General features: G+C 33.1%; 5 protein-coding genes and 2 long non-coding RNA genes across 16 annotated transcripts in view; 4 read left to right on the forward strand and 3 right to left on the reverse strand.

Annotated features, from left to right (window-relative positions):
• Positions 1–6,776: 6,776 nt before the first annotated feature.
• LOC148597020 (uncharacterized) lies at positions 6,777–8,904 on the reverse strand. The gene is made up of 3 exons (XR_015919097.1): positions 8,790–8,904; positions 7,367–7,398; positions 6,777–7,022 (listed from the first exon to the last, which is right to left on the reverse strand). It is a non-coding gene; the product is annotated as an uncharacterized LOC148597020 (long non-coding RNA).
• A 9,897-nt stretch (positions 8,905–18,801) lies between these two features.
• On the forward strand, positions 18,802–73,922 carry LOC148597021 (scavenger receptor cysteine-rich type 1 protein M160-like). Its single transcript, XM_088564362.1, has 42 exons — positions 18,802–18,931; positions 21,646–21,747; positions 22,235–22,382; positions 23,525–23,694; positions 25,047–25,194; positions 25,785–25,963; positions 26,549–26,696; positions 27,320–27,495; positions 28,613–28,760; positions 32,076–32,254; positions 32,757–32,904; positions 36,612–36,784; positions 37,662–37,809; positions 40,354–40,517; positions 41,863–42,010; positions 43,158–43,339; positions 44,307–44,454; positions 46,532–46,707; positions 47,855–48,002; positions 48,289–48,464; positions 49,964–50,111; positions 51,443–51,618; positions 53,024–53,171; positions 53,353–53,537; positions 53,872–53,992; positions 56,094–56,269; positions 56,683–56,830; positions 58,137–58,312; positions 61,790–61,937; positions 62,516–62,700; positions 63,047–63,194; positions 63,571–63,746; positions 64,909–65,079; positions 65,519–65,695; positions 67,287–67,457; positions 67,954–68,124; positions 69,921–70,091; positions 70,371–70,541; positions 70,685–70,855; positions 71,244–71,354; positions 72,246–72,263; positions 73,661–73,922. Exons 2-42 carry the CDS (start codon positions 21,672–21,674, stop codon positions 73,795–73,797), a joined length of 6,387 nt encoding a protein of 2,128 aa, XP_088420488.1. The 5' UTR covers positions 18,802–18,931; positions 21,646–21,671; the 3' UTR covers positions 73,798–73,922.
• An 11,516-nt stretch (positions 73,923–85,438) lies between these two features.
• LOC148597022 (uncharacterized) lies at positions 85,439–110,858 on the reverse strand. Of its 3 annotated transcripts, none has more exons than XM_088563109.1 (14): positions 110,707–110,858; positions 106,788–106,861; positions 106,114–106,237; positions 105,674–105,846; positions 104,568–104,700; positions 103,777–103,961; positions 98,613–98,751; positions 96,341–96,537; positions 95,794–95,964; positions 94,846–95,016; positions 89,444–89,614; positions 88,605–88,751; positions 87,807–87,828; positions 85,439–86,391 (listed from the first exon to the last, which is right to left on the reverse strand). In XM_088563109.1, exons 1-14 carry the CDS (start codon positions 110,766–110,768, stop codon positions 86,163–86,165), a joined length of 1,998 nt encoding a protein of 665 aa, XP_088419235.1. In that variant the 5' UTR covers positions 110,769–110,858; the 3' UTR covers positions 85,439–86,162. The 3 variants fall into 3 exon arrangements, with proteins under 3 accessions (XP_088419235.1, XP_088419233.1, XP_088419234.1); XM_088563107.1 differs by having other exon boundaries at positions 106,114–106,252; XM_088563108.1 differs by having other exon boundaries at positions 96,341–96,522; positions 106,114–106,252; positions 110,707–110,857.
• A 4,105-nt stretch (positions 110,859–114,963) lies between these two features.
• LOC148597023 (uncharacterized) lies at positions 114,964–120,271 on the forward strand. Its single transcript, XR_015918928.1, has 2 exons — positions 114,964–115,011; positions 119,354–120,271. It is a non-coding gene; the product is annotated as an uncharacterized LOC148597023 (long non-coding RNA).
• LOC148597024 (cyclic GMP-AMP synthase-like receptor 1) lies at positions 115,018–117,245 on the forward strand. The gene has a single exon (XM_088563070.1). It carries the CDS (start codon positions 115,358–115,360, stop codon positions 116,678–116,680), a length of 1,323 nt encoding a protein of 440 aa, XP_088419196.1. The 5' UTR covers positions 115,018–115,357; the 3' UTR covers positions 116,681–117,245.
• A 52-nt stretch (positions 120,272–120,323) lies between the features above and the next one.
• On the reverse strand, positions 120,324–134,137 carry LOC148597025 (uncharacterized). The gene is given in 7 exon segments (XM_088563071.1): positions 120,324–125,901; positions 125,903–127,854; positions 128,605–128,779; positions 130,610–130,791; positions 131,021–131,224; positions 133,153–133,313; positions 133,896–134,137. Coding segments are annotated over 7 exon segments (7,749 nt in total). The 5' UTR covers positions 134,105–134,137; the 3' UTR covers positions 120,324–121,035.
• Positions 134,138–136,509: 2,372 nt separating this feature from the next.
• Positions 136,510–144,179, forward strand: part of LOC148597026 (patched domain-containing protein 3-like) — a 9,466-nt gene continuing 1,796 nt past the window's right edge. Inside the window, exons 1-5 of one of the 8 annotated variants that reach the window (XM_088563066.1) lie at positions 136,530–136,642; positions 138,179–138,445; positions 141,573–141,602; positions 141,813–142,565; positions 142,791–142,991. In XM_088563066.1, coding sequence (XP_088419192.1) covers positions 138,415–138,445; positions 141,573–141,602; positions 141,813–142,565; positions 142,791–142,991 — 1,015 coding nt within the window. In that variant the 5' untranslated portion in view covers positions 136,530–136,642; positions 138,179–138,414. The other 7 variants (XM_088563069.1, XM_088563064.1, XM_088563068.1 and 4 more) reach the window with 7 other exon arrangements.

The following is a 144,179-nucleotide window of genomic DNA, read 5'->3' on the forward strand; positions in this document are numbered from 1 at the left end:
CCACTCTCTCCAAAGAAGAAGAGATTGTGGAAAACCATAAATCTGTGCTATCCTCTTTTGGTCTCTCTACCAAGGACGATGATTGTGATTTACCGTCTATGTACTGGATTCCTAAATTTCACAAGAATCCTACAAACAACGTTTCATAGCTGGATCTACAAAATGTACCATGGAACCTTTTTCAAAACTTCTAACTTCTATCCTCAGAACTGTCAAAGAGGGTCTGCACTCCTATCACAACACTTGTTACTCCCGTAGTGGTATTAATTCAATGTTGATCCTGAAAAATTCGAAAGATCTTTTGGAGACAATCAGTTCAAGACTATTATCTGAATATAATAGCATTAAAACCTATGATTTTTCAACACTGTATACTTCCATTCCCCATACTCAGTTAAAATCCCGACTTAAAAACATTATACATCGTTGTTTTTTTCAAAAAAAAAATGGTACACCTAGATACAAATATATAGTTATTCGTAAAGATTCCTCATACATTGTAAGAAATAATTCCAAATCATCTTCCAAATATACAGAGGAAGATGTTTACAAAATGCTGGAATTTTTAATTGACAACATATTTGTCCAGTGTGGTGGACGTGTTTTTCAACAAACAGTCGGCATTCCAATGGGAACAAATTGTGCTCCTTTACTTGCTGACCTATTCCTTCACTCTTATGAGGCTGACTTTACAACTGGTCTGATCAGAAAGAAATAATATCGTTTGGCTAGATCCTTCAATCTCAGTTTCCGCTATATTGTTGACGTATTATCTTTAAACAACCCTAACTTCGGGGATTTGATTCATCGCATTTACCCAAAAAAACTTGAGATAAAGAATACTACAGACACTGTGAAGTCAGCCTCATATCTTGATCTACACTTAAAAATCGATGGTAAAGGAAAACTATTGACCAAACTTTACGACAAACGTGATGACTTTTCATTCAGAATTGTTAGAAAATCCTCATACTTTGTAAGAACTTATTCCAAATCATCTTCCAAATATACAGAAGATGTTTACAAAATGCTGGGATCTTAATCGACAACGTATTCGTCAAGTGTGATGGACGCGTTTTTCAACAAACGATCGGCATTCCAATGGGAACAAATTGTTCCTATCTACTTGCTGACATATTCCTTTACTCTTATGAGGATGACTTTATAGCTGATCTGATCCGAAAGAAATAATATCGTATAGCTAGGTCCTTTAATCTCAGTTTCCGTTATATAGATGATATATTATTATTTAAACAATCCTAATTTTGAAGATTTAATACATCGAATCTACCCCGAAGACCTTGACGACTTTTCATTCATAAATGTCTACTTTCCTGTCATCTGTGGCAACACCCCTTCGGCTCCTGCGTTTGGAGTGTTCATATCACAACTCAAACGTTATGCCAGAGCTTGCCGAAACTACGTAGACTTTTTGTATCGCGCTAGAACTCTAACAAATATGCTTCTGGAACAGGGTTACGTTGCTTCAAGATTGAAGTCATCACTACAGAAGTTCTATGGGCCTTATCGTGAACTCATTGATCGTTATGGTGTATCCATCAGCACCATGAAAACTGATTTATTCAACGGGTCATAGTTTTCCTTCCCTCGTTTGTCTACCTCTGACTTGACTTTTTATGAGCAACTCGACGGGTGTTTCTAGAAAAGGAGAGGACGCTTACCCTACCTGTGCACCTGGTCCATGCTCCTAGTTTTTATTGGAGTCCAAGTTGCTCATTTACTTTTGTTACTTTGTATGTATGATTTTAGTTACTTTATGTTCTTTGTTGTGTATGTCTGTTTTCCATGTCTGGTCTTTGTCCCTGGATTACATTCTTTTGATTACCGCTATAACCTTGGTTCCCTTGATTACTTTTTTCACAAGTAAATGTCACCTTTGGGATTATAGGGCATGGTTTAGGTATGTGTTATTGTGTTAGTTAAATAAATTCTGATTTTTAAGGAGCAAATGTTGCTGCTCCGTATCTTTTTTTTTTTTATTTCTGGGTATTAGTACTCCATAAATGCGTATGTAACATTAAAGACATTTCCAATAAAATATGCTAAGGATATATTCAATGAAACAGAAGACGAGTTGAAGCCGTTTAGCGAAATATAATGAAGTTTTTATTGATCAATTATCTTTTTTGGTCTAGAAAATTCGTAAGTAAAAAAGGAGAAGCTTAATGAGGTAACATGCGCAGCTTATTTTATTTTTGTTCGATTTGGCGACCCGTGACACGAGCGTTGGCTAGCAAACATTCATCTACATTGAGCTATGCATGAGGCAATATAAAAAACATTACTTTTATTTCATGATTTATTTACCTTGAATTGAAGACATAACACGACAGCCCATAAAAAAACATACAAACAAAAAATTGAAAAAATCTTGTGTTTTATGTGAGTGTACGAAAAAAAAAATTCTATGGATATTTGTCTCCGACCAGGATATAAGACTTATTTTTTTACAATCTTACTAGAAGATATCAACTATAATCTTATTTCGAGCAAACTCAGCATTTTGTCCTTATTTAAATTTGCCTTCATGTACCTGATAGATCCATATGTTAAATGTATTTCTTGCAATCAACTTAGAACATGATCATGTAAAAACTGAATAAAGATCTATATTTTTTGTCTAAATTCTCATTTGATTTTGGATATACATGTAAGTTTTATCTAGAATCCACATGAACTATTTATAAGCATTGTGAATTATTTCAATAAAAGCTTATTATTTGCAAATATTGTCAAAGGTGGATCATTCATATTAATAATTCAATGCCTTTACAAACCTAGACACAATCTAACAATATCTTACAAAACAAGTTTGATGTAATCCTAGTTGAGCCAAAAAGTCTAAACTGGTTTGAACAGAAAAAAATAATTAACAATTTGAACAAAACTTAACACGTCTCGCCAGTTTCAAACTGAAAGCAATAGTCAATCGGTGAGAGGGATGAGAGAACCACCGTACACCCCTCACTCATCCATATCATGATAATGATTTTCAGGTACCTAGGCCTCATCAATATACTTCTTGTTAAGAATCAATTTGTAAGTTATATACAGAATCAAAATGAACTATTTATGGCCATTGTACATTAATTCAGTAGAAGCATATTATTAACAAATATTGTCAAAGTCGGATAACTCATAATACCAATTTTATATATTTACAAACCTAGACGCAATCCTACAATTAAAAAAATGTTTCATATAATAATATTTGATCCAAAACGTCTAGAATAATCTAAATAGAAGAAAAAATAATGAACAATTTGAACAAGAGAAAACACATCTACTAGTAGCAGAATTTTTTACTGAATCGGCCATTTCCTACTTAACATCTACTCTAAAACTCTTAACAAAATTAATTTCAGTATTTTTTAGAGTTTCAGTGTCTTTTCAGTGCAGTATCAGTATCTGTATTTGAGAGCTTTCAAGAGCAATTCCAGTGAATTCAGCAGCTTCAACACTTCATCACAAGTGTACTATCATTATATATCGTATTTTAGGGTTGCATGGCATGGATAAAGTATTTCAGTCTTTTGTTAAAATATATACAGGTTTATTTAAGAATGAAATGTACTTAGGCTGTCTCTGCTTGTTTATAGCCAATTCGATTAATACCATATGATGAAAGTACATGAGTAAAAAAAACAACTACCCTTCAACAGACAACTATGAATTGTGAGAGTTTGTCACCCGAAAACTAATAACATAACATTGTCTGTGAGTGTGTTTTGAGAAGTGAAAGTTTTTGTTTTCCTTCCCTTTATTTAGTTATACATATATGATTACGTTGCAGATATTTAAACCATGTCATACTACACCACAATGGCGTTTTACAGAATAATACTTTATATAAACGAGAAGTATTTCACACAAAAAAGAAACAACATGAAAACATAACATGTTTATAATTATGAATACCAAACTTTGATGTGACAATGTTTAAGATGTCTGAATTCTCTATTTTATATCTACTATTTTTTTTGTGTGATCATTGTCTATAATTTTAGTTTCCTAAGTAAGCTGAAATAATGTTAAAAAAAGCAGTAAGGAAATGTATCGTTTATGTTTTTTTTTTTTTTTAAATTGTCTATACAAATTCATGTCTTTCCGAGTCTAGACGCATTCTTACAATATAGTAGGAGAAGATTGTCTATGTCATGACCAACTTGTTCGTTTCTACAATAATCATACCTGAATTGCCATACACCTTTGTCGTACAATCTTATTTTAACCGAAACAGTCTTAACTGATCTGAATATAAAACACAAATATATTTGGATTAAACACGATTTATTTGTTTGAAACTGTAACCTTAGTCTTAAACCGTCTGAACATTGATTTTACATTCCTACAAAATCATTACGTTTTTTTCCTCAGACATTTCAGTATATATTAAGACAATCTAATATAATGTAAAGACTAAATTGTTCTTTAAAACTTAAAACTCAGTATAAGTGCTTATTTTTCTCGAACCCACCTTTTTCAAAACCTATGAATTTACCCATGATTATATTAGTTTTTTTTTGTTTTTGTTTGCTTATGAAGACCGTTGAAAGAACTCGCACCTGGTCTATATACCCAGGTTTTAGTGGAGTCCAAGTTGGTCACTTACCTTTGTTGTGAGCTATGTATTATTTTGGTTATTTTATGTGATTCTTTTCAATGTCTGGCCTTTGTTACTTGATTACTTTTCCTTTGATTGCCGCTGGTACAATCTTGGTTCCTATGATTACTATTACATTTGTCAAAAATTGGTATTTGTTTTTAGTACATTTGTACATTGAATATATAATAGCTGACTATTTTATTTTGGTATTACATTCGAATAAACTGAAATATGCATGTACTTAGCAACACTCGCTATATACCCTATCAGAATTGGAATTCTTTATTTGGATTTAAATTCAACCATTTTGAATTGCCATAAGTATCTACGCATACTGTTTTATCTGTAACCTACCCAAACCTTGTTATTAAATACCATTTTAATACGATAGAAACAAAGTACTTCCAGGTACCAAATTAAATTTGTTCAAGTGCGTTGAATTTTTTTGTCCGCGTCATTTTAACATCCATCATTTTGAAGTCTCTATTGAGATGACCCTGCACAATGGTGACATTTTAATGGGCCCAAGTATACAGTGTTGTATACAATTTGACACTCATTAGATTTACACCATTTGCGAATGGTATCAAAGGAGGCACATTTCTGTATGTTCATATACTGTAGACACAAATTTTAGCTATGTGCGAAAGGTTTTTGAAATCGTAAAAAATATACCTACAAATATGATCCCGTGACATAATTTGCTCATGCTAGCACTTGCTAAAATAAATAAGTTCACAGTAGTACATGTAATCACGTGGTATTAAGGATTGACAATGAAAACAAAATGTCTACTGAAAAATATTATTAATTTTCGTTTTGCACATTGTTTATTGAGCTATTCCAGCTCTTTACCAAGGGCTTTTCTGCACCATTCTGTTAAACAAATACAAACGTGTATGAAACTAAAGAAAATACACAAAATTCCCTAAAACTATCAAAATATTTTTGTTTGGTGTATCTGAAAATAATACGATCAGATAGAGCGTATTGTTCATATTTAAACATATGAAAAACACGTATCAAATTTAATTAAAAATAACAGCTATAATAATGAAGAGATTAAAATGCAAAATTTAGTTTGATAACGTAACATTTGATATTAAATATGCGATGGGGATTCTATGAGGGGATGGTGATTTTTCTATGGGGATTTTGGGACTTCTATCAAAGGAGAAGACGCTTACGTATACCTTACAGGGGACCTGGTCCATGATCTCAGTTTTAAGGGCATTCCGAATTGCCCCTTCACTTTTTTTTTTAAATTTGTATGTATCATTTGGGTTATTTTATGTTCTTTGTTGTGTATGACTGTGTTTCATGTGTGGTCATTGCCCCTGGATTACATTATTTTGATTTCCGTTAGATTATAGGTTCCCTTGATTACTCTCAATAGGGACTGGGGATGTGGACAATCGGGAATGATGGATGGAATATGGATGAAGTTGGAAGTTTATACCATTCAAGAGCTGTACCCAGTTTTTAGTGGAGTCCGAGTTGCTGATTTGCTTTTGTTATTTTGTAGGTATGATTTTAGTTACTTTCGGGTTATATGAAAAAAACTTAGTGTTAATTTCTGATTACTATGGTTATTCAAAAAATATATCCAAAATAAAAATATGTAGGCTTTTTACCTATGAATCACATTTTGCATGATGTCAACATTGGTGAATTTGTTTTCAGGGTATGATACTGTTACCTATAATTGTGGGACAATGATAATTGATAAGCTTTTAGTAATGGGAATGTGGTTTTCTTATAGTATGAATTTGAACTGCATAAAGATGCTAGGATTCAAGTACAGATTCCACGATATGATAAAAATAGTAACAGTGTGGAACACTATAATCGCATGGACATCAATCATATAAACAGGCCGTTTAATGTAATACAATATATTAATATGATATAATATGATATAATGTATAATAAAGAGTATTCTTATCGTTTTTATGATGTCGCCGAAAAGTTTTTGTGACCATGTTTTTTTTTTTTTTTTGTTTTTTTTTTGTATTCACTTCACCGAATAAACCAGTTATTTGAACACAATTGATATAAACTTAAAAAAAAACGGCATCTAAAGGGTTCGTATTTGTGTAGAAATAACCAATAAGTGGTATGTTCACGGCTTACAAATGACTATTCCTCATAAAAGTGATTTTCTTTATTGATCAATTACTTGTATTCCTTCATTTTTCTTTATATGCCATGTATTGGAATGCTCCACTTAACAACCAGTTGTACAGCCTCCGCCAAAATAGTTTCCCTTGTTATAATTACCACCCTTTTTGTAGCTTCCCTTTTTGCCACCGTTGCTACTACCACTGCTGCTGCTTCCTTTCCCTTTACCTCCCTTTTTGTACTTGTAAGAATTCTTGTACTTGTAGTTACCCTTCTGGAAACAATGTACATAAAATTATTGATAGTAGAATGTGCATAAAATTGCTGGCAAACCCAGATAAATATTGATTTAACATATAATTATCGCATCGGAAGTTATTTCAAATATTACAGTACAGAATATAATTGAGTAAATGGGTGATACACAAAGTACTGAATTTATTTTGCGTGTATGTTTTTTTTATTATTTAATTTTCCTAAGCCTATAACAACATAAACATCTTAATAATTATACAGTCGACTCTTTCACCGGAACTGTCTGTACAGTTAAGATTAAAAAAAAAGAAAAAACAAACAATTGCAGCTACTCTGTCTTGTTATTCTGACATGTAAACTTACTTTATTCTTTTTGGAACTGCTGCTAGATGCCTCTGAAAACAAAACAACGATTGAATGTAAATAAGCAAGAATGGAAATCAAAACAATAGAAATATCCACATTTAGAACTGTTCTATACAAAATTGTCTTTGATTTGAAAGGAGAACATGAAGTCTTAAGTGATATTTAATGGAATTAAAGTACAACAAACCAGACGTGAAACCATCTTGTGTCTAGGATTCCATATACTAAATTTCAAACTTACAACGTCATACTACCGTCATTGTACGCTACTGAAAAATCATGTATGAACCTGACCGCAATTATTGAAAATGCAAGCCATTGTTAATTAATTAATATAATATTCATTTACTATATACATGTTTAACAGTATAATTGTCAGTATGATATAAATGTCCAATTTAGCGATACAGAATTACTGGTCAAATATAGAAATTGACATGGTTTTAAACCGTCCAATACAAAAATCTTCAAACATGTTTTTGGTTAAAATTTGAGTTGTGAATTAAACCATGAATGCTTATTTACATGGCATTAACAAAATATTACTTTGAATAGTACAAATAGAACCATGGTAAAATGCAAGGACAGCAGACATGTTTACTTTATGATATATTTAGATATCAATGACTGTAGCGGAGGCTATGCATCACACATTTAAAGCAGTTCAGAGAATCAATTTATTTGCTGCGTTCGAAGAAAGGAACGATGAAGGTACTAGAAGAGCTCGATTCTTCGAAACTTTATCGATGAGGGAATACTTTGACAACATCCTAACATGTAAATGGATAAAACAAGATAAGTTATGTTTTCAGAAGCGGAAGTAAAAGCTTTACTGTCAGTGAATATAACATATTTTAATTGAACAAACTATTTTTTACCAAATGTATTACAAAAGAATATACTAAAGCTTAGCACTGTAGATCATTCCTCATTCTCATTTTTACATTTACACAAACATTTTAAACCAATTCATAATGCTCCTCCGTAAATATTTATTCCTCCTTTCACTTGAAAGATTCTGTAGCTTTAGGGTAGAACCATTAGAAATATATATGAATTTAATAATCTAGTTGTCAATTTAGAAAGCAGAGAAATGATCATAGGCGTGAAAATCGATGGAAAAAAGCAGAGTGGACCTCGTACCACATCAAAGAGATCGATTTGTCTGTACTAAAGAAGATATGATACACTTTGGGACAACAACAAACCAAGCAATGAACAGCGATTGATAAATTGTTAAAATAAATCAGATAAAAGGCATATGTGAGCTGCGATGCTTTTAAACCAATAAATTCCCCATTTTCCTCACTGTCGTGATTCTTTTAATATCCCCTATTTCATGTACTGATAAATAACTTTCAGAATTTAGTCCATTTTTAAAATAAAGGTTATTAAGACAACGAAGACAAAGTTTACTTACCAACAGTAGTCAGACAGAGAACGGACACAACAGCAAGGAGTAGGATAATATATGAAATCTTCATGATGCTCAACTGAAACTGAACCTCCCTTTTAATGTAGTAGTAAGGACAGATGAAGATTTCAATGTGGAATGAGGCTATTTATATGTAACACTCTTCATTGTAAACCGATAATTACATGCATATTTTATGCTTCATTTGGTTAAATGCATGTTTCAATTCACATATAAAAATTGAAATTGTAAGTATTATAGACAAAAACAAGTATCAGGCAATGGATGACGCATAGTGTATTTGATAAATCGATGACCGCAGACGGAATGATCATCGACGGGTTGATAACTGCTAACCGGTGCCCGAATTGATCGGGTATGCTATGTGAAAAGTTGGATAAGCGGTTCATATTGTAAAGAAACAAAAAAAATTGAAACGAATCCAGTAATGTGTCATATCAAATGCATTTTGAATACGAAATATTAAATTCACATTTAGTAAAAAATCAAATGTAATAAATTAAAAGTAATTGAATTGATGTCTTAACTTTTCGTTTCGTAAATGTTTAAAAATGAAAAAAAATAAAAACAAAACAAAAACAAAAACAAACAAAAAACAAACAAACAAACAATAGAATCCGTAAAATAAATAAACCGATCAGCAGTCACGAGATGGAAAACGGAAGCGATAAACTAACTGTTTAACGGATTTGATTGATTGAACAATGTGTGATCAAAACTGATTGGGGAACGACGGCGGATCGCAATTAATGTTGCACGGAATGGTTCAGGTACTGCAGCTGATCCGTGGTTATAGTGTTAAGTGCTACCCGGGTTGATGTCTATGTCTGTAATTCGGCTATTTTATATGTTTTTTGTTTTTTGTTTTTATATTTTTTTTTGTGTACCTTTGTTTTACCAGTCATCACTAGACTATGTCCATTTGGCTTACAATTCAATTCCTGGAAAGCATTGTTTCAATATCAAAAGATTGAATTTTAAAATATGTTTGTACATGTATTTGTAGTTAAGGTCGTGTGTTTACCTGGTTCTTTCATATACTTGTATGACTATTCACTCTAGTTGAAATAACATTATAAATGCATAATGTACTTTCAACTTACAACCTTAATCCCACTATGAATGGCAACATTTTTCGATAAGTAATGTCATTCGTGCATAATAAAAAATGTAGCTGACACACTTTAAACTGAATCGGGCATACTTTCATTTATGTTTTTCCAAGATCATCCATGTTCTTTTTGTTTGCGCAATTGTATCATCAACAGCCTACACGATGAGAACATTCAAGATCGATGTAAAATAGTTACATCATAAATATAGACATATGGATTTCATCAGAGAAAATGATTTCAAAAGTGTATTCATAATTATTAACCCGTATCCTAAAAATGGTTTGATTTTCTACTGTAATAGTTCTTGGTTATGTTCTACTAGTGTATAGAGAAAGAGTACAGAAACATCTTCCCGCCAAAATTTTTACACTTTAACCAGTCAAAATATATTTCACGATCGGTAGCAGATCCGTGGACAGATACATATTAAGAAATGGTGTTTCTTGGACAAATGCATTTATACAGTTCTATTGAATTTATCTCAAGATATGATGAATCACCTCCTGTCTGTCAACTCCTGTCTTGTTTTTAAGCAAAACTAAATCTTTAATATATCTTTATTTCTAAATACAGTTATTCTTAAGGAATTTGGGTAAGGAAAATTATTCTTATGGAATCGGGTTGCATGATGAGTTGATTGGGAAAATTTTTTTAATGATTTTGGTTAATTGATACAATAAGAATGTTAAATAAGTAAATACATAATACATTGTTATATTTAAATTATAGTCGATAATGTAAAAATATGATAGTTAACAATCTAATTATGATTTGTGAAAGGGAATGTTTTAAGTTTAATTTTTGAAATTGTTGAATGAAGTCACGAAAAGCTTTGCTGAGTTAGTTATTTTAACTTACTATCGAATCGGCACTTTTTTTCAACTCGGGAATTTACATCTAATAATTTGGGAAAAAAATTCAATCCAAATTCACTTAATTGCGAACCTTTAAGATGGTGAAATAAGGATTTATTTGAAAGTCTTTGTAAGAATCATGCGATTCTCTTATTAAAAGTCAAGTCAAGGGTAGACGAAAAAGAAAGGAAAACTATGATACACCATAGGGATCAACGATTTCTTGATGACGACCGTTAAACTTCTGTAGTGATGACTTCAATCTTGTAGGCACATAACTCTGTTCCAGAAGTCTGACTGTAAGTAGTCTAGCGTTATACAAGAACCAATCGCTTACTGCTGTGTAAGCGTACATAACAGCAAAACATTACATGCGAGATATTTCTCGTAAGGAGGTAGATAGAGGTTAAGGGACATGAGAAATCATTTGAACGCTTGTGTAAACTATTTTACATAAATCTCATGTAAGCATCTTGGTTAGATAGGTTGATTTCATTCTGCTTCCAATGAACATTTGATTGGCTTTGGTAACATAGAATATGACACAAAAATATCACTGATTTAAAGAGCTTTTCCCTTTGCCTTGGAAAAACATCCTGTAAGCACCACAAAGTCTGACTGTAAGTAGTCTAGCGCGATACAAGAAATCTGCGTAGTTACGGCAAGCTCTGACATATCGTATGGGTTGTGATATGAACTCCATTGGTAGGTGCTGAAGGGATGTTGCCCCAGATGAGAGAAAAAAATGACAATACTGAATGGAAAGTCGTCGCGTTTGTTGTATAGTTTGGTCAATAGTTTTCCTTTACCGTCTATCTCAAAGTGTAGGTCAAGAAATGAGACTTCACAGTGTCTGTAGTATCCTTTATCTCAAGTTCTTTGTGGTAGATGCGATGTATAAAATCCACGAAGCTAGGGTTGTTTAAGAATAATTTTTCCTCTATATAGCAGAAACTCAGATTAAAGTATCTACCCAAACGATTTTCTTTCTTTTCGATTAGGTCAGCTGTAAAGTCAGCCTAACAAGAGTTTTGCAGATGTGCTATGGCAGGAGCACGCACTTTTCATCTGGCTCTACTTATTTTGGTATGGTTTTTAATTTTTCTCATCAAAATAACAAAATATTACTGAACAATATGAGAACAAAGCACTACAATATTTGCATCAAGAATTTTCTTCACAACTTCAAATGAGGTAGTTTTACTCGGAATTTTATACCGGAAGTCATCATGAAAATTATCATGATGTCCACTTCAGAACTCTTTATCTTTTACAGTTACTGATCATAAGTGGTGATGTAGGAGCAAATCCCGGGGCCCGTAAAATACACATGCCTTTTCTTCTTCAAAGCCGTGGGGGCAAATGAAAAAAAGGCTACTAAGTGATTTTTGTGACGGCTGTGTTCATTCAAAATGCATTATTACTTGAGCGATACGATGAACTAGACGGAACACCTGAACTATACTGTTTTTAGACCTTTGATGATCGCGTCCTAAATTTTACAAACCCGTTTTTTCTCTTCAGACCAAACACCGTCCCTGCCAAATGACTTGGCTGATGTGAGTACTAACAGCTTAAACTCACTCAATTTAACATCAGACATAGATAAATCACATGGAAGATATTTCAATATAGCAGATGATAACTCTGACTCAATTTATACGAGCGTACATGAGGACATTTTCAAAGAGCTGTCCGATTTGAGGAAAAAAAGACCCAAAGCAATTTGTGCATACTTCAACATTAATAGCCTTAAAAATAAAACATGCCATGTAAAAGAACTTCTTCAACGAGGCACTATTGACATGCTTCCCCTTGCCGAAACAAAAAATGTCATTCTTATGGAGACTGCCAGTTCAAAGTAGACGACTACACCTAGTGGAAAGCTGACCAAAATGCCAAGTGGAGGAGTGGCTGTGTACCTAAGATTACACATTGCTGACGACAGAAAGGAACACCTTGAATTTGAGCAAATAGAGTCAAGTTATTCATAACAACAGGAAATGGTATATTTGTGGCGCAAATAAGCCACCGTCAATGACTGATAGTGTTTTCTCCAAAGACTTTACAAAATACGTGGATAAAAAAATTTGTAACTATGATAACTGCATGATTCATGGATATTTCAACTACGATATACTAAACATAAAAAAGAGTTCACCAATGAAAGACCTATGTGAAATTTTTGATATTACAAACCTTATTAAAGAACCTACATGTAAAGGGGCAACCCCAAGTTTGGTAGATGTTATTTTTTACGAATAGACCTAAAATTGTAGCAATACATGTAATATTTTAGCAGGCATTAGTGATGTCTAATCTAATTGTATTTCAATTCAAAGTAGACATTCTATCTATAGTGAAAACTAGCAAATTTTATAGAAGTTTCGAAAATTTTGATAGCGAGCATTTTTAAGAGAGCAGTCAGATGTAGACATTTTAGATTATACAAATGTAAATGAAGCATATGCTGTTTTAATAACAACTTCATGGATGTATATATTAAGCATGTACCATTGAAAAGGAGAAATATTGGAAGAGCACCAGCTCCTTTTATGAACTGCAAATTGCAAACTGCAAAGGTCAACAAAAAGAAGTGTACAAAAGGCTATCGGCTTTGAAAAAAATAAGTGGTGATGTAGAAGCAAATCCTGGACCCATAAAATACAAATGAAAAAAGGCTACTAAGTGATTTTTGTGACGGCTGTGTTCATTCAAAATGCATTATTCACTCAAAAAAAAACAAAAAAAAAAACAGTTCAACAAAAAGAAGTGCAAAAAAGGCTATCAGCATTGAAGAAATCTCACCTAATACTCTGCAAATAGCTGCACCAGTAGTAGTATTACCAACCCGATCAATATAACTTTTGGAACTTCAGTCTTTCCAGACAAATTAGAAATAGCTATGGTAGTACCAATTCAAAAGACAAACAGCACACTAGAAAAAGGAAACTATAGACCAGTCAGTGTACTACCAACCATCTCAAAACTTTATGAAAGATATGTGATTTTTTTAAAACCAGATCTAACATCCTCTTGTCTATTTTTTGACCTGGCTTCCAAAAAAAAATGAGAAAAGGCATCATAACAATTAAATTGAATTAGTAATCTTCTCAGTGAACGTGGTAAACTTACAATATATTATTATTTTATTCTAGCATTTTTTTACATTGTTCATCAGAATGTTTTGTAATCAAAGCAGTACAAATAACTTAGTAAAGATTCACGAAAGAGCTTTACGCTTTATTTATAATAATAATAAAAGTACATATGAAGTGTTGCTAATAAACATCATCTCCTTAATATCTTTCATGTATTATTTTAAGTTTGCTGGCATGTTAATTTTAATGCTTTTAGTTGCTGAGTAGCATCTACTTTCAAATCCAGTCTGCATTATTTTTAGTGTTTTTTGTGTGTTCGATTACTTGCATGTTATTTTAAATTTGAATGTCATGTTGCATTAAGTTTATATGTATGTCTTGTGTTTATTTATGTAAATTTAAAAGCTCTACAGAGCTTATGTTTCCTGTTTGATTTATCTACTTTGAATAAAGTTTACTTGACTTGTCTTGAGTGAAGGAAAAGGTAAGTAAATAGAAGAGCACAATTTGATCCCATTAGAATGTAAACTGTCTGTTGAAAAACGCGTCCACCACATCGGACAATTATGTTGTCGATCAAAAATTCAAGCATTTTGAAAACATTTTCTTTTATATATATTGAAAATGATTTGCACGTTTTTTTTTTTACAAAGTATGCAGAATCTCTGTCAAGAACAACATAGTTGTATCTAGGTGTACCGTCATACTGCAGTAACAACGATATATATATAGTTTTTGAGTCGGGAATTTAACAGAGTATGGAATAAAAGAAGTATAAAAAGTTGAAAAAATGGGTTTCACTGATATTGTTTTCTGTTTTCTGATAGTAATCTTGAATTGAGGGTTTCCAGAAGATCTTTCGAATTTTTCAGGATCAACATTGAATTAATTGCACTACGGCAGAAACAAGTATCGTGGTCGGACTGGACACCCTTTTTGACAGCTTTGAGTATAGAAGTTAAAAGTCTTGAAAGAGTTGCAGTTCCAGCTTTGTAACGCTGTTTGTACAGATTCTTGTAGAGTTTAGGAATCGAATACATAGACGGTATACCACATTCATCGTCTTTTGTAGAGAGACCAAAAGAAGATAGCACAGATTTATGGTTTTTCACTGTCTCTCCTTCGGCAAGTGTGGAAGCAGAGTAGGTTTTAATAATGCTATTTTTACTACGTCCACATCTGATAATAAACATTGGATGTAAACGTTTTGCAGACAAAAACAATGTTGTTTTGGGCTTTGTCTACTGGAACGACAATATATTTATAGAGTAGGTTTTATCAATGTTACCATTGTTTTACGTAAAGATCTCTTTCATAATAACCAACAATTGATTTCTGTTTTGATTGTATTCATTAAATGTTGAAAATTAAAGTTTTTTGAAAGTTTTGTATGTATTCCTAAATTCTGATGGTGCAAATAATCAATTTTACTGTCCAATTTCTGGAATATTTCATACCATATTTCATTTAATACCAGAATTTGACGGAGACTGACACTTAATGGAAAATTTCTTGGTTTAATTTTTTACAGCATTTTTTTAATTTTTCTACAATCTGTCAAAATCTATCCATATTCATTAGGAAACATAAGTTGATTAATTTCTTACTTCTTACTAAAAATTAAATACATGATGTATTTTATTAAAACGGTAAGGTTCAGTAGGCTTGACTATAACTAATTGCTCTTATTTAAAAGCATCATATAACTATGTTGAAAACAGCACACAAATACAGATGGGTCATTTAACCAAAGAATTCTTTGCAAAATCAAGGCAAAAAACCTGGAAATTTAAAACATTTGCAGTGGTCCTTGCTTGGTAGAGGATTTCTTATCCTGACGTTTCCGGTTTGTAGCTAGCTTAACATGACTCTTACGCAAAGATTAATTGTTTCCAGTAAATTGCAGTGCAAAACAACAGCACTGAATTGCCACAGATAATTTTAAAATCTGTGTTTGTGTCGAACAATACAGAATATACATTATTGAAGGTACGGACATTGTCTACACATTCATTGTTTACAATGTCTTGCTTTTATCACTCGAGCAGACGTTTTTGACACACTATCAAAAATAGATTATACCTAAATTGTTACATAGTACATTGATTTTCCTATTTTTTTGTCATAGATGGACGCAAATGTAGACATAAACATATAGGTCATCGAACTTGATCCTAAGTATAGGCAAATGATTATGACATTTGTATATAGATTCTGCATAGAGGTTTTGCTTTCTTTTAAAGACTTGTAGATGAAATTTCTTAAACATTTGTATAAAGATCATTTTTCTGACATAATCTCATGTTACAAAGCAAAACTTGGGGAATTTGTATTTGAATTTTTTTTTATGTTAAATCAACTTAAATACCCATAACATTTTCAGCCAACAATATCATCATTTAAAAGTTAGGTTAAGTGAGTGTTATAAGTGATTAATCTAAGTAACCTCATTATCTCCATAGGGATGTGTTGTTATATATGTATTATATACCACTTCACAACAGAATTATATTTAATGTAATTCAACCTAATTCGTCTACAAGGAAGTACTTCAATATGACATGTACGATAAATCTCCTTACCATAAATAGTTCAAACAAGTACCTTCATTATTAAGTAAATTGTTTCAGATCAGTTGCTGTTGTCTGTCAATAAATTAGCGTTGAATTCAAATCTTTTCAACATTAAATACATGTATAATTTCACTGATTTTCTATTCATGATGCAGTTTTTTATAATACTCTGCAAAAATTTTTTTTTCTTCAGTTTGATCTTGTTTCATTCCTGCATTTTGAAAATTATAATTAATATTTATCACTCAAACTGATAAATCACTAGTTCAATTGATAGCGCCGTAAAGAATAAAAGGGATAAACAGAAAATTAACCAAAAGTATTTTTTTTCCTGGCGCATAAATACTGGGAGATGTTGGCATTGGAAAGAAAATAATTAGGGTATACAAATTCAAATATTAAAGTCCAAGTCAATCTTGATGTCATAAGGTCAGATTCCATGTTATATTAGGATAACATGTTACTAACTTTATTCATACAACGAAGAGTGACTTTGCAAATAGAAAACAAATCAATGCCAGTTTCACCAAGTAGATGATTTGTATTATAGAATAATAGAATAATCCCAAAACATGCCTTGATTTCAAATTGATATGAAAGCAACATTATTATTTTTATAAATGATAATAATAGGTTGGTTATCCCAGTCTCGTATCTACATGTTCCCACACCTTGATTACAAATTGATATAAACAATCATGTTTATAGTGGAGAATAAACGGCAGACTCCCCTAGGCTCTTATCTACATCTATAATCCTTATTCGATGAGCTGTATTGGTCTTAGTTTAAGGAGATAGACCATATGATAAGGGCTATAACAATTGTATTCACCATTTAACATCAATCTTATGAAAGCATCTAATGAACTTGGATTCATTTTACTGTTTTAAACGAAACCTTGAGAGGCTTTGGTTAATTGAATATAATACAAAAACATATCACTGATTTGCTTCTGTTACTTTGTATGTATGACTTTATGTTCGTTGTTGTGTTTTCCATGTCCCTGGATTACATTCTTTTGATTACCGCTATAACCTTGGTTCCCTTGATTATTTTTTTCATGAGTTATGTCCCTTACCCTATGTCTACCTCCTTAAATAAACGTGGACATTGCAGTTAACGTTAGGTAAATATAACACACTAATTTTATCAATTGACTAAGGTCAAAATACGTTTTAGTTTTCAAAGAAAATTAGTACCAGAATATGTTTTTAAGACTCTCATAAAGCATAGACAATTCTAAAAAAAGTACATCTTGCACACGTAAGGTCTCTTGGCTTCTACATATTGTGATATAAATTATAAATGTATCATATTTAGAGGTTTGTATACCAATATAATTAGGCACTTTATTACTCTGATGTTTTAAAAAATGACGAGGAAAACAGTTTTGTTACATTAATTGAGATTGAATCGTAAGTAATCATGATAGCATACATCAGCTTACATGTGAGGCAGTAGTTTGCTGGCCATGGTCATTTCAGTGTAAAGTGTCAGTCTCTGTAAAAATCAAGCAATGGTTAAAACCTGGTATAAAAACCACCACTCATTTATAAAAGACAAGATTCCTCATATCATGCCATTAACCTTTGGTTAACTGAGCAATAATGTGAAAAGTGCATTGAATATGAATATTACAAGGACAGATATATGAAACTCTGTCAAAATTCTCATTTTTCTAACAATCTATTGAAACGGTTCTATGCAAATCCGGTGATACATCAATTTTTCATTAGACAGGTGGAAAAGCTTAAAGAAATACCGTCGATTGGCAGAATTCCACACTAACTGTTTACCTGACTTCCAGTCTTCACAATATAATTTAAAATATAACTTTGTTTGCTCGCAAATTTTTTTTTTTTATTTTTCCCATTATCTCTAATAAAAGTTCTGCTTAATTTTTAGAAAGTATTGCTATGCAAATAAAAAAAAACATGATCGCAAATTAATGGTTGAGTCTGGAGAAATTAAGATACAAGATCTTACCATTCCAATACACTTGTCCATACCTTTTAGTGAACTCTGAGCTATTGACTATTTTGTATTGTTGATAATATGCTTGTATCTTTGTTACGTTCCGCCAAATTCGTTTCATCTCAGTTTGAAAAGACAAATAGATTAACTTAAAGTGTTGTTTTAGTTTGTTTTAATATTATTATTATTATTATTTTGTTTGTTTTTGTTTGTTCTTTTCATGTGTGTGTGTGTGTGTGTGTGTGTGAGTGTGTGTATGTGTGTGTGTGTGTGTTAAAGGTATGAAAGGAATTTGTCATATATTTTCAAATTTTCGTTTTAATAATTACACATTTCGGCTAGTATTTGACACACTATCTTATACACTTTTGACAAAGAAGGAAAGTACTTATGACAAGTATTAAGTCGTTTATCGTCACAATTTTCAGCACGTCAAATAATCAAGGCTGTGAAGAATTGTTTTGATATTATTGATTTGGAGACTCAATTTAGATGAAAACGAATTATTGGTAAGTGCGAATCAATTATATTTTTTTTACAAAGTGTTAATGTTTGTATCACAATATAGATACATTTGTACTTGGTTTGTTTAAGGAACCGTTTAATACAACCGTGGAAGACGTTCTAGTTATGGTAGTACTAAATGGCTTACTCTGTATTTAACATGGTATTGATTCGAGATTGGTTATATTTGTCCCGAGACCCCGGGGACGAGGGCATATACCGCTGACAGAGGGTTAATGCAAGGTCAATACTGAAACAGCCAATTCGTTACACATATATTAAAAAAATTAAAATCAAACAGTCCATGTACTAGGCCCGTATGACGACTCCTTAATGCATTGTTGATTTGTTACACACTTAATTTGGAAATCATTTGAACGTTCGTATTCAACATTTTACATCAATTTCATGTCAGCGTCAAAATATCTCAGATTGCTTTCATTTTGTTTTAAATGAAATATTGATAGACTATGGTGAAATTGTACATGATACAAACACATCACTTATTTCAATATGTCCCTTACCCTAGGTATACGTCCTTAACTCATATTTCTCAGTGATGTCTAATTGAAATTATTGACATGTTGTATGTCTTTTATTATAAAGATTTGAAAATCATTATTTTATTCAACCTTCAACAGTGACCAAACACTTCTAAAAAGTGTAAACATTTTTAAATGATAATTATTTCAAATTAATATTAGTAATACGGTCCATCAAAGTTGAAATTCATTGTTCCACCTTCCCTTTATACATGGGCCGTCATAGGTTTGGCCTCTTCTGTTGTCAATGCGAAAATGTCGTCTTCCCCAACAATTACATTGAACACCCATGACAAACGACATCTTTCATTTTTTTTTGCCGTATAAATTAAACCAAAAACATGAAGATAATACAAAATGGACCACTACAGCCTTTTTTTTAATGGACCGGACCTTTTACATAGCAACTATTAATATGGTATACAAATGTCCGACAGTCCGTCCGCTGACGTAACAATAATATCATTTTGATAGTGTAATATGATTATTTGAACCATCATAATCAAGGAGAACATGCAAACATGATTTACATATCATGCTGAACCATTGAGTTACAAATTCATTGAAATGCACTGAAATGAACATTTCAAGGGCAGATAACTCTGTACGAAATAACTTTAAAAACCCTTGTTCATTAAGCTTCATACTTTACAAAAAAGTGTTCCATGAAAAACTAAATATTTATTTTTATAGTTAGGGGACTTTTTTTTTTTTTGAGGCGGTCCATATAATTTCATGCCGGTCCATGTGACGTTATATGAACCGGTAGTTTATCAAAGAAAGCAACCAAATAAAATCCCTTTGAGCACAATATTATGTATTATGACGTTAACGGAAAATATGCTTAATATGAAAAACAAATATATCGTCAATAACATTGGGTTAAGCTACCTAAAATATATATACACTTTTTTAGTTTGTATTTATAATTTCTAGTTTGTATGATATGTATTATGAGAGCTACTTAAGAAGGTAAACCTAAGGTAAGGGACATAACTCATGCATTCAATGATTTGTTTGTATCAGATTAAATTTCACCAAAGGCTATCAAGCTTTCATTTGACACAAAATGAAATCAATCTAAGTAACAGATGCTTACATGACATTGATGTAAAATGCTGAATACAAACGTTCCAATGATTTGTAAGGGTTGTTTCCCTTTCCCTAGGTCTACCTCCTTAACTACACGACAGAAAGTCGACACAGACTACAAAAATATCAAACCATGTAGCTGCACTACTCCAACAAGAATAAATTATCGCGATTAAGATGCAAGAATATAACAAGAAAGATGTATAAGATTCATTTGCCTGTAAACTAAGGGCTTTGACCATTCAATGCATAAGTTTAATATCATAGTTCTCAATCCCTTGTAAGAATCAGTCAGAGGATGAAATATGGTATGAAAAAAAGCATCATTTTAGAAATGTAATTTGACTGTTTGCACCATCACGATAAAGAAAACAAGCACGATTTTCTATATAATGCTAAACCATTTGGTTACCATTTCATTTAAAGCACTGAAAATGAACCTTTCAAGGGCAGATTAATCTGTCGAAAACGTCATTTTTCGAGCATTCTATCGAAAATTTCCGAATATAGAATATGGTAATATAGAAAGCATCCACGAGTGGATGAGGGAAGAAAGACAATTTCGTGGATTTTTGAATTCGTGGTTTTGAGGTTTATAGTGGATTTTTCTTTCTTTTTTTTTTTTTTGGGGGGGGGGGCAATTGCGAATTCCTGTTTTTGGTGACCAGGAAAACCACGAATTGTATCCTTGATGTTTTTTTTTTTTTTTTTTTTTTTCCGTGAAATGCTTGAACATTTCATTCGTAATCCATTTCCTGAGTAAAAACATGTATTTACTGAAAGAATTTTTTTTCCAGTAATATCAACATAAATATTATTTTAACTGAATATAATTTACTAGCAAAATATCAATTCAACTTTATAGTTTTACATACATCCTCTAGTTTCATCTATGTTACTTAAACTGTTGACTAAATATAAGGTAAGCAACATTATTTATTATTTCCAATGATGACCAAAGTAATGTACTGATATTGTTTTTATACGAACAAGAAAATCTGTATTGTCTTTGAAACGTGTATCTGACATATATCAAAGTTTATGTTATGTACCGTGCAAAGTTAAGGAAATGTTTATGTTTGAAGGTTTAAAGATAAAACGGACAACAAAAATGAAACCTTTACAACTACCATTGCTTGTTTGTTTGGTTTATATTCAAATGAAAACAACTCTGTGTGACAGCGAAGGTAATGTATGTTTCCACCCTTGTGTTACATAACGGATATAGAGTGTAATAATTTGTCGAAATTGTTTAAATCACCATTATCTTACAAATATTATTTAATTTATGAATATTAACATTTAGTGGGTTGGTGTGCTACCGTCTTAATGCACAATTAGAGTAGAATAAATGTTTAATAAAAAAACGAGTCAAATGAATCGTACTAGTGCAATTATTTTGCAGTATTCTATTTATATAAAAAATCAAACTAATGGATACAAAACACCTTAGACACCCATTTTGCGCCCTTTTCAAATAAGACTTAGAAAAACTTGTTCTCGTTTACTTTGTATAAATGTAGGTAAAAGGTCAACGTCTCTTGTTTGATTGTCTACGCGGTTATTGACTGCTATGCATTTTATCGTTAGTTCTTACCTTTTAAGGATGAAATGAATAAATCCTTGAAAAGACAATATTAACGACAAAATTGCTCAATGATTTTTTAAATGTAGGCGAAATTAGGTTGGCAGAAAATAAAACATCCATCTTTTCAACAAGGGGAAGATTGGAAATATATCACAATGGTGTCTGGGGGACAGTTTGTGATGATGGATTTGACAACCAGGATGCTGAAGTCGTTTGTAAACAGCTTGGCAAAAGGTTAGAAAGATCAGTACATCTTGTATATGCTTTGCTTTTAAAATACAGATATATGAAACAACAAGTGTTCACCCTGTTGAATTTTGCCTTTAAAAGGCAATAAATTAAACAAGAAGTTGTCCAACAATTTTGTCTTTTCAACAATTGAAAGTTTCTTTTATTCTATCATATTTTTCAAGATATTAACTGAAAACTGAAAAAGTCATTTTTTCCCCTTCAAGGGCAATAACTCTTACAAGGAGTCTGAAGACTTTTGTAGTCCTAATAATATGGATCATTCAGCTATTGAAAGAATTTGGATAAACCTAACGGTTTTGGAGACATATGTGAAAAACTACTGTCTGACCTCTATGTTGTAATGAAATTGGAAGAACAATAAAGCAAAACATGGATTTTTCTAATGTATATCCTCATTGTATACATGCTAATAAGGAATATAATTTTCCAAGTACACGATGACTGACTGTAACTGTACTATAAAGGTAAACGATATAGAATTGTTCACTAATCTAGGCATTGGTGCTACACAGTTAAGCTTGAGAATAATGTCTTAACTTCTATGATCCAGAAGGGTCTGAAAAATTTCCAACGATGTTAGAACTGTCATAATAACACCTAGATGAACTGTCCCGTACTACCATACATTGTGTACTAAGTTACAGCCCTAGATTAATCCTACAAGGAGGAATGACCCCGCCACCGAAAGCTATATTTTTATATAGCCTAGCTTACCGAGTGGTCTAGGGCGCTGGACTTAGTGCAGGCGGTGTTACCATAGATGTCACAGCAGTACGAGTTCGAGTCCCGCGGAGGGAACGACCAAATATTTGCATTGCAAATTTGACAGTTCTAACATAGTTGGGAATTTTTCAGATCTTTCAATACGTTTATATATCTTCCCTGTATCAATTTGATCCGATGGAGCAGTGTAGCAAATAGAGTCGTCACATTCTGAGACGTATATACATATATATATATATATATATATATATTCATATCTAGTGTCTTGAACATAACTGTGCCACTGGCTTTAAATTTAAAGTTAAAGTCAATCCATATATATGTTTAGCAAGAAATAACGGATATTCTCAATTATCATTACCCTTAATTCAACATTATGTTTCGTTTAATGATTTCCCCAGCTATGTTGGTGCCTACAGTTACACTGCAGGTGGCGGCCTGGGCGACATCTGGTTAGATGATGTAGAATGTATAGGCTCAGAGACCCACTTAACTGAGTGTTCTCATAACGGATGGGCAAAAGAAAATTGTGGTCATCAAGAAGATGTTGGTGTCAGTTGCGTAAGAGACGGTATATATGATACATATGACAATTATCAAAATGCATTTTATTCAGGTTATATTATTTTTCACTGAAAAGTTTAAAACTTTATATAGGCTATTATTTGCTTTCTACGTCACTGGATTTGCTCAGAATATTTTCAGTAGAATGTTAGAATAGTGAGGTTTTTGCCAGAGTTACATGTATCTGCCCTTGAAATATTCATTTTCAGTGCATTTCAATTGAATTAAAAATCAATTTACCATAGTAATCTGGCAAATCGTGATTTTTCAGGCTTATACTAATAAGTGGTATATATACATCATGTAGTCAAATTAAACTTTCATAATGGTGTCTTTTCTACCTTGTTTCACCCACTGTCTGATACAAAGATTGACACATACATTAATCGTTTTTTCAAATGAAGCGTAATTTATTTTCAAAAGAAAGTTTTCTTCAAGTTCTTTCTAAACATTTGTAATTAGAATGAATGACACGTTAAATCGGGCCAAATTTGGTTTAACAACAATTAAGCAAATCCATTTTTTTCTTAAATATTAATTTTAAATTTGAAATAAAATACATGGATAAAACTTATTATAAGTATAAGTATATGCTTAGACATATCTCATTGAAGATTGTTATATAAAAAATGTGTGCACAAAATAGTAAAATTATAAGACCTTAGCCTTCAAAAGCAAGAATAATTAGTCTTATTGCCTATTCATTTCATTTTGAGAAAAATATTGTGATTTCAAATAAAAACATGTATTGAAAGCATTAAAACTGTCTGCATTATCGCATGTTCTATTATATGCTCTCATAACTATTCGAATATCACTCGTTGTCCTTCAGTTGCAAGTAAGTTCCATTCAAAATCAAAATGTTATGATAATTTGTGTTTTAAACATATTCATTTAATGTAAGCATTAGTTAACTTGGATTCATTTTGTAAAAAAATATTTGTCTTGTGAACTATGTCTAAAACGTTTCCATTTTTTCGGCAGTAGTATATTCTTAGACAAATTTCATTGGAAGATTGATATCCTATATAAAAGTGAAAATGTGTGCACATAATCGTAATATCATACGAACTTAACAGTCAAAAGCGCTAATAATAAGTCTCGTTGATTTTCATTAGTCATTATTAAAAATGTTATTTCAAATTAAAAACAATTATTGGAAGCAGGAACTCTTTTCCACTGTCAATATTTTTACATGTTCAATTATATACCTTCACAACTATTCGCATATAAATTGTTGTTCACCAGTTGCAAGTATTTTGATTAGGCGTATGTTTCATTCAACACCAAAATAATATGGAAATTTATGGTGGGATGTATTTTTTAATGTTCTGAAAATATTCTTTTATACAAATTAAGGTGCAATCCGTTTAGCTGGTGGGTCAAGATCTTCAGACACAGTAACAGGCAGATTGGAAATATTTCACAAAAACGTTTGGGGGACGGTGTGTGGTAACTACATGAACAATATCACTGCATCTGTAGTGTGTAAACAGCTGGGTGAAAAGTATGCACTAACATGACTAAACTGTGCGTTCTTTATCGTTAATGATTCAAAATATGACGGCTCTTTGCTAAAGAGTAATTATTAAAATAATGCTATACAGGGACAAAGGCAAGGCATGGAAAACTTACACACACAACAAAGATCATACAGTAACTGAAATCATATATATATACAAAGTAACAAAAGCAAATGAGTAACTCGTACTCCACCAAAAACTGGTTTAACTAATACTTGTAGTTTTAATCTGTCATCAAGCTGATAAAACAGGCCATTCGCAAACAGTGTGATGAAGTAAAAATTTGAACTTAAGACTAGTGTCACTTATAATGTTATTTGGAATAAAACTACAATAAGCACAAAACATTGTGTAACATTATTTCAGTTTGTATAATTTTACAATATGTACTATTTCTACACTTCATATACATGTATCCTGGAACCCATTTTATTTGTAAAATGTGATAAAATAACTGGTGAAAGTAATCCTCATTTATATATTTTTATGTAATTAATCGGAGAATTGCAATACGATAAAATGGAAAACTGCAGGTTAAGTATAATTTAAGTAATTAATTTCACTTTTTTTTCAGATCATTAGGTGCTGTAGGTTATATTTCAATAAATCGTGGATCTGGTAAAACATGGTTAGGTAACGTAGTGTGTAATGGTACTGAAAACAATATTAATGCTTGTTATCATACAGGCTGGGGACAACAAGATTGTACGCACAGTAAGGATATAGCAATCAGCTGTTTTAACAGGTCAGAAGGTAATATTTGATATATAAAATATGTTGCTGGTCTTGTTTACTCATTCTTGTCTAATTTTCGGTCTCATCTGGTTTCAAAATATGAAAAATTTTCATAGGGAACCTCACTTTCCTTTGAACAATTTCATCATTCACATATTAAAATATTATTTGAGATGTTTTTATTATTATTATTCAATCCTTGTTATTTCTTAACAGATAAAACCTACTAAGACAGAATAACGAAAAATAGACAATTGTTTTTTTCGCGATAATTTCAAATGATTCTATCTCAAAAACTAACACACTAGCCCATCCATTTCCCTTCGTATATTGTTTTAGCGTATAAGATCTTATACGATTTCACAACGCTTTGTTATTCTTAAATAGGACAACAGACATCCTTAAAGCAAATTGTGGTCACTTTAACAAACATACGAGATGATTAACAAACGAATCTAACACGTAATATTGCAATCAAAACTTTACGGAATATTTAATGCATCAAAGTAAATCTGTTTATCAGGAGTCTTTTGAAATTTCTTATGCTTTTATATTTACCGTTTCTGTAACGCTATTGAAATCACTTTTATTTTCTATTTCTAGAAAAACTACGATTGAGTTCATCCACAAGTACTTCGAACTCGGTTTATGGAAGATTGGAAGTATATAAATTTGGAGTCTGGGGAACAGTATGTAATCGTCATTTCAACAATGGAGCTGCTAAAGTTGCATGCAGACAATTGGGCAAAAAGTATGGACTAAGTTATGTTTTCGATACTGAAAGTATAAGGTTTAAATTGCATTAGATATTATCTCAAAAGATAGATTTAGTTAGATGATATGGTTTATGTTTTGTCTTTCAATTATCCTAATTTTATCTAATCTTATTCTGTTTGTAGAACATACTTTTACAGTTTTACTAAATAATATTATGGTTTCAAGATATTCAAGAGAGTCGAGCTTACATGTTTGCAGCTTTTTTATAAAATTTTATACAGATTATATTAGGAGATTCAATATTTCTGTAACAATTAAATAGAAGTAATATCTTTAAAAATTAAGATAGCCGAAGCAGTAACAGGCTTGTAACTCCTTTCTTTTTCTTAATTTTTAAATATCTGATACAGTTAAGGAGGTAGACCTAGGGTAAGAGGCACAACTCTTAGATATCATTGGAACGTTTGTATTTACACATTACTTTATTGTGTACGCCAAACAAATGAACATGAAGCAAATGATATCACCCAAAAAACGTTTAATAAACTCCGGAATCCTGATTCCCTAGATTACTACCTCAAAGTTTCGATCAAATTGGATTTAATTCATCATTACTTAAATATTTTTATAAGGATTATTCTTATTTTTTTTTCTCAGGACAAATAATGCTACTGTTTATGTACCAAATTCTGGTAGTGGCCATATATGGTTAAATAACGTAGTTTGTAAAGGTTCTGAGTCATCAATTGGCGCTTGTGCACATTCCGGTTGGGGTAATATCACATGTCCACACAAGAATGACGTAGGAATAAGCTGCTTTAATGGAACTGGAGGTATCTAAAATTATTTTGAATGATTAAACGCATGCTCAATTTTACGCCGATAAAAAAAAATCAAATGATGCATTGAAATACGCTTTTAATATACGTTTCAGGCATGGGGTGATGCGACTTAGATTTATTAATTAAATGCATTAAACGCACGAGACCTAGGGTAAGGGACACAACTCTTACAAATCATTCGAACCTTTGTATTCAGCATTTTATATCAATCTCACAAAAAACATCCAAGTAACTTGGATTGATTTCATTCAGTTTCAAATGAAAACTTGATAGGCTTTGAAGAAATTTAAAAGGATACAAACTTATAACTGCTTTCAAGAATAATTTACCTTACCCTAGGTCTACCTCTTTAAATACTAATCGTAGTACATATATCACATATTGATTATCAAATACATTTTGTGATGTATAAATAAAGTGGAACAAGATTTATGTAGGGGAATAATTTTCGTAGTTCAACCAGTTTTAAATAATTTAATATTTCATGCTGATAGAAAAAGAAATAGATATGGTGAAGAGCAACACATGCACAATCGTCTTACATATATAAAATTAATAAAAAGCATACAGAAATCACCAAACTGCCTCACTAAGTGTAGTGCAAACACACCTTTCACTATAATACGACATGCCCTGACAAAAAGTAATAAATTGTATGGTAAAAGAACAATACAACACTTTAAAAACAAACTATTACCTTTGGCTAAAATTTGCATCCAAGTGGGGTTGTTGTCTCATTGACATATTCACTATATACATTATCGTTAAAAAATAAAATAACGACATGTCTGAGGTGAGATTAAACTTGTTTCATGAGGCTTAACACTTCCTTTTTTATGTAAGGTTAAAGATAAACAGAAGTAACAAATGAACAGAACATACGACAGTACCATTAAAATTACAAGTAGTAAAAATGATCGACTACTACAATTCTAGTGAACGTCATATATGAAATAGACAAGATTTGATGCAGTGTAATATCATAAGTTGACTTAGTGTTTACGTAGGGCTCCAATGAGGATATTTGTTTACATAGCTCCATCATAGAAATTATTATATTTGAAAGTCATTCCTTTGTGAAATTTATTGACTATTTAAAATCTTACAGTTGAAGTACGTTTAAGTTCAAAAACAAGGACATCAGATTCTGTGTATGGCAGATTGGAAGTAAAATACAATGGAATTTGGGGAACAGTGTGCAGAAAAAAATTCGACAAAGTAGCTTCAGAAGTTGTTTGTCGGCAGCTGGGTGAAAGGTTAGTTATACAATGTACATGTGCGTATTTAATAAGGGTTCCAAATAAGGGTAACAACAAAATTACCGAACACTAATCCGATCTATAATTATTAAGTCAATACCAAAACAATCCCAGCCAAATACATATTACAACATGGGTGGTCCCGCAATGGTCCCAACTTGAAAAGGCATTTTAAATGAAATGATTAGTTAAATCTTTAACAATGCGCTAAACCTCACTATCCCATTGCGGTGTAAATACATTGTTTGTTATTAAATAATATTTACATTGCGCAATAATTGAGAAATCGTCGGTAAAATAGGCACACAGAAACATTTACAAAAAAACCCAGGACTAAACAAAAACATAATTTGATAAGAGACGTTTTGAGACGTATTTCCTGATACATCAACAGGAATGTGTTAGTCCCCTTCATTTCGAGCTCTGGTGAATATACTGAAGAAAACCATTCACCAAAAGAGGTTGTAAATGGACAATACATCATCATTATATCTGTGTGTAAAGTAATTGATTTAGCATCTTTTATATATTTATTCTTTACGATGTTCTGAAACAGTTCAATCTCGTATGAATATAAAAAAAAATCGGTAAGGATAGGAGCAAAACTTAATTGACATCTCCCTTGTGGAGCAAGATTAAAAACCAGCTTTATACCTTCCTTTGTATGGAATCTTATAGTACGTTTGTATGTGGCATTACTTGGTGTCTTCTAAGCTTTCTCCAGAGGGACGATAACACATTTCTCATGAAGTGAGAAAAGGCATTTAAGTGCCTCATGATCGTTGTATACGGACTTGGGTCTTTAATTGACACATGTGATTGTCAATACGATTCCGTACCTAAGATCAAATGTTACATATCCAAACTGACAGGGACCCGGTTTCTGTATGTTGGTCATTTTCTCTTATTTTTCCTGATCTGGCATAAACAACGACAGCCACCATTATGGTTTTGCTCTGTGTCTTTCATGTTGGCAATTTTGTCCGTATGACAGAGCCTACAAATGCAAACCAGACCTCCCTCTGAGTCGCCATCTTAGATTTGCCGGACACACCCAGGAGGATCTCCACAACATTGTTGTGACGATCATAGAACATAATAAAAACTGGTCAAAATGTAAAAGAGTATCTCGGGAAAGTTATTGGATGAAGAAATTGCAAACAACTTTTAACGAGAAAAATAATTCATTTTTAGGTCTTGGATCTAAGGCTGGTACAGCACTACTTGCTATACATCAATACGCCGAACTACTATATTTGGACTTTTTATATTTTTTTAAATTGTTTTCCACAGTTAATTGTAACTTTGATAAAAAGACCTTCTTTGTTATTTTCATTCTGGCTCCTCATCAGTTGCTTATGTGAGCCTTTGATAAAGGTACAATCACCCACATTGTACGCGATTCAGCTTCTGATACTGTTTTGATCTTGAACTTTGTGAGGTTGATGCTCGTTAAGTTTTGTGAGTTTTATGCTCATATAGTTTTATGAGTTTTATGCTGAGGAAGGATATCTGGTATCCGAAATATTCAATTTAAATTTTACCATCTTCTGGTGATGTTAAACATATTTAGACGTATATATATTTTTTGTCGTTCCCTCTGCGGGACTCGAACTCGTACCGCTGTGACATCTATGGCAACACCGCCTGCACTAAGTCCAGCGCCCTAGACCACTCGGCCAGCTAGGCTTTATTAAAATATAGCTTTCGCTGGCAGGGTCATTCCTCCTCATAGGATAAATCTAGGGCTGTAACCTAGTACACGATGTATGGTAGTACGGGACAGTTCATTTTAGATGTTATTATGTAGGATAGAGGATCAAATTAATGATGCATGTCACAACAAATCAATATTATACAAACGTCTCAGAATGTGACGACTCTATTCGCTACACTGTTCCATCGGATCAAATTGAAACAGGGAAGATACATAAACGTATAGAAAGGTCTAGGGCGCTGGACTTAGTGCAGGCGGTGTTGCCATAGAAGTCCCGCGGAGGGAACGACAAAAAAATTGCATCGCAAATTTGACAGATCTAACATCGTTGGGAATTTTTCAGAACTTTCTATACGTTTATATATCTTCCCTGTATCAATTTGATCCGATGGAGCAGTGAAACAATTTTTCGAAATTCTTCAATTTCCAGAACCAAAGTATTCTGTTTTCGATTATTTTTGGAGTTACAGATTGGGGCGCCTTGGAATCCGTCATGATCCTTCAGATCATAATCATGTCTTTTCTACTTTTTAAGGTAGAAAGCTTACGAAATGTAAATTTACATTTGCAAAAAAATAGACATTAAGAAAACAAAATGAACGATATCAGCTCTACATGCAAAAAAAAAAAATAATAATAAATTAATAAAAATGCATGTGTTGTCTAAAGTTATAAAGATTTTTTTTTTCTTTCGATGTATCTTTTTAGATGCTCTATTAATTAACTTTGTTTCCATTGTCCTGAAGTTTGTTTCTATATCACGAAATGATACTGTGTCGTAACTTTCTAACCGTTTTTTGCAAAGTCATATCATTATTATTATTACATTTGTTATGTTGTAATAACGTAATTGAAAGGGTGTCAGTTGATAATTCAGGGTGTTAGTAGCACATGTCTAATTTTGAAAACATCCAATAAACATCACGAACCCATTTCTATTTACGGAAAGGTAATATTGGCATGCAATTCACTGAAGTAACAAATGTGAAAAGAAGTCACCTAAAACCTCAAGTTAAGGAGGTAGACCTAGGGTAAGGGACACAACTCTTACAAATCATTGGAACGTTTGTATTCATCATTTTACATCAATCTCATGTAAGCATCAAAGTGACTTGGACTGATTTCATTCTGTTTCAGAGGAAAGCTTGAAAGGTTTTGGTGACATTGAATATAATAACATATCACTGATTTCAAGAGTTATGCCCTTTACCCTAGGTCTACCTCCTCAAGTCAAAAAACTTCTGAAACGGATCATATTAAGATGTTTAAGGAGCATACGAACCTACCGAGAAACAGCACTCATAGTTGTTCATATGCCTTCTCGAATGTACGATTACGCAATGGGTTCCTATATTATTATCATTCATAAAATTGCAGAAACAAGGGATCTAAATGATCTGTATTACATTGAGTATAATACTACTGTTAAGAGAAATAATCATTTATATGACGTCACATTCATTTTTTTAAAGGAAAATGTGACATAGAATGTCCCGTACTTTATTTTTACCCCATAAAAGACAGATATTAATTTACATCACTGAAGGGGAATTAACATCATAAAGATCCATATTATTTGTTTTCTTCTCTTTTAGGACAAGTCGTGCGACTAACTTTACCCCCAGTTACAGTTATGGCAAACCAATATGGTTAAGTAATGTCGTATGTAACGGTTCCGAATCTACTATAAATGATTGTGCTCATTCTGGTTGGGGATTAAACAATTGCACTCATAGTGATGACGTAGGAGTCAGTTGCTTTAATGATCATAAAGGTACATGCTGTATGATATACAAACTATGAAATTAATTAATTAGTTAATGTTAAAAGGTCAATTATTTTTTTATATATGTAAAATTCTGACATCTCAATGGTTCAAAACGTTTTACAGGAAATGATGAGCAGTTAAGGTTCATCGTTATCATTCGAAAAATGTAAACAAATGAATCAATATAATTAGCAGAACTACACGAGACAGTAATAAAGGGAATTAATTCTTGCAGAAATAAAAAAAAAATGTAATCCAGGGCAGATACCAATAAGGGAAAGCAGACAAACAACAACAAAAAAAGAATAACCAAAATAATACATACACAGAAACATAAGTTGGTAAACAAATTGGGCTAAAAAACTGGGAGTACGGATCAGTTGCACCGGTAAGGCAAGCGTCCGTAACTTTTCCAAAGAAATACACGCCGTATTGCTCATAATTTAATTTAATTTAAATTATAGATTTCTCTGGTTTTAATTTCTCTCGTTGTTTTATGTCGTATCAGTTGAACTTCGTCTAAGTTCTAAGCAAAAGACGACAGACTCTGTGTACGGAAAATTACAAGTAAAATACAACGGAATTTGGGGAACTGTTTGTGATATCAATTTCAACAAAGCAGCTGCAATGGTAGTTTGTCGGGAGTTTGGTGAAAGGTAAGTAAAATTTTAGAGTGACAGTATTAATATAGAAAGATGAAGTGGGGTATTTAACTTTAAAGTCAAACAAGAAAAAAACTATAAATAATGTCACATGATACTTACAATGTATATAATTAATTGAAGAACTAAATTGTAATTAATATTAAAGAATAATCAAGGAATCAAGGTTTTGTGTTAATCAAAATAATGTAATCCTGGGACAAAGACCAGACATGGAAAACAGAAATACACAACAAAGAACATGAAATTACAACAATCATACATACAAAGTAACAAAGCACATGAGCAACTCGGACTCCACTAAAAACTAGGATCATGGATCAGGTGCACCGGTATGATAAGCGTCCTCTGTTTTTTTTAAGAAACATCCGCCGCGTTACTCATAAAAAGTCAAGTCCGGTGTAGACTAAAGTGGAAAGGAAAACTATGACACGTTGAATAAATCAGTTTTCATGGCGCCAATGGATACACCATAACGATCTACGAGTTCATGATGACGACCATAAAACTTCTGTAGTGGTGACTTCAATCTTGTAGCGATTTAACCATGTTCAAGAAGCCTATTTGTTAGAATTCTAGCGCGATAAAAATAGTCTGCGTAGTTTCGGCAAGCTTTGGCATAACGTATGAGTTGTGATATGAACACTCCATACGCATGTGCTGAAGGCATGTTGACACAGATGAAAGGAGAGTTGACAATTCTGAATGACGTTTGTCGTTAAGTACAATAGATTTCCTTAACCACCGATTTTTAAGTGTAGGTCAAATTATGAAGTTGACCTCACAGTATCTGAAATATCCTTTATCTCAAGTTCTTTTGGGTAAGTAAGGCATTGTCTTTTGATGCATTTCATTTACTTTCATATTAGTTTTTGTGAATTATTTCTTTCATTTTTAGCTCACCTAAACTTAGGTCTAAGCTAGCTTTTACAATCATTCTGCGTCCGTCATCCGTCGTCCTTTAACTTTTTACATTATGCTGAACTAAGTGAAAACAGTATTACCACACCTGCCAGAAATGTATGCAAGAAACTCATTTTCTCTTCCGCTTGATGAAATCAGATTGCCACCAGAAGCCATCCATTTACTGAGTGAATGGTGACTTAACTAGGCAGAAATAATAAAAGAAAAAAAAATATTCATTTTGATAAAACTTCGGTTTTGCTTAATAAAACAAGTTCTGATCGGCCAATTTTATGAAACTTGCTAGTGTTAGTGACTGCAATCCGCTCTGCAAACTTTGTGTGTCGCTCATGTAGCTAAGCGTATGGCAGAGGTCACTCAAATTTGCCATTTAAACCCTGTGGGGGAACACATTTGACCTATATCTTTGCTTTTACTAAGCCGAAATAACCAAAAATTCATGATATAGGGAATCATTATATATAAGTACATACAAAGCTAAGAATGGATAAATGAGGCTTAGCCATAAATGATAAATATAATTTCATTTGCTACCACGGATAATTTGATTTATTGTCAACAATCTTAGTGAATTTACAGAAGTTTGTCCATTATACAAGCCGATTACATTTGATAACGTCTCTAAGCTAAATAATATTAGATCCATTTGTGAACTTGGTTTTGAGATACAGCTTTCTGCCTATATTGAAATAGGAGCATGTGTACAAGAAATGAAATTCGTCCCCCAAATTTCCGCAATCGCATACATTGTATATTCTATTTTTTCTACTTATTTTGTTCAATCTACCTATTCATATTGGCAATTTTGTAATAGAGTGCTAACACGGCATACATATCATATCTTTTTGTCCCCTAAAATTAAAAAAAAATCCAATTCCATTTTTTTTTCTTGTATAACCTGTTGTTTGATGCCTTCGGAGATGTTTGTCCAAAAGAATGCGTGAATTGATCTGTGAGAGAATTTTTCACAGTGTTATAAAACCACCCCGTTACTATCAAATGTATGTTTATTCCATATAAAAGGTAATAAAAAAAATGTTTCTCACTTTTTATCCATGGGATGCCTTGATTATATTTCAAAAAGGTTGAAAGGTGAAACGGATAGTTTTGTTTTTTTTTTTTTTTTTGGTTAAGCCCATTAGTTTATCTAGCACAAATTGTTTCCTACATCATGAGACCATCTTCCAAGTTTTTCGAATGCTATAAAATTTAGAGTTTACTTTTTTAAACCATGCATAAGTTTACAAAATTTTAAATTGACACGTCCAATATCACGATTGTCAACGCTAGTTTACGATAAGGGAAATAAAACATTTAACAGATAAGTTATGTGACCTTCCCTGTCTAATGGTATCGTACATAATAGTCGTAGCTTTGTCCACTTGTGACTTTCTGGCCTTAGACATATGTCTTGTACGTGAAATGAGTACGCCTAGGTACGAGCATTGGTCAACGATTTCTAAATCATGTCCATTATAGAAAAAAAAAATATTGTATTAGAAAATATCATAACTTAACACTTTTGGACATAAACTTTAAACTTTCATCCGTAAATCAAGCTTCAATTGCAGGTCATTTTTAGTTTCTGACATTAAAACTGTGTGGTAAGCGTATATTATCAAAACTGATTTTACATAAATATTAAGATCAGATTAAATTTTATCTTCCAAGCATTTTAAGCCAATGACATCTGTGTCTTGAAAATATGTTTTCAAGCCATTAATATAAAACGAAAATCGCCAAAGTGAGATGCTTTTCTCATTTTCAAACACCAATTTTACATTGAAAATAATCGGAAAATTCTAGGTAATTGAAAATTGGAGATCTAATGTTGTACATATCAACAATTATATTCAGTATCTTACCATTTATGGAATTTAACATTAACTCAGACCGTCATACAGTGCCAAACGCTTTTTCGAAATTTATAAAGGCACAACAGGTTTGTTTTTCTTTCGTAATTTCAAATGCTTGTTCAAAAATCATATTCATAGAAAAACCTTGGCATACATATCAAAATAGACAACTTGAACATGTTAAAAGTTCACTTTCGATTGATTAAACAAAATGTATGCAGCCAATGTTCATAAATCAACTCCTAAGAAACCATAGGTCCTAATAGTTTTAAAAAAAAAAGAAACTTCATAGGAATAATGACTTAAGGCCGTTTACTGACAGTTTACTTTTTGTATGACGCAGGTGTCTCGAGGGGTGGAGGGGGGGGGCAGGAATGATGTAAGTATAGATGACACTAATTACCTTTGTGTGGAGATCAAACATATCATCAAATTATCCAGGTGAGCGTTAAAGGCTCCCTTTTTTTTCTCTTTTTTTATTTTGTTCTTCTCTTTTTTTTTCGATCGACAAACAACATAAAATGACAGAACGTCGTTGCATTGATCACACTTAGTTTTGTTCAAAAGTCTTCATTACTCAAATTGCCATTATGTTTTATTAAACATATGTCCCAATTCCAAATGCTGTCTCCCCAATTCACAATCGGTTAAATCGCTTATTTTATTTTAATATCGCTCATTATACGGATATAATTGTTTTCCATCTAACCCATCAAGCTCCATAGATTGCCTGTCGACCTTTTCCTCTCTTACTAATAAGATGTTGCTGTATACATGTAGCTAACCCAAACAAAAAGCTCTACTTCTTTCGTAACTTACACATTTGTTTTGCTTTGCACATACATTGTCACTTTATAGGTACTTCAATGCTACTTTTTTTTCTAAAACTTTTTAAAAAAATGGAACTGTTTTATATTTTAGAACAATATATGCTACAAGTTACGAAGCGGGTACTGCAAAAAACAGGTGGCTAAGTAACGTAGAGTGCCAAGGTTCTGAATCGACGCTGAATGAATGTTCCCATTCCGGTTGGGGAAAACAGAAGTGTTTAAACGGTCATGATGTAGGAATTGCATGCTTTAATGGCACGGAAGGTACAATGGCCTGTGCATGATTTAAAAAATACAATATCAAAATAAACCGGAAAGGATCGAAATAAAATTGAATTTCAGCAGAAAAATGTTACATTTAACAGAAAAAAACAAACCTCTTTGTAATGTATAAGTACCAGACCTTATAAATTTCAGACACTTCCTTTGGTAAGGTGATTCATGGTGTAGAAAAACTGTCCGAACAAACGATGCCGTTTTGGTCTACATATGCATCACTTTCATGTGATAATACTTCTTTCTGTATTCAGATCTGTACTTTTGATAAAACCACTGTCGACCTCTCACTTAAATCAACCCAATCAAACCCAATCTAGGACAATAACTCTTGCAAATTGCTCAATTCATGTGCAAAATATATAAATTTTATCTTAAAAAAGCAACAACCAAATGAAAATCTAAGACTGTATGTCGGTAACTGATTCTGAATAAGAAATATAAGTAACAGTGGTAGGTTTTTTGGCATGCATGAATTACCTCCCCCTTTTTTATATATAGACTGCTATCTAGCATGTACACATTGGACATCTATTTAAATAGTTTTGTAAAGACTGCTATTTAATATTGACACATTGGACATATGTTTAAACAGTTCTATTAAGACTGCTATTTAATATGTATACATTGGACATATGTTGAAATAGGTTCTGTTAAGGTAGGTGTTCTGTTTTGCAGATTTGAAATACATCAAAATGGATATTAATGTACTTTAAAAAGTACTGGTTTAGGCAAGTTCTTTTTATTATGTTGGGTTAAGATTAGAAAGAATTCAATTTAATGAGAATTATCTACATAATTCCATTTCATCTCAGTTTTGAATTTCGCCTCAGTACCATTCATTATCTTTTTGTACTTTATGTAGGCAGTATACAATTGGTTGGTAAGACTGAAACTGTAAATAGCGTAAAGGGGATACTACAGATTTACCTTAAAGGCATGTGGAAAAGGGTGTGCAACACGCATTTTGATTCTAAAGCTTCTACAGTTACATGCAGGCAGCTTGGAATAAGGTAGAGTGAAGTTATGGTTAATTCCTCGCTGCCGAATTCGAACGATAACGATAAGCGTCCTTATTCTGATTTCACTTTTTGTTTTGTTTTATAGAGGACTATTTAGTGTTATTTATGCTTTGTATTTGCGATCATGTATATTCGTTATTTTTGCCACCGACCTCAATGATTGTAAGTACACGATAAAGCATTTGGAATGGATATTTCCTTGTTCGCCTTTTAAGAAGGTACCGTTACATAAAATGTTTTACAAATATACATCAGTTAGTAGAATTTCAAAATTTAATGTATGTCGCATGTTTACAAAACAATCCTGTTTTTTTTTTATCTATTTCATCAGAATACAGACTTGTCGCCATCATTTTGGATACTATTTAAACCAGTTTGTGTTTGAGGTCAAGATGAAGAAAAAAATCATTTCTGCCACTATTGTTTGTCAAAAAATGTGTAGATGCAATCAATTTGCATCCAAAAATTGCAATTATTGAAGCCTGTTGGATGACCTCTAGATTGAGGACGTCTAGGTTAAATCACCTGATAGTTTTGAGAAAAATAACTCCATTCAAATATATTCTTTCCGGTCATGTCATTATCGGAGAATTAAATGTCGACAAAAGCGAATTTCTCGGTAAGGTCCATAACCAGGCTCTATAAATTGGAATTATAATTTCAAAGTTCTCATAGATTACGTGGAAGACAACGCAAGCAAATGGATACGAGTACAAGAAGATATTGTTTCTATGTCAAAGTGCATGAAGGCTGTAAAATCTTTAATTTTAAAACATGTTTATGAAAGTTTTAAGTATGTCAAAGAGTGTCAATGCTACGCCAGTAGACCCCGATGTAACGAAAACGCTGTCAACCACACATAACAAATATGTTGTCGTACCAGCAGACAAAACCATACTTGCAAATTAAAAAAAAACAACGTTGTTTTTGTCTGCAGAACGTATTAAATCAAATGCTAATTATCAGAGGAACACTGACTACTATACATGACATATATGTTGTCGTACCAGCAGACAAAGACCAAAACAACATTGTTTTTGTCTGCTAAACGTATTAAATCAAATTCTAATGATCAGAGGAAGACGCAGAAAAAATAGCAATAATAGACTTATACTGTTACCACAATATCTGAAGAAGAAATAGTGGAAAACAATAAATCTGTGATATCCTCTTTTGGTCGTATCAGCAGACAAAGCCCAAAACAACATTTTTGTGTCTGCTGAACGTTTTACATCAAATGTTTATTATCAGAGCTAGACGTAGAAAATAATAGCAGTGATAAGACGTATACTGCTACCACACTTTCCAAAGAAGAGATTGTAGAAAACCATAAATCTGTGATATCCTCTTTTGGTCTCTCTACCAATGACGATGATTATGATCTACCGTCTATGTACTGGCTTCATATACTCCACAAAAGTCTACACAAACAACGGTACGTAGCTGGATCGGCATGACGTACCAATAAACTTTTAACTTTATACTCACAGTGGTCAAACAGGGTCTCGAGTCCTTTCACAATCCTAGTTACCTGAGTGACGGAGTCAAAGATTTTTATTTGTTTGGGGTTTAACGTCCGAACCGCAATATTTCAGCTACATTAATGACGAACATGAAATGGATGATAAAATGGACATGAAATGATGATGGAATGAAAAAAAAAGGATGGGACACAAGCATGATAGGGTCGACAAATTTTGATTGCCACTAGAAAAAGAGGGGATGGGTAAGGTCGTGCAATTTAGCCACTTGTGGCGGAGCGCAGAGGTTCCTACTCCTATCGAATACCACAGCAGGGTTCTTTAACGTGCGAGGAACGCGACATCTTTCCCAACACGGTGCACCGCTATGGTTTGCGGTCAGGTTTTCCGTATTATAGCCTGACAACCCCAGCATGTAACATGCCAGAGGTACCCCATTCCACCACCTTGGGCACACATCTCAGTTGCTCTGTGGGCAGAGCGCTTAGCCCCCGGCTAGGTTTCTGAGCACTATTTAGTCGCCTATTACGACAAGCTTAGCGCTGCTGCAGGCCTATTCTTTTAACACCCGGATCTGCACGGGGACGGAGTCAAAGATTTAAACATAAAAATGATTGTATCAACTGTATTGTTTCTGTTATATCAAGTATTATTTTTTCCCGCAGAATTGTCGTTGCCCATGTCAAAGTATTTGTATCTGTGTTTCAACGTATTGAAAGCGGGATTGAATCAAAATGTTAAGTCACTGGTGTTGAATGGTGGTATAAAGTGTGGAACAATCGAAAGTTGTTAATGATTCAAAATTGAACTGCTTTTAAGATAATCCCAGTTTGCGAATATCGCTTTTAAAATCATATTGTTATGTTCCTTGAAAAAAATATGATATTTTGTTTTTGCTTATTTGGTTTGACAGTCAAAAAAGCGAAAAATTTAGGTTCAACAGTATTGATAAATGAACTGCAAGAGATGAACTTTGTAGTGAGATAATATAATAATATAAATAAATAATTATGGCATGTTTTAAGATTTTTTAAATCAGTTTTTGTCATTACAGAACGAATGATGGTACAAGTTATAATGCAGGTTACGGAAAAATCTGGTTGCAAGATATAAGGTGCACTGGGTCAGAAGCCTCTCTTATTTCGTGTACACATCGTAGATTGGAGAGCCATTCTTGCTCTCGCACCATAGGAATAATATGCACCAATAGAACAGAAGGTAAATACAATATCGCTGCTCAAACGCCACTCTATGACTGGGTGGTACAATGTATATTGGAGTCACCATGTCAGTTCTTCTTTCCGTTTGTCCGAATTTTGTTTGCGGCTTTTTGCATTACATATTGGGTTTGTCACTGGATGAATTGATTTAGATATTGGTTCGTTGCTTTATGTCAATAGGAAATGAATATAAGTTTAGCTATTTTGGTTGTTGTACGATGTAAACTTACCAAATTCGAATTTCTAACTCGAGAACACGCTTTTTAATAATAATCTAATAATAATTCGATCCATAATCAAGTCTAGTCCAAAATATACCTCGCAAAATAGAAATTACACTACCGAAGTAGTTGGTACAGCAATGATCTTGGTCGAGGCGTTTCATACGAAATGATGGGTAAAACCTACATTTTAAAGCGCGCTTAACCACCCTTATAGCGGCGAAAATATTTACCAGTGTTGATTGAAAAGCAATAGCATTTTATTGTGTCATTATCGGTAAATCAGTATTTGCAATATAGAAGGGGTAAAGGAATAAACATTTTTTTATATTATTATTCTTTACGAGATTTTGAAGAAATCCAGTCTGGTACAAATATAAACACAAATAGTATAGGAGAGGAGCACAGTAAATGCCCATTGGAATGCCAGCTTATTGTTGAAAATTAGTTGATCAAAAACGGATAAATATGTTATAAATGTGAAAATTAGGCAAATCGCAAAACAGCTTGTCTGTGATGTTTCAGAAAAATGTATGGATTTGTAAATCATAAAGAAAATCATATTTTTCCGAATTTATAAAAGATTTTCAAACAAGTTCACTCAATCGATATTTCAATTTATAACGTGGCAATTTATGTAAAGAGTTGAGAAGTCAAATGTCTGGAGATAACTTATTTCCGAAAAGAGGCGGGATTTAATGTTTTGATGTAAATATTTAGAATTTTTAAGTACCCTTATATGATTAATGCCAGTACGAGAATAAGTAGTGTCGCAACTAGCTTGTTGTCTATCTTTAATTACGGACAATATCTTTGTATGGAGTACTTTCTTCGTTGAGCAATATGAAGATAAATAAAATAAATGACAATCAGCCTTTTTAGTGATGATGATAACAAATATGGTTCTTGATAGAAACTAGGCAGGCGGCTGTGATTCATCATATCTCAAGCAAATCGATGAAACTTTCTGCCTGATTTTAAGATAAACTACACTAAAAACCGAAATATGTAATATTTTAATTTATCTGGTTCGATTCATCTAGATGTACGCTTAAAAAAAGAATTGATCACTTGACATTTATCTCAGCCTTAAATTTTCTTAATATTATTTTATGTTAATAGGAGAAATACGATTGGCTGATGATACGACAACTGTAAATTCCATAGGAGGAAGATTGGAAATATTTTATGATGGGATGTGGGGATCTGTATGTGATACATATCTAAACTTTACCACAGCAGAAGTTGTTTGCCGACAGCTTGGCAAAGAGTAAGAAACAATTTGAATTGAAGATATGCAGTTACATGTTACACATTATATGATATATATTTTTGATGAACTTGGAACATATCTATGTGGGACATTATTAATAATCATACCCAAGTAAATCTTTAGATAGTTTTCTAATTCAAATCAAAGTAATTTGGCATCATTTGCACGTACAGGTGGCAGTGGTCATGGTTTTCTTTCCGTGATGATTATGCTATTCATTATACACTTAACAGTGTTTACATAAAAAAATAATGATGTTATATGATGTAAATTTATGCCATAATAATTTCATGTCGAATATACCTATACAATGGGTAAGTTTAAATTCATTGCCTTATTTCTTTCATCTCCGTGTTTCCCATCACTATGTGTTTATAACCCAGTGTCATAATGAATAGTTTAATGACCTTTTTTACTGAAAGAAAAGATGTCATCATTTTCATTTTATCTTGGATACAAAATTTTCCTATTACCTGATCAATAAACAAGGTCATGAACTTGAAACCACGTCCCTTTCAATGAGACTACCTTTACGCACCAAATAATTGTGTCTGAAAAAAGGCGTGTGCATTGTAATAAATTAATATAAATTTATCAAAGTCTTTCCCAAAGTAATGACGGCAGTTGGATTTACCCATTTTTTCTGTGTAAAATTGGGACAATAGTAATTAAGGGAACCAAGGTAATATCAGTCAAAAGAATGCAATCCCGGGACAAATACCTGAAATATACAACAAAAAAAAAAAAAAAAACAAAAATAACTGAAATCATGCACACAAGGCAACTTTCTGTATGTTGTATCTTTCGATATATCAGTTGGTAGCTGGGGGACAATCGATGGACTGTATACCTTATATCAGTGGATAACATGTGGACAATTAATTCACTGTATACCTTATATCAGTTGGTGGTTTATGGACAATTAATTGACTGTATACACTATATCATTTGGTAGCTGGGGGACAATTCATGGACTGTACACCTTATATCAGATGGTAGCTGGGGACAATTAATGTACTGTTTACCTTACATCGGTTGGTAACCGGAGGACAATCAATGGACTGTTAACCTTATATCGAGTCAATAAGTATACGCATAGCAAAAACAAAGGTAACACATTTGACATCAGTATCGACATTTTCAGCTCACAAAAAGCAGTCAGTTTCACAGCAGGTCGTGGATCCGGTAAAATATGGTTAAGCAAAATTACTTGCACTGGACTAGAACCAAATTTGACTACATGTCTTCATTCTGGCTGGGAAAATAATAATTGTACACATAAAACTGATCTAGGAATCGGCTGCGTGAATGGAACAGAGGATGAAGGTACATGTGTTTATAAATTATTTGTTTACATCATAAACTGAACAAAGCAAATTTACCTAAACACTATTATCCAAAGACTTTTAGCGGAGAATGACGATAAGTATAATTAATGACAAATCACCAATATTTTGCACAACAACTCCATCAAAATACTAAAAATATCGATCATTGAAGGCTAGTACTCGATATGAATTTGCACAAATATATACTATCCTGTTTCAAATGTAGCATTTAAAGAGGTAGACGTAGGGTAAGGGACACAACTCTTACAAATCATTGGAACGTTTGTATTCACCATTCTACAACAATCTTATAAAAGCATCAATGTAACATAGACTGATTTCATTCCGTTTCAAAGGAAAGTTTTAGAAGCTTTGGTGAAATTGAATATGATACGGTGTACAAACATATCGCTTATTTCAAGAGTTATGTCCCTTACCCTAGGTCTACCTCTTAAATGATAATTACGTGTAAAACAAAAACAACAACATAATTACAATACCTGAACCGATCCGTGCAACAAAAATTGGGATCGGTCATCGATCACCGGTCAGTTTCCGGTCAGTCATCTATCCGTCAAACCAATCCATTTAACTGGTGATCGCATCACGTGACCACAGAGCGGTCAATGTATTGTATGATTTTTGTTGTTTTCTTTGTCAATTGTACACAAATATATGCATAATGTAATAGATTCAAACATCAATTTATATTTTTATTTTACATTTCTTTTATTTAAAACAGATCTTATGTCATTTTACATAATAAAACTTCGATCAGATATGTCACTGATCATCGGTCATCGATCCGTCAGCGATCAATCAGTCGACGGTCATCGTTCCGTCAAACCGTTGCGCTGATCGGTTCAAGGACTGTATTACGACATAACAAATACTTTAACACCTCAGATATGTCTGATACATTCTTGTTTGAATTGTAAATGGGCAACGGTTTGTTTTCATTGAAGGTCACATTCGCTTAGCCCCTCAAACAACAAGCTCCAACTCCGTCAAGGGCAGATTAGAAATATACCATATCGGTATTTGGGGGACAGTATGTAAACATGGTTTTTCAAATATAGATGCTAAAGTGGTGTGTAAACAGCTTGGAATTAGGTATGATAATTCGGTAATAGTTATTTATAATATTTTGTATTACCAATTAATCATTAAAATAGTAGAATGCTTGAAATGATAAAATAGTAATTTTGTTACTCATGTTTATGGCAACGTTTTTTCCATCAAGGGTTCGTAATATTTTTGAATAAACTATTAAAGAGGAATGAAATATATACTCTGACTTCTTTCAAGACAATTGGAAAGCTTTGGTTGATTATAACTCACTTTTCACAATCAATAAAGCGTGATTGCGACGGTAATTATCACAAGAACGCGGTGCTCCATAGAATGACTAAATATTTGATTAAGAAACAGTAATATGACTCAATCGCTGAAAAAAAAGACCAGGATTAAAAAAATCCAAAATACGAAAATGTTTTATAGAGTACTCTGGGAGCTGCATTGCTACTCGATTCTCGTATATATCGGGCGATACTCGAATACTCTCTACAATTTAGTTTCAAGACACTACTGTGCTTAGAATAATCGTAAAATGCATCTTTATACTGAAAACAATTCATTCGGCAGATTATATTTTCCAAAATTCAGAAAGGAAAATCTAACTTAATGTACAATTTAAATAAAAGTGATAATCGACTTTTCCTGTAAATTTCCAAAATTTGAAAAGCTAATAAATAAACATTTAATTAAAATGAAAGCTAAACTTCTATTTCAAACAAGAAATTTCAATTTCTCTGTCTTGTTACAATTTCACACTTTAACACAGTTAATCAAAAAAAAAAAAAAAAATAGGTGAGTTCGATTGCTATTTTAAGAATAGTTGTGTTCGTCACGTTTCAATATGGAGTGCTAAACCATAATACATATCTGGATACAATTATTTGAACCCCAGTCATATCAGATTTTATTTTGTAATCTTAACAAAATTGTCTATATTGTAAATATTGGAAAAGGCGGTGTACATTAAGGAATATAAAATTTGGCATCCTACAAACTAGGATTTCTACCGGTGTATCTGGTCAATACTCCCGGTTTTTAGTTGAGTCCGAGTTGTTCATTTACTTTTGTTTCTTTGTATGTATCATTTTAGTTACTTTGCGTTCCTTGTGTATGTCGTTTGTTTTTTGTCAGGACTTTATCCGGTGTATTTTTTTAATTTCGGCTAGAATATTGGTTCCCTTGACAACTCTTCCCTAAACATGGTAATATAATGCTATCTATCTGTATCTTTGTGTAAAACAAGACCATTATCATATTATAATTTTCTGATTAGTTTTTATCGAACAATGGCAAGTCAAACATGCTTAAAAACCCAAGTTAAGCAAAGAAAGCTACATTTGGTACAAAATGATCATTTTGTTCAAACATGTGACGCCTTGGATATTGTGAATCCACTTCATCGTCAGAATTTCTAATTTAAGAGAAAGACACAAAATGCTTCAAGGTATTACATGGGTCTACATTGGTACAGATACTTTTATTTCTTTTGGGATTTGGTAATTTTCTTCCAGGATTTGTTTTAAAAATTTGTTTTTACCAATGATTATGACTTAAACGTAGAGTTCAGATAAGGAATTTTTCGGGAAGTGATAGTTATCGCGCTAGAACTCTAACAAATAGGCTTCTGGAACACGGTTATGTTGCTGCAAGATTGAAGTCATCACTATAGAAGTTTTATGGTGGTCATCATGAACACACTCGTGGATCGTTATTGTGTATCCTTCTGCACCATGAAAACTGATTTATTCAACGGGTCATAGTTTTCCTTTCCTCGTTTGTCTACCCTGGACTTGACTTTTTTATGAGCAGCTCGGCGGATGTTTCTAGAAAAGCAGTGGACGCTTAACCGACATCAATTTACAGGAAATAAGTGGCCAATGTCACGTTTAAATGTACCTCAAACTATCAAAATACTCAAATAACAGATGCTTTGTTCTTTGTATAAGGGTAGAATCTCTCGATGATGAATGATGAATTTAACTTTATATTTTGATAGTTTTGGGTATGATATACTTATTGTATACAATGTGCTTGTCGGCTTTAAATTTCCTAATATATTTGATTCAAATGTTTTGTTTAGATGTCATTTTTGAAAATTTCTTTATAATTACAGAGCAAATGAGTATATAAGTTACATCGCAGGTGGAAGATCTAAACGAATTTGGTTAAGTAACATAGAATGTAATGGATCTGAAAGGTCGCTTAGTACTTGTGGTCATGATGACTGGGGAAACAATGAATGTTCAAGTTCTTACAATATAGGAGTCATCTGTGCAAACAGAACAGAAGGTTAATTTATTAGGAGCAATGTTGCATGAAATTGCATATGATGTATTTACGTTTGTATTTTACCTTTTTATATGAACAATTGTTCGTAAATTATTTAAGAAATGACTGAAATACTTGTTCGGTGTATGACGAAATACCCTCAATCTCATAGTGCACACTAAATAACATATGTAGCAGGTTATTTTTAAGTGTGCACCACGGGCGTTGAAGTTATTTCAAATAGACCGAAAACATTAAACAGTCATTCCTTATAATTTAACCTTAAGTTAGGTAATAAAATTCATCGAGTAATTCATTAAAACATGATGACATCGCAGTCTCTGCAATATTTGGTCTATGAGAAATGAAGGACGACATTTTTTATCCGATCAAAAGCCGTTTTACGACTGAATTTAAATCGTTTACTAAATGTTTCAGGTCAAGTTATTCTTTTTTTTTTCTGCAGAAATAACAAGAAAATTGAACACTTAACTTAAAAAACGATGTTTTCAAAAATACAGCCATCTCATGGTATCTTAGTTATTAAAAATAATTTAATTATTTTAATCCAAAATTAGTGATGCATTGAAAACTTTATTTCACATTTTATATGCATTGGTTGAAGCACGTATGAAAAATTTAGTTTATCGACAAGCAATATTTCATGAAATCGTCATTTATATTATTGTTGTTTTAAATTATAAAAAGAATGTAAAATGCTAAATAAAAGTAACTTTCATATAACATTCAATAACATTTTACAATTGTAAAGCCTCCGAAAAGCAGAAATGGCACAATAATTGGTGAAGGATGCAGAAACGAGAAAACAAGATAATTATACTGAACATACTTAAATTCGTGGATAATAATTTTTGTGGATAGGGCATGAAACACAAGTTCGTGGATTGTTAAATTTGTTGTTTTGAGGTTTTCAGTTTTCACATCCCTACAAATTTCCTTTTCGTTTGGAGCCAAATTTGGTGGTATGGTCTTTCCAATTGGTACCCTTCGAACAAAAGTACTTTCACAGTATCATATTTTGATTTGTTGACAAACATAGACGATATGAAAAATGTGCTTCTTTATTAAAAAAACAATATTTCAAACATGATTATAGGAACTGCACTTCCTCTTGGTTTAATAATAAATGAATACAAATGGGTTTTAGGAGAGATAAGATTAGCATCTAAGACGACAACACCCGATTCAATATCAGGGAGATTAGAAATATTCCACGAAGGAGTATGGGGAACAATATGTGATCAATCGTTTAGTAGTACCGCTGCAGCTGTAGTGTGTCAACAGCTTGGTATAAGGTAAGGAAACGCAACATGTTAAACAATGGTAAACATATCTTTATAGATATTGAAATAATGAACGCCGTAATACTTGCCTTTCGAATGCCGTAGAAATAACATTCTTCGTTTGTTTTTCTTGTTTTTTTTTGTATATTTTTTGTTTTTGTTTTGTTTTGTTTTGTTTTGTTTTTGTTTTGTTTTATAAGTTATTCAAATGTTTTATTTGAAAAAATTGAGACGTGGTTTTAAAAAAAAGTCTGTTTGTTTTGATAATTGATAATATATAATTATTAACCTTTAACAGATCAGAAAGTGCCTTAAGTTACACTGCCGGAGGAGGTGCAGGGGAAATTTTGCTAAGTCACGTGGTTTGTACTGGATTGGAAACCAACCTGATGGACTGTTCACATCTAGGATTGAGAAAACACAGCTGTTCCCATAGCAACGATGTAGGAGTTGTGTGTTCTAATGGAACTGAAGGTATATATATATATATATATATATATACAATCACTCTTATGGAGTGATAGATCCTTAAAAACGCTGCGAAACAACAATGAATTTAAAAAAAAAACGTCTAATTATGTTTAACATAACCTGAAGATGGTATAAATTTACATTGAATATTTCGGATAACTGATATCCTACTTCAGCATAAAACTCATAATACTTTATGTGCATAAAACTCACAAAGTTCAAGATCAAAACAGATTCAGAAGCTAAATCACGTACGCTGTGGATGATTGTACCTTTATCACAGGCCCACATGAGGAAATGACAAGGAGACGGAATGAAAATATCAAAGAGGGTCTTTTTATCAAAATTAAAAATAAAAATCAACTGTGGAAAACAATTAAAAAAGTCAAATGTAGTAGTACAGTATTGATGTATAGCATGTAGTGCTGTACGTGCCTTAGACCAAGACCTAGAAATGGATTTTTTTTTTTTTCGTTTATTCCATCTCGAGAAGTTATTTGTAATTTCTTTATCCAAAAGCTTTCCCGAGACACTCCTTTACATCTTGACCAGTTTTTATTTTGTTCTATGAACGTAACAACAATGTTGTGGAGATCATCCAGGGTGCGTCCGGTGGATCTAAGATTGCGACTAAGAGGGAGGTCTGGTTTGCATCTGTAGTCACTGGGATGACCATTTATACGCCTATTGAAAGGTTGTTCTGTTTCGCCGACGTACTGCATACCACATCGCAAAAAATGGCAAATTCCTTTCCAGTGCAGTAGCTTTTAAACGTTTTGGTGTGCAGATATTAAAATAACACTCATTATACCATTTGGCGTTATTATGATAAAACGGGGAGATGTTCAATGAAAGTTGGTCATACATGAAAAGAAAATAACATTTCTTTGGTCGCTTATTTAATTTTTCAAAAAAGACCAAAGCGTGGACGTTACAGATTTGCAATTGCAGTTAATCATTTTTAGTCAGATATGTAGCAATTCAACAAATATTGATTTTGTCTACAATGTGTTCAATAGATACCGACCTTTTCGAATAAACGAGAAATTAATGCAAAAAAAAAGTAAAAATAAAAAATTAGTCTGTTCTAGCTCAATAAACCAAGACATTTAAAAGAAAATAGTACATTGACTGTAAGAGACTGTGATTCACGCAAAGAAAAGAAAATGGTCCGCATTACATACTCGTGATCACATAAACTAAGCATCACTTGAAAAAGAGAGGTATATATTGATCATGGTGTCCGTCCGTCCGTTAGTGCGTTTATGAATATATAAGCAACTTTTTATTCCATATCTAGAACTTTATGACTATTTTAATGTTCACATGTCTTGTATTTGTTGTTAAATATTTATTAAAAAATATTTTTTTCTTTTTTTGTGTGTGTGTGTCTTCGTTTGTTTATTTCTTTTTCATTTACGGGTTAAATGCTAGCATTAACGTTCTGGAATAGATGTCATCTAAAATATGTCAATAGACATTGCTTTTTCTCATTCTTGAAGGCGACATACGTTTAGCAGACTCATTAAAAACCTCAAAGTCAATAAAAGGAAGATTAGAAATATATCATCATGGAGTCTGGGGGAGAGTATGTAAAACAAATTTCAACAATCTAGCTGCTAAAGTTGTTTGTAGACAGCTTGGAATAAGGTTTGAATATATACTAGTTTTGTTCATATTATTCAATTAAAGATATAAATTATTTTACAAATTCGTCTATTCCATTTCCTTTCATTTGTATTTCTTGTTTTATTCTTTATGAGTAAATACAAATAATAGACAATAAAATAAAATAAAATAAAATCACGTTAAGAGCAAATGTCAATGTTATTTGAATCTTTTTACATTAAAATTTATCTTAACCGAAACTTGAATAATCCGAAAAACCTATCTTACCTGGAAATAAATCAATTTGAACCAATATACAAATTTGACAAACCGAACACCTGTCTAAAACAAACCAATATTTAAAGTTGTCTTTCATGTTATTCGTTATCTGCATATATATTTTAAATCACCCAATAACCATATATACCGTTTTAATAGAACAATTTGATAATTCACCATGAAAATTTCAACCGTAATTTAGCAATCATTGTTTCAAACCGATACAATGCTATTGAAAGCAATTTTTGATATAAATTTTTATTCAGTTTTACTGATATTAAATGGGTGATTTTCATAAAACTTGACAAGATAAAAATCAAACAAATGGTAGTAACAATATATTTCAAAGATGCATTTGCTGTCATTTTCCAAAATTTGTGTTTCTGTTGTGGTATACCTTAATTTTGAATCATTGTTACTAAATTGTACTTTACCTATATAATGTCATTTGATTTCCAAATACAAATACAATACATGAGATAGGTGTCTATATATTTATTGTCTTGCAATTCGTATGCATGTGACTTCTGGTGACATTAATCTGTGCAATCTGATTGCAAGGCGAAAGTGGTTATTAAACGGCAAGGAAAACCGACAAAAAACTCAAGTCGGTAAAGAAAAAAATTTCGAATATAACGCAAGGATCCTTTTGAAATTTACGTATTGTGATATAATGTGGCTCAAATACGGTCATTATTTGTTTGAAAACTAAAAAAAATGGATTAAAAGAGATAAAAGAGACACTTTCTTCACTGTGTATCCGTCATTCTTAGTTGTTTACCAATGTCCATGTATTTATCCAAGTGTGAGTCCTGTGGGCAATCTTCGGAAGTAATTGCAAAAATAATTGGACCAGAGCAATCGATCTTCTATGATTAAAAATATTCTGTAGGCATCTATTGACATCTATTGCTTCAGTTGCATTACTACAAGTTTATTTCATTTAATTGAACAAATTTGGCTGCCAATGCAGCTATAAAGAATTGCAGTCTGAATTTCGACTCTCAAAGACATATACTGTTATTGTTTTATCAGTTTTCGTTTTGTTTTTGAAAAAAATGGGTCTTCCATGGAATTGTTGATTATTATTTTAGAGCAGATGAGGCCTTAAACTACACTACAGGTGGTGGTAGAGGGAAAACATGGATGAATTATGTTAGATGCAAAGGGTCTGAATCTGCTTTATCTTTTTGCAACCATAACAACTGGAGATCCGGGTACTGTAGAAGTGGTCATGATGTAGGAGTTATCTGTATAAATAGAACGGAGGGTAAAGCGATTCTGTATTTTACTGAACATTTTGAAAGTAAAATATGCTGATGATTTATGAAAATGTTGAATGTTGTTGAACATATTTCATTTAATGAACAATAAGTTACTACATGACAATCGGCATGAGCACTTTAATTTTAGACATTTACCGATACAGCTGGAAACAAATGCAGGTTTGCAGTCTTTGTTTACGGACTGATTTTGCTGACATGTTTGAATGTGCGTTGTTTTATCTTATATCATTGAGTCAAATGCATTTATTTCTCAGAAACATACTGTCCTCAATTCAACGAGGTCATTATCTGAGTATTTTTTTTTTCAAAGAGTAATCAAGGGAACCAAAGTTATCGCGGTAATCAAAAGAATGTAATCCAGGGACAAAGACCGGACAATGAAAATAGACATACACAACAAAGAACATAAAATAACTAAAATCGTACATACAAAGTAACAAAAGCAAATGATCAACTCGGACTCAACTAAAAACTGGGTGCACTGGTAGGGTAAGCGTTCTCTGCCTTTCTAGAAACACACGCCGAGTTACTCATAAAAAGTCAAGTTCGGGGTAGACAAACGAGGAAAGGAAAACTATGGCCCGTTGAATAAATCAGTCTTCATGGTGCAGATGAATACACCATAGCGATCCACGAGTTCATGATGACCATCATAAAACTTCTGTTGTGAAGCCTATTAGAGTTCTAGCGCGATACAAAAAGTCGTTTTCGCGTAGTTTCGGCAAGCTCTGGCATAACGTATGAGTTGTGATATGAACACTTCATACACAGGTACTGAAGGGATATTGCCACAGATGAAAGGAAAGTTGACAATTCTAAATAAAAATTCATCACGTTTTTCGTACAGTTTGGTCAATAGTTTTCCTTTACCATCGATTTCTAAGTGCAGGTCAAGATATGAGGCTGACTTCACAGTGTCTTTTTTCAAAATAAAGTTTACAGATATACATAAAGATATAAAACAAGGGTACATATCCTGATGAAGGAGTTCTATGTATAAGTATAACATAAGGTAAAAAAGTATGATTAATAAAATTTACAGACATACATAAATGAGATATAAAGCTAGACTATATTTTCATTTCTTATATAGCAGTTAAATCATGCCAAAACATTGATCAAAATATTCAACAGCGGCCGCCTCAGCGTATCTATTTCGTCATCTTTTCTGCATTAACTTTGTTACTGAGAAAACACTTTTAAAACAGCTTCCTAGAAAAGCAACATTTAATCACTTATAATCATTTAATCATTCATTCTTTTGTGCCAAGTGATTGTTCATTGCCTTGTTTAAATGGAATTTCTACATCGCATCACAAAAAAGAAAATAACTCTTTCTATCACTCATTTTGTTATGTATTGAGATGCCTTATATATTTAACATCCTAGGTGAAATACGCTTAGCAGGAAGATCAAAATCCCCGGATGCTGTGTATGGAAGGCTAGAGATATTTCATAATAAAGTATGGGGGTCCGTATGTGACAATCACCTCAATAGTACTGTTGCCAAAATTGTTTGTGGGCAGCTAGGAATACAGTAAGTAATTCATGAAATATATTTTGAATTACGTTCATGAAATATATTAATTTTTTACTTTATTATTTGTTTTTTCAATGGTAGACCTTTTCCAAATTACAGATATCATATCTAATATTTTAATGAATGAAACAATGCTACATCTGTACAAAAAATAAAAAGCCGTGTATCCCTATTTCAGATCGGTACATTATGTCACCTATACAGCAAGTTATGGATCTGGGCCAATTTGGTTGCGTAATGTTGTTTGTAAAGGTTCCGAAGCAAATTTGACATCATGTTCTCATTCTGGATTAAGTCAACAAAATTGTACACATAGTTATGATGTAGGCGTTAGCTGTTACAATGGGACGGATGGAACAGAAGGTATTGTGTGTATCGATGTCATAATATTTGTTTGATTTGATTTTGAGTTTTGTTTCACGAAACATCTTAATACATGATAAGAAGAGCAAAGCATTATTTGATTATGCCATCAGTTAGACGAAAACATTGAAATCCGAAAAAAAAAAATAACACAATTGATAAGTGAATTAACAGTCGATTTCATATTTTCTTTAATAATACCATATCGTAGGTTGGCTATTAATTAAAATTATAGGCGTGTTATCGAGTTTTACTCTGCATTATATATCAAATCTACCTTATCGTAAATGGTAGGTAAGCAAAAGAAGCAATCTACAATATAAGGATGTTTCAGGAGAGATACGACTGATCACAGGTAGATTGGAAATATACCACGCTGGAATATGGGGAACTGTGTGCGCTGCTGGATTTGACAAACACGCTGCTAAAGTAGCGTGTAAACAGCTTGGACAAAGGTATGAGTGCTGAAAAAAAAACAAGGATTTGCAATGATAAACTGGTAATCGCGCGTCCTTTTTTTTGCCCGCACAAAAGCAACAGAGCGGTTTATAAGAATTACCATGTCCATCTGCCTATTCCCCATTCCGAAATGAAAAATAGAAAAGTAAATGTTTTATCAAACACATATCATGCATTATGATGCACAAAGTTTTGTGCAAAAAGTATCGACTTTAGAATCACGCGATACTTGCATTCAGTAGTAACGCCACTCCGTGCTGAATGAGAAATTAGCATGCAAAATATTCTTAAAACTACAGATATATGTATAATTAAAACTACAGATATATAAAGGTATGAGTGCTGAAAAAAAACAAACAATAAACTAACAATAAACAACTAATGCGAGTGTACTACCAAAAAAGAAATACATTTATCAGTGAGTAAATACGCACTTTTTTAGAGGCTGGTATATTGCAATTACCATGTCCATCTGTCATTCCCCCGTCGTCATTCAGGTCTTATTGTCAGGTCTCCAAGTGTTTGGATTAATTTCAAATGATTTGTTTGTCTTATAATTGATAGTACAATTGCTGGAACTGATTTTGAATATCAGACTCATATACAAGTTGGGTATGCTCAGCACGAAATCTGGTGCAACTTCGTACTAATAGTTTTTGAATGTTAAAATTGGTTTTGCTCTCGTCTCCACAGTTAAAAATATGAAATGAATGTATCGTTTTGAATACTCATTTTGTTTTTGTTACTGTCAACCACTTTTATTTTTGCGGATATTTGTTATTATTTCCTTTTGTTCGAAACCAATCCGATCCGCTGGTATCTATTTTGGCAACTTGGTTATGTCTAACGCGTATTTCTTATTAAGATACATATTTACATATTTTTTTTGCCATTTTGTTTTACTCGCAATATTAGCTAAAATGAATTGATCGGGAACATCGGTCGATTTCGTGTAATTACATGTATGAGGATATGTTTCGGACAGAATTTAAGCGAGTTATCTTCGTATTTTTGATTTTTTTTTTCATTTTTTATCAAGTATTTAAACTTTGATTTTTTTATTAGGAATTTGTTTTAAAATGTTAAAATGTTTATCAGGACTGATTTCATCATAACTGATGAACATGTGATAATTAGGTAGCATATATATTCCTCTTTAAAACAGGGTTTTCAGCACCTCTGCATAGAGTTTTCACAACTCATACGTTTTGCTAGAGCCTGACGTAGTATTTTTGTATATCACACTTGACTTTTACAATTTGGCTTCTGGAACAGGTCATGTTGCTACAAGATTAAGTCATCACTACGGAAATTTTATAGTCGTCATCATGAACTCGTGGATCGTCGGGATTTTTCATCTGCACCATGAAAACTGATTTTTTTTCCATTTATGTATCCTTTCCCCTTTCGTCTTCCACGAATTTTGCCTTTTTTATGAGCAACTCGGCGGTTGTTTCTGGAAAAGCAGAGGACGGTTACCCTACCGGTGCACCTGTTCCATGCTCCCAGTTTTTAGTGCCCGTGTTGCTCATTTCCTTTTGTTACTTTGTATGCATTTTTTAGTTTCTTTTTGTTCTTTATTGTGTTTTTCTGTTTTCTATATCTGGTCTTTGTCCCTGGATTACATTCTTTTGATTTTTGCTAGAATCTTTGTTACCTTGATTACACTTTCGATTCACATACGATTAAAATCATATATGGCTACAGATCGTGCTAAAATTGCAGCAATTTACATTTCATCTTATATAAAGACGCTGTAGATATTTTGACGCAACCTGTTTTTTTATAGAAAATATCGTTTTATAACGTACTATAAGAGATTCCACCAAACCAAAGGTTACATGCAATATCGATCCTGATTTTTTTTCAATTATTTTTTCAAAAGTTAATTTGTAGTAATATCGAACCGTTTTCTGTTCAAGTAAAAGCTCATGATTGGGACTCTTATTGTGATTTCCCCATTGGGTTCCATCATTCATAAGTTCAGGTATGAAATAAAACAATTATGCATTAGTTTGTTTATAACCGATAGCTACAGTGTATTACTCATAATCTTTGATTATGTTTAAATTAAATATCTTCTACTTTATTTATTAGTTCAGCAAGTGCTTCAAGCTATAAAGCTGGATATGGTTCTGGACAAATATGGTTAAGTAATGTGGTATGCATTGGATATGAAACTACAGTTAGTGTTTGTTCACATTCTGCATGGGGGCAACATAAATGTTCACACGATGATGACGTCGGCATTAATTGTATCGGCGGGACAGAAGGTAAGTATCTAGTACCAATGTATAAAATGCATGTGCTTCATAATAACTGACTGAATTATATTATAATTTAGGCAAATATTTCGTAAGTATTGTAGAACTTATGTGTGCACCCTACAGTTTATAAGCAATAATGTTATTTAGTTCGAATGCCGATACTTCCCTTTATTATAAACATTAAAACATCAAACAGTGCTTAGAAGTCAAATCATCGTATTCATTTTTTTTCATGTATTTTATTAAAACTATTTTAAAGGTCTTTCACATTTACTTTGAAAATTTCCTATATAAATTCTTCAATACGGAAGGAACATATATTGAATTGTATATTAACGATGATCATACTGTGTCTAGCAGCGTTGTAATTGTTTTGTACATCTATACAAATGTATTTTTTGTTTATTTTTCTATTTTAGGAGAAATCCGTCTGGCAGACAGTGTAGAGACACCTGATTCCATTACAGGGAGATTAGAGATATATCACTTTGGGGTCTGGGGAACCTTATGTTATTATAGTTCAGGCAATAATGTCGCTAAAGTTGCTTGTATGCAGCTCGGAGCAAGGTAAATAGTTGGGTAGTTAGTTATCTCATGTGCATTTCAGATTTGTACTAGTATATCAAGGCGTCGATTTCACAAAAAGTCGTAAGTGTGAAAATGGTCGTAAATAATGACGTCACAACGCTATTTTAGATTGTGACGTCATTAATTACGATAAACTTTACACTGACGACTTTTTTGTCGACGCCAGGTGTACGACATTGTAGCTGTGTGAACGTTTATAATTCCTAATTTTATAAATACAGTACGAGATATTTGAATATTGGTGCAAAATCAATGAACAATTATCAAATCAATGAACCAGTTAAGAAATTCAACTTTCGTTCTTGAGAACAGCGTTTGGCCGCGGCTTCCCCGAGCAACGAGAAGCGTCATGGAAAATTGCACTCCCAAAATGCAAAACACATTTTAAATTTGTCCATTTGTTTAAATACACTGCAGAATTATTTTTACAAGAGAAAATAACGACATTTTTTAAAATTATTTACAAAAAAATGAATTTAACACCACCGTACTCATTGTTAAATATCAAAAACATAGATCCACAGTATTACAGATGTATCAATGCAAATGAGTGACAAGATAAACCCACATGTTTGAATCGATGGAAGGGGTTAAGCGTATGCTTAGATGTGAATTGAATCCAATAAGATTTATATAATTGACTGCATATATGTAAGCGTTCATAATGAGAAGGCTGCAATTCAAACTGATAGTCTCCTTGAATTCATGTTGGTGTACTCCTTATTTGAGTTTACATTTTCTCCTGTTAATTCATTTAGAACCAACATTCTCTAAATTCGCTAAATTCAATCATTCACTTGTGAAAAGTGCTTATCAATCTTGAAACGGCAACATGTTTAATTCATTTAGTATCTAGAAGAACTCACTTCCTTTGTGTTTAAAGAAAACCTTGACTTATTACATTACAAGAATAGGGTATTTTTTTAATTTTTTATTTTTCATTGTTTGGGGGAGGGAATCGGGACGATTAGGGGGTGGAATTTTGAATCGGAATTTTTTAAAAGTATTTATTGATATGAATGTATCAAATTGAATTAATAAATAACAGTCTCAATGCTAAAAAAACTGGAAGTATAAAATTTAATTTGATATTATAAATAACATATAAGAAATATGTATTGGGGATGCTATGGGGGTTGTTGATTTTTCTATGATGAATGGGGAGCTTTCAATGGGGAATGGAGATTGGGAAAAATGGGGAATTAAAGTGAAAAGTTTATATCATTCAAGTGCTGTAAAACGTACCAGAAATAAATGCTATGTATTTTGTGCTTTTGTTACGCAGCACAGTTGGTGCATCAGTATACTATGCAGGTGGTGGTGTTGGACAAATTTGGATTAAAAATATAAAATGCAAAGGATCGGAAACGTCTCTTAGTTCGTGTGCGCATCGTGGATGGGGCAATCACAGTTGTCAACATGTTTATGACATTGGTGTTACTTGTTTGAAGGGGAAAGAAGGTAATTAACTAAATCATAGTCATAATATTTCTAATCCAAAACTACGTTGTGGTAGCTTAAATTAGATATTTTGGGTTCAAGAAAATATATATGTATTATTTTTGTTTTTAATCCTGGTGTATTTAGAAGGATTTGTTTTATTTACCGTTTATTTTAATCGTGCAAATAGACAATCATCCACTATAATTGAAGACATTTTACATTATCAATGGCAAGTTTTAAACTGCAGTATACCTGACATTTTTGCGTCTTCAGTTAAATCACTCTTACAAGAGGCGCCTTATGGCAAAATAAACAAAACAAATTGAACGGCGATTTAAAAAGAATATCTCGACATACACATAATCACTGCTGATATGGCATCTATGTTGGTAAAAATGTAAATATAACTGATTTTAAGAGTTATTTTCCTCACCCTACGCCTACCTCCTTAATTCATCAATTACAACATCCCTTCGACTCCTGCGTATGGAGTGTTCATATCACAACTCCTACGATATGCCAGAGCTTGCCGAAACTACGCAGACTTTTTGTATCGCGCTAGGAGTCTAACAAATAGGCTTCTGGAACAGAGTTATGTTGCTACAAGATTGCAGTCATCTCTACAGAAGTTTTATGGTCGTCATCATGAACACGTGGATCGTTATGATGTATCCATCAGCACCATGAAAACTGATTTACTCAACGGATCATAGTTTATCTTTCCTCGTTTGTCTACCCCGGACTTGACTTTTTATGAGGAACTCGGCGGGTGTTTCTAGAAAAGCAGAGGGTGCTTACCCTACCGGTGCACCTGGTCCATGCTCTGAGGTTTTAGTGGAGTCCGAGTTTCTCATTTACTTTTGTTACATTGTCTGTATGGTTTTAGATATTGTTGTGTGTGTCTGTTTTCCATATCTGGTCTTTGTCCCTGGATTACATTCTTTTGATTACTGCTATAACCTTGGTTCCCTTGATACTTCTGCTGGTGGATTTTGTCCCCGAGGGTATCATCGAATGAAAGAAAAACTGGCTCGGACGTCGCCCATTATAAAAAGGTCCGAACCTGACAACAGATCGGACACTCTATTAACTTGTAAGTATGTGGTGTCCCCTGATGGGTTCTTAGCACAGTCACATCTGGTATGGAAAGTACCCCGACCAATTCAACTAAAAGTACCCAATCCCACGTTCAGTCTGCAGACCATCTATTCCAGTACAAAAATTCTGACTATTTTAAAATAATCAAACCATGTTCCATCACTTTAAATGATATATTTGACTAAAACGATGACGAACCACATTGTACCATATAAAAATGTGGTATTAAAAATTGAAAAAAAAATGCAACATTCTTATTACCGACCCTTACTTCTCAGTTCCATTACAAACAAAACCTTCCATACAAGAAGTCACGATGACTTAAGTTGCAAATCAACAAACTTATTATATGGATTAAAATGCAACTTGTGTAGTTTAATATATGTCGGAGAATCGCAAGAACGATTAAATAAAAGAATGTGCGGTCATCGTTCGGGAATTAACACCACCAAATTCCCGACAGTTTATCAATACTTTAATCAACAAGATCATTCAATCCTCTCCATGAAAGTTCTTATTTCAGAAAAAAAATTACCATCCTACGAACAGTCCCGTTCTAAGTAAAAAAACTATCGTAGGGAAAGAGAGGAGTACTGGATACGCAAACTAGGTACTGCAATACCTTACTGATGCAACGACAACATCAAAAATATAGAAATTATTTTAAGCCAATACCACAATAGCATGAATGTGATGAATTTATTAGACAAAAATCCAAGACGGGAAAGGAGTCTTGGCCATCGCCACTATATGTCACCTAAGTTACATGATGTCTCCATAGATGGTCTCCTTCCTTCCATACAAAAACCTCGTGGACTTCATCACATTAGAACCAAACTTTATTATATACCTCTCACTCTACTACACTCCCTTTACAAAACAAGTCTTGACACTCCTGTTTCTGACCCCACCTCATCATTATACAGACTTGTTGCCATCATTTTGGATGTTGGTTTCCACAGACTCTTTAAACCAGTTTGTGTGAAAAGTCAAGATGAAGAAAACGATCATTTCTTCCACTACCGTTTGTCAACAAAGGTATAGATGCAATTAATTTCCTCCATCACAGAAACGTTACCAACAAAATTCCCCCATATTTCAAAGACAAATCCATACCAATTATTTCATATTCCTATACTTCACCCATTGCATCAAAAATTTTCAATTATAAAAGGCCATTGCAGAACATCGAGATTGAGGACTTCAAGGCTAAACCACCTGACTGTTCTTGCAAAAGCTCTCCATTCAAATATGGTCCTTCTGGTCACGTCGTTACGGGAAATTTAACCATTATCGAAAACGAATCTCTACGTAATATCCTTTCTAAAGGTCCCAAGTACCGTTAACCACGCTCCATAAATTGGAATTATAACTTTAAAGTCCTATGGATGCACCCGAGGACTATGCAAGAAAATGGATAAAACGAGAACAAAAAGACATTGATTCTCTGTCAGAGTGGTTAAAGGCCGTGAGGTCTTTTATTTTGAAACGAATGAAAGTTTTAACTAGGTCAATGAGTGCCAAGGCTACATCAGTTTTCAAAGATCCCGATGTAGCAAAAACATTGTCTACTAAACAATCCTAATTTCGGGGATTTGATACATCGCATCTACCCAAAAGAACTTGACATAAAGGATACTGCAGACACTGTGAAGTCAGCCTCATATCTTGGTAATCGATGGTAAAGGAAAACTATTGACCAAACTTTACGACAAACGTCATGACTTTTCATTCAGAATTATCAACTTTCCTTTCATCTGTGGCAACATCTCTTCGGCTCCTGCGTATGGAGTGTTCACATCACAACTCATATGTTATGCCAGGGCTTGCCGAAACTACGCAGACTTTTTGTATCGCGCTAGAAGTCTAACAAATAGGCTTCTGGAACAGGGTTATGTTGCTACTACAAGATTGATGTCATCACTACAGAAGTTTTATGGTCGTCATCATGAACTCGTGGATCGTTATGATATATCCATCAGCACCATGAAAACTAATTTATTCAACGGGCCATAGTTTATCTTTCCTCGTTTGTCTACCCCGGACTTGACTTTTTATGAGGAACTCGTCGGGTGTTTCTAGAAAAGCAGAGGACGCTAACCCTACCGATGCACCTGGACCATGCTCCGAGTTTTTAGTGAAGTCCGAGTTGCTCATTTACTTTTGTTACTTTGTATGTGTGATTTTAGTTACTTTATGTTCCTTGTTGTGTGTGTCTTGTTTTCCATATCTGGTCTTTGTCCCTGGATTACATTCTTTTGATTACCGCTATAACCTTGGTTCCCTTGATTACTCTTGTAAATAAAAAAACAACAAAACATGATTAAAAGAAAACATGTGTCTTTAATGTATTAATAAGAAGCAAATGTAGCCTACTAGTATTTTGTTATTCCTAAGGTTTGATTAGACTAGCAGGAGGATCGACAACGTCGGAGAATATAAGGGGCAGATTAGAGATTTATCATGATGGAGTATGGGGAACAGTTAGTCGAGACGGATTTAATAACGTCAATGCTAGAGTTGTTTGTCAACAATTAGGTGCAAAGTAAGACAATTATGTGTTATCAAGAGTTTTTTTCAAGATTTTATTTTCTTTATTTTTTAATGCAGTTTTTCAGACAAGGTCAATTAAAATTTTCTTTACTAGTAGTGTATGGTTTTATTTACGTCGTAACCAAAATGGGAAGCGGGATAAAATTGTCAATGAATATTCCTAAAACAAAAATGACATGTTTCAGTAATTAAAACATTTTAAAATGTCCTATGCGACAAGAAATTAAAAGTATCTGAAAATTGATGCCTCTTAAGTACGAAAAATATATAACATGCCATGTTAAATATAACATGCCAAATAAAACGATCTTGTTTCGTAAATTCCTACAAATGAATATACATTTTGTTCGAAATTATACCAAGAAAAAATGTTGCTCGATTTGAGATGATGTCCCTCCTCCATTGTTCGTAGTAATACACACTTCAGTCCTTCACCATGTAAATGAACACTGGCAAGATGGAATAAGGTATACCATTTCTAGTAAAATCAACTGTGAGTTCCGTTTCTTTTCTATATACTATCAAAGTAAAATATTATTCAAACCTTGATTTCACATAGTGTTTTTTTAGAACAAACAATAGTTTGTGGTATCCAGCAAGGAGTGGCTCTGGTAAGATATGGTTGGATGATATCCGTTGCAAAGGTTCCGAGACATCACTGAGTGACTGTAGTCATCGAAGCTGGGGAGACTGTAATTGTAATATGTACAACAGACGAGATGTTGGCATAGTCTGTTCCAGGAAGACTACAACAGGTTAAAATTGGTTTTATAAATTAAAAGCCTCAGACAATTACATCATTGCATTAATTTTGATTTGATTATCCGAGAAAACTAATAAAATATTCATTTCAATAATTGGTATCATGTTTGCGACTATCCTAATTTGACTGGAGTGTCTTCTAAAACTCAAAATTAGAAAACGAAGATGTATTCTTCATTTAAGTTTAAGATAACAAAAATATAAGCACCTTTAAAAAACATTTTCAAAGGAAAGTTGCCTGGTCATCGTAACATCGTAGTCTGTATCAATGTCTAAATTGAGATTATATTGCTGTCCGGAAATAATGAGAAAAATAAATTTTCATGTATTTTTTTATAGTGAAGACCCGTTTAATGTATGGATCACAAACTTCAGAGAGTCTGAAAGGTCGATTAGAAATTTATAGCAAAGGACAATGGGCCCCCGTTTGTAGCAAACACTTTGACCAGACATTAGCCGGAGTAAGTTGTCAGAGTCTTGGCGCAAAGTAAGTTACTAAAACACAATTATTACTAAACGTGGTATAAAGTTGCAGAAAAAGAAATGGTACATGTATGATGTTTCGCACCGGAAGGGAAGAAAGGTTTTCCTTAAACGATTCTCGTCTTTTCAAGGCCTTTACAATAAAAAAAAAAATAATTTGATCATCTATAAAACACTAACGTATCGGCTAATAGTTCATGTTCGAACATGGTCCAACGCATTAACTGCAGATGAAATATCAAATTACATAACTGAACATAACATTTTTTTTAATGAACGATATACAGTATCTTTATTGGTGTATTTGTTTTATTTTGACAAAAATGTATATCTCTGTACCAAATATATACACATTTAATTGATGTATTTAACCTCTGTAGGTACGACGACTCCTCTATATACATAGATGGTACCTCTTATAACTACGTTTGGTTATACAATACAAATTGTAGTGATCCTATAACTGCTTTGGAAGACTGTTTGCATCTCCCGAACAAATCAAACGACTGTCCAAACAGACGAGTTGTTGGATTAGCTTGCCGTACAAGAAAAACAGGTAAAGGTTTTTATAGTGCCGACAATTTCAGTAGCAGTCGTTATAAAAAATCAGAGACGAGACTAGATGATTCGTGCATTTAAAAAAAAAAAACACCAACTTTATTAAGAATTTGCTACAGACCACATTATCGGTCTTGGTTTGTTTGGAGGGATGCTGCGCTTCTGAGATAAAAATTTATATGGATAGTACACGAAATTAGCACTTTGAAAGATGTATCGATCTTGATTTCCTTGGATTTGGTTGATTTCAGTGATACATAAGTGTATGATTTGCTCATCAATGCAAATCCAAATACAGAAGAGACTACCTTAAAAAAATAGCATCCGAAGACCGAAAACATATTGTATGGTGGGTTTTCTACACCATGAATCACCTGCACCATTGGTAGTTGATGTGGACAGGTACTTAATTGTTTTCAAACGGCTATTTGTCAAAACCATTTTTGCCGCTTTTTATAGTCTACTACAATATGTTTCTTTTTACTTTTATTTATTTTTATCTATCATTTTCAAGCTTATGAAAGACTTATTTGGATTCGTTCTCAAAATTGATCTGCGGGAAATTGATGAAAACAAGTACAGTTCTTGAATAGTGTGAACTTCCCATTTTATGGCATATGAAGGAATAGGGAATGTGCAAGAGTAAGTTGTATGAGGTATGGGATTTGGTGATTCTATGAGGTATGGAAGTTGGTGATTCTGTGAGGTATGGGAGTTGGTGATTCTATGACGTATGAGAATTTTTCTGTGAGATATGAAGAGTTCCTGATTCTTACAATGACTGTCACTTAATAAAGGGATATAAAGAAGAGGGGGATGATGCCTTTGATATTTAAAAATTCAAAATTGAATTGGGGCGATGGTGAATGTCGAGGAAGGGAACAGGATGAATCGCATCAGTGGTTGAAACGATGGGATATTTGGAATGAAGTTATTGGATATAGGGCAATGTTGAATGGTAATATTTGGTTATCCACCTTATGGAAACAATAGAACGAATGCTTATCTAATGAATTGTATGTATGATTTTAGTTACTGCATGTTCTTTTTTTTTTTTGCTTGTTAATTATGAATACCGTCACAAATCATTTCTCAACGAACTTGTGATCATTAGTGTTGTTCTTAGTTTTTTTTAATCTTTATCAAAAATTACAATTTAGCATCTGTTGAGTGGACATGGTGGTCGAGTTGGAGTACTTGTAGTGTAACATGTGGTGGAGGAACTGTGACCAGAACAAGAACTTGTAAATTACCACAACTTACTGGTAATCGATCTGTTTGTTTTGGTGATAATAAAGAGATCCGAAATTGTAGTACCGATAAGTGTCCAGGTAATTTTATCTATGGCCACATAAGTTTCAATTAAAGTCTTTATTAGTTTAATCTTTTTGTTCGGGTAACTTAAATTTGACATCTCATTTGTCTTAAAATAATTTTATCAATGCTGTCATACACATGTTTAAGCGACAATGATCAAAACGCTTCCATTTTAATGTTTGGTTTACATAGAGGGGAGACAATAGATTTGAATCAGAAAACAAACTACACATAACTACTTACGGTTATACATGTATATATACATGTACATTAATAAACAGGTAACGTATTCACCGTAAAATGGGAGACAAATCTTGAAATATTAGGTGATTTGAACTATATTAATAATGCATATAAGCAATACTTCGAATTTCCTATACATATATATAACTTCATCTTTTATTGTTATTCAGTTTCATTGCAAGTAATGATACATACATTTTGTATTGTAAGTTGATGGATACTGGAGCTCTTGGTCAAGCTGGACAAACTGTAGTGAGACATGTGGTTCTGGGTATAAAACTAGAAATCGTTCATGTACTAACCCTAGTCCAACAAACGGTGGTAATTACTGCATTGGGAACTTCATTGACATAAAAGGGTGTGAGAAACAGACTTATCAAGGAAAAAGTAAAATCATCCTATTTATGTCGAAGTTATGATTCCAATGTCTTTAAAGGTAGTAGACCTAGGGTAAGGGACATAACTCTTGAAATCAGTGATGTGTTTGTATCATATTCAATTTCACCAAATCCTCTAAAGCTTTTGTTGGAAGCAGAGTAAAATCAATCCAAGTTAGTTAGATGCTTAGATGCTCACTTAATATGGATGTAAAATGCTGCATACAAACGTTCCAATGATTTTTAATAGTTGTGTCCCTTACCCTAGATCTACCTCGTGAAATCGAATAAAAAGAAAACCTAAATGTAATTGTTACAATATGAATATTTTCACAATATGAAAATCAGACTGTAGAATAACTTCCTACGATCGAAACGACGAACTCTTTATATCAAGAATATAAATAAAAGGCAGTGAAAGACCAACACAAGGAATATGTTAAAGATTATTCGGTTTAACAATTAAACTCCAATTAGACAAAAACATCAATAGATAAAATCTATAAAAAAAAAACAAAAGACAAAACAAACAAAAACAAAACAAAACAAAACAAGCACAATTAAAATAAACAAAAGACAAAATGACAGAATGAAAATGAATACAAATAAACACAATCGAAACACACAAATCAACGGAAAAAAACAAACAAAAAAAAAAAAAAACAGAAACGAAATGATCTATAACGCAAAACTATGTTACTTAAATCACCTTTAAAAGATAATACAGATAACATGATTAATGTGATATATTTATGACATTTCAGTTTGCCCTCTTAGAAGAAAATTAAGAGTATTTCATCTTTATCGTGTCACATTTAAACATAATGTGCATGTATGTTTTAAAATGATACTTGAAATATGCTTGTACAATATTTCAAATGACATCCAACATGACTTTTTTATGACTGCATTTTTGTCTGCTTCTTAACTCTAAAAATGAGATGTTGATAATGTTTCTAAATAAAAAAAAAAAGAAAAAAACATTTGGAAAAGGCGATAAGTATCTTTTAAAGAGGGATATAGTGCGATTGACAATAAAAAAATTCATAGTAATTGAATGCCATAAGTCACAATTAAACTAAACTTGTTACTTTCAATTGACCATAAAAACAAAATATTCGAGACTCGTGATCGAATGTAAAAAAATGTGTCTAAAGATCTGGGTCAGACTATTACTTCATAGAAAATTTGATGAATTTAAGTAGTTTTTATTTGAAATCAAGTTCTTAAAACTTTGTATTTTTCTTCAAAATCTCAGAATGATATAGTGAAGTATGGCGCGAGACGGTGTTTGCATCATAGTGATTAGTTTTATTATAATTTTTTTTCTCCGAAATTCGTCAGGTTTTAAAAGTCAGACATAAAAAGTCAAGGTCTTGTATTGCGTCCATTTGGTATTTCAAACTGTAACTTATACTTGATTTAGCAATTACAAGAATTGTGTTGCCATGCCCTAATACAAGTGATCATGGCATACAAAACTGACAAGTTTTAAACAACAGTGATGCTTAATTGATTTAAATGTATTATGTAGAACATTCAAATATTGAAAGGCGTCAAATATTTGCGAACTATTCCACTACACTATATTTGATTTTCAGGTAATGGCAGCTGGAGTTCTTGGTCCGATTGGAATACTTGTAGTGTAACCTGTGGAAGCGGATATAAAAAAAGACAAAGATCATGTGATAAATCGTCCCTAGTTTCTGGTGGGAGAAATTGCTACGGAGACGCCATTGAGATAAAGAACTGTCAGGAATCGATGTGTTCGGGTAAATATTATTCCTATTCAAAGGTATTGGTTTTGTACTTTTCCTGTTGGAATAATACAGGACGTTTTTAATAACTTTTAAGTTGCCTTCTTCTATTTGCGAGAACCTTAGTTGACTTCGAATCTTTAATTTGTTATACATTGGTGCAGTTTCAAGTTAGATTAGACTATTTTAGTTGATGGGGAATGGAATGGATGGTCAACCTGGGAAAACTGTCTTGTTACATGTGGTTTAGGAAAACGAAGGCGAGTGAGGTTCTGCGCAAGTCCATATATGGCCTAGATATGGCGGATTACCCTGTAAAGGCTTAAAAGAAGAATGGATGGAATGCACTGAGATAGATTGTCCAGGTACGCTTAACGCTAAACGTATGAATATTAGTCTTTAGTGCATGTGTAAAAGAATATTCAATTTAAATGACACATGTCAGTTTGATACAGATGCGATAACACTAAACGGAAAAATATTCAAGTCATCAACTTAAACTATTTTACAGTTGATGGAGATTGGTCTAAATGGTCTCAATGGAACGCGTGTTCCCTATCATGTAATGGTGGATACATGACCAGATACAGAAAGTGTGATTCGCCAGTTCCTGCTTTTAATGGTTCTGATTGTCGAGGTGATAATCTTCAGAACATCACCTGTAATACAAATTTATGTCCAGGTATAATTTTGAAGGAGACTACCTTTTTCAAATCAAAGACATGTTTTTATTCTTTCTTTTTTCATTTATACTTACTCTTTTAACACCCCACACACATACAGACACACACGCTCGAAAAGTTGGGTATATGGTGATGGGAATGTTTGCCTTCATTCCGTCCGTAATCAATATATCGGTCGCAGATTTCTTGGCTTATTCTGGATGGAATTATTATATATTAGATAAATGGCTTAAGCATAATGATTTGTACAGTGTCTTCCTTTCCTTGCTTTCTTGGTCGTCTACTTTTCCTCTCGACTTGGAAGTTTAACATGTGCAGTATTTGAATATTTTCTGTCACGGATTTCCCAGCACTAATTGGACGATATTGGGAATATTGCTTAATCATGAATACTTGTACCGTGTCTCTCCTGTCCAGCTTTTAAGGTCATCTACATGCTTTTTTCTAGGCGACTTTGATTTTTTTGACATGTGCGATATTGGGACTTTTTCTGTCAACGATTTCTCAGCACCATTGGAAGGAATAATTCGTTTCTTAGTGTACGGCTTAAGCATGATGACGTATTCCGTATCTTTACTTTTCAGGGTCACTTACTTCTTGTTTTATTATATTGTTTTTTTTTAGCGACTTACAATTTCTGCAGGTGCGGTTCTTGGATTTTGCACCCATTGGAAAGAATTACTAAGTTTTTGGTACATAGCTTATGCATGAAGACTTGTATTGTGTCTTAGTTTTCTTTGCGTTCTTGGTCATCAACTTCCTAATATCAGAGGACATAAAATTTGTGCATGAGCGGTTTCAAGTGAATTCTCTGTCTCATATTTCTTAACTTGGTTATATAGTGATAAGATGAACTTTTAAGATATGTCTTTATACATATTACAGCTTTGTATATCATATCATTTGATTTATTCAAAATCTCTGTTATTAGCAAAAACCCATGAAGCCATATAAGACATTTACTCTGACTTTTTATGAGCAACTCGGCGGATGTTTCTAGAAAAGCAGAGGACGCTTACCCTACCAGTGCACCTGGTCCATGCTCCCAGTCTTTAGTGGAGTCCGAGTTGCTCATTTACTTTTGTTACTTTGTATGTATGATTTTAGTTACTTTATGTTCTTTGTTGTGTATGTCTGTTTTCCATGTCTAGTCTTTGTCCCTGGATTTCATTCTTTTGATTACCGCTATAACCTTGGTTCCCTTGATTACTCCTTAACATTTTAAATGTTAAATAGCAGTTTTGAATATAACAAGAATGGAATTTGATAATATGTTAAAGAAACAATAACCCAAATAGAGTAAAACATATCAAATTTCATTGACATTTTTAATCCCCCATATTTTTGGGAGGGAGGGGTAGGAGGTAAGAGTTCTGTACTTAGTCCACAATTAAGACTCATGTGTAAATATATATGGTCATTTTGGGGGTTGTGGGTATACATTTAGCAAATATTACTTAATTTTTTTTCTAGTCTATCAAAGTATTGACATCTACGAAAGAAACTTTGCCGACGCAAGTGTTGATAACAAAATGTTCGGATCTCATCTTTCAATATTTAACTGAAAATACATCTTGTATTCATTGTTTACAATGCTTTGACTTACAATATATATATATATATATATAAGACAAAACGTAAATAAGTAAACAATGTCATTTTACATTACATAGTTGTCTTGCTGAAAAATCAATTATTTATTTAACAAACCTAGACTCGTTATGTGGATCATTCAAAAATGTAAATGGTGATAAATATTTGAAATTTTAAACTATTCTACTGCATGACCTTTCAGTAAATGGAAGCTGGAGTTCCTGGTCCGATTGGAATACTTGTAGTGTAACCTGTGGAAATGGATACAAAAAGAGACAAAGATCATGTGACAACCCTTCCCCAGTAGCTGGTGGGAGAAATTGTTACGGAGACGCCACTGAAATAAAGAACTGTAAAGAATCGATGTGTTCGGGTAAAATATAATTATTATATATGTCTGAAGTATTGGCTTATGACTTCAACACTAAGTTTTGATGCAATCAATGTCAATATTGTTTAGAACACCAACTTCAAAATAGAATATTTCTATAGTACACTCTTTTAAAAAAAAATAGTGTGAATAGATATCAATAAATAAAGGGTCGTTTCCTGTTGGAGTAATGCAGAACGAATTCAATAACTTTTAGCACGGTGAACATTAAAGGGAACCTTAGTTTCTGTCATAAACTTGACTGCGATAATGTTAATTTAGTTGATGGGGAATGGAATGGATGGTCAACCTGGGAAAACTGTCTTGTTACATGTGGTTTAGGAAAACGAAGGCGAGTGAGGTTCTGCGCAAGTCCATCACCTAGATATGGCGGATTACCCTGTGAAGGCTTGAAAGAAGAATGGATGGAATGCACTGAGAAAGATTGTCCAGGTACGCTTAATATATTAGTATTAAATCTTTTAGTACATGTATAATAGATTATTCAATTTAAATGACACAAAGTTAAATGTCCAGTTTGATACAGATTACATAACGCAAACATCCTCAAGTCATCAATTTAATTTTTGTTACAGTTAATGGCGATTGGACTAAATGGTCTGAATGGACAACGTGTTCCCTCTCATGTAATGGTGGATACATGACTAGACATAGAAAGTGTGATTCACCAGTTCCTGATTTAAATGTTTCTAACTGTCGCGGTGTTAATCTTCAAAACGTGACTTGTAATGCAAATACATGTCCAGGTATATAGTTTGAAGACATTGATATGTAGTCATATATATTATTTTGTTTTACATGTATGGTTCATTTATATAATTTAAATATTGAAAACTACAGAGGTGAAAAAAACGCATATAAACAAAGATAATCCACATGAACAATTTAGACAAAATCAGTAACAACATACAAAAAACTGGCAATAAGAAAAAAAAACAAGAAAGGAAACAGCGTTAAAAATGAGCTAAAAACAACAAAAAATAACATAAAGAATGTTATTATCTCATGTAGATGTACATAAAGGAATACAATTATTGTTAATTCCCTCATAAGAGAAATATGCCAACCATGGGTTTCTCGTCAAAATCTATTTTGAGATGGACATTCACTAACATGCATATTATATTTTTAAAGAATTTTCGGTAGCGAATTCTGCTACGGTGCTTGTAGCAACGGTTGCAAGCTGTACTACGTTATTAACAGTCATTGGTGTTAGTGGTTGCTTTTTCTGCTGGTACATACGTGGTATGTATTCGTTTATGCACAAACTATTATAATAAATTAGATTTATTACATCTATTAAGTTCGCAGTTAAATTTATCGTTGTATTCTTTAAATGAAAGAGTAATCAAGGGAATCAAGATTATAGCGGCAATCAAAAGAATGCAATCCAGGGACAAAGACCAGACATGGAAAACAAACACACACAACAAAGAACATAAAGTAACTAAAATCATACATACAAAGTGACAAAAGCAAATGAGCAACTCGGACTCCACTAAAAACTGGGAGCATGGACCAGGTGCACCGGTAGGGTAAGCTATTAACCCTACTTCATGAATCATCGGTAAAAAAACGTTAGGTAAAGCAAATGCTGCACACATTTATTACTTTCGCACAATCAGACAGCAATAAAGAAATATACCGCATGTCTAAAAGATATGATTATTTTAGAAGATGATCTTGGCAAAATGCCAAATTCGTGTGTAACTTAACTCTTTACAATCCCACAAGCGTGAATCATTCGTGTCTTATTTGGTGGGTCTTTCTATAAAAGCAGAGGACGCTTACCCAACCGGTGCACCTAGTTCATCCTTCCAGTCTTTAGTGGAGTCCGAGTTGCTTTAGTTATTTTGTATGTATGATTTCAGTTACTCCATGTTCTTTGTGGTGTATGTCTGTTTTCCATGTCTGGATTTTGTTTTTGATTACCGCTATAACCTTGGTTCACTTGATTATTTTTGCAGAATAGTTTAGATAAATCAAATGTTATCGTTAATCTCATGGACTGCTTCACTGATGAATATATAATATATAAGTTTGCCAGCTAATTTCATGATGTAAATCACTTGTTATATGTTATGGCAAGCATTGATACCTTAACAGTTAGAGTGCCTATTTTTCTATAGGTAAAAGAGAAAAGAAGAATAAGCGGTAAATATAGCATGTGCTGTTTTACTACAGAACCTGTTTGTGATAAACTTCTCTTTTTATGAGGTATGGGGCTATGAGACAAGAGGGTATGATGCAATGGAAAATTGGGTAAATGGGAAGTTAATCCCAAACAGGGACTGCAAGTTTAATGATTAATCATTTCTGTCTTAATCTAATGAAAAACAATAATATATATTTCCTAAATAATCACTGTAAGTAGTATGAAACGTAACGATTCCACAAGATTATATTCTGCATTATCTGCTAAGCGTTTTTTGCACGGGTAATTACATTCTGTATATTCATGTTATATATATTTAACAGTTTTGCCTACGTGGTATATCGATTCATTAAAGTACAAGTTATATTCTCTAAGTAGTATCTTCAGTTTTCTTTTCCATGAACTTAAGTAGCAGTCTTTATAAAAATCAGGCATTATTTTTTTAGCTAGAATAGGTAAATAACTTTTAAAAAACCTTAACAAATAGAAAGAAACTTTATGGGATGAAATTATTCCAATGGCGAGGCCTGTATAAGTCTAAAATGGCGAAATTAAGCCAGTTAGATAATCATTTACCGTCTCATTTACAATTCAAACACTGCTGGTGGTAGAGGTTATTCATGGTGTGCACAAAACTACCTTGTAAATAATGCTTTTCTGATCTTTATATGTTACATTTTACATGCCGAAAGTCCTTTGTGTACTTAGATATATACTTTTGAGTTCATCTCGAACTAAAATCATCTAAATAAAACAAAGGTCAAAATTATCGATAACTCTTGCAAAGTGCCAACTCTATACACAATGTGTATAACTTTAACTCGAAAGTGCAACAACCAAATGCTAAACTAAGACTGGTTGTGTTGTCTGTAAATGAAGTTGGTTGGTTTATGACATCACTTCCGGTCTTAGCATGTGTATATGATGATCTTATTTTTAATGAAACACATTTTCTAAATATGCATAGACAAAAATATTGGTTTTAATAGATAAAGAACTTTACATGAAAGATTGTATCATGAAAGGATATCCTCAATTTACCATATGAGCGATTAAACTTGTTTTTGTATGCTTGTTCAATAACTCTAAAAACGACTTTACCGTATTTTTTTCGAAGCTGGAGGGGATATGATTCAAGATCGAACCCATTGGTTATGTTCGGTAGTCATGTTCAGATATTTTTGTTAGATTGTCCAACTTCCTTGTTTTTATCTATCTCATAACATTAATATTGTTGGCCTTGCCCATCCATTTTTTTTCTTCTTATATTGTAAACATTACGGATCTTTAAAATATTCTGACACCTATGAAATCCTTGTATTCCTTGAATAGACCATAGAGCATCTTTTATGACAATTTTTTGTTATGATAGTAATACGTTTTCAAACTATTACAGAAAAAGACAGAAAATCTTCAACCCTAACATTCGGAATCAATCACATCAAGGATTTATCAATATTAGCTATGAACCATGCACGTCTGGCAACGGAAAGGAAACCTTATGAAGAAATTCGTGATGTGACATACACATGAAATATGCAGCCGGAAACGTGTTTGTTTGCTTCAGTGATGTTTGTGCTATAGTTAGTCACCGACAACTATTACTGTCTTTTGTAAAGACACATATATGTAATCTCAATAAAAAAACATAAATGTAATAATTCAACATTTACTGATCAATATTTTCAACCAAATTATTTGCATATTAATGTATATTTTATTAAAAAAAAATAGATGCACAAAAAGTTGTTGATCATGTTTCTTTTAATAACGTTTCAAACAAAACAAATAATAACCAATGAACATAGCCATATAACAATACTTTATGTTAGAAAGTAAATATACGTTAATAACTCAAAAAAAAAATGTGAAGCTTGTGAAAGGAGTATATCGAAATTAGAAAAGCATTTCATTTTACGAATTTAATTATGAATGTTTCGAAAATAATCAAACAAAGAACATAACACAAGGGTGTACTGCCTTTACCTTGATGTTATTACGGTCCCTGAACCGATCCGTGCAACGATTTGACGGATCGATGACCGATCTGATCGCAGTTTTCTTATGTTAAATGACGAATGGTCTGATAAAAATTAAACAAATGAAAAATTGAAGTTTTAATTGATAATTAAATCTACCGCATTATATTTATATGTATAAAATTGACAAATAAAACACATGAATCTGTAACATACCTTGACCGCTTTGTGGTCATGCATGTGATGCGATCACCAGTTTCATGGATCGGCTTGACGAATCAATAATTGATCTGAAACTGATTGGTGATCGATGACCGATCGCAACATTTGTTGCACGGACTGGTTCAGGTACTGTATCTGACCGTCATTGAGTCTTCATCAGAACAATTAGGTAGGGTTGAAGCACTAATCATTTGTCACAGTTCCTGTTTTGTTAATAGAACATTCACATTAGTACATGTAGAACATTCCCGTGATGGCAACACTCAAGTTGGTAAAACATTAATGTACAATAGTCACGTTTATTACTAAAACATTCGTGTTTATGTCGATGTTTAATTGGGGAGGATTTTTGTTGTGTACTCATAGTAATCATAAAGCTGCTGTAGTGCAAAAGAAATAAATAATAAATCATTCTATATGGTACGTGTATTATTGAGATATTTCACTGAAAATATTTTATCTATTATTGCCATCATTTTGGATATTGGTTTCCACAACTATTTAAACCGGTTTTTGTAAAAGTCAAGATGAAGAAAAATGATGATTTGTTTCCACTACCGTTTGTCAACAAAGACAAAGATGCAATTATTTTGGCTAACATTCTCCTTCACAAAAACGTCTTAACCGTACCTATTGTATCCAAATTATTCAATTATAAAAGGTCACTGTAGAACCTTGAAATTGAGAACTTCATGGCTAATCCACCTGGCTGTTCTTGCAAATACTCTCCATTAAAATATGTTCCTTCTGGTAACGTCGTTACGGCAGAATTAAGCATCATCGAACATGAGTCTCTGCGTACGGGCCTTTCTAACGGTCCCTAGTACTGTGAACCACATTCCATCAATTGGAATTATAATTTCAAAATTCTTATCGATGTCGTTGAGGACTACGAAAGAAAATGGATAAAACGAGAACAAGGCATTGATTCTCTGTCAGAGTGGGTAAAGGCTGCAAGTTCTCTAATTTTGAAACAAATGTAAGTGTTAAGTAAATCAATAAGTGCCAATGCTACATCAGTTTTCAAAGACCTTGATGTAGCAGACAAAGTGTCTACTATAATGACAAATATGTACTAGTAGACAAAGCCCAAAGCAATATTTTGTTTTATGAAAAACGTATTACATCCAATTTTTATTATCAGAGGTAGACGTAAAAAACATCAGCAGTGATAAGATTTATACTGCCACTACGCCCACCAAAGAAGAGACACTGGATAACCATAGATATGTGCTATCCTCTTTCGGTCTCTTTACCAAAGACGGTGATTGTGATCAACCGTCTATGTACTGGATTCCTAAACTCCACAAGAATCAATACAAACTACGTTGCATAACTGGATCTGCAAAATGTACCATCAAACCTTTTTCAAATGTTTAACTTCTATACTCGCAGTTGTCAAGGAGGGACTCCAGTATTACAACAGCGCTTGTTACTACCCTAGTAGTATTAATTTAATGTTGATCCTGTAAAATTCGAAAGATCTTTTGGAGACCCTCAAAATTCAAGATTATTGTCAGGAAACTACAGACAGTGTGAAGTCATCTTCATATCTTGACCTACAGTTAGAGACCGATGGTAAAGGAAAACGATTGATCAAACTTTACGACAAACGTGATGATTTTTCATTCAGAATTGTCATGTTCCCTTTCATCTGTGGCAACATCCCTTCAGCACCTGCGTTCGGAGTTTTCGTATCACAACTCATACGATATGCTAAAGCTTGCCGTAGCTACGAAGGCTGTATGTATCGTACCAGATATCTTACAATTAGGCTTCTGGAACAGGGTTATCTTGCTACAAGATTGAAGTCATCACTACGGAGGTTTCATGGTCGTTATCATGAACTCGTGGATTGTTACGGGGTATCTATCTGCACCATAAAAAGTAACTGATTTGTTCAACATGTTATAGTTTTCCTTTCCTTTTTTGTCTACCCTGAACTGGACTTTGTATGGGCAATTCCGTGGGTGTTTCTAGAAAAGCAGAGGACGCTTACCCTACCGCTGCACCTGGTCCATGCTCCAAATTGTTAGGTGGAGTCCGAGTTGCTCATTTACCTTTGTTTCTTTGCATGTATTATTTGAATTTCTTATATTCTTTGTTGTGTTTGTTTGTTTTTCATGTTTGGTCTTTGACCCTGGATTACTTTATTTTTATTTTCGCTAGAATCTTGGTTCCCCTGATTACTCTTTCGGTATATCAAATAGTATGGTGGATTGAATCTAGGTTTAAACCTCCCTCTTACATTGCGGCGTTAATAACTAAAACACAATTTGATAACATGAGATATAATTTTGTTTGGTTGACATTAAATTCATATAACCTAATATGCTTATACTTATTGATGATGAATACACTGACATGTAAAGTATAAATAAGTACAGTACAGTACATATTATTCATCATTTATAATATGTACAGACTGTAAACATAAATTGTTCATTCCGTTAAAGAAAACATTCTTATATAATACAATCTCCGTTTATGTAATCTATGTAGTTTGGGTACATATAGTCATGTTCGAAAATATACAAATTTGCATAATGTTATACATTTAAACATCAATTTATACTCTTTTTTTCATTTCTTTTATTTAAAACAGATCTTACGTCATTTAACATAATAAAACTGCGATCAGATTGGTCACCGGTCATTGATCATCGATCCGTCATCGATCCGTCAAATCGTTGCGTGGGTGGGTCCAAGGACTGTACAAGTTCATCAAAGAAAATTCCCGAACCCAAAAAAAAAAATCAATAAAATGTCACAATGTGCAATAAAAATGAGTCATGTAATCGGTCAAGCCTTGGTCGCACCACATAAGTGTCAAAAGTTCAGTGGTAAGATGACAAAATTGTACTTTCAAATTTTAATGATAGGTCCGGTTAATGAATATGTATATTTTTCAACAAGTGCTGCGGGGAGTGAACAAAATCTACATGGAAGTTAAATAATGGCTCGTAACTTGCATGAGATGAGATAATTTGGCGTTTCGTAGTATTTTAACTAATATTAAAACAAAAAAGATACCAAGAGATAACTTCCCGCAGCAGTTTTCAGGTGAAATAAAACATTTTGTTTTTCTGTTGAACAAAAGATGGTTAACCTCCCCCTTTTTGTATGGTATCTTAGAAAATATTTTATATCCAACTATTTTCTGAAATATTTCCTTTCAATCAAAATTTATTAGTAGTTGACATTCCCCGAAATCTGCATAAATGAATACAGAAAGTTTTTAAGATAACAAAGGTATGTAGGGGCTAAGCATTTGGTGTTAATATGATATGTTTAGGACATTGCAAGAGTGTACATGCAAAGTTCGAACCCAAGTATTTTTTCCTAAGGAACCAGAGGTATCATCAAAGATATTTGAAGTTGATATCAACTACGAAGACACAACATTGTGGTGCTTTTGCTGCATACAAAAATAAAAGTTAATTCAAAATGCAATTTGATAGTGATTTTGACATACCCCCAAACCCCACACTGACACACATAAATACAATTCACCATAATACCAAATTAAGTATTATCATTCAATTAATACATATGTATATAAATGTTACTTAAAGGGGATACATAATTAGCTTTATTATCTATTTATATATATATATATATATATATGTTTGTGCATCACTACATAAATATTTGTTTTAAAAAGCTGCTAGGGCTAAGTGTTATACATTTAACTGTATATTCATGCAATGATTCAATGATTTTCTCTTATATAATATGGCAATGAACATATTTAAAGGTATGTTTTAATGTTTATAGCTAACACATGCATAATTAACAGGAAGGATACTTCAAATTTTCAGAGTTTTAAACTTTTGTTCAGATTCAGATTGCAAACGGAAACTTAAGGTATGACCAATACCAATTTCAATGTACATGTATCAGGTACACTTGAATAATGGCAAATAAATGCTTCCATCTGTTAAATTACAAACAGTTCTTGAAATCAAAATTGAATCCTGGAAATATTCATTCACAAATAAAAAGTCAAATTTCTTGTCACTCTCAGTTGAAAACTGTTGAAGTTCAGTAATATTCTAACTCAAGATTTCATACTGTCACAAAAGTGATAGAAATATCAACCATTAGTAAGGCTGTTCTGCTGTCTATGAGTTTTAAGCTTGTAGTTGGGAAATATATCTGTAAAGGCAGCAAAATTTAAATAAATATATCTGTCATGCAAATGAATTACTAGTCAGTCAATTAAAAAGCCACATGTGCGGCCACATGGGTTAAAATGAATTAAATAATCAATTACACGTATAACAACAATTTCACCTGTCATTGAAAATTAATTAAGAAAAATAATATTTGAAACCCTGGTTAGATAGTGTCTGTTTAAAAGAAGTACTTTACAAGTTGATAAAAACTATTTCTATTTACAGCAGATTATATAAACAGACATTTACAAGTATCAATCTGCAAATTTGCGATCGTGCGGTAATATATTTATCATTTCAATACACATTTCGGCAGATAAAGATTTTTGAAACTCTGATCATGACAGTTGATCGATGTATGTTGGTAGGTCAATGATGACTGAACCCCGGCCCAGCCGCTCTCGCACACAGTTACAACCGTTTTTTACCAAAACAAAGAGAATTTAAGATACAACTTACCCAAACATGGAGAACTGTTTTACTGGTAACATGTATGACTTCAGAATTCGTCGATGATTGAAGTGTAATGTCTTGGTAAATGCAAACGTGACGTTGCATTTGTTTTCTACAGGTGCTCGGACGTTTCAAGCGTCTCTGTGACATCAAAATCAATACAAAAATGATGTCAGTTTGGTTATGTTATGTTTCTTTATAAAGATGAAATTTTATTCAATCGTTTTTTTTTTAGATTAAAAGAACTGAAGACTACATTTAATACTATAAATATTCTATGTATTATTTACAAAGATTTTTGGTTACTTCCGGAAATACAATTATTCCAACGTAAAACGTCACGTATTGTGTGCGTGATCAGAAGTCACCCAGATGTGCAAGAAAACTCCTAAATATATCCGCGTATCGATTAGGTTTATTTTTGTCATTTATGCAAATATCGCACCATTGGGGCCCTTAACAGTTTGCTTGATGATATGGTTGGTCCATCATTGAAGTGTAGTGACCTGTAAATTGTTCTTTGCTTTGCATCAGGCAAATTTATTTTGACTGCGCCAATATATTTGATTTGTTCAAGACCGTTTCATCTAAAAACATTATCGATTTCTTGCGGAACATCGGTTTATTAAATAAAATCTAAATTGGATACCTTCCTTGATTTTTCAATATTTTAAATGTTTTATTTCTATATGTATTTTATGTCTTAGGTCCACCTTTTATGTACCTTTTTATATGTAAATAGCTGTTTGTTTTAATTTCATGATTTTATTAAGAGACTTTGATCTTGATTTTAATATTTTCCTTACATTAAATGTTCTTGCCGTGATATGGCCCTGGTCGCCGAAACGGCAATAAACAACAATCAATCAATCAATTGCTTTGCACTTGGTAAATGACTGTCTTATTGAAAATCATACTACATCTTACATTGTTAAACCCATTGAATTAAAATCATTGCGTGAAATTTTGTTTGTCTAAAAACATTTGTAGATGATGTTTCAAGTAGGATCCAGGGATAAACGAAAATGATAAGTAAGTTCGTCGAACTGCCTTACTGTACGTGAAGGTCATATAAAAATATACATCGATAAAAGTATTATACTGATAGATGAAATTGTCATGTCGGAAATAAATTATTAATCCTGTTAATATCGGTTCATATTGTTTTTGTTGCAAATTCCATTTATGATCAAAATATACATTACACTATCATAAACTAAACTTTTCAATTGCCTGCTTTGAAAACGAAAATAAAAATGATAGACAATGAATATACTAAATTCCATATATGTATACCCGACGCATATCCTATAAATCATACATGTACTTCATTCCAGTCTTGTGATTACATACAACAATCTAATAAAAAATAGAATGGATTGCACCGAGAAAAAAATGTCCAGATACACTTGCATATGCATATTTAATTCTTTAGTACGTGTTTAAAATATTCAATTTTTATGACACAACGTAAAATGTCCAGTTTGATACAGATAATACTAACGCAAACATCCTCAAGTCATCAACTTAAACATGTTTACAGTTGATGGAGATTGGTCTAAATGGTCTGAATCGAACACGTGTTCCCAATAATGTAATGGTAAATACATGACTAGATACAGAAAGTGTGATTCGCCAGTTCCTGCTTTTAATGGTTCTGACTGTCGCGGTGATGACCTTCAAAACATTACCTTTAATACAAATGCTTGTCGAGGTATGGTTATGAAGGAGAGTACCTTTCTTTTCAAATCAAATACTTAATAAATTATTATCTTTTCTTCTTTCATTTATACTTCCACTGTTTTACCCCCTACTTGAAAATTTGGGGTATATGTTGATAGGGATGTCCGTCCGTCAATCCATCCGTAACCAATATTTCGGTCGCAGATTTCTTGACTTCCTTGACATTTTGATATATGACTTAGCCATTATGACTTGTGCCGGGTCTCATTTTTCTTGCTTTCTTGGTCATCTACTTTACCTATCGACTTCAAATTTTTACATTTGCAGTATTGGGAAAGTTTCCGTCACATATTTTTCAGCACTAGTTGGACGGAATGGGTAGATTTTCGGTATATTGCTCAATCATAAATACTTGAACCGTGTCGCTCCTTTCCAGCTTCATAGGTCATCTACTTCCTACTTTGTGGGCGACATTGAATTTTTACATGTGCATTCTCGGAATTTTCGAATAATTGGAAGGAATGCTTCGATTCTCAGTATATGACTCATGCATGGTAACTTATACAGTGTCTTCCTTTTTCAGCTTTCTGGGTCATCTACTCCTTGTTTATTGAGCAACTTATAATTTTTTCAGGTTCGGTTCTGGGATTATTCTGTTGCAGATTTCTCAGCACCCATACGATAAATAATTACTAAATTGTTGGCATGACTTATGCATGCTGACTTTTACTCTGTCTTCCCTTTCCTAGCTCTCTGATTCATCTACTTTCTGGTATCTGAGGACGTCCAATTTTGGCATGAGCGGTATTGGGGAATTCTCCTTTAAATATTTCTCAGCACCCAATGGAAGGAATGATAAGATGTTTGGTTATATATTGATAAGATGAACTTTTAAGATATTTCTTTGTACATATTACAACTTTGTGTAATATATTATTTGATTTATTAAAACTCTCTGTCATTAGCAAAACAAAAAAACAAAAAAACATAAAGCCACAGGGGACATTTACTCAGCCTTAATCACTTTAAATGTCACATATAAGTAGCGCGTTTGAATATAACAAGAATTGAATTTGATAATATGTCAAAGAAACAATTATACAACTAGAGTAAAATGTAGCAAAATCTCATTGATACTTTCAATGTGGAGTACCACTATTCGGCAATGTGTTGCGTTCATCCGTGTTTTTGTTCCTCCCATCGTTTCTACCTTTGTCCGTCCGTTCGTCAGTTATAATTTACAACATCTCTATAAACATTGAGTGGGATTCGAGTAAACTTTCGTGAATATTTTTTCATTTTAATGCCGTTGCGAGTTCTTATTTATCTTGTGGTTTCATGATGCAAAAGATGACCTTTGTCATACCGTAGACCATATGTACCATACTCTAATCCGCAACTCCTGTTACATCAATGAATTCGGTAAGATGGAAATGTAGACGATTTACACAATGCTATTGTACACCATCTATCTATATTTCATCTGAATACATTAAACGTTAAATCACACATAATATTTCCTTTCCGGGAACGGGAACGGGAGAGGGGTTACCACTAACTAAGGTTTACTCACATTATTCTTAATTTAATTTGATATCAATAAATGTTAGAGAAAGGACAGACTCAAGCTATCTACATGAATAAGTTAGTCAGCGTCAATTTGAGATGGTTTGGAGTTTTAATTATCATTATAACAGTGATGTCTTGTTGTTACCGTCGAATGAAACTTAGAACTATACCTACATGGACAACTGGAAGAAGGGTAATCGTTGATGATTACGATGCCATCGGTACATTAGACTATCATATTTTGACCGCCCTCCACCAAGAGTTGAACGGCAAAGAACACCAAGGGTGGACGTTGATAGGGAAAATCAGCCAATTAACGAATAAAGCAACATCGTTGATTCTATCAAAAGCCAAAGCGGAAGCTTCTTGTCTATAGAAAACTGGCGACCTCAGAGGCAACCGCATGATTATCCGTCAATGAGTGGTGAAATGGATTCGGTTACTAGTAATGACACATTTATTGAAAATGGAGACACTAAAAATAAATCTGCTATTTATGGACAAGATGAAGATGAAGATGAAGGCGTACTAAGCGGATCTCTTAGTTATGATATACACATTGAAGATAGAGACGCACAAAAACAGTTCCTAGTCATGAAAGACAAGTGGAAGATGCAATATTAAAAACAGACAATAGTCGCATGTTTGAAGGTATAGCCTGTTTTGGGGACCATTATTAGCCCGAAAACACTTCAGAAAACGACATTCCTGGTGACATAACGGACACATTCTTCAATAGAAAACACATGTCAGTATATATGCATCCTATGGTGAACTTACCATTACACCATTGAAAGTGTATACCTACAAAAAGAATGAAATTTGGCCTCGGAACAGCCACGATGATAGTTCGGAAACAATATTAGAAACTTTGATTTCTGATATAAACATTAACCCGTTTGTAAATGCAGAACTAGATAGTTTGTATAGCGACGACATATCATCTAATGATGATATCCCATTATCTACAGACGGGTACGACAATCCATACGCTGCAATGCCGTCAGGTAGCCCACAAGAACATGTTTACAGGTCATGTGATCACTCTGTCAATAACGGAGGCAAAAAATGAAAGAAACTAGTCGTCGGATAATTATTGTAATACTTTATAAATATGGTAATTTTTCATATCAACAGAGTAAACATGACGTTAAAACAAGGGCTATACATAAACAGTGTGTTCTACAGTCTTGGGTCAAAAGTATTTCTGCAATATGGCCGACGTCATTCAACGTCATTTACTTTATACCACTAAATAAATCAATAAAAGGGCATTTTAAAGACAAAATAAATGAGATACTAACTTTAATATTTTGTTATTGCACCATTGGCTCTCAATACACGACGAATTCTAGTTGGAATAGAATTATATAATGTCCTTATATAGACTGGTTCAATGTCCATCCACACACGTTTAGACTCACTGATCAAGTCCTCCTTCGTTTTGATCTGTACACCACCTTCTGTAACCGGATTTTAATGTACCTCCAAACATTCTCAATAATGTTGATATCTGGGCTTTGCGCAGGCCACACAATTCCTTCGATATCATTGTCTGCCTTCCATCGAATCGTGTGTCTAGATCGGTGGGGGGGTAGCATTGTCATCTTGGAAGATCCACCTCCCTGTCGGAAATGTTTTAGCCACAACTGGCCAAAGATGTTCATCCAGAATGTCTGTATATTTCTGTGAATTAATTGTCCCATTCACTGATACAAAAGTTCCAACACCGTCAAATGTTACACATCCCCAAAACATAACACTCACAACGGGACCGGCTGTGTCGTCACCCTTCTCTCCAAGGCAAGAATTAAACCACTTTTCATCGTCTCTCCGCCAAATATGAACTTTGTTATGCTTTCCTATACATATTTGAGTCTCATCAGAGAAAACTATATTCTTCCAGTAATTGTTCACAGTCATATGAAGCTTTGATCGACACCAAGCCCTCCTTTTGAACCTGTTTCCATCACTGATCACGAGTTTCTTCTTCACAACTCGTTTTTTGAATCCATAAAACTTAAGCCTCCTCTTAACAGTTGATTCACTTATCTTAACTGGTGTTCTCTCATTCAAAAGGTTAGTAACATCCTTTAAGTTCTTTCTACGCTCCATTTTCACAATCCGTAGCAACTGCCTGTCCGTCCTGGCGTCACATTTTCTGGGTCGACCACTCGTGTCCTGTTTTCTTCATTTTCACGGATCCGATAACGTTTTAAAAACTTTTGAACTGTAGAGGGATTCAAACCCAACATCTGAGCGATTTTTCGTCCACTATGTCCATCTTCATCTAATTTTACAATGCATTTTTTCGTATCAACACTCATCTCTTTTCCTCTCGGTGCCATTTTTTAGCAGACGACAAGTAAACAAAAGAGAGACAACTCTATGCATCCCTTCGATTTCCGGAAAATACACTATAAATAGACCTTTTAAAAAACCAAATCTATTTTCACTTTATTACAGGTCATGACAAAAATATCGGCATTTGGTTCACGCACCTGTCGGGCACGGATAACGTCGGCCGCCATTGTGCGGAAATACTTATGACCCGAGACTGTAGTTTGATAAAAAAATAATTACATTAGTTTTTACTTCAATACAATGATCTTACTGTTAAGTAAGTAGATCTAGGGTAAGGGATATACAATTCTTAGAAATCATTGGAACGTTTGTATTCAGCATTTGACATTAATATCATTTAAGCATCAAAGTAACTTTGACTGATTTTATTATGTTTCAGAGAAAAAGGAAAGATGTATAAGCTAATATGTTAACAATTACTTTCCTTATTTGCATGTAGGGAGATTCTTAAACATAATTGTTGGGACAACAAGATGTCAAACAAAATATTTGTTGGGTGTGTTTCCCTTTTATTTATCTGCAATCATGATTGATTAATTACATGTTTGACAAACTCGCTATTTTAATGAACTTTCATTCTTGATTTGGTGAGCTTGAAAACGTCTTAAATAATATATTGTTAGCGTATTGAAAATTTTGACCACTTAAACCGTTTGTACAATTTTACTAAGTTTAATCATAGAGCTAATTCACGATTTTTTTCCCTTTGAGTCGATTGTATCGATATTGTTTTTTTTTTTTTGTGTATATGCTGAATTGTGAGATTTTATTTTTTTTTTAATCTGTTATATTTTTTTCATATCATTTCTTAGAATATTTTAGGCTCCTCCAAAGTCAATGTTCTGTTGGCATCAGTTTATTAACCGACTGCATCTAGTATAAAAAGTAAATAATGACCTTGTGGACTTAGAGAATGCGTGTTTATATTTGTTATAAAAGGGCGTATGATAATAGAAGATATATATTTTTTTCGAATTTATTTTTTATGTTTTGAAATATATGGCAGAAACAAGTACATAGTACACAGAACATATAAAACATACCTACATATGTGTTTATACATGTAGTATATTAGATGTATACAATATTTTGATATTAAGGTTCTAATTAACGGTATATACTGACTTACGTATTTTTTATTTACACTCACTTCGTTGCATTTGTTTTGTTATTTTTTTGCCATTGAAACATAAATGAGTATTACAACATTGCAAACACATTTCCCGATTACATCATTTACTATATTCATCACCATTTTCACATTCGCTAAATTGTTTACTAATATAATTACAAAGCACATTTGGCAACATTTTTTTTTCTTTTTTCGACTTTTAATCGTATACATTATTCAATTTTTTTCCATTAGATAGTTTATGATGTTATGATATGAACATGAACTAGACATACATGAGTAAACAAGATTACTATCTGATAACTGATATGATATGATTCAACTACCCAACTTTAAGTTTTCATACAAATCATCATCTTGGAGTGTATCGAATTGCTTATTTTCAAAAACAGAACTGGCAGCGTTGTAACTCTCATATATGCAGCTTTTGGGTTTATTTCTATCTACTGTTTCATAATTCTCCTCCGGAGCACTACTGCATGTAGCAATATCTGATGATGTATATTCATTCGGACTGCTTCTAGGTTCTATAGATTCGCCTCTATTACTGGTAATTACATGAAAACAAAAATATTGTTTGTATAATTATTGAAAGAGTAATCAAGGGACCCAAGGTTAGAGCAATAATCAAAAGAATGCAATCCACGGACAAAGACCAGACATGGAAAACAGACATACACAACAAAGAGCATAAAGTAACTAAAGTCATACATACAAAGTAACAAAAGTCAATGAGCAACTCGGACGCCACTGAAAACTGGGAGCATGGACTAGGTGTATCGGTAGGGTAAGTGTCCTCTGCATTTCTAGAAACACACGCCGAGTTGCTCATAAAAAGTCAAGTCCGGGGTAGACAAACGAGGAAAGGAAAACTATGATCCGTTGAATAAATCGCTTTTCATGGAGCAGATGGATACGCCATAACGATCCACGAGTTCATAATGACGACCATGAAATTTCTGTAGTGATGACTTCAATCTTGTAGCAACATAACCCTGTTCCAGACGCCTATTTGTTAGAGTTCTAGTGCGATAAAAAAAAGACTTTTTCGGCAAGCTCTGGCATAACGTATGAGTTGTAATATGAACACTCCATACGCAGGTGCTGAAGAGATGTTGCCACAGATGAAAGGAAAGTTGACAATTCTGAATGAACAATCATCAGGTTTGTCGTAAAGTTTGGTCAATACTTTTCCTATACCGTCGATTTCTAAGTGTTGGTCAAGAAATGAACATAGCAATTATGCTGAACTACGGAGAGCGAATACACTTCCTATCATATTCGTGTGATTGTCGGTTTTACATCATTTTGCATAATCCCTGTCAATGTTCAGGTTTAATTTCATTTTTATTTTATTATTTTATGTTTAAAGATTATCAATATTTAAACCTTATTCTCAGCACCCCTTAAGGAAGTATCTACACATTGAATCAGCTTAAAAACTGTAAAAACTATTTTTTTTAGATTTAAATATTTTGAGGTTTTGTCACTGGGAGGTATTAGTGAACATTTATGTTTGAGGTACATTTTGTATTAAAATAATTTTTTGCACAATAAACTGAACAGGATCACGTCAGCTGTATTTGTTTAACGTTGACTAACGTTGAATATTAATCTATATATGATCAAAACTACCAATACAATACAATAAACTAAAGTATCCCAATACGCAATTTAACCGTCCAATACAGCATTTATCCGTCCAATAGGTGATATTGGACTAGACTTATATGACGTACTTGACTAGTTAGTCAATAAAGGCATATTCTCGTACTGTTTAATATTGGCTAAGTAATTGGTCTTCGGTTAGCCTTATTGGACCAAATACTAAACCGATAAAGGAAAACCGATAATTATATAGTTTTGACATTATATGATGAATACCATTAAAGCAATTCAATATAACATCCCGCTAAACAGTTCCCTCTTAAAAAATCCTATACTATAAGACTTTATAGTTACCATGAACCGTTTTCTTTTCCACCTGCAAATATCAAATTAGATTTTATGAGAGAAACATATGATTTTTTGTTTTATTCTGAACTTTAAAGAAATTCATTTTTTATAGAATTAAGTGATGTGTAAAAACGAGCCTTTAATTTAAATTAGTTTAATGAAACTTTGTTGTTTGCTGCGGTTCATTAAAATCATTAAAATCCTGGAATCCGCATAAAAATTCTACGCCGATATGCCACCATTTTAACAATGGCTACCAAAGTTCATAATCTAGGACATTGCAATATCTCGGAAACCTAGGTAGCTAGAAACTTGAAATTTGATATGGCGGTACTGTAAGGTTGATGAGTGAACGATTTGATCTAAACATAAATTAATTCTGGGTAAACTTTCATTTTTGAAAACGTACAAGTCAAATAATTATGTTTAGTCAGCATTTCACTGCAAATCATGCTATTGAACATTTGTATTTTTGTAATTAAGTTGCTTTATATGTCTTTATGACATTTATAGTTACTAATTCCAATCTGTCTGCTCTTAGTAGATAATTTAGATATAAATTCCAATAGTGTCGATTGCATTTTAGTGTCGTGAACATAGTATCCCTCAATATTGCATTCTACAGTGCAGTCTATATAATGTGCATCTCATGGAGATATAAGAAAGCCGCATATTATTTTCTGTTGACTATAACATTTCAAATAAGATATCAAAAAAAGATATATGTAGGCTTTCTAACCATGAATAACATTTTGTATGATTATATACTGGAGTGCTACTCAATCGTTACGTTTGAATAAATACCTTCACGACGACGTCGTCTCCGCTCAATAAGACACATTGTGATTATACTGACAATGGCTGATCCGAGGATGCAAGCTATCGCAACGCCAGCTAATGTCTCATATGTCAATGATGTACCATCATGAATTGATATGCCAGTATCAGGTGCTAAAATTGAACAATTGCACTTATTCATATGACAAAGTCAACAGCATACATGTTCTTCATAATAATACCGGCCAGATTAGAATACTCATATCTGTTATGGTACTTTTTTGTAGTATCCAGTGGATTAAGGTACGTTTTTTTTTTATCTCAATTCATTATCATTCGAATAAACTTCCACAAGTACACATCAAGAGGACATAATCGTGCCATTAATGTTGTGTTAAATTGACAAATTTACCAGTAGTTGATTATTTAGTTTAACTTTATGTAACATTTTTCCATATTGGCAGGGTAAAATGGGGCTGATAATCATCAACGATTGAATTAAATATACTTGTGTGAATCCCCGAAATTAAGTTATGAAAATAAATTACATATACATGTCCAAGTTTGTCTCCACTACATGTAGTCGCAATTGTAAGAGGTATAAATGGTCTTTATCATAAAATAGTGTCACGAATAATTGAATGATTAAGTTGGGTATTACATGTAGTTTTATTTGTGATGCCATGATACAAAGATAATATTTGGAATGAAAAAAATATATGATAAAGAAAGAGAAAGTGATTTCATGTACTCACGTAGTCACAGTGAACTTACAGGAACAAATGAAATCATTACATTGTAGAATGTCACTTAGATAAAGAAAGAGCCTGTGCTTTCATATACTTGCGCAGTCACAGTGAACTTACAGGAACAAATGAAATCATTACATTGTTGAATGTCACTTAAATCACCGATACAGTAAGACCCATTATAAGCCGGCTCTGGGGAATCACAATTTCTACTTCTATTCCTCATTCCACCGCCGCATGTGACGTTACATTGGTTCCATTCTAACCAATGAGACCAGCCACCATTAACTTAAAAAAACATAGTAATGTCATAATCGATACTTTCTTCTTATCATGGTTTCATGTTCAACATATCCACTTGTTTGATTAGTAGTAATTGTATATTATGATACAGTCACTGTACGGGATAAACTTCCCACTTGCCCCATACCCCATTGCCCCACACTATTCCCCATTGCCCCATATCCCATTCCCATAGCCCCATCCCCAATTGCCCTATGCCCCATACCCTATTCCCTATAGCCCATTCCTCCATCCCCCATTGCATCGACTTATTTTCCGTTGTCAAATGCCTTTCCCCATTCCGTAAAGAATCAGTACAGTAAATGTTTTATTAAACACATATAATGCATAAGGATGCAAAAAGTTCCGTGAAATCAATAGTGATTTTAGAATCTCGCCGGCCAGTTCGTGAATTACCGAAATCACGCGATATTTGCATTGTTTATATGTGTTATCGCCACTCTAAGCTGCATGAGAAATAATCATGCACAATATTCGTAAAACTATAGATACATATATAAATTGTGAATGAATTTGATTTCTAAAACTATTATTAAAATGTAAAAAATGTTAAGATAAAGTTTTTGTTCATTGTTGTTATACATATATTTCAAACCAAATTCTTGAACATGAGATATTTTTCCAAATTAAATGAGTGCCAACACTTTACATTACCTTAATCTTAAATAATTGTTTAAAATGTTAAACTTATTAAGATAAACATCATATATGGGCTTTGATACATTTATTTCATAAAAAATTCTCAAAAATAACATATTTCTGCAGATTGTAAGGGTGCGAACAATTTAAAAGTTTTAATAATTATTGTTAAAAATATTAAAAAGGCAATATTTATATCCGGTTGGTGGGTGTGACACTAATATTTCAGTCAAAAATCTTCTAAAAGACATATTTTCTCCAAAATTATTGTAAAAAATGTTAAATTTGTCTGTATCATTATTATGTTGATGGCTGTGATACATATTTCAGACAGAAGTCTTGAAAATGATATATATTTTGCAAATTAAATCAGTGCGAACACTAAAAATTACCTGAATTAACTTATGTTATTTTTTTAAAATGTTAAAATTGTCAAAAAAGTATCATGTGTTTAGCTGCGATACATTTCTTTCAATAAAATTTCTCAAAAATGACATATTTCTGCAGTTTGTAAGGGTGCAAATAGTTTTAATTTCAATAATGGTCCAAAATTATTGTTAAAATATTAAAAATGGCTATATTAGTATCAGGGTGGTGGTTGCGACACACACATTTTAGTAAAAAATCTTCAAAATGACATATTTTTGCAAAGTGTATGTGTGCGAACACTTTTAATATATATATTACTCTAAAACTAATGTAAAAAATGTTGAAATTGTCTATATCATTATTATGTTGATTGCTGTGATACATATTTTTTTGACCAAATTCTTGGTAATGAGATATTTTTTTTTTTTTGCAAATTGAATGAATACGAACCCGTAATGGTCTTTAATTATTATTTAAAATGTTAAAATTGTCAAAAAAGTATCATATGTGATGCTTTAAGACATCAATTTCAGTCAAATTTCCAAAAAAATGTCATATTTCTGCAGATTAAATGGATGCGAACTATTTTAATTTCAAAAATGGTTCAAAATTATAGTTAAAAATATTAAAAATGTCAATATTAGTATCCGGTTTGTGGTTGCGACATTCATATTTCAGTCAAAAATCATCAAAATGACATATTTTTGTAACAATTTAAATATACCTATTAGTCTGTAACTATTGTAAAAATGTTAAAATTATCTATATCATTATTATGTTGATGGCTGTGATACATATATTCCAGACAAAATTCTTGAAAATGAGATATATTTTTTTTATTGCAAACTGAATGAGTACGAACACATGAATTATCTTTATGGTCTTATATTATTGTTTAAAATGTTAAAATTGTCAAAATAGGCATCATATGTTTGCTCTGACATATTGATTTCAGTTCAATTAGTTAAAAATGACACATTTCTGCATATTGTAAGAATGCGAACAGTAAGTAATTTCAATAATGGTCCAAAATTCTGGTATAAAATATTAAAAACGGCAATATTATTATCCACTTCGATGTTGCGACGAATGACATACTTCTGCCAATTGAAAGCCAAGGAATCAACATTTTATTATTTTAATGGTCTTGTTATTATTGCTCAATGCGTTTAATTTGTCAATGTTAAAATCACACGAGTGTCTCCGACACAAAAGTATTTCGGTATGAGTTTTCAAAAATGATTTAGATATCGTATGAGCGCGAGCATTTTTAATCAATAACAAATGTACTTCTGGTTAATATTTTTTAAAAAAATATCAATGAATAATGAACTACGACACCTGTAATAATTAAACATTACTCTAAAACAATCTTGTTTAATTTTCTTTTGCTGTCATAGAATTATGATATGTAGGTTGCTTGCGGAAAAAGGCAGAACAATTTTGATTGACCAATCAAAATTATTCCCTCGCCCCATTCCAATTGCCCTATTCATTTACCCCATTCGAAATGCCTCATTGCCCATTGCCCTATTCTCCACCGCCCTATTCCCCATTCCCCATGCCCATTGCCCCATCCCCCATTGCCCCATTCCCCATGCCCCATTGCCCCATACCCCATAAAATGGGAAGGTTATCCCATACATATACTGTAAATTGGATTTCAAATTGTTGTATAGAAAGTTTAAGTATCCGAAGATTATTTCTAAATTAATCGAAACAGAACAGAACAGAACAGAATTTTGTATTTATATTTATAGTCATTACAAAAACATCAGCTCTGTAGAACTTTTATACAGACTCGCATAACAAAACATCACATACCAGTACACTAAAGTCATGCATACATACAGATATACAAATACAGTCCCTGAACCGATCCGCGCAACAATTTGACAGACCGATGACCGTTGACTGATTGATCGCTGACGGATCGATGACCGATGACCGGTGACCAATCTAATCGCAGTTTTGTTATGTAAAATGACGTAAGATATGTTTAAAGTAAAGCATATGTCAAATAAAAGTATAAATTGATGTTTAATCTATTACATTATGTAAATATATGTAAAATTGACAAAGAAAACTTTAAAAACCGTAAAATACAGTGACCACTCTTTCACGTAATGCGATCACCTGTTTAAAGAATCGGTTTGACGGATCGATGACTGAGCAGAAACTGATCGGTGATCGATGACCATTCGCTAATTTTGTTGCACGATCTGTTGAGTTACTGTACATAAAAAGCACATTGATAAACTATCCAAGCAAGTTGAAAGCTTAAAATGAGCACTGATTACATAAATAAAAAACTAAAATAACTGAGTAAAATAAATGTTAGGAACACACTAGAGAGAAAGTAAAGCTGTAGGAATACAGATGATTGAGCCAAATTATCAAGATATGCAAGAGCCACATTTGCATACGCTACCATTCCAGTTATTAATTAAACTCTTAAATTGTTCAAGACTGGTTTCTTTTCGTATATTGTCAGGCATCAGATTCCATAATGTGGCTCCTCCATATATAAATGAGTGTGGCCCAAATTTTGTTGTTTTTACCTGTGGTATTTCTACTGTATGTACTTTTCTAAACGAATAAAAGTATTTGTAAATTTAAATATCTTGTCAAATCTAAAAATACTTCTTATTCTTTTAGAAAGGAAAATACAGAAGGAGTCTAAAAAAATAACGAGTGGGGAGAGAGTAATTGAGTAAACCAATATTCTAACGAAAATCTCAAAAAAAAATAATCGATGGAGAAAGAACATATAGGGAAAATGGCACATACAACTAAATACATAAATAATAACCACTATACTATGTCCAAAGCAACAAAAATGAGAAACTCGAACTGTATTAAAACTGGGATCATGGTGCACCGGTATAGGCTAAAAACCACTAATTCCACTTCCCATAGGCCCATATGCTAATTTCACAATATTCAATGGCTTCTCTGGACTTTACCTTAACTTTAACCTGCAGAGGACTATATATCAGCATGATTCTACATATGTCAGCTCACAATCCTCAGAATGGCATGTGGGGTTAGCAGACTTGCAGTGCAGTACTGGTCACCGGAAGTGAAGTGTCTATAAATAGCATGGGAAATCCCAGTGTTTTCACAAGATAGGGGTATATTTAGAAATCATTATGGAGATTAGGCTTCACATCACAAGAAGCAAAATGCACCTATAAAATGTACAGAAATGTTTTTCCTTTCAGAAACTGTTTAAATTTTTTAAATGAGATGAGAACTTTTTTCACAGCACTATGAGGAACAGGGGTAATTTCTGCGTAGGACTATTTTTGCGTACGTTCCAAATGCTCATTGGTTGAATTGGTGGTCTGTAACCTATAGTAAGCGTCTTCTGCTTTTCTTGAAACATCTCCGCAGCTGCCAAAAACAAGTCAAGTCCGGTGTAGACAAACAAGGAAAGAAAAACTATGACACATTGACAAATTAGGTTTTCATTGTGCAGATGTACACACCGTAATGACCCAGGAGATCATGGTGACAACCAAAAGCTGTGATGAATTCGAAGTTCACATCACTCAAGGCTGCATAACTAAGTAAACAAAATCAGCATTCCTGTTATATTTTTTTTATTTCAAATTCTGAACAAGACCAAAACCTAAATGCATTTGTTTTAGGAAGTAGATCTAGGGTAAGGGACACAACCCTTGCAAATCATGGGAACTTTTGTATTAAGCATTTTATATCAATGTCATGTAAGCATCAAAGTAACGTAGAATAATTTATTTCTGCGTCAAATGAAAGCTTGATAGCCTTTGGTGAAATTGAATATGATAAAAACACATCACTGACTTCATGAGTTATGTGCCTTACCTTAAGTCTCCTGAAACTTACTTACTGAAGAAAATATTTTCTCTACTCATGTGTACAATTTTGTCTATTTTTTTAATGTAATTAGTTCTCAGATATTTCTACATTTTTCTATTGTAGTAGGTCACGAGTCATATTGCAGGTAAAAAAAAAGGTGTTTGTTTTGCAATTTTAAATGTTTTTTTTTCAAATGTTGACGACAACAACTGAAATTCACTAAGAATATATTGGCGCACAGTATATCGTCTGCTTCTCACAGCGATCTCTGATGAACAAAAAAAAACAAAGCTTACTTAAAACAGTAAGTATATATGCGGTGCTAGGCCGTAGTCTGTACACAGCTTTTATAAGAATTATATTACCAGGGCAGTCACGAAGGAAACAACTTGACATTTCCTTGTCTTTTCCTGTACAGTTTGCTCCACCATTTGACGGTACTGGATTATTACAGTAACGCAGTCGTATTCGTTGACCTGTTTCACACGTTCTACTGCAGTCAGTCCAGTCAGTCCATAAGGCCCAATGTCCAGCAACTGAATGTTTAAAGAAAATTGTCAATCGAACATTTTAACGCTACATATTTTCCTCCATGTGAATCGTACGTTATATGTTTCATATTTGTGTTTGTAGAAGCGGCGTCTAAAAGCCGTGATCAAACAAATTCTTGAATTAACGTGTTACTAGTTATTGAAATGTCGAAAGAAGCGTTTTTTCGGTCGGTAGTTTCAATAACGCTGAACTGTTTACTCTTAATTTTGATACCTTTGAAGCATACTGGCTTTCAGTGTTTGTTTCATAATTTCCGATTGTGTTTCAAAAACATGTATTTTAGCATGTAGAATAATCAAGCTCCAAATAGCGCCTGATGTTTGAATCCACTGAATTTGTTGCAGTCAGCGCAAGAATCTTGCAAAGTCGGGAAAATTGAATGTTGTTACTGGAAGTTATCCTATTGTCAAACAGTATTTTATTTGAATAATACGCATTTTCGATGTAAGTCCTGTTTGCAGCGGTTAGTAAGCGAGGAAAAGACACCTACCGCCACATAGAGCTTGATAAAATCATTTGCACCTATATCATATATCGTAGTCTCGACACATTATTATATATCGTAGTCTCGACACAATATTATATATCGTAGTCTCGACACATTATTATATATCGTAGTCTCGACACATTATTATATATCGTAGTCTGGACACAATATCAAGCTATCTAGCCACTGTTAGATTTAAATGATACTAAAATTTCAGAATGCAATGAATTAAAGAACCAATGTTAAACAGAATGAAAATGATATGTGTTCAGACCTGGACATGGCTTGACTTCACAGTCTTGACTTTCCTTATTAGTACCAGTACAATAAAATCCTCCTGATGAGGGTGAAGGGTTATCACACAATCTAGTCCGATGCTTTGTGCCTATTCCACAACTTGAAGAACACGCTCCCCACGACAACCAATCTCCCCAAATTCCGTCAACTATGGAACAAACATTTATTAATTATTACTATACATCAAAATACCGCCTACAAAATTCTAAAAAGGCGAGTACAACGTATAGTGTGGTGCGTCCATTATAGTCACGAATACTACATCCTAAATTATTTCACTAATGTATAATAGAACAATTCACTATTTCATCACTATTAAAGGACTGAAACATAGATTTATTCTACTTATTTTTTTCTATGCCTCATATATAATGCCTTTGTGGTAGGCTTGAGTATTTATCTTTGTGGTAGGCTTGAGTATTTATCTTTTAATTAGGAGTTGAGTTATAATTTTGATGATACTAGATGAATATTTTCAATGTAATACATTTTGCATCTGTTTTACTGATTCTTTATCCATATACCTATACACTTTCCATAACATTTCACTCCAACATCATCACTATGACCACAGTTTTCATTTCTCCATCCTGCATGAGAACAAGATTCAAGTCTTTGTTCGTTTCCCGAACAACCCAGATCATCCAAATTTATGTACTGACTTGATGATCCTCCACCCGCTGTGTAAGATGAAGATCCATCAGTACTAGAAATATGAATACTAATGAAAGAAACAAATATCATTCCAGTTTAAAACTGTCTGAAATAAAGAAAAAAATACGGGCACTGAAAGTATTATATTACTCGCACGCTATAGTTCTGAAACTTTCACAGCTTTTATAAATACTAAAAAAGTTAGTAATTCTTAAGCTGCATTAGCTGTCAAATCTGTTCAGTTTTTATTTTACTGAATTGTGCTGATTCAATGAAACAAGTAGAAATGCAATTGAAGCAATAAATGTCGATAATACCTACGGAATATTGTGAAAACAACATTTTTTTATTCAGAGAAGATCGATGGCTCTGATTTAATTATTTTTCGCCATTACTACCGAAGATTGCCGACAGGCCAATCACTTGGATTTAAACTTCTTTAACCTTGGTAGAAAATAACAATAACGGCTACACAGGTAAGCACGTGTCTTGTTTTTATTTCATTTCATCTGTTTCCTGATTAGTTTTCAAGTAATTAATGACCATATTTAAGCCACATTATATCACAACACGTAAATCTCAAAAATATTCTTGCGTTATATTAAACTTGTTTTTCCTTTACGGCCTGGATCCGTCTGTCTTCCATGCTGTTGAATAACCACTTTTGCTTTGCAATCAGATTTGTTATTAAAGAAGCGTCCCTTACAGCATATGCGCGGATTAAAGTCACCAGAAGTCACATGCATACGAATTTATTTAGGTCGATTTTTTGTCTTGCAAGAAAACAAATATATAGACACCTACTACATTTAATGCAGTTTATTACCTACTTTATGTGTTTAATGCAGTTTATTTGTGGATATCTAATGAAATTATACAGGAAAAGTACAATTTAGTAGAAATAATTTAAAGTGAAGGGTTATTTCAACAGACATCAAAATTTACAAAAAATGACAGCTAATGCAGCTTTAAATGATGTAGAAAATGTAATAGCCTCATTACAACGTTTAAACGAAAAATGTCTTTAATTTTGTTTTATTAACAGTCTATCCCCTTAGACTTTTATTTTAGTCATACAATCGCAGTAAGGGAGTTCAGAATATTTCAACAGAAAGCGTACTTCGCAATATCCTCGATTATATGAGGAATACATCAATGTTAATCACTTAAAAACAAAACACAAAAATACTTATATAATAGAGAAGGGAATGACAGGGAGTAGACTACGTATATACAACTACATAGTTGCTTCTACAAGAGTTACGTTTACAACGCATATCTAATTTCTTACAGCTCTTGAATTTCCCATATCCTCATTCCCCACTGCCCATTGTCCCAATCCAAATTCCCCATTGAAAATTACTCATTCCCAATACCAAAATCCCCCTATGGAATCCCCACGGCTTATTTTATAACGAATATTAACATTATCAAATTTAATTATATTCTTTTACATTCTTCAACATTTGAGGTTTTATTTTTAACTGAATCAAATACATAATACTTCAAACTGATTCGCCATATTTTTTATTTCCTCTTTCGTCTACCCCGGATATGTTTTTATGAGCAACTCGGCGGGTGTTTCTAGAAAAGCAGAGGACGCTTACCCTATGCTCCCAGTTTTTAGTGGAGGCCGAGCTTATGATTCACTTTTGTTACTTTGTATGTATTATTTTAGTTACTTTATTTTCTTGGTTGTGTTTGTCTATTTTTCATGTCTGGTCTTTGTTCCAGGATTACATTCTTTTGTTTTCCGCTGGAATCTTGGTTCGTTTGATTACTCTTTCATATCAATTAATTGTTTAAAAATAATTTCCCCATCCTCGCCATTAAAAATCCAGATCAACCATATACACCCTTCTCCACTCCCATTTCCCATCCCCCGATACACCATAAAATGGGACGCTACCACCCAAACAAGTACTGTATCATCAGGGAAAAAACAGATTTTGCAAAATAATCGAAATATGCCCTCGCTATGTCGGGATTTACTGACATATTCTAAAACTTAAATCATAAACTGCAGATTATGTGATTAGCGTTATATTTACGGCACTAAGTTTTTTGGCAGTTCGTGTGGAGGAAAGGAAAAAAGCAAAATGAAACTAAAACATAAATGTAATGAAATACTTTTTAAAATACCTGAACCGAAGCTGCCTACATGCTACACGAGCGTCTGGTATACCGAATGAATCGTCACATACAGTGCCCCATGACCCGCTGTAGTAAACCTCCAGACGACCGTCCCTGGCACCGGGGCCATCAACAAGCCGTACGTCACCTAACACAAATATATGTGATGATGAAAACGCATTGAATCAGGGTATGTTCGACAATTCAGTTATATCATCAAATTTAACTTTGTTATCAAAATATAATCTACTGGAGTCGAATTTGCTAAGTATAGTACCTGAACCGATCCTTGCAACTATAGTTTCTATTATTCATCGATCAAAGATTGGTTTCCGATTAGTCATCGATCCATTAAACCGATCTGTTGATCGCTACCTTTTTACATCACATGACCAATGATGGGTTCATATATTTAACGGGCCGGTTTGTTTTAGTTTTCCATATGTCCACACATCTACTATATTGTTTATATCAGTATGAATTAATTAACTGGGTTAACAAACCTAGAAAGGTATTAGACAGACCCGTATAAATAGGCCTTTAAAGTAAAATCGAAGTAAAACTAGCTAGACGGGGTGGTGTCATGGTGTATGTCAATGACAATTTCAATGCCACCATGCGATCCGACTTAGAATTACCTGACTTAGAGGTAATATGAATACAACTACAGATACGTAATAAAAAGGTTTCATATGGGTATTTTTTATATCCAACCTCAAAGTAATAATGAAGTATGGATTAGGATAGAATGTTCTGTAGATTATGCCGTAAAGGATGATTCTTGTGACAAGGTTATATTAATTCAATGATCAACAAGGTGAACTTAACTCAAGAATAAGTCGTATTTGTGCAACGTATAGTTTTGAGAAATTGATATCGATCCAACAAATTTTACTGAGAATTCATGCTAAGTCATAGATTTAATTGTCACTAGTTGTATTGATTTTGTGCCTTATACTGGGATGAGACCTCCTTTATTAGACCAGATTAGGTATCATTGTCCTTGTAATTGGAATATTAAATTCTCCCAAACCAACCAATTTTTCATTCAACCATAGAATATGGCTGTACAAAAGAGGCGATTATGATAATTATCATCAATTATTATCAAATACCGATTGACATCGTGTATTTTTGTCAGATATTTAAAAAATGTGTCTAATTTTTCTGACGTCATCTTGGATTTGGCCGACGAATCGATCCCAAGTAAATTTGTCACGTTTCGGAGGGCGGACCCTAGATGGTTGACAAATGATCTACGGAGACTGATCCGTAGAAAGAGCCGTATGCACAATAATAGTGAATATTCCTGGACCAAGTGTAGACGTGTGAGAAACGTTATTACTTTACAAGTACGGAATGCTCAACAGAGCTACGAAGCTCAGCTAGTAGATCAACTAAAAATAACCAGCCGTCTACGAAGTCTTGGTGGCAGATGTGTAACCGAATGTCAGATATGAAACAACGGAAAGTTAGTATACCTCCGTTGCAAATTAATGGCAATTTTATCACCGATGATACTGCCAAAGAGGTCGAGTTTAATGAGTTGTTCGTCTTAAACCCAGAACTAGGCGACTCTAACCCTCATCATCCTTATCCTATTATAGGTGAAAATTAGATTAACGAATGTGTAATTAGTGAATCCGAGGTCGAAAATGTGTTGATACGGGTTAGGCTTCCGGCCCTGACCTTATTAGCCCTAGACATTTAAAGGTCGCATACTCCGACCTGAAGAGTCCCTTATGTAGACTTTTCGACCTCTATCTTTCGAATTCTCTCTTTCCATCTACGTCGAAAAGTGCGAACGTGACGCCAATTTTAAAGAACGTAAATGCGCGAGAAGTTAAAAAGTACCTGCCTATTTCGCTTCTGAATACTATTTCAAAATGTTTGAACGTTGATTTTATAAGCACGTACATAATTTTCTGAGAGATAATCGGATTAATCATTCAACCAAGCCTTGGATAGCGGTAAGGAAATTCGCGTTGTTTTCTGTGATATTTCCTAGGCCAACAATTGGTTGGCATACAGGAATTTTATACAAATTACAAAAGTACGGTATAACTGCACGGGTTAGTATGGCGGACCGACATCAGCAAGTTCTTTTAAACGGTTGAAAACCAGGGAGAGCTCGATTTCCGCAAGGATCCATACTCGGCCCTCTATTATTCCTTTTTTTTATTAACAACATCGTCAAAGACATTGATGCTTGTATTAAATTTTTCGCCGACGACATTCGTCTTTATGTTATAATAGGGACGCCAGATATTGCAGCTCAAATATTGAATAATGATATGGAAAAAATCCAAAATTGGTGCAATTTAATCCTTATAAAACGGAAGCGATGTTGATAACACTTAAAATTGCCAGACAAAACCACCCTCTTTTACAGATGAAAAATTATTTTCTTAAAGAGGTCATCAGTCACAGGCATCTCGGTACGCGTTACGTACTAGGACGTCATTATACTCCAATTATTTTCTGTCGTCCACTATCAAAATGTGGAACAACCTTTCAGTTACCACTTGTGATTAAATGTTAATATATATCTTTGTATTGTGTGTTTCTTATGTCCATTTCAACTCCTTAATACCCTTTTTGTATACTTTCCTATCTGTCCTATTCAATTTCAATACATATTCTTTATTCAACCCTTACATCTCCAATACTTTGTTTGTTGTCGGGGTTTAACGTCCGAGCAGCAATATTTCAGCTATAGTCAGACGATGAACATGAAATTGATGATAAAATGAACATGAAATGATGATGAAATGAAAAAGGGATTGGACACAAAGACAATGGGGTCGACAAATTTTGATTGCCACTGGAAATGGGGAGAGGTGGGTAGGGTCGGGCAATTTAGCCTAGTGTGGCGGAGTCCTATGGTTCCTACTCCCGGAGAATACCACAGTAGGGTTCTTTAACGTGCAAGGAACGTGGCATCTTTCCCAACACGGTGCACCACTATGGTTTGCGGTCAGGTTTTCCGTATTATAGTCTGACAACCCCAGCATGTAACACACCAGGGGTACCCCATTCCACCACCTGGGGCACACATCCCAGTTGCTCTGTGGGCAGAGCGCCCTAGCCCCCGGCTAGGGTTCTGAGCACTATTTAGTCGCCTTTTACGACAAGCATAGCGATGCAGCAGGCCTATTCTTTTAACACCCGGACCTGCACGGGGATACATCTCCAATAGATAGTCGCATCAAATATGCATATAGAACAGCATTCTATTATGGTCTTAAGATAGTTCGTAGTTTATAGGAGACGGATTAGCATAGGTTTCAGCTTGTTTCCGAATCCTTGTGTTGTATTATAAGATTGTCATTTCATATATTGACGTATTATTTGAAATAAAATATGTTTAAACTAAATTGATTTCAAATTTAAAAATTGCAATTCAAAAATCAAGCAAAAATAAAAAAAGAGAATTATCTATAAAATTTAGGTCCAGTATGCTAATATGGACACCTATCATATCTCGCCCCTTTAAGCCATCATCAATGCCTTAAAGTGCACAAGTGCGATGCTTGGCTGTAGGCTATTCGTGACCCATTTTTTTTCAAGCTCAAGGTACATTACACTTAGCATCTAATTTGATTCGTTCGGATTATTTTTTTTTTTATTAACATGAACATACATGTATCATTCGTCATTTTACATTAGAAAACCGCAAACAGATCGGTCACCTGTCGCAGGTTTTCGATCCGTCAGCGATAATTTAATCAGCAGTAATCGATCTGCTGAATTGCGCAGATTGTAATCCTGCAATTTGATTGGACAGCTTGATAGGAAACGTAAGACCAATACCATTTGTAGTCCCTGGAATATTGTGGTAGTCGAAGAACTTAATTGATTTTATGAAAGTGGAGTTAAAGCAGGTATTCAATCATACTTATGAGAGAAGTCATCATCGTTTTGAATAAGAATGTGCAAAATTCCTGAAAACGTTGCATTCATGCATAATGTTATCTTGGTGTTTTACTACATCTGCATTTGACGATATAGACGCGAACAGATTTGTGAAAATATATATCAGTCGTTACTTAAACAAATAAGAAGAAACTCCTATTTTTTTTATCATTCGGAATCTCGATACGGAATTTGAGTCATAAATATGAATATAAAGAAGTTCAGTGAATATGAAACATGGATAAGAGCCCACATCTTCTTTAAACCAAAACAACCTTCTGGAACATTGCAATATCACAGCGAAATCACTTACCTTCTACGTATATTATCATCTTTAGTAGTTATTACTACATGACTTATTCATGTATAAATGTACACAGTTTTGCATGTGAAAGTGTTATTCTGTATACGAATAAGACAATGGGTGGTACATCATTTTTCATAATTTGGTCATTTATGCCTTAAATACATTCAATAGATCTAGACAACAACCGAAAATCTATTTAAATTTATCCTAAAGCATCTATGACATACATAATTTTTGACTCTTTCTATCAGGAAAGGTGCAGGAAAATTTCTCCGCTATTTTTCCATAGTGTATTGCAACTAAATGTGGCAAACTTAATTATGATGGCTTTTTCTGGAGGTTATGAAGTATAATTACGTGGATAATGCCATAAAATCTCTGCGTTTTTATTCTTCATGTACCTCGCCTGATAAACATTTTGCCTAATCCTTAGAAAGAGAAGTACTTAAAATATAACAAAAAAATATTTATATAAATGTTAAAACGTTAGATTATTCGTTGGTTTTATGCCAGACATTTACAAAATGTTTAGTCTTACAACATCAATTAACTCACTTGATTTTTTTTTACATTTATAGTAAAATAAAATTTAGAAAGGTGCTTTATTATAAGTCCGTCATATTGATAGAAGTCACATCAGTTTATATCGAATTAACACTTATTGCGCTTGCTATGTTTGTTTTGTTATATATATTTTTAATGCCCATTTTTTTATGGGAAGCCAACAAGTCAACAAGGTTTAACAAGCAACTCACATCACTTGCAAATGTTTAACTTCGAGAAGGATAAACTAATTCTTTATCTTTGAAAACGTTGGTGTTTCTAATATTTTTTTATGGCGGCGCTACTATTGCTTTCGCTATTGCGTTATATGACGAAACGTTTCTAATATCTACCCGCCTTTTTTATCCAACTCACTACGACTTCTTTATTTAAGTTAAAATACGTTACCTTGTCTTGGTTGGTACGTCCCTGAACATCTAATTCCAACATCTTTACCATGACCACAATTATGGACTCCCCAACCTCGGTGTGAACATTTGTCAATTTCCGATTCAGATCCTCCACAACCAATGTCATCTAGCCATATAGACCCATTTCCGTTTCCGGCTGTGTAGAATGACGCACTTGAAGTTCTGTAAAAATTGTTAAAATCATAAGGTTATGTAATGCTTCTAAAGGTTAATTTCAAAGGATATGATTTTATTTTCTTAATGGTATTGTTGCAGGCAAGAGCTCTGTTACAGCATATGTACATTAATGTAAATCATCAATGCCTTTTACATATGTCGTAAAGACAATATAAACACCGGAAGTTGAGAACATTTGATTAATAAAATAAACTTATTTCGACAAGCTTTCCGAACAGTTTTATCAGTGTATATCCCTAAAAAACAACCATGAGTTTTTAATTGCAAACGGTTATTTTGACGGGTTATGTCAAGGATCGATTGGACTTTCGGCAACGTTTTAAGCACGAGTGCAGTATAAATGGATAATAAAAGAAAAATGTTCAACTAATATAAGACTTACATGCATTTCAAGTATTTGAATAAGAGTCATAAAATATTCTGAAACCACAGGGACGAAATGAGACCATATACATGATGTACATATACTCAAATAATGCAGACATTATTTTGTTCGAAAAAACCTTCTTACCATATGCTTTAGTAGCTATATTGTTGGATAATATAACATTACTTGATTTTATATTGTCGATGTACAAAATAAAAACATACCCTAGTTTTAATTGGCGACAGGCAACCATTGCATCTGTTTGGTCGAATCCGTCGTCACATATAGTTCCCCATTCGTCGCTGTGATATATTTCAAGTCTACCTGCAGCCATTCCGTGAACTATTCTGATATCACCTGTTCACATTTGAAGTGACGTTCATGCTTTATATAGTTCATGGGTTTGAAGGGTCCATCGTGCAACCACCACTTACAACTTCATAGTGATTTTTAGCATACTGACACAGTATAAATCATATTCTAGGCGGTCATAATTAAAAAAGAAATGATCTACCCAACAATCTGATCAATTCAGGCGCTTGTATTTTTTTTTTATTTTATTTAATTTTATTTTATTTTTTAATTTTTTTTTAGGGGGGGGGGCGGTTACAATAACATGTTCTATAAAATCGTTTAACTGGTACTTTTCAGAATTTTTTAATTTCTTGTATATTACCCCTTTTCTTCAGAATACCGTAGTTTAAGCAAGCTTTTATGTGATACAATACATTGGTGTAGTGTCTTAGCTTTCAATTAAGCCGTTGTGATCAAGTTATTTAGGTTCTATTGTATAGCTGAGGCATTGTACTACATGTTGATACATATATGTGTAAGTTTACTTTTTTTTTGTAGAAAGAAGAAGTACGAAGAATACAAAAAAACGAAAATGGATGTTTGCCTCAACGAGGTAGAAAATGTAACCAAAATATACGAAAATGCTTCAATTTATTTTTGGCGAAAAAAAAATTCGTAATTAGGTGATATAGGGGTAACTGAAAATCATATTTTGGTTGATGAGTGGGGGTGGAGTTATTTCAGCCCACGTGCTAATATATTTTCATTATTATGTATGATAATTCAATTTGTCCACTAGGATCTATAAATTCATTCGTTCTAGCAGATGATGAAATAACAGTTTAAGAAAATACCTTGCTTGAATGAGAGTCATTTGAGATATATAAAGCAAGCGTTGGCGTCTGATTATAATATGTCCTGTCGTAACTTCATTACATCATGAGTTTGCAAAGGATATTTACTGTAAAAAAAAAAAGAAATATTCGCAACTTTTTAGCGTTACACGTACAACCCATTTCGCGAGAATAAATTATACCTTCTTTTGCTTCAAAACACCACACTCCTTTATCTTCAATGTGGTTGCAGCTTCCGACTGAACTACGACTACAGGCGGAAATGTTTTCTTCATATCCACTACAGTATAATTTGTGAATCCATATATTACCACTGCCATCGCCAGCTGTATAGATATGTGCATTGTCCCAGGAACTATATAAGCATTGTTGTTCAATTACTATACACACAAACATATCTTCAATATTTATCGTTGAATTGTCTTTTTTGAAACGTTAAAAACAAATATTTCAGTCTTTTCTATATATGTATACTTTCCAGAAATCAATTTAAAAAAATTAAATATTAATATACTAAGGTAGCATAATAATGAATTGCCTTTGCAATCAGTGAAGTAGATGCGTAAAACATGTAAAAGACAGGATGAAAGTCAATTCTGAACCTGAGAACAACAAATTATACCTGGCTCCAAGTTGTCGACAAACAACTCTTGCACCTTTATAATCAAAGAAATCATCGCATACTGTGCCCCATTCTCCGTTAAAAAAGACTTCAAGACGTCCCTGCATACGACATACTCCTCCAACTAAACGAATATCACCTTGAAATGTAAAGTTTTGACATAACAAGGTGTGTCGTTGCATTGTACTCAATCTATATATGATTTTGTAGTACTTAGTATTCCTTGATTTGGTTTAAGCTTAACACGTTCAATTTCAAATGCATTCATGTTTTATTTATTTTATTTATAACATTTAAAACTACTTCATTTTTACATTTTAAGATGGTGCAAGGGTCTCTCTTTAGCCGTATATTAAAACAAATCAGTTCATTTTCATTCAGTTTAAACACTTTATCTTGATTTGAATTTGCCTTTGACTAAAATTTTCAAACAGCCAATTCTAGTTCAATATGTGTATCTATTTCGATATTTGTCTCAATAAATATATAAGAAAAAAAAACCTTACCAGATTAAAGTATCAGTTTCTTGAACAGTGTCATATATGTCATTTTTGTATCCATAAAAGTGAAGGAAGACAATGCAAATTATTGGACATTTATTATTTACAGGTTTTATTTATTTATTTTTTTGTTATTAATAAGCCTTTCAACATTACCTTAAATGGCAAACGTACCTGAATTCTGTGATTGAACTAAGCTTATACAAACAATGCTCAACCAGCGGTAGACAGGCAACGACAAAAATGTCCTAGAACAAATATTAATGATTAAAATTACTTTGCGTTATTGCATTGTTTTATTTGCATGAATGAGAAATAGGTGGAATGTTTTAAACAATCGTTCTGTCTGAAAGAATTATTCTTAACATAGGGTTATGACATGCTAATAACGGTAACAACAAAATTATCGAATATATATCCGATCCCTAATCAATTCAATTTCAAAACGAATCTAGCAAAATAGATATTACATCATTGGAGCAGCTGGTACCGCAACGGTCCTGACATGGTATCAAAATTTCAGTGCGGTGTAAATAAATTAGTGCTGATTAGATAGCATATTCATGCTATTGTGTCATAATCGGTAAATCAGCAGTCACATCAGCAGGAAGAAGAATTTACAGAAAACTATCGTTATTTATTATTTTTGAAGAAACTGAGTATTTGTCAACAAAGGACTGTTATCTAAAAAATAATTTGATAAGACACATTTTGTGACGCATTTCCCTATATCCCTGCCTCAAGAGTCTGTCACGAATATATGTATTGCTTTCAAGGAAATTAGAGTCCATATGCAGAAAATCAAGGTATATTGCTGATCAACCAAGGAAAAATTATGATATTTAAATTAAAGTCGTCTTTTTTATCAAATATCTTAGTGGTGAGAAGAATAATGTTGTCAAAGATTCGAAATGTTGGTCCAAAGAAATGATGCAGACCAAGTTTGTGTCGTCTCCACTATCCCGAGCTCTGGTGTATATATTCAAGGTTACCAAAAAGATGGGTACAATAGACAATACATTATCTATATATTTCTATGTAAAATTGAATGATTAAGCATTTTTTATATTTTTTTTCGAGATTCTAAAAAAATATAGTCTCGTATTAATATGAAGTAAAATCGGTACAGATAGTGCCCAGTGGACTGCCACTTTGTTCTTGAAAAAAAAGCTCATCCAAATGTGATAAATATGCTATTCTGTGAAGCATATGTTAACCTTCAGTGTCGTTTAAAAAACAATATGTGGATTGTAACTAAGAGCAATATAATGTTTCATAAAATCAGCAAAATATTTATGAATAGGTCTTTCAAACGAGACTTCAATTTATCTTGTGGCAATGGAGAGAACTATTTTCCGAAAAGCTGCAATATTTCGTTTTTTTTTAATCTGCAGAATGTTTAAGTATCCACATATGATTAATGCCACTACGAGAGTTTGTAGTATTACAAATAGCTTGCTGTCCATCCTTCACTGCAGACAATATCTTTCAATGTGAATTGACAAGATAGAAATCCAGCTATATAATTTTCTTCGTGTAGATTCTTATGAAGTTTTGGAAACCAATACAAATAAGGTAAGTCCTCACATTTTGTTCCGATGTTGAGAGAAGACATATAGGACTTATGATTTTTTTTTTATTTTATCTTTGTAAAAACTAGAACGCTTGTATGTACATGTAGCATTACATGGGGTGTTACTATCATTGCCCAATTCCTAAACTAGGCAATTGAATTAAATGGTTTTTACAAACAAATACAATTTTGATTGAGGCTTTGTCAGCAGGGACGATAAAAATGTTTCATGTTCCGAATGAATGTTGAATACGGACTCAGACCTTTTATCGAAACATTTCATGAGATTGTCAATACGATTCCGTACCAACGATCGGATATGCATCCAGTCTGAATAGGACTCGATTTATGGTTCTTAGTATTTGTCTCTATTTATCCATTATCTGGCATAATTTATTAACAACATCCATTTAGGTTTTGAAATTAAGTTTTTAATAAATAAAAAATGGATCTTGAGATACGACCTCCTTCGAAATAACTAAACTCTTTAGACGGGCGACTGGTAGTAAAAAAAGATTGATCTAATGCAATGCACACCTAAAGTTCGTTGTTAACTAGAGAAAAGGTTATTATTTCTGTCTGAGAGTGTATGTACTGTAACAGGATCAGATGGTCTTGTTCCCTAGGCTCCATTTTTTTCTTTGTCAATGGCTACGTTTATTTCTGGAATATGTGTTAAATAACGTCAAATGTTACATATGTTTAACTGTTACCTGAACTACATGAATTTTCAATAGCTTTTATATTATCGTTAAAACCGTAATACATTGCAGTACATAACTACATAACTCTTTCATCCAAAGCAACATCCTGCCAGTTCGGGAGGGCAACTAAGTTTAGGGTTGTAAGTATAATGGTTAATTTGCTCTATGGATGTTATGAACTAAATGCTTTCAGCATATTACAATATGTACTAAAGTCAAATTTTGCGATATTGAAAACATTAGTCCATACAAATTAAAAAACAATATTTTCCTGTCTATTAAATAACATATATGCATATATTTTTAGAGGTAATTTATTTGGGTTGATTTATCTGGGAGGTTTATTATTCATATACGTCATCGCGCAGAGGGCACGGGAAGTTAAACTTTAATTGAAATAACTGAAGTTGTTTCCATAAAGACATGATTTATTTGTCGTGATGTGTTTATTCTTTTAAAATAATAACTGGAACATTTTTTCTATAGCTGAAATTGATTTATTTCTTAGAACAAAACTTTCTCAATACCATGCAACAACACAATTACATAAATACAACTGTCAAAGAGGGTCTGCAATTCTATCACAACACTTGTTACGCCCGTAATGGTATTAATTCAATGTGGATCCAGAAAAATTCGAAAGAACTTTTGGAGACAATCACTTCAAGACTATTATCTGAAAATAATGGCATTAAAACCTATGATTTTTCAACACTGTATATTTATATTCCCCATACTCAGTTAAAATCCCGACTTAAAACATTATACATCGTTGTTGTTCAAAAAAAGATGGTACACGTAGATAGAAATATATAGTACTTGGTAGATATTCCTCATACTTAGTAAGAAATAATTCAAAATCATCTTCCAAATCTACAGAGGAAGATGTTTAAAAAATGCTGGAATAATTAATCGACAACATATTTGTCCAGTGTGGTGGGCGTGTTTTTCAACAAACGGTCGGCATTCCAGTGAGAACAAGTTGTGATCCTTTATTTGCTGACCTCTTCCATTACTCTTATGAGGCTGACTTTATAGCTGATCTGGTCCAAAAGAAAGAATATCGTTTGGCTAGAGCCTTTAATCTCAGTTTCCGCTATATATGTGACGTATTATCTTTAAACAATCCTAATTTCGGAGATTTGATACCTCGCATCTACCCAAAGAACTTGAGATGAGGAATACTACAGACACTGTAAAGTCAGCCTCATATCTTAACCTACACTTACAAATTGATGGTACAGGAAACGTATTGACCCGATTTTACGACAAACGTGATGACTTTTCATTCAGAATTGTCAACTTTCCTTTCATCTGTGGCAACCTTCCTTCAGCGCCTGCATATGGAGTGTTCATATCCCAACTCATTTGCTTTTGTTACTTTGTATGTATGATTTTAGTTACTTTATGTTCTTCGTCTGTTGTCCTTGCCTAGGCTTTGTCCCTGGATTGCATTCCTTTGGATTACATTATTTTGTCTGGTCTTTGTTCCTAGATTACATTCTTTTGATTACCGCTATAACCTTGGTTCCCTTGATTACTTTAGCACAAATATCAAATGTGTGTGTGTTTATTAAATATATAGGGTAACATACAAAAGCATTTATGAGAAGATTTTTATCATGAACGTGTACCTATTCATTACATAGAATTCTTCCTTGTGCAGTTTTGTACTCTAATAAAAGGGAATTTTATATATCGAAAGCAGAAAACGACCTTGAATGGATTAAAAAACAATCAAATTGAGAATACATCGAAAAAAATATTACAATATCACCTATCATAAGTACTTTATACCGAAAGTTAAGACACTTACATTATAATTATGTATATGATCACAAATTCAAAATTGTCAACTTTCCTTTCTTCTTCTTTCATCGGTCTTTCAAAGGACCGAATTTGTATCTTCAATGTTTTGAATTCTTAAATATGTTAAAGGATCTAGTTATAGAACAAGGAAGAAAATATTTATTTACTTTTGGTGTGTTAAATACCAGTGCATATACAGTTCAAGGTGTTATTCAATATTTTAAATTTAAATCTGTACATTCATTTAATTGTGTTTTGATTCAAATGTAAAAACAATTTCTTTAAGGCAACGTGGAAGAATATAGGCAATCAAAAGTGAAAACAATAACAAAAAGTCATGATATGAGATCTGTACGGAAGTATTAAATAATTGGATGGGAAGAGAAAAGATATACTACATTGCAATTACTTCAACCGTAGATTTATATATATACTTTTGTACGCTATGTTGGCTCTCCTGTATGTATATAAAAGTAAGGATATTATATTAAAAACGATGTTATGGTAATATTTGTATCCTATCAAGCGTCTGTGTTTGTCATTAGTGAAACTTGAAGAACAGGACACCTGTATTTATCAGACACATTTTAGTGTAGTCACAAGTTGTAGTCTTTGTAAGAATCGTGCAAATTCTTTAAAATGTAATACTACTCCAAAAAGGCTACATATTTATATATTGCTATTTAGTTGCTTTATAGGTCCATATGATGAAATGAATATTTTTTCATCCCAATCTGTCTGTTATAGGAGATAATCCACATGGAAAATCAAAGAGTTTCTATGTATTTTAGTGTCATTAATTATGAACTATACGGTACATTCTATTTAATTTTTATCTCTAAAGAACAAAGGTTATATGAAAAGCCATATATTACTTCCTGTTAACTGAGACATTTAAAAAAAATATCAAAAATAAAAATTTTTAGTATCTATCTATTTTCAAAACGCATATATGTATATTCCTATACAAAGTAGCTCAAGCTTGAATAACTATTTTAATGCGACATTTTAATAGATAAAAGCTATCGTATACATGTTCTGTCAGTCAAAAATGTGAACAATAAATAAGTTAAAACTCATCTAAAAATGCAATATGATATAGCTTTATTTTAAATGTAAACAAATGATATGAGTAAATGTTACATTAAATGTAAGTGTTTGAAAGAATCAGGCAAAATGGGAAAAAGTCAAAAACATGCCTGTCAAAACCCCACCGATCTGACAATAAAATATCACTCAAGGATTATTTGTCTATTTGGAATGACTATTTTTTATCTCTGCATTATTGGATTTGCTCAGAATTATTAATAAACATCAATCTATTTATGAAACTGTCAATTTCAAGTTTTAATGGCCATTAAATTTTAAAAAATAATAGTGGAAAATACTTAAATTTATTTATTTATTTATTTATTTTATTTTATTTTATTTTATTTTATTTTATTTTTCTGACATTGACATTGAGCAAACTTTTCGAAACAAGGATGATATGTTTGGTTTTAATTGACGTGATACCGAGACCCAAGTAATACCAAGAAAAACAAAACTTGACATTTAAGTGTCAGTCCCTGTAAGAATCAGGCAGTGGGTGAAACATGGTATAAAACCCCTCATTTTAATAGTGTAATTTGACTATCTGCATTATCAAAATAAAGAAACAAAAGACAATATGTTCCATATCCTCATGTTTCTAACATTGTATTGATAAATGTATTAGCAAAGTCAGCGATGCAGAGATCAAATGATGGTCGTGACAAATGAAGAAAGTATTCATTATTAAGTATGTTTATAACCCCTTAAAAACCAAGTTATTGGAATGCATGGTTATAATATAATTTCATAAAAGAATCATTAACAAGCATGAACATGTGTAGCATTGATTTCTATGTATAACAGGTAACTGAACTTGCGTGATTCCTACAAAGACAGTAACGTAGATAAAAAGTGGTAAAATACCGAATATTTCATTTACAAAAAAATTATAATTCATATGTTAATTAATTTCTGTAATCTCAGATTTTATTGACCTATTTTCCAGCATAGACGATTCGATATCTTTTCTTTTGACATCAAAAGTATTTTACTTCATTGATCATTAGATAGAGTAATCAAGTGGTCAAATATGCTGGTAGATATCATAAGAATATTGTAATAACTCATACTCTTTTTTTTTTGTCTTTTTTTTTTTTTTTTTTTTGTTTTTGTTTTTTTTTTTTTTTTAATACAATTGATATAACAATGAAACTAAAATATGGATATTCTTGTCAAAATGCTTGGGCATTGAAAACATGCACAAAACTCTGAATATTTACATTCTTTGGCACTTAATTGAAATAGAAGATGTTGGGTTTGAATGTTGAATATCTCCTAAGAGCAGATAGATTGGAACAAATATTTATACATTTCATCATACAGACAACTGAATAACTAATATAAATTTGTAACTTTTCTTGGGCTGTATTACATACTACAAAATTCTTACGTAGACTGTTACTTGAATTCTTTTAATGATGTTGTCAATTTTGAATTGTTAGCTTAATATATATTTTCATTTTTGATAATTCTGAGTTAAAAACATCTGTAACGACCAAAGACCTTTCAAATGCTTTCAAAACTTAGCGAATATTATAATGAACAATTTGACAAAACAATCAGGAAGATACATTCAAAGGAAGTTGCTCCGTGCATCCCTTGAATAGTTTATTTTCAATTTACAACGAATAATTTTCCCACGCCCGATACGCTAATGTACCCATTGCAATTCTCTGATGCCTATGGAAAATCTTCATTAGTAATCAAAAGAATGAAATCCAGGGACAAAGACCAGGCAAGGAAAATAGACATACACAACAAAGATCATAAAGTAACTAAAATCATATATCATAAAATCATATATGCAAAGTAACAAAAGCAAATGAGCAACTCGGACTCCACTAAAAACTGGGAGCATGGACCATGTGTACCGGCAGGGAATTATTATTATATAATCGTCCAATCATATTGTGATGAGACTACAAAGTCTGCTTTACTAGAAACAAAAATGGCTAAGGTTTAAGGAACGTTGTCGCTTCCACCGACAGAATATCGTTTTGCAAACATAAACGACAAAGAAATGGAACAGATTTTGCTTGTCATGACATAAAAGGGATAGAGTACTCAAACATATCTGACATACAGTTTTCTGTACTTTGGAGTGATCATATGAGAAACTGTTGTTAGTTGATGATTAATTAACTGATTATTTGTTGGGGTTTAACGCCCTAGCAGCAATATTTCAGATATATCTAAGAGAAGATAATGAAATGGATAATTAAATGGTCATAAAATGATTATGAAATGAAAAAAAAATGGGAAGGGCACAATGATAATACGGTGAACGAATTTTGATTGTCATTGTAAATAGGACAAGGGGTAGAGTCAGAAAATTTAGTCTCCTGTGACGGAGCACACATATGTTCCTTCTCCTATCGAATACCATAGCGGGGTTCCTTAATGTTCTTTAACGTGTTTGATACGTGCAGTAGCATCTTTCCCGACACGTAGCGTCACTATGGTTTTCCTTATTATAGCCTGACGAACCCAGCATGTAGCATGTCAGGGTACCCCATTCCACCACTTTGGACACACATGGCAGTTGTTATGTGACCAGAGTGCCCTTGTCCCTGACCAGAATTCTCAGCACTTATTGCCTTTTACAATAAGCTTAACGCTGCTGCGGGCCTGTTTTTGACACCCGGACCTGCACGCGACGATGGAGTTTTGAGAATTGTTTTCTTGTGCCTGACAGCCATACAAACGTTATTGTTCCATAAAAAATAAGTGGTTATACATTACCAGAGTGAAATACCTGCTTGCAGTCCTTACTGAATCATAAAATCAGTAATATTCTACTACAATTACTTGTTAATTATTAAGTTGCTATTGAATACTTAATTTAAAAAAAAACATATTGTTATGCTTTAAAAATACATATAACTAAGGAACGGTTCTAATTTTTGAACAGAATATACGAAATTGCCTTGTTTGCGGCAGTTTATACGTATACATAACCTGTTCAAAAAAAAAAACATTTCTAATTTGTGACGAGCTGAATCGTAATCAGAACGTTATTTCTTTTTGGATCATTTGACAGTTTTGTCTCAGGGATTTAAATCCCAAATACCGATTGAGAATGGTTAATGTTAAACGTTTTCATTACAAAGCACTATTAATAGAAAGAATGGTCTATTGTCATAATGTATTTATAGACCTTTGCCATTTTAACAAATAGAACTCGCATTTGCTTTATTGTTTGTGTACGGTTATGGAAAAGGTAAATATTTAAATATCAGAAGCAATTTCATTCGTAACCTAAAAAAAAATCTATATAGACTTAAGAATATGATTTCACAACTGTTATTTGTATTTGGATAAACAAAACAGTGCACTTGTGTGCGATAGTGTGCATCATAATTTGTGAACAATTTGTAAGATCGTTATTTAATCTGCATCGATTGAGTCAAATATTTAACTCTTTTATATATTTTTCTCAATGTATATTTGATTTACTTCAGGGAGCATATGGTGCATCTTGGTTTTCAAGTGTTTTTTTTTTTTTTTTTTTTTTTTTTTTGGGGGGGGGGGGTTTGTCTCTCTCTCTATCTTTATGGCGAACTAAAATGGATCTGTATGACTTTCTTTGTAACATTTACGGATCAGAAGTTGTTTGTCGGTTACGCAGACTTATATATTGCGCTATTGAAACATGTTTTGATTTTGAACATGGACATTCTATTCCAAGTGGCAGTAGAGCAGAGGGACTCGAATTAGATGGAAGTGATTATGATCTTATGTATTTAAACAAATTTATAAGAGTTTATGAATCAGAGTTTGACATTGATTCATCAGATAACAAAATTACAGTTTTAATGCAGTCAGACTATTCTAAGTTAGGTTTTACTAGGCTTAAAGTTGACGAGAAAAGGACAACGCCTAATCTAGTTAAAAATTTAAAGTTATTGCTAAACAATTGGACCATAAACAACGAAGAAGTCCATTACATATCAAGTGCATTAGTTCGCGAATTCAGATTGTCAGAAAAAACAATAGTTCATGGACCTTGTCTAATGGAAAAGGTCGGAAATATCGAAAGTGAAAACCTCACTTGTTTCAGATGTGAAGAATGGATTTCAATTGTACAACCATGGACCGTTCGAACAAGAGGAAAATGGCCTAGTGATGAACTTATTACTAGCATAACTCAATACGGAGTGTTATTCGTACCTGTCGGTTGTAAAACGTCGAAGTATGAAGACATTGAATGGAGAATATCTTTGTCTATCGCAGAGAAACAACTTATATACTCATTTACACATGTTCAGTTTTTATGCTATGCCATGTTGAAAACAATATCGTCAGACATAATAAAAAGCAAACATGGTGAATTTATCTGCTCCTATTTCATTAAAAACATTATGTTCTGGTTGTCAGAGGAGAAAGACTCTGAATTTTGGACAAAAAACAATATCATTCAGTGTTTAAATACATGCTTAGTGCGTTTAATATACTGCGTTCAATACCGTATCTGTATGCATTATTTTATACCCGAGATAAACTTTTTTGAGGAAAGATTTGATGCAAATACTCAAAGATCTTTGCTAAGTACTTTGAACCAGATTCAATGTAAAGGTTGGATTTCATTATTACAAACAGACACGTTCTTAAATTTTTCAACTGAACTTGTGAAGAATCCAGCAATAAAATCTTCCGCGGTAGCACCTCTACAGTTTGCAGTATCGTTGCAGAAAATAAATCCAAAAGGTCGACGTTATTGTCTGTATCGTATATTCAGATATATTCCGTTTATCCCGATGAGAATTATGACACTTGTCATGGCAACCATTGTTAACTCGATATCAGTTGATGCATCATGTACAAACAAACAACTTTATTATCAATATAAATCAGTTTTACCAGAAATACTATTTCAGTACAAAAAGTGATTGTATTAACGGATGGGGTAAGTTGGTCTTGTTATTCTACAACCTAAAACTATACGACAGTTGCAAAAATATTGTTAATTATTGTTTGGAAAAATGTACTCCAGACATGATCTATTTAAATGTACAACCACACATCAACATTCCACAGAAACATATGCAATCACTTCTGTCAAGTGAAAAATACTTTTCTAGAATTGTTCAACATTTTGGAGTCAGTTGTGTTCGCTTTTTATCACCATCTCTGTTGACAAATGAACTAAAACATATCTTTAAATCAAAACTTTGTGATGAAGGTACTGTACTTATACCACACGTAGTATTCATTCTTTTCATGGATTTTCTTTGTAATATGCATTTGAAAGACGACGAAGCTATGATAGATGCTTTTACAAAGTTGCTTATGACTGTGCAAAAGGAATACTTTATAATGACTGATATCCAAAAGGAAACCTCCGAACAAATTTTGCTTCTTGCCTTCAGCATGATGGACATGAATTAACATGCATTTTAGTGTTGTAAAGCACATATTTTTAAACGTTTAACTAATTAAAACTTAAAAAGTGAACTTTATCATATATTTAATCCTTATTCACACAAACAGTATCATAGGGTTATGGGTTGTCGTTCTCATATTTGTCTCGTCTGTTTGACAAAACATCCATACATTGTGTTGAGGTAAGCTATGTTGGGTACGAACAGTGCCAAGGCCGAATGCAAAACTTCTTAAGTCTATGTTACATATATACTAGTAGATGGTTAATTCCTGTCTCAATGGAGTAAATTGCATGACTAGTTATCAAATGTATCGCATTAGACTTCTTACAATTAAGCATCTGGAAGTCATTTTGCTACAAGATTGAAGGCATCACTACAGAAGTTTCGTGGGCGTCATCATGAACTCGTGGATCGTTACGATGCATCCATCTGCTTCATTAAAACTGATTTGTTCAAGGTGTCATTGTTTCCCCTTCCACTTTCGTCTACCTTGAACTTGATTTCTTAGGAGCAAATAGGCGAGTTTTTTTTTCTTGAAAAAAGGGTTACCAGTACACCTGGTCCATGCTCACATTCCGAGTTACTCATTACTGTTGTTAATTTTTAGGTATTATTTTGGTTATTTTATGATTTTTGTTGTGTATGTTTGTTTTCCACATCTGGTCTTTGTCCCTGGATTACATTTTTTTATTGATTTCCACTAGAATATTGGTTCCCTTGATTACTCTTACACTGAAAAGATTCTTTACATTTTAAGATTTTCATGTGTCACAAGTTCCATGTTAACTTTAAAAACCTGAATTCGTCCACGCAGAAATACTTCACAAATAACACTGGTGATTAAGAATATCTGTATAACATTGTAAATAGCATAAAGCACCCACCATACATGCGTTTTGAGGACATTAAGTCTGACAAATTATAAGAATAAATAGTACTCGTTATTTCTTGAGTAAGCAAATAGTTCAACGATTTGTACATTATGCAAAATAAGGGTTGCATCTCAAGAGATTTATCATCGTTGGTAATGACATAATGTTTATTTAGTAACACAATGAAACAACAAAAACATTCTGAAAATAGCCTCCTAGTAACCCATTTTACATTTTAATATACTAAATTCATGAAATGAGTTCTACAAACTTGTTTTATACCTCCTTCATAAATGTTATTTAAGGAAAATGGTATACGTAAACGTTTTTATGCCTTTTCTTTATTATTGTAAGTATTTTTTTTTTGTTATGTTCGGGATTATTTGGTTGTTTTTTTTTTGTTGTTGTTTTGTTGTTTTTGTTGTTTTTTTGTTGTTTGTTTTTGTTTGTTTGTTTGTTTTTTTTTGTTTGTTTGTTTGTTTGTTTGTTTGTTTGTTATGTTTTTTGTTTTTGTTTTTGTTTTTTGAGATTTTCTTCTTCATATTTGTTTTGGGTCGATTTTCAGAGCCCCAATCTGTCTTGCATACGGGCCTTTGTCAGAATGCCCAAATCGCTCAACTTGTTAAATTTTGTCTTTCAAAGGAAATTAATGTTACAAGCAGTTGTCCAATAATACAATTTTGAATCAGAGGACTTTCATGGGACTTATCATAAGAATCATTTCAGTAATCGAGAGTTCCTTCCTATCTATTCTAGTTTCCAAGATATTAGCTGATAACTTCACTAAAATAATTAAATAATTTTTCATCTTTCAAGGGCAAAAACTCGTTGAAGCAGTCGTCTGACAACTTTGAGTTTTTGGAGACTTTTGTAGGCCTTATAATAAGAATCATTTCAACAATTGATTGAAAGAATCTGGCTAAACTAAGGGTTTTGGAGAATCTGCAAAAACTACGGTCTGACCCCTATGTTCCATTATGGCAGCCATGTTTTTTTTGGCGGATCAAAAATTCCTCAATATAGCTCAACGCAGAATACCCAAGGAAACATTCATACCAAGTCTGGTTTCAATTGGTCAAGTAGTGTCAGAGAAAAATATTTTTTAAAGAAATAACATTAAAAATAGCAAAAAAAAAAACGTCGAAAAAGGGCAATAATTCCAACATGGCTTGACAGATTAAAACGAAAATTTAACCACAGATAGGTATCATCAAGCTAAACACTTTTACTTAAAACTAGAATGTAGCCTTACGGTTTTGGAGATAAATGCAAAACACTACTCTCTGACGCCTATGTTCTATTTTAGTAACGGCAGCCATGTTTTTAACGGATCAAAAATCCCCAGATCAGTACTATACAGGATACCACAAGGAACATTCAGACCAAATTTGGTTCCAATTGGTAAAGTATTGTCAAAGGAGAAGATTTTTGAAAGAAACAACATTAAAATTAGCACAAAAAAACGTCGAAAGTGGGCAACATCTCCCTCATTATTGAAAACATTGATACGTGAATTTAACCTCAGATAGATCTCATATTGCTGAACACTTTTACTTTTGTCAGAATTTGGTTTAACCTAACGGTTTTGGAGATATACGCGAAAAAACTACTATTTCACCCTTATGTTCTACTTTAAAAAGACGACAGCCATGTTTTTAGACGGATCAAAAGTCTAAACACAATGTTTGTTCAAGATAACCTAAGGAACATCTGTGCAAAGTTGCAAAGCTGAATAGTTTTAGAGGAAAGACTTTGAAAAAAAAGTTAACGGACGACAACGACGACGTCGACTACGGACGTCAAGTGGTGGCAAGAGCTCAAGTGGCCTTCGGCCAGGTGAGCTAAACGATCAAAGACTATTATTTTTGTAAACTTTGATAGAATGAATCAAGACATTTATTCGTAAAATGTTAATAAGTAAAATAAAAACAAATCACAAATATCATATATATCGTAAGCGTCTGAAGGAATTTGATGCTCTAGTACAATGTATATGATTTGAGCCCTAGCAAACTTTTTTTGTCTTTGTTTTTCTTTTTTTTTTTCATTACCGTTGTATTAACAGAAGGAAAGTGATTGATTTTTTTATGATTTGTTCTCCAGAAGTCACTGCACTTCCATGTGGTCAATAACTCTGTCACTACAAATTAGGTACCATATGAAACCTAGTGTCAAAATGTCGAAAGGAAGATGAGAAATGTATCCATCGTCCTTAAACAAAACGCTTATTCAATTTTGGTGAGTACTTCTATTCTGCTGTAACGAGAATATAAAATCATTAAAGTCTTAAAGTAACAAATCAGATACGTTCGTAAAAACCTGTTTGATACTTCATATACATATCTTATATCTTATTGTTCCGTAAATTATTTTACATGTACCATAAATGATGTCAATACATACCTTAATATCATTAAAACACGATACATTCAACAATTACAAAACAAATGGGCTGCAAAGCAAAGACGTCTTTTAAATTCGAACGACATAAAGACGCGAGACTACGAACGATCTGAAGATATTTACTTACACTTCTATCAAAGAATTCGGCACCTAATTTACCTGATTTACATCTAAGATAATTTGTAAAATTGTTATGTATATATATAAAGAAATAACTGTTTTTAAAAGGGATAAACTTGTTGGAAAATACCACAGAACATCCCATCCATTACCTAAGGAGGAAGACCTAGGGTAAGGTACACAACTCTTACAAATTATTCGAACAAAATTGAATAAGATGCAAACATATCACTGATTTCAAGACTTGTGTTCCTTACTCTAGGTCTTCCTCCTAAATAGATAAAATATTCTTTACATAATTCACTGGAACTGTATTATAGATGTAAATTTAGTATATTTCAGTAAAATAATAACAGTGGCTTTTTTTTTTTGATCGACCGTTTTGTTTTTGTTTGTTTTTGTTTTGCATTAATGTTGAATTATCTTTTAAGAGTTCGTAGTTCGAAAAAAAAAAGTTTTGATGTATCAGAGCGAATAATCAGCTGACAACGATTTAAAGTAAATGGTACAAATACCTGATATATTGTTGTTTTCTTGGTCGGCCATATTTTCTGTTGGACTTTCTTCTACAACATACTGTACACCGCTCTGTGAGAAACCCCCTTGAGTTCTTTCGTGAAGTGTCTTTGTCACTGCTATTTTTTTATTTGGAGTCAAAAGTTCATCCTGATCTTTTTCAGATAACAGAGCAATAACATCTCCAAGAATAATTGTTGGTTTTCCAATGAAGGCAGTTATCATTTTTCTTATCATGTTGAGCATAGTGACGGCAATAGATTTATCAATAACAGTGCAGTTGTAAGCAAGTTCAAATTTCAGATGATTCCTCTCCAAATTATACCAAACATACAGATTGGTCTCCACATTATGACGTATTGTAGCTATTCGCTTTATTTTGATATTTTTAAGCCTGTTTAAAGATTCATCTAAATCACGCAAGTATTCCATCGTTAACTTGTGTTGATCTATAACAAGTGAGGTTTTGTTTTTAATTATTTCCACAATATCAGAGAACGGCAGAATGCTATGTACCAGTCCATCTGATAGGGATTCCTTGTTTGTTTTGATCAGTGATAACAGAGACATTGCCGGGTTCATTTCAGCATACATTGGTACAACGTTTCCGAAACAACCAACAAAACCTTTCAACTCCGGAAAATGAACCCTTAGGTCAACTGTCATAAAAATGGTCACGATATCGGACTGTAAACGTTGCCATAGTAACACATGGTAGAACGTAGCAGCTAGTTCAGACAATTTTATTTTATGCTCTTTCATTACATTTCGTAATTGTTCCACGACAGGTTTGGAAATGAGTACATTAGACTTCTCGATACTGTTTGGATTTAGATTTTGAGCTGCAACCCCTGTCAAAGACATTGACTGTTGAACTTTTGGAGTTCGATTCTGCCAATAAGACATAAGTTTACTTCTCTCGTCAGTGAGGCGCGTTTGAAATACATGATACATATCTATATTAACGATGTCTTCTTTTTGTGGCGCCTTTTTAGATATGTACATGTATCGAAGATCATTCACAAGGGTTCCTATGGAAGTAAAGTCTAAAAGAATATGATTGAATATAAGTCTTAATATGCATTTTTCCGAATCATTAGCAAACAAGGCTCGGATCGGACAATCTTTTGAAGGTTCGAATAGAAGCTGTTTTTTATCACTAGGATATTTCTGTTCAAGGTCTAACTCATTTATTTTAACGACTTTAAAATCTAATTGTGTATTATCGGGATCCAATACGATCGTGGTTACCTCCGATTTATCCTCGTTCGCTTTTATCAAAGTTCTCAGAGTCGTATATTTGAATTGCAACCATTTTAAAAGATTTTCCCATAATGAAGGATTCCCTACAGTTTGTGACAGTTCAAGATCTACAAAAATAGTCAAATTTGGATCATCAGGATGACGCAGGTAAGCATCATAAAGTGGGCGTAAAATTGGAGATAGTTCTTTTGAAACACTTGACTCCTGCTTAAACGTTTGTTGTCTATTTTCCTTTAATTCATTATACAGCAAGTTAACTATTGTATCAAAGGTTGCCTCCTCTGATATCCATTTTATCAGAGGAATTCTAATTCCAAATATTTCATAAATTTTATTCGAAAATGTCATTACTTGCATTGAATCGATTCCTAATTCAGCAAATGGTGTCCATGTATCGATGGGTTCCACATCATGTATAAATGCCTCATTTACAACTTTAAGAACTACATCCATAATTTTTCCTTTCATTACTTCTGAGGTTGAGTTGAAAATGCTGAACATTTCATCTTGGGAAGATTGGTTTGAATCATGAAGAAGCCTGTCGTTATCGTTAAGAAATTTTCGAAATTTGTATCTGTATTTACTATTCATTTCTCGGGTAAGGTTTCTACTTATAACATTCCAGTCAAATGATCCAATCATTATTTGGACTTGGTCGTTAAGCATAACCGACATAAGACATTGACGTATTTGATCAATTTCCAAGAAAATATAACCCTTCTCCTTTAACAATATATCCAATTTTTCTGTGTGTGGCCCTTCTCTCATCATTCCAAGTGCCAGTGGTCCCCAATTAATGCTTTGGCTGTTCAAGTTGTGAATTCTTCTGAAATAAGCCAATGAATCTAGAAACGAATTTGCAGCACCATAATTACTCTGTCCAATGTTACCAAGAACAGACGTTACAGATGAATGCATGACAAAGTAATCAAGACGGTAATGTCTTGATATCAGATGAAGATTCCAAGTTCCAAGGACTTTAGGTGTCATAACCTCGAACAACTCTTTTTCAGTCATGTGTAGACTTAATACATTTCTCAGTATACCTGCACCTTGGAATATTCCTGAAACTTGCAAGGATGTTGACTTTTCTATTTTCGCAAATACTTCCTTAGTGCTATTCAAGTCAGCTACATCAGCAGATAGCGAACGAACTCTGCAACCAAACATTTTGCCTATTTCCTTCATTTCCCCTTGTTTACTAGAGTCAGGGTGTCTCCGAGAAATACTTATAACCTCCCCTGCACCATTTTCGGCCAACAATTTTAAAATTTGCCAACCAAGACCAGTTAAGCCCCCAACAACTATATAGCAGCAATCCTTTCTTAGCAGCTTGTGTTTTGGAAGTCTGACAGACTTGTAAAGTTTTAGGTCATCTGGTCTCAGAGAAATACTTTCACCATGAATTCTTTTTAAGTAAAAGTCGTCAATAAGAAAGGATTCCATAAGCTGCTGAAGCCGTCCATATAGGTATTTGTGTATAATTGTACTCATCGACAACAGCGTTGTCTGATCAAAAACTGTATCTGTTTGAAGACAGTTGACGGAAATCCCATTCATTTGCAACATTACTCTTTGGCTTGGTGTGAGATAGATTGATAAAGAACAGACTGATATCAAAGAGCCACTGGTTATAAGTTCTTCTACGTCATGGTTGCTAAGTACTTTCATTATAATTACATAAGGTGTTGGCTTCAAAACTGAATCAATCGACGCTTGACAATCATGAATGTTTGCCAGGAAATATTGTAAAAGTTTTGCTAGAATTTGGTTTTCCTTGTCATAGATAACTAGTGGATTTTCATGTCTGACATGACAGGATAAAGTGTACATTAAAGTAGCTTTTAGAAGTATACCGGGTGTGTAGCCTTTTAAGTCATCTAAGGAATAAACACTATCACGAGGAACAGAAACGGTGCTCTGTACTCTCATTGGAAACAGTATGACCTTTTCTGCACTCCCACAACCTTTGGGCATGTGTTTTTCTATATTCACTTTCTCCGCAATGTTTTCCATTGCAGTTGCTTCAAACGCTAGGACGTCTACACCGATTTCTTCATTTTCGTACAAGCTAAACCCTTTCTGGCTACATGATTGAATTGTTGTTTCATGTAGATTTGGAGAATGTATAAAGACATCCTGGAGACTAAAAGATGCATATTGGTCAGTCAAAGTTTGTAGCGGACTTTCAAGTACTAAGAATGTTTTCGATGTGTCGTTTTGCTTTTTAGCTTTCAACTTGACTTTACATTTCTCATTTAAGCTTACATTCTTGTAAACAAAATTTTTGTCGTCTTGTTCATGGCGTGCTAAATAGCTTGAATAAACCTTATCATTCTCGCAGATAAGTTCACCAACGCCGGAAGGCCTTTCTTTTATTAGTTTTGATATGAAATTATTTGATGTATGTACCGACGGGCGACAATCTAATAGAATTATATCTAACAATGGATCTTCCCGGACAATTGATCTTACTTGACCCCATAATTCAGATCCACACAAGTTGATAATTTTGCATTTGTTTACATCGTATGTCTGCGTACATTCGGTTATTACTGTTATTGGAACATAATTTTCAGCTTTCTGAATCATTTGCACTAATGCAAGCATAAATTTGCATGAAGCCTTCAATGGTTTGAACATTTCTTCTCCTTGCATTGAGTCTCTCATCCAAATGCCAGGCATAAAAACAATTTGCAGGCACTCTTTCCTGTCAAACATATTCTGGACCATCATTTTGTGATCATTTAGAGATTTGTCTTCTATCAGAACAGGCATTACCTTATATGCATTTGAAAGTACTTCTGCAATATTTGTCAAAGTCTCTTTATTGAATGAAAATAGCAAAACATTGTTTCTGTCGTGACCAGATGCCCTAAGATAGCGTACTTCCTTCCATTTTAGTACATACTCCTTGGATTGATTTATCAAAGATTCAGAAACATGCTTAATCTTAAATCCCTTCACTTCAACAATGACACTGCCTCCATGACTCAATAACGCCATGTTGTATGAAGTGTAATGTTGAGATTTGTAGGCTATTTCAGCATACGCAAACATATCGCGCTCGACTCCTTTTCGAACGATAAGGCGATCGATTCCGGCAGGTAATGATGTAATATTGTTGTCAGAGACTAACGGTAATACCCCTGGTGTTTGCAGCAGTCCATCCAATACAGAAGGATGAATGTTTGTGGTTTTGACGTCATTCCATATTGCATCAGACAGGTGCATTTCAACAAGACACTGAGTTTCGTTTTTTATTGCATTTCCCAAAACTTTCAAGTCTTTTCCGTATGAAAATCCCATTTTCTTCAAAACCTCGTATGTGGTTTCTGAACTTTGTGTACTACGGCATTCTCTCTTTAAAGTTGCAATGCTAACTCCCTCCGACCATAAACCCTCTTTCGCAATGCTGGCTTCGAAACTGGCAATTGCTTCATTTCCGCGTTTGACTAAACCACTCACGGAATTTTTTGAGGAATTAGTCAAAGTTACATCAACTGAGTATGTTCTTTTTGATGATAACTGCAACAAATGAAGAAAATCAAACTTTTACACAAATATCTTGAATTCGTCTGTTGGTTACTGTATGTCCGACTTCAAGAGCAAGTTCAGCATAAAATGCCCCAGGTACAACTATAGAATTGCTGACAAAATGATGATAAACAAAAGGGGTATTTTTCTCGCTTATATTCAGCTTAAACATAGCTGTCTTGCTATGCGTTCTTGAAATGAATAGATGAGAGCCTTTGTCCGTTCCCAGACCTTGCCCCTTTAGGAGTGATACATCAGACATATAAATTCCCTTTAATGTTGGATGTAAAGGAATTTTTGGAACTTCGCATATTTTTCCCATACAGGAAATTTTACTCCAGTCTAGTTTTACTTTATATTCAAACATTTTTCCAGCAGATACAAGTATTGATGACTCATTCTGGAATTCCATTGATGATAGACACACTGCATCATGAGAAGAGAAAGAATCTGAAAGGAGTGGCCGAAGAACTGGTTTTGGTCCGATTTCAATAAATATATTAAATTTGTCAGAATGGCCTGCTTCCATAACTGTAGATTTAAATTGAACAGGCTTGCATACATTTCTGTTCCAATACTTCGAATTAAATGTTTCAGCATCTGCTTTTGATCCTGTTACGGATGAAATTACTTCTATTTTAGGTGCAATTACATGCAGTTTTTGTAGATCTTGTTCCAAGGCGACTCCTGCCTGCTCAGTATGGTGACTGTGATAAGCACATTTGACCTTCAAATTTTTAAGGAACAAATTATCTCTTTCATCAGGTAAAAGGGTAGTTCTAATGGAATGTATTAATTCATCGACTATGTCAGCATCGCAAGCGATTACGCATGATTTTGAGCTTGAATAGACAGCAATGCATGCTTTTCCTTTATAATGACTACAAATGTCTTCAATGTGTTTTGTTTTACAGTTTCCTATTGCAAACATTTGCCCACCAGTTACACCCGCTAAATGCTTCGACCTCAGATATATTACTTCAATGGCTTGGTCAAGGGTCAGGCATCCTGAGGCATAAGCTGCAGCAACTTCACCGACAGATTGTCCTAGGATTGCATCTATATACAACCCATAACTCTTCCACAGCACCCATAATGCTATTTGACAAGTGAAAATAGCAATGTGACCAGTAAACGGATCGGTAATATCCTCTCCTCTAATTAATACATCGTAGATTGATATTGGAGCTATTTGATTTAGCTTTTCATCGACATTGTAGACTGTGTTTCGAAAGATGTCATTTTTTGTTAGTAGGTCTTTACACATCCCTTTCCATAATGTACCAACTCCGCAAAACACAGCTATAACCCTTGGTGGTTTAACCTCGGCTAAGTGATGTGATAGTTCTTGTTGTTTTCGTTGCCTAAGTTTTGGTATTAAGTCATCCATATTGTCTGCTAGTACTGCTACTCTAGAACTTAAGTGATCTCGGCGGCACATTGATGTATATGACACGTCACAGAGTTTGTATTTGTTTTGAGATATATCGTCTATAAATGTTTGTAGTGTGTTTGCAAGTTCAGATTCATGATGGGAAGAAAAAAATACTAGATGTCCAAACTTTGAGCATTTGAATTCAACTATATCTTCGTCTGTATAGTCTTTTATTATCGCGTGTGCATTTGTCCCACCAAACCCAAAACAGTTCGTGCAAGCTATTCTACTAATTCTGCTCGGATTATTCCAAGGTTTAGATTTGACTGGAACTTCAAGTTGGAATTTTTCGAACTCAATTTTAGTGTTTGGTGGAGTAAAGTGTAATGAAGGAACAATTGTTTTGTTCTTCATCATAAGCAATACCTTTATAAGACCTGCAACTCCGGCAGCTGATTCTAAGTGTCCAATGTTTGTTTTTACGGAGGCAACATATATTTTAGATTCACTACGAGTTACATCCGATGTATCATTCGTAAAAAAGCGCCCTAGTGTATTAATTTCGATCGGATCTCCAACAGGTGTTCCAGTACCTATTTAAATATAGCAAAACATTGGACAACATGTTTTGATTGCATACTCAAGCCTTGGAAAACACATAAAAACCATGTTTATGTATCTTGATGAAAACCGACAAAAAACTTATTTACAAAATAGTTGACACCTGTTCAAAACGACCCCTGGGATAACTAGAACTCGAATTACAGTTCCTAGATGGGATAAATCTAATGGCGTATTGGACATTGGGTAATGTAGTATGGGACACGGGGCATGAGGCATGGGACATGGGGCATGAGGCATGGGACATGGGGCATGAGGCATGGGACATGGGGCATGAGGCATGGGACATGGGGCATGGGGCATGAGGCATGGGACATGGGGCATGAGGCATGGGACATGGGGCATGAGGCATGTGACATGGGGCATGAGGCATAAGAGACGGGAAATGAGTATTAACTAGGAACTATTAATATCGAACAAATTGCATTTATTTCAATTAGTAATTTAGCATATTGTATTTCATCAATTTGAATAATTGATTAATCTAGTGATGTACATAACCCATGGATATTATATATGGCGCAATGGTTTATATGATTGTTAAATGAGACGTTGGGACGGGGGATGGGCCCACAGGAAGGATTACCCCATATAATCGCTGTACATGTTCATATCCATTGATTTGGTGAAATTTAGATTGTATTCATTCCTGCATTAACCATTTAAATCACCTAATATCAATAACATTCTTGTCAGATAGATGTGACTGCATAAATGCTTACCATGTGCTTCAATAACCTGAATACTGGCAGGATCTATCATATTTTTAGAATAAATTTGTTCAAGGAGTTTCTCCTGTTGTTTTGAGGATGGAGCTGTAATGGGAGTTGCCGTGTGCCCATCTTGGTTGCAATGTGTTGCTATAGTAGCCCATATTTTGTTCTTATCCTTTTTTGCCTGTTATGGAAATATTTAGTATTAGTCTTTGTAAGAATCATGAAAATTATGTAATGTGTGATACAGCTGAAAAGAGCCTACACACTTTCATATTTGTTATTAAGTTGCTTTATAGGTGTTTATGATGACTTGTATAATTGTACTAGTGGAATATCAATTAATTGTCAACGTCCAGCAAGAAAATAAAAAAAAATATTGATTTCATTCTTTTGACATGATTTCTGTACTTATTTTACACCATATTTATAAGGTATCATATACAAGAACCTAATGCAGATTAGATGCCTAAAAGTAAAACAATTCAATTCTGTGTATACATACCTTTCTGCTGTATTCTTCCACATAAGCTGGAACTAGGCTTGGTATTTGCAGTTGTTTAAAGTATTGTAACTAGAACAATAAGCTTTCAAGTTTTCAAATGCATTTCAAATCTGGTATTTAATATAAAACTAAAATCAATCAATGACATATTCTCTGTAGAATACATCTAGGAATGAGATGAAAAAAAAACTAACATGGCCACTGCACGGAATATGATGTGCAAATACAATGCAAGAATAAAAAATTATTTGCGGTTTGTTTAACATCCTACTCTACATATAGGATATTTTCCATGCATGAAATGCAGTACTGTTCACTAAGTTTTCCTTATCATAATCCTAGTTCAGGAATGAAAACATTTTTTGTTTTATAATCTAAATAACAGGACTACACCTGAAGGTAAAAATATCATATTTTACAAATAAGGATACACTCACTATGTACATGGATATCATTTTAAGACTAAATGTGTCACTTTGTTCCTGAAGTACCAAAAAGAGAAGTAAGAACAACACAAAATATATCAGGAGAACAAGATAGCAAAGTGTCAATAAGAGGACAACTCGTTGATCAAAACCAGTAGTACAAGTTCTATGCGTCAAAAAAAGGGACAGACGTTCTATAGACATAATGTTGAGATCAGAACAATTGTTGTTGTTTGTTGGGGTTTAACGTCCGAGCAGCAATATTTCAGCTATATTCAGACAAAGAACATGAAATGGATGATAAAATGAACATGAAATGAAGAAAAGAAAGGATGGGTCAAAAGGATAATAGGGTCGACAAATTTTTATTGCCACTGGAAAAAGGGGGGATTGGTAAGGTCGGGCAATTTAGCCTCCTGTGGCGGAGCGCAAAGGTTCCTACTCCTAAAAACCATTAGAACTAGATACTGATGTAAACAACAAATTACTCATCAACTGAAGCAATAGAAATACGAACTCTCACAATAAACCGAAGATGACCTCAGAAGTGCAGAAAAATAATTAAATTCTTTAAGGCTAGCAACACCCGTCACATTGCAATTGGGCAAAGTGGGGTTTGAGTCTTTGTAGAGTAAATTAGCTCCCAAAACTATTTTGTCTTGGCGGCACGAAGAGATCCAACCGATACATTTTAACAAAATAACTGATCACAAACTTACAATGGAGAAATTGCATAAGCTCCGTTGTAAGGGCCGAAGGAGCTACAGCACTGTAGCTGGAAAGTGTCACTTTTGGTGAGTTGTCTATTCGGCCAGACGTGAAATCTAAATGAAGATGTATTGTCTCATCTATTCGATGAAACTTTATATAGGTCAATCAAATCATAATGATGACTGTAAAACTTATATTTTTATGGTGTTATCAAAGACAAAATATGCAAGGCAGGGAATGTTCGATTTAAATAGCGTTTCCAAATTCCATTTCCAAATGCAAGGTTCACATACCATTGGATATTTTACAACAATATATCAATACCCTGGTATTTCCGTGACAACAAAATTGAGCATGTTAAATCGCGACTTACCTCGCCAAGCTTTTTAAGGATAACGATGCCACATCCCTCTCCCCTACAATATCCATCGGCTTTAGCTGAAAATGCTTGACACTGGCCAGTCGGTGAAATCATTCTTGCGCGACTTAGTGGTATAAACAGATCAGGAGAAACTAAACTATTTACTCCTCCACAAATTACCATAGGACATCTACCTGATATAATAATGTCAAGGCATTTTCTAATTGTGTTTTAAAAAACATGTATTTTTCAGTTCAAAATCACAGGTAGAAAACAGATGAATCTATTATTTGGAGATTTATTTGATAATTATTGATATAAATTTTGCCGACTGTTAAAAAGCACACAATTACACTGAGCACAGAATAAGGTCTTTTTTTGTATTTCTCAAAGTAATTAATTATATGCAAAAACTGCACATACCTGTTATAATATTTTGTATCCCTGTATCTATCGCCACAAGAGCAGAAGAGCAGGCGGTATCAATTGCCATACTTGGACCTAATAGATTGTATGTGTAAGACACTCGAGCTGGGATGATGCTTTGACTTGTTCCTGTCAAGCTGTAGTTCGTCATAGTTGATAAATCATCGGCTGATATTCCTTTGTAATCATCATTCATAACACCTAAAAATATTTTACCATAACATATTCATGTTTAACATTTCTTTTACTGATACCGTTTCAAAAAATGAAAAAAGGCTATATAGGCTATTCAGGCATGGTTTACTGTATACAAGTAAATTATTAGGGTAATTACGGTACTGGAATGGTAAACACTTCCCGCAGGGAACTCACTTCTATTTTTTTTTCTTTATCAAAATAGTAATATAGTAAAATTATATTGATTTTTTTCAAATACTTAAACATTTAAAATGTTATAATTATTTGAATTTGATATAATTTCCATGTATAGATTGATTGATTGATAGTTGTTTAATGCCCAAGCAACAATATTTCAGCTATATCTGGGAGATGAACGTGAAATGGATGATAAAAGGAACCTGAAATAATGATGAAATAAACAAGTGTAAGAGACACAAAGATAATATGGACGACAAACTTCGATTGCAGCTGGAAATAAGGAAAGGTGTTCATGGTATGTTAAGTTAGCCTCATGAAGCGAAGCCGAGACTCCCACTCCTGTGGTCGTTAACGTGCAAGGAACGTTGCCTTTTTTTACATTTTTTTGATACTTTTTTAACATTTGTTTTTTTTGTGTACCTAAGACTTTTTCAAATACGAATTTTTTTTTTCGGCAAGTAAGCTCTGTTACAGAGAATTTAATCGTCTAACAATGTCGATCTCAAAGACGCTATCGGGTGCTCAAACTGGATACTGAGTATCGAAAACATATGTGGCGAAACTATGTTTCTATGAATGCAAACAGGGATGATATAATAATCAGAAGAAAAACAAAGAGGTAATTTCATCTGATCGAGAAAGATTTAGACAATTAGATCAGAAAAATATACAGGAAATGTCATTTCGTCTGAAGCTTTGATTGAAAACATATAAGTCTAGTGTGAAGGACACGTTTTTTTCAACAGACGGTCGCGCATTTCAATGGAAAAAAATGCATTGTTCCTCGCTGACCTATTCCTTCACTCTTACGAGCCTGACTTTAAAGCTAATCTGATCCAAAAGAAAGGATATTGTTTAGCCAGTTTCTTTGGGTTTAGTTTCCTCTAGATAGATGACGTATAGTCTTTACACAATCCCAGTTTCGCAGATTTTATACATCGCATCTACCCTACATAACTTTAAATGAAGGAAACTACATATCTTGACCTACATTGGGGCATCGATACTTTACGAAAATGCAATAATTCTCATCCGTATTTTGACTTTCCTTTCATATGTGGTAGCATGCCGTCAGCCTTTTGAGTTTATACATCACAACTCATACGTTACGTCAGAGATTGAAGTAACTACATGGACATTTTGTACCGTGCTAAATTTCTAACAACTTCGCTTCAGGAGAAGGGTTATAATCTTACGAGATTGAATTCATCTGTACAGAAGTATCAGGCTTGTCACCATGAACTGGGTGCATTATTATGGTGTACATAAGAGTCGATTTGTTCACTTTGTCATACTTCCATTTCCTCTTCCTTCTACTCCAAACATGACATTTCATAAGCAATTCGAAGGATTTTTCTAGACAAACAGAGGACGCTTTCCGTAACTGTGCACCTAGCCCTTACTCCATGCTTTAATGGAGAGCGGGTTACTATTTTCTATAAACGTGTTATTTTTGTTATTCCATGTTCTTTGTTATGTGTGTCTGTTTTCTGTTTGGTCATATTCCTTGACATATATTGTTTTGATTATTGTTAAAATTTTGGTTCCCTTGGTTGTTCTTCAGTTATAGTTATCATTAAATTGTGATACCACAGTACAAGTCTTCTTAAATCTGTTGTTCTTGTAATCGCTCCTTATTAAATTGAGAATAAAATCAAAACAAATTTATATGGAATATGCAGTTTATTTTTTCAAAATATGGTTCTTCTAGTTGTCTCATGATTTATGTCATATATTTATAAGGCACATACCTATGAAAACACCAGTGTCTGTACCTTGTATAACTGACGAAGGTATCCCACCATCTTCTAAAGCCATATGGACGCATTCTAGTACATATCGTTGCTGTGGATCCATTCTCTGCGCTTCAATATCACTGATACCGAACATTTTATTGTCAAATTCGTCATAGCTGCAATTACAACAGTGTAAACTTAGTCAAAATGTTACAATCATAGTATGTTTAACACTTTAAAATTAACCTGTTGCGTATATACTTGTATTCAATAGTATCATGTTTAGGAGGTAGATCAAGAGTATGAAACATAACTCTTGAAATCGGTGATACGTTTGTAACATACTAATTTCACCAAAGCCTATCAAGCTATCAATTAAACAGAATGAAATCAGTCCAAGTTATTAATGCTTACATGAGATTGATGTAAAATGCTGAATACAAACGTTTCAATGATTTCTAAGAGTTGTGTCCCTTACCCTACGTCTACCTCCTTAAATTGTTTGAAAAAACAAAACTACTGTTAGTTTTAGTAGGCTGGAATTTAAGGATTTTATTTTGAAATCTTAGTTCATAATGGACAATCACACTTCCACAGTGCAGAGTTAATCATATGGTACAACGGTAACAAACATCTTTGTATTTTTAAACATAATGAGTAAGTTACAAATGTTCACTATCATTTGATAATTGGGTGCAAGCTCGTATTTTTGATGGATACTTTATTTGAAATATCTTGCTTGACCAATGTGAAATTACTGTTTAAGTAATCCAGCTTTTCGAACATATGTCTTTCCTGGCGCGTCAGGATCACCGTCAAAAAATGCTTCAACATTCCATCTTTCAGGAGGTATATCTACGACATGGTTTTCTCCATTCACTAAAATCTTCCAGAACTCTTTGATGTTATCTGCCCCTGGAAATTTCCCACCGATACCAACAATGGCGATTGCGTCGTCGTCATTCATCGTCCTAGTAATCCATTGAGCAGTTCCAAAATTCTACATATTTGAAATATAGGATTTTTGTTATATTTGGATGTATTCCAGTGTTAGTCAAATGCAAAAATAACGAAGATTGTAATGTAGGATTTACATTCATAAACCCGAATATAATAAAGTAAGATTTAGGGTAAATGTAATGCATTTATGTTTCAATGATGTCTTAACTTTGCAGAGAGTCGAGAGTACTACCGGTATATTAATCATATGCAAAGAATTTTTCCGTAAAATATGAAGAAAAGTCAAGAGAACCATGGTTCGAACGTCACCCCAACAAAAGCATAAACCCACTCCACCTTGACCTATTCATATTGATGAATTTTGAATCGATTTTTTGTCTGTTTACCAAGATAAAAGTGCTGCACTCTTTCAGGATTAAGGAAACTGTGACATACAGCGATATTCTAACTAGGAAACTACAGATAATAGAACATTTTAGAGAATATTGATAAGTTCAGTTTTTTTTTTTCAAACCTTTGAATGAATGAATTATTTTTACATTATTGCACAAGATCGGGTGCAACATTGATTTAGAAAACATATAGTTATTTAAATAGAAGGTAAAATACCAGCAACTCTTGCTTACACTAAAGGTTTCAATGAATCCCATCGGTTAACTGAAAGATTGTTCGAACTTTTTCATTATATTTTCATGGCTTCGGGGTACGTAAGTACCATGACTTTCCACATGACTTTCATGTAGAACAATATCAGCATTTTTGCCGAAAATTCTATTTTCATGACTTTTCTCAATAATTTTTATCACTTAATTTCAAACTAAGGAATACTAAAACAGTTGCCAAACAAAATCAGTTTTACGTTGATTTTATGTTAATTTCCTGCCAAAATTTACTTAACTCAATAATCGGTGAATTACCCTATATTCTGATTTCATGTTCTGACGTATCATTTGGTAATAAATAATCGTACAAAGAATCGTTAGGCGGAACAAACATCAATCCAAATAACATTTTCAATCAACAGGCACTTCTGCGTCTTAAATCAATATCTTTCAACGCACTACAGCATTTCTTCATACTAGAGTTACACAACCATCGTACTTATAGAATATTCAATATTTCACATATTTACAAATAATGCAAGTAAACTGTCTTTTAATTTTTAAATTAGATTTTGCGCAGTATGTGGGACTAAAAATCCACATAAAATGGCATCTTTAGAAAAATTAAGTCCTTTTATTAAAATTGTATGCACCGAACCATTTGTTATTTCATGCTTTTTGCTAATACTGTGAGAGTGCCATTGTTCGTGGTGTACCAATTTTCTTGGTTTTTGTGGCTTGGTTAAGCCACGAAATTAGGTTCCTAACGAAAAGGAAATTCCCATCGTTTTGTGTACTGAAAACATCAAAACCACGAATTCAAAAATCATCGAATTTTTGTCTCTTCCCTAATCCATGAAAATTGGTATCATCGCATTAATGTGCTTTCACAGTATGTTCAAGTCAATGAGAGTCACGTGATCTATTCCCTTTAAAAATATTATTTACACACTAAGATAGGAGACAAATTAGATTTATGAATGTACCACAAACATAATTTTATGTTGTTTTTTAATAGTGTCTGCCGTATACCGGGCTCGATGTTTGCAACATAAGTAGTACCAATATTCAACTCCCCTGTATAAATGAAGAACTTGTAATGGCAAATATTTATTTGGTATACGCTCTGATCTACTTCAAAATGTGCAAACAATTTGTTCCGTTCATAACAATAACTGGTGTACATATTATTGAATACATATATGAAAAGATTTATCTGAATTTCATAATATTTGATTTGTGATGAAGAGACTACAAACTTAAGAAAGCGAAAAACAATTATTTTTAACATTAACATGTACATTTTTATTGAATAGTGGTTCAGTGTATATAAGTAACAACAAAATAACCGAACACTAATCCTAACCAAGTAAAGTCCAAATAAATCTAACAAAATCGATACAAATATAGTATAATAGATAGTATAAAAAGTGGCAATGCGTTTCCAATTTTCCAATCAAGCCAAACGACAGTTAAATAGCATATTCATCGCAAATGATATGATCGATTATTCCGTCACTACATGTACTTAATGTATCAAACAACATTATATATAGAAAATTTTAGGCGATACATTTTTCTTACTGTGATACAAATGTACTACTAATCCAAACAATTTCTATACAACAAAACCGTTGTAAATTAATTCATCATAAACTCTAAGAAAATAAATACCACAGATTATAATTTAAAGTCTTACCTGGAACAAATCGCAGTATACATGTACAGCAGTCCCAAAATGATATCAATATTTATATTATATATGTTGTTGTATCGCTACATCTTCATCCAATCAAAACGCTTATTACATCTGTTTACTTTAAAAAGACATTGACTTTATCGCAGAAATGAATAACACGCAATGACGAAATAAAAACGTTTTAAATTCAAATTCAAATTTCAAATTTACTCGCCCCTAGTGCGATCCAGTAAGAAGCATTCAGGTAGGAATTGTATCTTTTAAGAATGTACATTGTATGACATTTTGTTTCCAAGCACATGCATCATTAGACATAAAACGTCCAGTACTCAAATCGTATTGGAAAGGTATCATCAAAATATTGACATATTGCCTGAAATTAACGGAATCTCAGACAAGCTTTTAAATTAAAAAAATAAGTAGGACTACGGGTGTGAAAATAAGCGAAATGCAAGGCATAATATAGTACACCGATACTCAAGTTATTTATTCAATTTGTAATGTGATATGATTTGTTAATATAATTGCCACTGGGCTTAAGCTACTGTTCAATGCACTATAATATTCATATCGCTGAATGATATAAATTTCTCAATCCTGTCAACACTTTAATCACACCAGTTTTGCATCGGAGGAACTTAGTATTTCAATCCCATGCGAATGCAAAACTTTGAAAAGATGTATTCTTTAGTATCTGTATGTATGTATATTTTCATCATCTTCCACGAAAATGTACGCGGATTGTTTTTATACTTCACCGGATGTTTTGTTACGTAGGTGTATGGTAATATTATACCGTTCTTTTGAATAATTAAGCTTGATAGAAGATATTGGAATCAGATATTTTACTGTAGTACGTGTAAAGGAACATCCCATACGAGTTTAAGAACATGACAAAACATGCTGGGAACATAGGTCTACAATATACAATATATAATGTAAAAGATAATAATAAAAAAAAATTACCTGACTGATAATATCTGACCAAAAGTAAAAAAAAAATAGTAGAAAGGAGAGTCCATATAACAAATAGCAATGTCATGGTAAACAATAACGGACGTTGGAACCGCCACCTATCCTTACTTAGAACAGGCATTTCCGATAGAAATGTTTAGATAAACAAGGTTCTAAAGCGCTAAATCCCGATTAATAACTTACATGCGTTCTGACTAATTTTACAGTTAACAATATATTAAGTTACCTTTTTTTACATGAAACAGAAAATATTATAGCGCAAAATCGTTTTTCTCTTACCTGTAAGGGTCGTTAGGGTCGGCATATTTGTATAAATTGATTTAAAAAAAAAAACGTTATTGTCTTATGTGTCAGGCCACATCAATTGTGTTCAACCTTGTTGCATAACTTTTTTTACAAAAGCCTGTCACTCCTCTCAGATTTAATTGATGTTATCCTCTGGATATGATTCTCGTTGACATTGTACATATACACAATTGCCAATATAAATTAGCACTTGTTGCACAGTTTTATGCATATCCATGAAATCAATCAATCAATTATCTACATTAAAAGTTGGTAATATTTTCAACGAAGTTGTTCATTCGCTTTTTTAATAGATGTAGTGAATCACTTCAATACTCGACATTGATGACGCATTTTAAACATTTTAACTTTTTTAAACAATGAGAGAGTTTTTAAGTTACAATTGTTAACCTAATTATCTAATTGTACCTATAAAATAAAAGTAAATTGATATAACGACTTTTACTGTTTTGATATCTTCAGCAGACAATGGCGTCAATATTCTTCTCTCTTTCTGCAGATCAAAATTGAAATGAATAAAGCGAATACAACGATGAAACCAACGGAAAAATAACATTCCAATTTTTCATTTTAGTTTAAAAAAATAAAGCAAATATTTGTATAAAACAGTAATGTGATTACGATTTTAACAGTATTTGCTGAGAAAGTGTACTCCAAAAAAAAAATAAACAAACAAACAAACAAGCGAAGAAGAAGACATGCAAGGATTCTACCATATAAACATTTTCAATAGAAATGTGTTATTGTCTACTGTGTAAAGGACAAGGTAAGTTTTTAAATACCGTATACACGTGACCATGAGACCATTAAATTGTATGTTTTAACCGAAAAAAAATGAAACATTATATGCTTGACAATTGCGCAGTTTCGAAGGGGAAAGATTTAATCTCAAGGTCTTAATCACTCCTTTACAATAACCAAAGTGACGGAAGTCTAACCGACTTTTTGTGGACATGCATATAGAAAATAACATTTCCAGAAGAATGAATATAGAGAAAAAAGCTGATTTTGCACATATGGATAACCAATTTTTTAATTTATATTTATTAAGATACTTATTCCTCATAATGTTGATTTACCTTTATCACGTAGAGCCAAACTGATCTCTAACAATGTAACAAAATAAACATTACAAATTCACAAATCGCCCCGTACAGGTCAGATTTTCAAAAGAATTGGCCTGGGGTTGTTAGGCTATAATACGGAAAACATGACCGCAAACCACAGTGGTGATCCGTGTTGGGAAAGATGCCACGTTCCTTGCACGTTAAAGAACCCTACTGTGGTATTCTCCCGGAGTAGGAACCATAGGGCTCCGCCACAGGAGGCTAAATTGCCCGACCCTACCCATCTCTCCGTATTTCCAGTGGCAATCAAAATTTGTCGACCCCATCATCCTTGTGTCCCATCCCATTTTCATTTCATCATCATTTCATTTTCATTTTATCATCCACTTCATATTCATCGCCAGAATATAGCTGAAATATTGCTGCTCGGGCGATAAACCCCAACAATCAATCACAAAATCAAATTCATCAATTTACCTTATTATAATTGGAAGAAAATGAATTGATTCCCTAAGAAAGAATTATTTCGGGAAGTGCAATTCTTTTGATTGATATCTTGGTGATTCATTAAATTTAGAACTAGTACTATTGGGTAGCATTGTGCTAATATTTTTATCCCGTTGGAGTTGTTGTCTAATATACACCATACTTATTCTCGTTATACCTAATAAACTTGCTAAAAAAATATGCGTGACAACTGGAATGAATTGCAAAAACTGTGGAGCGAGCATTTGTAGTACACATGTACCATGATAAGTAAACATATTCTGTAAAGCCTTGACTTATTTTCCTTCATTTTGTCGTTGCAATGTGTTGTAAATGCAAAATTCAATAAACAAAACGACCTTGGAATTTTTTTTCTGTTTCATATTTTGATTTTAAACTGCGTAGTTATGAATAATGAAGCGTAACCGAATTGATATTATCAACAAATGTTTAAATGACTGCTTTACAAAAGAGAAAAGAATGTTCCACCGACGTTAAGCTCAGTACAAATTGAAAATAATATATCAAAAAGAAGGTTTTGTTTTTCTTTTTAAAAAGAGATGGCCATGCATTTTCATTCTTTAAATATCTTTTTTTTGGTATAATTGACATTACATTCACAATAACGTGTTTGTGTAATACAATATTCTCAATACAGTCGTTTATATTTAACATGAAGAACATTTCATCGGTTCGATCGTATGATGCTTTGCTCTATGTTCTATATTGGACTTTTAAACGCTATCTAGATCAGTATACCTAGTGGTAAATACATATTCAATATCCAAATGTTCCTGCATCGTGCAGGTCCGGGTGTCAACAAAAGACTCTGAGTAGCGCTAAGCTTTTCGTAAAAGGCGACTAAGTAGTGCTCAGAACATTGTCAGGGGGCTAGGACGCTTTGCCCACAGAGCAACTGGGTTGTGTGCCCCAGGTGGTAGAATGAAGTACCACTGGCATGTTACATTCTGGGGTTGCCAGGATATAATACAAAAAACATGACATCATCATTTCATGCCCCGTACAGGTCAGAGTGTCAAAAGAATTGGCCTGGGGTTGTTAGGCTATAATACGGAAAACATGACCGCAAACCACAGTGGTGATCCATGTTGGGAAAGATGCCACGTTCCTTGCACGTCAAAGAACCCTACTGTGGTATTCTCCCGGAGTAGGAACCATAGGACTCCGCCACAGGAGTCTACGTTGCACGATCCTACCCACTTCTCCCTACTTCCAGTGGCAATCAAAAGTTGTCGACCCCATTATCCTTGTGTCCCACTTAAATTTTCATTTCATCATCATTTCATGTTCATTTCATCATCCAACAGTTAATCAATCAATCCAAGTGCTTCTATGTTTCAGTTACTTTTTTTAGTTTAATACTTCTGCTCTACCCTTTAACTTTGAACGCTTGTTTTACTTCAATGATATAAATATAACGTATACAGACAATGATATAAATTCATTGTATTTGATAAACGCAAACATTCTGTCTAAGAGTAATCAAGGGAACCAAGATTAAAGCGGTAATCAAAAGAATCCAGAGACAAAGACCAGACATGGAAAACAGACATACACAACAAAGAACATAAAGTAACTAAAATCATACATACAAAGTCATAAAAGCAAAAGAGGAACTTGGACTCCACTAAACACTAGGAGCATGGACTAGGTGCACCGGTGGGGTAAGCGTCCTCTGCTTTTCTGAAAACACCTGCCTAGTTGCTCATAAAAAGTTAAGTCCGGGGTAGACAAACGAGGAAAGGAAAACTATAATCTGTTGAATAAATGATAAAAAAATCAGTTATCAACAGTGGAACCTTGTAACCATACACAGTTAGCGACATTGGCAGCCAGAAAAATGTAAAAAAGAAAATAGATGAGTCAGTGCGCTTGTTTTTGAGATATAAACATTTTAATTTTTTTTCGGGAAACGGATTTCTGTTGAATTTCCATAGGTTTCGTCTTATTAGATATTAAAAACCCCGACATAAACTTCCCAAATAACATGTTCAGGGATTTAAAATGTGACTACGAAAAAGAGGATTCCAAAAAAAAAAACAAATATGCATTACCTGACCATCAAACCACAAAAATGTTTTGTAAATTTTAGTATTATTATCGGATATTCAGACAAACAAATTTTGGGCCGAAATTATCAAATTTTCGAAATCCACTGTCTTTCGATTTTGCACGATGTGACTTGTCGTTTTACATATTCAAGCTTAGAGAATGGTTTTGTATCATTATATGGCATGAGGTAACACAAGTAATTCGAAATGAGGACAATTAACATATACGTTGCATGATTAAAAAACAATGCAGACCTTTTTTTTTCAGAAAACATGCTTCTTTCAAAGAGATGGGACGGTATGTTACACAATATGTTTAACAAGTATGGAAAATTTGTTGGAAAAAATGCAGTATCAACAATTTTATTGTGTATTTTGTTGAACGGTCTTCTTGGACTTAATATAATTTGGATGAAAAAGACGAATGATATTAAAATTTTTACCCCTTACAATAGCCGAGCGCATGAGGAAAGTATTGAGGTTAAACAACAATTTCCCGATTTTTCAGGTACAAATTTCTATGAACAAAGCTTACTTGACACTGGAATATATGGGAATTTGATTGTGAAGACAAAAAATGGTAGTAATATCATGAATTCGGTATACCAACATGATCTGAACAACCTTTTTAACACTGTGAGAAACATTTCTATTTCATCAGACGGTGTGAATTATTCTTACGAAGACTTGTGTGCAAAACGCAAAAACAAGTGTGCCTTCAATGACTTCATACTGGAATCAAATTTCTTCTGGAATCAAGTTACCATACAAAATGTGACGTTCCCAGTATTTTATGACAAGACAGGAATGCACATATTGACACAAACGTTCGGGGGTGTTGAAATGAATAAAGACGGCGAAGTGAAATCTGTGAAAGCATTTAAAGTATCGTTCTTCCTAAGACAGGATAGCAAGTTTTATACTGAGCTAGCAAATAAATGGGAAGATAAATTTATGCAAACATTCAAATCGTACAAAAGTGACTGTTTTCAAATAGCTTTTTCATATTCAAATTCCCTTGCTTCTGAGCTGAATGCAAACACTGATGTAGATATACGCTATTTTTCGTTGACCTTCTCGTTAATGATAACGTATGCCTCTTTTGCAGCAGCTGGAGGAAACTGGATATCTCAAAGAGGTCACTTAGCAAGAGCTGGGGTGATAGCAAGTGGATTAGCCATTCTTGGTTCTTTCGGAATAGGTAGCGCAATGGGAATAGAATATGTCAGTTTAGTCGGGGTGATGCCATTTTTAATTATTGGTAATAACACATATGACTATGACATTTTCGTTTGATTTGTTTCGTATATTGAATGATAAAGAAGTATTTATAGGTAAATTCAAGGCATTTTCTACAAACGAGCTTCGGCAAATCAATCGAATCAATGATTTTGTTTCAAGAAATACATATTGATTAGATATTTCTAAGGGTACTAAGACTTTATTTAAAGTTCAAGCAGTTATATGAGTATAATTTACATTTCAGGTATAGGCCTCGATGACATGTTTATATTCTTATCTTCCCATTCGGATGTACCATATGAGGGATCACCTGAGGAACGAGTTGGTAAAACTGTCGAAACGTGTGGTGTTGCAGTAACAATAACTTCACTCACCAACATTGTTGCATTTTCAGCAGGAGCAATGTCTTCTTTTAAAAGTGTTCAAATCTTCTGTTTTTATACAGGTGAGGTGTAACCAATGGGTAGCAGATGTAATCTGTTAGAGAACGAATTCATAAGACAGAGAGACTTTTTCATTGATACACTGTATGATGTTCTGTTCTAATTTCTCGTACACATAAAACGACATTTATACGGGCCGACTTGTGTAATACCCCCCCCCAAAAAAAAAAAAAAAAAAAAAAAAAATCGGTGTTTAAAACTCTATTTAAAACTCATTTGCACCGCAGTTCTCTTCCTCTTAGACTAAAACCAAACATTCAGGGATTCCAAGGTCAAAGAGTGTCCTATTTTTTTCAATTTACCGATATAAGGACATCGTCTGTTGAAGTATTTCCAGTCTTCATTTCAAACAAGTTTGAGACAATTCCAAAAGCTATATCTACTAATAGGATCAATTTCAATATTAAAGTTTCCTGTTCTGTGAAAAATAAAAAGGATATCAACGGTTGTGAAATATGTTCAGATCTAACATGAAACAACATTATAAATAGCAAAAATTAATGATGGGTCAGTGTGCTCGTATTTCAGATATAAGCATTTGAAATTGTGGTCGGAAAAGGGATTTCTCTGGATTTTTCATAGGAAAGAAATAACAAGAATTGCACAAAAATTCTCTAATATAAGTTTACAGTGAGTTTAATGAAATTATAAAAGGAAAAGTGTGGTTACTAGGTAAAAAATATTGATGCTCCGGAATGAATAAAACTTGATGAGTTCGAAAATCTACCTTAGTAACTGAACATGAGCAGTGAACATCTTTATGACTATGAAATAGAATTTGCATCATTTCACCCTTTTTCTATTTCCGTTTATTTTCTGATTGTGAGTAGGTTTATACAAAAAGAAAGTAACAAAGAGTATACCTTAAAAACATTGAAAACAAATAGTTTAGGGTGTTAAAATTCTCTAATTCGCATGTGGCGCATTACCTATCAATTACCATGATAGTATATCAAACATTATTAGCGCAAGGACATCTATTTCATAGTTACTATTAAGTTCATTATTTCAATATTTTATAATTTAAAGTTTCTTTGAAATTTATATCCAATAGACAGCTTAAATTTAAACAAACATTTCAGGCTATATTTAATTTTATCAGAAAAAAATTAGTGTTTCAGTGTTTACATTGGTTGTGCATATTACCCTACCAGTGCACCTGGTCCATGCTCCCAGTTTTTAGTGGAGTC

Source organism: Perna viridis, chromosome 15 (genome assembly GCF_037379345.1).
Source record: "Perna viridis isolate PV_CMFRI_1.1 ecotype Kerala chromosome 15, ASM3737934v1, whole genome shotgun sequence".
In the NCBI taxonomy this organism is placed as follows: Eukaryota; Metazoa; Mollusca; class Bivalvia; order Mytilida; family Mytilidae; genus Perna; species Perna viridis.

Bases quoted from the DNA above. Each gene is read 5' to 3' on its own strand.
- LOC148597021 (XM_088564362.1), top strand. From the start codon at position 21,672: ATGAAACCTTTACAACTACCATTGCTTGTTTGTTTGGTTTATATTCAA. The intron at 37,810-40,353 runs GTAGAGTGAAGT...TTGTCATTACAG, and splicing joins TGCAGGCAGCTTGGAATAAG to AACGAATGATGGTACAAGTT. The intron at 40,518-41,862 runs GTAAATACAATA...TTATGTTAATAG, and splicing joins ATGCACCAATAGAACAGAAG to GAGAAATACGATTGGCTGAT.
- LOC148597022 (XM_088563107.1), bottom strand. From the start codon at position 110,768: ATGAAAGAAGAAGAAAGGAAAGTTGACAATTTTGAATTTGTGATCATA. The intron at 104,701-105,673 runs GTATAATTTATT...AAATGTGAACAG, and splicing joins GTGTTTTGAAGCAAAAGAAG to GTGATATCAGAATAGTTCAC. The intron at 95,965-96,340 runs GTATATGGATAA...TTTGTTCCATAG, and splicing joins ATGTTATGGAAAGTGTATAG to TTGACGGAATTTGGGGAGAT.
- LOC148597024 (XM_088563070.1), top strand. From the start codon at position 115,358: ATGGATCTGTATGACTTTCTTTGTAACATTTACGGATCAGAAGTTGTT.